Source organism: Gossypium raimondii, chromosome 13 (assembly GCF_025698545.1).
Source record: "Gossypium raimondii isolate GPD5lz chromosome 13, ASM2569854v1, whole genome shotgun sequence".
Taxonomy (NCBI): domain Eukaryota; kingdom Viridiplantae; phylum Streptophyta; class Magnoliopsida; order Malvales; family Malvaceae; genus Gossypium; species Gossypium raimondii.
Window position 1 is genome coordinate 23727069 of NC_068577.1, and position 144179 is coordinate 23871247.

At 32.3% G+C, this 144179-nt stretch overlaps 9 protein-coding genes across 15 annotated transcripts; 3 read left to right on the plus strand and 6 right to left on the minus strand.

Annotated features, from left to right (window-relative positions):
• Positions 1–8014: 8014 nt before the first annotated feature.
• On the minus strand, positions 8015–8940 carry LOC105766843 (auxin-induced protein 6B-like). The gene has a single exon (XM_012586400.2). The coding sequence runs from the start codon at positions 8781–8783 to the stop codon at positions 8325–8327; it is 459 nt and encodes a 152-aa protein (XP_012441854.1). The 5' UTR covers positions 8784–8940; the 3' UTR covers positions 8015–8324.
• A 1323-nt stretch (positions 8941–10263) lies between these two features.
• LOC105766852 (uncharacterized) lies at positions 10264–13006 on the minus strand. Of its 2 annotated transcripts, none has more exons than XM_012586428.2 (5): positions 12605–13006; positions 12223–12315; positions 11981–12138; positions 11662–11743; positions 10264–10802 (listed from the first exon to the last, which is right to left on the minus strand). In XM_012586428.2, exons 2-5 carry the CDS (start codon positions 12269–12271, stop codon positions 10798–10800), a joined length of 294 nt encoding a protein of 97 aa, XP_012441882.1. In that variant the 5' UTR covers positions 12272–12315; positions 12605–13006; the 3' UTR covers positions 10264–10797. The 2 variants fall into 2 exon arrangements, with proteins under 2 accessions (XP_012441882.1, XP_012441890.1); XM_012586436.2 differs by having other exon boundaries at positions 11662–11740; positions 12605–13003.
• Positions 13007–28613: 15607 nt separating this feature from the next.
• LOC105766819 (probable ribosome-binding factor A, chloroplastic) lies at positions 28614–30581 on the plus strand. Of its 2 annotated transcripts, XR_001125379.2 has the most exons (4): positions 28614–29028; positions 29381–29554; positions 29647–29861; positions 30331–30581. XR_001125379.2 is itself a non-coding variant. In XM_012586384.2 (3 exons), the coding sequence occupies exons 1-3, from the start codon at positions 28714–28716 to the stop codon at positions 29794–29796; spliced, it is 639 nt and encodes a 212-aa protein (XP_012441838.1). In that variant the 5' UTR covers positions 28614–28713; the 3' UTR covers positions 29797–30064. The 2 variants fall into 2 exon arrangements, 1 of the variants encoding a protein (XP_012441838.1); XM_012586384.2 differs by lacking the exon at positions 30331–30581 and having other exon boundaries at positions 29647–30064.
• Positions 30582–31266: 685 nt separating this feature from the next.
• On the minus strand, positions 31267–32685 carry LOC105766829 (uncharacterized). The gene is made up of 3 exons (XM_012586393.2): positions 32521–32685; positions 32309–32374; positions 31267–31606 (listed from the first exon to the last, which is right to left on the minus strand). Exons 1-3 carry the CDS (start codon positions 32566–32568, stop codon positions 31559–31561), a joined length of 162 nt encoding a protein of 53 aa, XP_012441847.1. The 5' UTR covers positions 32569–32685; the 3' UTR covers positions 31267–31558.
• Positions 32686–51621: 18936 nt separating this feature from the next.
• Positions 51622–53684, plus strand: LOC105766810 (amidophosphoribosyltransferase, chloroplastic). The gene has a single exon (XM_012586377.2). The coding sequence runs from the start codon at positions 51720–51722 to the stop codon at positions 53487–53489; it is 1770 nt and encodes a 589-aa protein (XP_012441831.1). The 5' UTR covers positions 51622–51719; the 3' UTR covers positions 53490–53684.
• Positions 53685–54163: 479 nt separating this feature from the next.
• On the minus strand, positions 54164–58634 carry LOC105766797 (tRNA-dihydrouridine(47) synthase [NAD(P)(+)]-like). Its single transcript, XM_012586365.2, has 10 exons — positions 58190–58634; positions 57925–58041; positions 57590–57826; positions 57230–57473; positions 56788–57143; positions 56152–56424; positions 55657–55938; positions 55410–55530; positions 54673–54842; positions 54164–54589 (listed from the first exon to the last, which is right to left on the minus strand). Exons 1-10 carry the CDS (start codon positions 58469–58471, stop codon positions 54491–54493), a joined length of 2181 nt encoding a protein of 726 aa, XP_012441819.1. The 5' UTR covers positions 58472–58634; the 3' UTR covers positions 54164–54490.
• Positions 58635–71705: 13071 nt separating this feature from the next.
• On the minus strand, positions 71706–75451 carry LOC105766783 (bZIP transcription factor 29). The gene is made up of 5 exons (XM_012586356.2): positions 75146–75451; positions 73612–75016; positions 73405–73537; positions 73233–73317; positions 71706–72284 (listed from the first exon to the last, which is right to left on the minus strand). Exons 2-5 carry the CDS (start codon positions 74874–74876, stop codon positions 72064–72066), a joined length of 1704 nt encoding a protein of 567 aa, XP_012441810.1. The 5' UTR covers positions 74877–75016; positions 75146–75451; the 3' UTR covers positions 71706–72063.
• A 29227-nt stretch (positions 75452–104678) lies between these two features.
• Positions 104679–105731, plus strand: LOC105765063 (uncharacterized). Its single transcript, XM_012583972.1, has one exon. The coding sequence runs from the start codon at positions 104679–104681 to the stop codon at positions 105729–105731; it is 1053 nt and encodes a 350-aa protein (XP_012439426.1).
• A 14412-nt stretch (positions 105732–120143) lies between these two features.
• On the minus strand, positions 120144–123465 carry LOC105766747 (protein BASIC PENTACYSTEINE4). Of its 5 annotated transcripts, none has more exons than XM_012586331.2 (3): positions 123323–123465; positions 121545–121613; positions 120144–121441 (listed from the first exon to the last, which is right to left on the minus strand). In XM_012586331.2, the coding sequence occupies exons 2-3, from the start codon at positions 121611–121613 to the stop codon at positions 120578–120580; spliced, it is 933 nt and encodes a 310-aa protein (XP_012441785.1). In that variant the 5' UTR covers positions 123323–123465; the 3' UTR covers positions 120144–120577. The 5 variants fall into 5 exon arrangements, with proteins under 5 accessions (XP_012441785.1, XP_012441804.1, XP_012441790.1 ...); XM_012586350.2 differs by having other exon boundaries at positions 121545–121595; positions 123323–123426; XM_012586336.2 differs by having other exon boundaries at positions 121545–121711; positions 123323–123423.
• Positions 123466–144179: the final 20714 nt, after the last annotated feature.

Consider the following 144179-nt stretch of genomic DNA (forward strand, 5'->3'; position numbering starts at 1 on the left):
CTTGATGAGACCATTTATATGGCTCAACCCATTGGCTATGTTGTCAAAGGAAATGAGCAGAAAGTTTGCAAACTGTTAAGATTCATTTATGGACTTAAATAGGTGTCTCACTCATGGAATAAAAGATTTGATCAAATAATTAATACTTTTGGATTTAAGAGAAACGGTGATTAACCTTATGTTTATAAGCATATAAAGGGAAAAAAAAGGTGGTCTTCCTCGTTTTGTATGTCAATGATATTCTACTTATCGAAAATAATGTAGGAGAATTGTTATCGGTTAAACTATGGTTAGCTCAACAGTTTAGCATGAAAGACTTGGGTGAAGCTAGTTATATTCTTGGAATTCGAATCTTTAGGGATCGAAAGAATAAAACGATAGCTCTATCTCAAGTTTCATACATCAATAAGTTACTAGAATATTTTTCAATGACCGATGCGAAGCCAGGCGTTTAGCCGGCTGCATCAGATTTTCATCTTTCTTTAGATGACTGTCCTAAGACAGTGGAAAAAAGAGATCATATGAGTAAAACTTCATATGCTTTGGCAGTTGGAAGCCTTATGTATGTGACACTTTGCACACGTCCAGATATCTATTTCGTAGTAAGAATGGTTAGTCGACATCAGGCGAATCCAGGTCTCAAGCATTGGCAAGTTGTAAAACATATATTAAAGTATCTTAAAAGAACCATATATTATATGTTTGTGTATTCTGGGGAGAACCTTACTCCTGTTGGATACACAGACTCAAACTTTCAAACCTGTAAATATTCGAGGAAATCAACATCGAGAAATGTATTCTTTCTTGTAATGACACCAAATTCTCGAGTCAATGTTCGAGTGTTGACCTGGTTTGGCGATGGATAAATTTATTTTGGGATTGGGTTTTGTTGGAATTAATTTGGGTGAATTTTAGACCTTTTTATAAGAAATTAAGGATGTTCGGAAGCTTGTGTGAAGTATGGGGAAGATGAATGGCAAATATGGTGATTTTACCATTTTTGAATAAAAATCTTCTCCCAATTAATGGGAAAAGATGGTTTGGTAAATTGAGGTATGGGATAAAGTGGTTTTGTCCCTTTTTTTCCTATATTATAATCACCCTATTATTTTTTTCTTTTTACATTTCTTCATTTTTTTTCTTCTTTTCTCCATCTATTTTTCCTTAACAAGGCATGTAGAGGGAGAGAGATTTGAGTGGGTTCCCACCATTTTTTTTCATCCTCCAAATCTAAAAGAAGTTAAAGAGGGTGGTGAATCTTCTAAAGCTAAGGGTAAAGGCAAAGTGGTGGAGACCTAGGCAAGAAACTTTGTTAGTGTTATTCAATCAAGGTGATACCCTCTAACTCTCCTATACTTCTTGATAAGTCATAAATATGATGCTTGTGTGATAATGCATGCATGTTATATGTTTTTTGGAGGAAATCTTGTTTGGATGATTTAAAATGAAGCTAAAAACTTAGTTGTGAAATCTACTAGAAACAAATTATTACATGAATAGTAGGTTTAAAAATTCACCAAAAATTCTATAAAAATAATTAAGTAGTTATCTATACATCGTTGTAATCGCGAGTTAGTCTAGTTTCGTTTAGAACAAAAAAAGATCGATTTTGATTTGTATTTTAAAAGATATGATTTTTTGAGTGTTGAAAGGTCATAAAAATCTGGCAGCAGAATTCTTATAAAATAGATTTAGCAGTGACTTTGAAAAATCACCAAAAATTTCACAAGATAAAATAAGAAGTGGGCCTTAAATCTCTATAATCGTACAGAAGTCTAGTTTCGTTTAAAACAAACGGTGCTTAATTTAGAGTTCTATATTAATAGTTATTAATTTTTTTAATGAGAAAAGGTTAGAATGTTAAGGTAGCAGACTAACACATCTCATTAGTTAATATTTTAGCTGGAATGATAAGCAACTTGAAACGAGTATGAGACTTGAATGTCATGGTTTTATTTTTGTGATTATATGTTTGATGCTTTGTTTGCACTCAGCTTCGGGCTCTAACCTAACTAGCAGTCATGAGTGGTGCTCAGGATAACCCTACGGACACCCGGGGTTATTTAACTAGCGGCCATGAGTGGCGCGGGACTATCCGGATACCCGATTATTTGAGCAGTATGTGCAATCTAACAAGTTTGACAAGTTTGATATGCAAGCGATTTGGTTATGTAGATTTAATGACTCACGATTTAATTATTCGATACTCATGTCATGTTTCTATGTTTACATTTGATTTGCGTGCTTATATTTATGAATGGCTTGAAGTATGGTAGATTTGTTGTGTACCACTGAGCATGTAAAGCTCAGCCTTCGAATTGTTTTAATGTTCAGATTTGTAGACTTTTGTTCGTGTCCGAGGAACATCATCGACGAGAGACTCCTAGCATCACGTATTCAGAGTACAGTACCTTATCTATTAGTGGACATTGTATTCCTAAGGCCTTACTTGTATTTTTTTTAGGTCTGTAACTCATTTATCATTTTTTTTATTTTGACATTTTGATATACGATGATATTGGAGCTCCACATATTTTGTATAATATTACTATTTTCAGTCTAACTATGTATGAAATTTTCTCTTATATAAAATGTATTTCAATGTTTTAAAATTATTTAAAAATTTTGTTGGGTTACTCCGATGACCTGATGTAGCACCTTAGTATTCTAGTACTCCGTATTCGAGATTAGGGTGTTACAGTTCTAGGTCGTGGAGTCATAGTATGGAGAAGTGTAAAACACACTTACACTGTTAACTCTACTATGGAGGCTAAGTATGTGGCTACTTTTGAGGCAACGAAAGAAGTAATATGGCTTCGAAAGTTCTTAATGGATCTTAAAGTCATTCCTGGTATGTAAAAATCTATAATACTGTATTGTGATAACAGTGTTGCAATAGCTAATACGAAGGAAATGATAAGTCACAAGAGAACGAAACACATTGATCGGAAGTATCACTTGATATGAAAGGTAGTAGCTGAAGAAATTGTAGATATGATGAAAGTAGCTTCTAAAGATAACCTTGTGGATCAGTTTACTAAGACTTTTGTAACTAGGAGTTTTAACAAACACGTTGAGAATATGAGAATGCGAAACATGACACATTTACTTCATTATAACAAGCAGGAGATTGTTGGAAAATGTGTCCATATTGTAGTAAACATGTAACTATTTTCTATTTATTTGAACGATGAATAAAAATATAAAGTTAATTTCACATTTCACTATTATGCCTTTTGTATTTCTATCTTTTATAAGCGAAATTATGACCAGCAAATATTAGTTCATTGATTGTCTAAGCTCAAACTAAAGATAAGTGGCACAGTAAGAACGTTTACATTGTGAGAAAGACAACTTACTTCAACAGATACTCTGAATAAGTTTGTAATCCCGTAAAAGAATCGAAGTGAGCATTTGATTCAAATACTGAGAATGATTATTATGTTGTCTACAATTCCAATTGGAGAGATAGCTAATCTTGGCTATCAAAGCAATTGACTCTATGATTAAAGAAATAGATGTATTCATTTAGAATGATACATTAGACTGGACCCAAGATTAATTAATTCTGAGTTCGTTTGTGAATTAATTCACTTGTGACATTCATGGCGTGATTTACCTAAATCCTAAGTTAGTCACTGACCAGGCATATGCAACTCATGTGCTTTGATATAAGTGGAGGCTTATGCTCTAAAGATGATCGAGCCCATAACCAGTATGTTGGGTACATGACTTGTGTATAGCATGGTTTTACTAGCAATATTGGAATTCATAGCTCAATTAAAGATTTAATGATATCCTCTCATTGGCATTATGTGGATTGGTAAAAATGTAACGTGGCCATGGGTTGCTCATTCTCGAACTAACAATTTATCACAATCATTTGTTGATAATGATCATATTAATCATTAAGAAGACACAATGGTGACAATGAGATAAAATAGGATTGTATTGAGTGAACAGATTTAACTCAAAGGAATCAAGGATATCATATGAGGGTAACACACACATGACGAGGTCATTGGACAAAACAGTTGAATGAATTGTTTTCATAAAGAGTATACAATAAGGAGTTTTCAATATGGTACTTCTTGTGGACTAACTCCATGATTAAGTAATTACGAAATTTCGTAACGATGCTTCTAGACATAATTGCAATTACTAGAGCCTAATTATATATATCTGATTGGTCTCTCTGCTAGCTCAACAAAAGCTCAATCGGACTGCATTTGAATCAAAAGAGAATTTTACAACATTGGAAATAATTTAATTGAGTTGATCGATGTGAAATAAAATTAGGTGGTCGTGAGAATTGTTCAACTAGAGAATTTGATTAAATAATTTTCTTGAAAAATTAATTTGGACAATCTAAGTGGTTTTTGGGAAAATTAATTTTGATAAAGTAAAATTAAATTAATCAAATTAATTAAAATTAATATGATATTTTTAGAAATTAATTTTCAAGTAAGACAATTGGTCTAATGGGTTATTAAACTTGAAATTTGGACCTGATATCCTAAATTGGGCCCCGGGAGCCCAAAACTGAGACTAAGACCCAAAAACTAGTTGACCCGGGCCTGGCATGTGAAATTGGGTCGACGGTCCAACCGATGGCTAGACTAGACTGGTCAAGTCGTCACTGATCCGGACCGAACTAACAGTAGCCGAATTGGCTCGGGGTGTCATAAAGGTGTCGCACCTGCATCACCAAACATGGCGGCACCGGCGACGGCGACTGCGACATTCTGATGGTCGACGATGGTTGGTCTTCGGTGGTTAAGTAGTGAAAGAGTTACACTTCTACTAGGACTCTACTAGAGAATTTGATTTCAGATTAACTATTCCAAAAATAATATTATTTTAATAGTTTAATATTAAATTTAATTTAATAATTATCTTAATAGTATTTTATTAATTTAATATTAAATTAATTATCTTAATATTAAATATTATTTAATGTTTATCTTACAAATAAACATTTTATTATTTTAATAAAATTTAATATTAAATTTAATCTAATATTTATCTTGATAAATATTATACTAATTTAATATTGAAGTGATTAAGTTTAATCATAGTTGAACTCTCTAAACTCTCCCTATATAAAGAGAGTCTTGGGTCATTATTTGAAACATACTTGAATTCAAGAGAAAGTTGTAGAGAGAAAATTCCTTTAAGAGATTATTTCAGAAAATTTCTAGAGATATTTTCCTAATTTACAACTTAACCCAAAAGTTTAGAGAAATTATGAAATTACCCATTGGTAATTTTTGTGAAAAAATTTCTAATTCAAAGCTAGCAACACTCGGCAGATGTGAGCTTGAGGATAGCGAAGAAGGCTACTCGGTCGAAATGCTCATCCTAGATGAATCGAAAAGGTACAATTTTGATTAAGTGTTTATTACTTTAGATATCACAACTAAGATCTTGTTTTGGAAAAAAATTTAAAAACTCTGTTTTCCCTAAATTTATTTTTCGCTATATTTTTCAAACTCATTTTTTCCAATAGTGACCACACACCGACGTGCATGCACCAGGACTATGAATCAACACTATTATACTTAAATATCCAGCGGCTTTATTGCAAGTGTGACATGTCAGTTATAATATTTGTAGTGTTATAATGGAACACCTAAGTATTCCAAGGATCGATCCCAAGAAAGTCGGGGACAAAGTGATCCCTAATCGACAAGTATGCAAATAGGAAGTCTAGTTAACTATTCACTAAATACTATATTACAGCAATTCATAATCAAAGGTAATTACACTAATTTAACTAAGAAATACTAAGAAGGACCAAATTGTAAAGTATACAAAATTCACGATTAAGAATTCAAGACACACAAGTGTTGGTTGGCTTTCATGTTGTCAATTATTCTTTGGATTAGGGATCTAAAATGCTTAAACTACTAATTGGCTCAATTTTACCTCTCGGTCACCATTTTACCAAATTAAACAATTTAGTCCGGTTTATCTCTCGACCTTACCAAACTACCTCGGTACAACCAAATTGGTGTTTAATAGGATCTCATCTTGATCTCACCTATCTAAATATTCACCTAGAGGTGTCAATTTTAAGTTTCGAAGTCTATTTTATTTAGTCCAATTTTTACAATTTAGTCTCTGTACCAAAAACTAATCAAACAACATTTCCATCAACCAACCATCATATATTTAGTTACCTAACATGATTTCTATACAAACAACAGCCCAATAAACATTCAAAGCATGCATTATATTAAGTACAAAAAGTAGGGATAAGAAAGCTTAGTAGTTTCTTGATGAATGGTTGAAGGAGAAGATGTAGGCAACAATGGAGGTGAAAAACTATTAGAAAATATCATATTTTTAAGCTTTTAAATGAAAATGAAGCTGAGTTATATTAAAACCCTTGGATGAAATTGAAAATACAAGCTAAATTTTGAGTACTAAAATATAAATAACACCTAGCTAGAGTAACAATTAACTAACCAACAGTTATCAGCCAACAACTAAATACAACCTAAAATTTTTGGATACAATTGCCCCAAGACATTAAATTTTGATTGGGGTTGGTATTGGACTAAAACTACCCCTGCAGTCAATTTTCTCCTCGTCCAATAGCGGTATCGCGATACCCAAGCTTCGATGTCGTGATATCAAAAACAATATCAAAATTAGGGGTCCCGGTGTCGCGATACCCATCCTAAGTGTCACGTTATCACTGCATTTGACCTCAATTTTCTTCACTTTAGCACCTTTGGGGGTATCACGACTTCCATGATCTCAGTTCGCAGTATCCACTCTGAATGATGATTGCCTTGATTTCGGGCCATTATCGACTTCTTACGCCAACTCAATCACGTCGTTAGGTTCCCAATGGCACCATTTGGCCAATTTTGGCCTCAAGAGGGTATAAAACTAATAAAAATCATTTATTAATAACAAAAGTTAAAATTTGACAAAAGTAAAGAAAGTACACCTAAATTGCTTGAGAAGCTCCTCCAATGTAATGAAGAACTTAATTTGATGTATTAAATTACGACAGATCAAGGGGGGACAATTGTTATACATTTACACATCATCACCCCTTATGCCAGTGTCATCAAGGGATTTGTCATGTCAGGTCCAATCTCATGTAATGATTCTAACGTTGCAAGTTTATCAACCCCAAAAGCAATTACATCCGTTCCAAGGTCAAATCAAACCCATTTTGATCTAACCCAACATAAGTCATAATGAAAGGGAGCCCACCTCAAGCTTGGATCTATCTATAAAAGCCAGTCTGATGAAGGGTATCATGTACCAAGATTAACGACTGTGAGCACAATTTGGATATAAATCACACCCATTACAACGACTCCTTACAGCCTTTACATGTAAATCGTGATACCTTTCATTCCATGTTGTAACAAAAAGGCAGGGTGATTTGATGAATAACCTAACCACCCAAATAGCATAATTGTAATTGGCTGAATCACATTGCTATTTCCATGATTATTAGAAAAAGTAATAATATCAAATTTCATTTTCCTTATCCTCACTTTTTTCTTTTTCCACACTTTTTCATCGGCTAATTAATACATTAATCTTATCTTCCCTTTATAAAGTTCCACTATAGGATTAGGAAGTTATGTCTGTCTGACCATTTCAATTTTACTTTCACTATAATGGAAAACAACATCTAGCATCTCTTATCATTACTAAATTTCAATTGTCAATATACATCATCATTATCCAACTTCATTTTCAAACACCGAGGATCTTAACCATTTAATTTTAAAATTTCACCAGCCAAGTTTGATAAATTTTGTATATTCTTATTTGGTAATTATAAAATAATTGAATTTATTTTAATTGAATTAATAGAGTTAAGCATTGTGGTTCCGTTTAACAGTATTAAAATTGCAATGCTAAAAGGTTGCTATTATAATGTGTACCTTGCAGCTTTATATAAGTGAAACTATAAAAAAAAATTGGCAATGCTCATATAAATTACAATTTATACTATACTCTCTCTCAAAGACAAAACAAATTATATATAATATCTCTAAAATTCCATAAAATAATAACTCAAAGTCTTTGGATTTACAATAGAGAAATAATAAATAAATTATGCTTAAGCTTCGTCACTCTTTTCCACTCGGGATGACTCGGTTAAAACAATCCCTCTTTGCCATCTCCTTCATAATCATTGTAAGGAAAAGAACTTCAAATTTACCCACTAATCACTCAAATAAATCATAATGAAACCTAATCAACTCAGTAAAACTGTTAGCGCTTCCAACTCGAGTTGAGTCAACCAAGGAGGATCAGTCGTTTTTATTATATGCTTGCATTAGCTTTTAGTACACTGATTTATCGGCGACCCCATGAAGCAACGGTCGAGATTCGCCGAAACCCCCGAGTTTATTCTTCATGCCCACGTGGCAGCATCTCCGAAGAACCTCGAATGTCGAGAACCGGCCGGAGCCGGATCGGGATACGGCTCGGAGAATCTCCTCGAACAACGACTCGTCGCATGGGATGGTTAACGGTCCAACGTTGTTGAAACCGTACTCCTCTTCAGTTTGTACCAGGAGTTTTCTGAACATGGGGTGGTTAAGGTACGTCGCGCGTACGATAAATCTCCTGAGACTGGTGCCCACGCAGACCGCCACGTGTCCAGAAGGAACATCAGACGGCGCATGTCCGTTATTGTTGTTGTTGGCCGTTATCCGGGCATTCCTTCGCCACTGCTTCAGCATTTGTCGGATCCGAACTATCTGACGAATTTTCTGGCATTTTCCCATTCCGTGATACATTCGTTTCCCAAGAAAGTGACAGAAAATGAGCAAGGAACGTTAAAAGGAAAAGTGAATACTTTCCGAGAATGTGAGAGAAAGAGAAAAGGTGAAGTAGAAGAAGGAAGTTTCCGGTGGCGTGAGAAAAAATAAAATTTACTTGTGAGTTGAAAGTTTAGGGCGGAGGGAGGTATTATAAGGTCAAGGATAAAAGATATTGCCCTTGGACTTTGAGATAATTACGAGATTGTGTCTGCTGTTTCCATGGGTGTCATGGCCATGTGATCTACAGAAAGGTAATGGGACTTTAGCTAGCTTTAATCCATTTTTTAATTCATTAAAACATAATTTCTTTACAGCACGTTTGGTTCGCTGTATTGGAATAGAGGCGTAATGGAATAAATGTGTAATAGAATAAAGGCGTAATAGCAAATCAATTGTTTGGTTGAATGTAATGGAATAGAGGCGTAATAGTATTCTTGTGTTTGGTTGAATGGAATAGAGATGTAATAGCATAATAGAAAAAACTAAAATGACTAGAATACCCTTAGCATAAATTTGTTTGGATAAATAATTATTGTTATTGTTATTTAAATTTTAATAAGATTATTAATATCAATAATAAATAATTTAATCATATTTAAACATAATTATTATTAAATATATTATAATTAAAATATATAATTTAATAAAATTCTTATTATTCAATATTCTTATATGAATTTACTCAAATCATAATATATGATACTATAAAATATAATTTAACATAATTATTATTAAATATATTATAATTAAAATATATAATTTAATAAAATTCTTAATAATCAATATTCTTATATGAATTTACTTAAATCATAATATATGATACTATAAAATATAATTTAACATAATTATTATTAAATATATTATAATTAAAATATATAATTTAATAAAATTCTTAATAATTAATATTCTTATATGAATTTACTCAAATCATAATATATGATACTATAAAAGATAATTTAACATAATTATTACTAAATATATTTTAATTAAAATATATAATTTAATAAAATTCTTAATAATCAATATTCTTATATGAATTTACTAAAATCATAATATATGATACTATAAAATATAATTTGAAATAATTAATATTAAATATATTTTAATTAAAATATATGATTTAATAAAATTGAAAATAATTATAACTAATAAATTTTCTTATATGAATTTGTATAATTTAAAATAATTATTATTAAATATAATTTAATAATATATAATTTCATAAAATTCTTGATAATAAATTTTCTTATATGAATTTATATAATTTAAAATAATTAATATTAAATATAATTTAATAATGATATATAATTTCATAAAATTCTTGATAATAAATTTTCTTATATGAATTTATACAATTTAAAATAATTAATATTAAATATAATTTAATAATGATATATAATTTCATAAAATTCTTAATAATAAAATGTTCTTATATGAATTTACTAAAATCAAAATATAACTTGAGAATTATATTCTGCATAAACATAATTAACTTATATTAAGAAAAGGTTAGATAAAAATGAAATTCTACATCCTAATCCATATGTTATATAGTTTTACAACATCAAAAACTTCCATCATCTTCAACATGTACTTCAAAATCTCATCCTGTGCCCTCGACATCTTCTTTCTCCTCGCCTGTTCTTGTGACAGGCGCTGTTTAGCAATATCAATCCCCTCATTGCACTCATTCTGCTCTTTAAGCCGTTTGAGACGCATTTTGTCCCTCTACATCCTCCTCTCAAGTTCATCCACATCAATTTCTTCATCACTATAATCATCCTCCACCGTCGCCTCTGGTTCAATTTGTGAGGCTACCACATCTTTTTCCCCGAGTGGAGCACTGAAGAAATCCATATCCCCACAAATTCCCATCTCGTCAAACATCATCATTGTTCCAAGATAGGAACTCAAATATGTCTGAAACTTGAGAGAACCTCTAATCTGCTAGTACTGATATAAGTTCAACCCACCCAAAAATAGGCCTTAGTTAACCTATTAAAAATTGAATAAATATACTGGTTAACAAATACCCAAAGTTCCTTGATAAACTTGCAGCATCTAACCAATAAAATTATATACACAGTCAAAATATAAATTTAACACCACACACAAACAGACACATATGTATATACATGTATACATATATGTAAACTCTAGCTAAAGAAACATAGATGAAGTAATCAAAAAATTAAACAGATCAAAGTAGCCTATCAGCTGATCATCTGCATATATGAGTTTTTTAATTATCATGACATAAGAAAGATAAACGGGAAAATAAAGATAAACTACGATTCATAAATCTTCTAGCTGCGATGACTTCTCCTTTGCCGCATTTCAATACATGATGTTAGCTACGCTTTCTTTAAAATTATATGGAGTTCAAGCCAGTTGGATATATGATATATCCCACCATAGGTAAGGGAGTTCCTTAGGGCCAGGGATTTATCCCTGTCACTTGAAGGCTTAGGTGTTCATCACTAGGACAATAGTACACCGAAACTACGAAAAAAGGTAACAAAAGAATTGCTAAGAGCTCATAGTGATACATTTATCACACGAATAAGATTTTTGCTAAAGAGGGGCAGTAGAGAAACTAGAAACCACAAAAGGTACATTGTCAATGCTTCTAGCCAACAAGCAGCATCTGGATTCTAATGTACTGAAATCAAACATTGGTCATCCCTACTAAAGATGGTGCATGAAAGTGCAAGCATCGACACGGTGAGACTTAAGTTTCCAAAACTAGTATGAGATGATACATGATCTATCGGTCATTCTGGAAAATCACGAAAAGGAATACATCTAATGAATATTGACAAACTACTGAAAGAGAGTATGTGTTTGTTCTTACAATGAACAGGAGCTTGGGTGATAGTTGGTGCCTCACGAGTAACAGTTTGAGTTTGTCCTGATGCACTGCAAGTTGCATTCTGCTGGAAAAAAGGAAACCAGAATCAGAAACTCTGAATTCCAATATCATTAAAAATCGAGTATAAGCACGCGCAAAGCACACACAGAGCCATAACATACGTGATCGCATGTAATGATTTGTTTCACTAAATCTAATATCAGGATTTAATACCGTTTACATTAACAAAAAGATGAGCAACAATTCTCAATTTCTTCTGTAAAAATAAAAGTAAGCGATTAGTTATGGCGACAAAACGTACCAAAGCAGTTGCGGTGCATGCAATGGATGAAGATTGTTTTCTACTTCTTCCTACACTAGGTTGTGATTGCAAGCCAAGTTCCCATGGCCTAATCCGAGTCGGAATTCTAACCAAGCCACAACGGCTACTGCATTCAATTCGTGACTCTAATCGATGTCCTGCCGAAAACCAATAGCAAATTTTATCATCATTAATCTAAGAAAAATTGAATGAATAATAAAATAAAGTTCCAAGAAAAATACCAGTAGATAATGAAGGCCGCAAGGGGGTAGTAACACTAGCAGCCAGCATTTTGCAAATAGCTACAACAAAGGCTATTCAAATAAGAACAAACCCTGAAAAATATACGAAAGATTGCATTATTAGATAAAATTTCAACGTTTAAAATAATGAAACCCCATCAAAAGAAACTGAAAAACAAATGAACATGTAGGGATTAATAATTAACAACCCTATAGAGGCTAAAAGAACACAAAATAAATTGAAATAAAAATGACCCAATTATTTTTTATGATTCTCAAGAGCAAAAACAACCTCAATAGGCATAATTAAATCCAAATTAAAATAACATCCATTGAATTCAATACAACAGAAATTAAAGGAGAAACAAAAAGAACTTGGAACCTTGAAGAAGGTGCTGGGTAGGAGAAAACTGGAGAAAGCAAAGGAAGATGCCGACTTTAAGAAAGGGACGAGAAGAACTGGGAAATGGAAACCCCACGTCTAGGAAGAAGGAGAAGAACAGGGCTCAAATAAATGCCGTAAAATCCTGTCGACTTTGAAGGCTGTTATTTTTGTTGAGATGTGGGCGTGTGGAGAACTATGAGAAACAGAGGGAGCAAATCGTCAGAAACTGTGAGAAACAGAGGGAGCAAATCAGCAGAAAAGAAAAAGAAAAGAAACAGAGGGAGCAAATCGGCAGAGGCTAGAAGGGACAGAAGAGAAACAAAGGGGAAGCGGATGGGAAGGTAAAACAGGGAGGGTAAACTTAAGCCGCGCCTAATCTAGGCAAAAGGAACGGATTACAAATCGGTGGATTTCACCGATTAAGTCAGTAATGTATTACAATGGTATTAGTAATACCATGAACCAAACATAGGAATAAGGGGGGATTAGGTGGGGCCACCGATTAGGGGTGTATTGGCTATGCCAATACACCCAACCAAACATGCTCTTAATGTTTAGTTAGTTTCTTGATGGTGGTGCATTATCTATTTATATTATTATTTAAATTTATGATTAAAAATTTAACTGAGAAATGATTATTAATCTTCATAGTGTTTGTGTGGACTTCAATTGAATTGAAAAGAAAATCCTAAATTAAATTGAAGGTAAATTTATATTTTGGTCATTTAAGTTGTTAGGCTATTAAAATTGTTGTTATATGATTTTCTTTTATTACATTGTTTATATCAATCGAAAGCTTTCATTCCCCTTTTTTTTTATAGTTCAATTTTTTTTCATGAAACAATTTTTAATGTGGCTAATTTGTGAAACAAAATTCAAACAGCTTTTTTCTTTGATTTTTAACATTGACTGTCAGATTGACTTGGAGCTAATGTGTGTTATTGTACTTGTCGAGCGTATTGATCCATCGTATCGATCGTCAAACTATCGCTTGGAGCTTACTAGTTAGACTTCTAAAAAGAAAAAAACTTAACAATTCTGCGACTTGAATAAAATCTTCCAAATAGCTCAATGACTTAAACGAAAACTTTTAAAAAATTTAGTGATTATTTTTAGCTTTTTGAAGTTAAGTGGCGAAAATGTAAACTCAATTATAGTTTAATGACCTTGATAGTTTATCCAAAAAAATATGAGCTAAGAAGAAAAATATATTAGTAGGAGTATATAAAAAAGAATGTAAAAAAGAGACATTCCTAATTTTTCTCATGATCCTGAGTTTTTATTGTACATATTTTTCTTATATTAATTTTAATAAAATTGCATGAGGAGTAGAGAAAATATACAAGGAATAAATAAAGTGAAAAAATATTCTAATCACTTTTATATAAATAAAACAAACTTTTAATTTTAACTTAGCCTTAAATAAGTTATTAATATAAAAAACAAGTTTAAAGGGCAGATGAAACAAAATAAATAAATACTTGATATTTAATACAAAAAACCAGAGAACTTTTAAAAAGTGAACTAATATCAGATTTTTTTAAAAATATTGTAACCCTTTTGACATTTGGCTGATAGTTATAATGATATGATTGGATTAGATTCTGTGCGTCTTTAAAATACAAAAACCTTCTATCATGTCAAAATCCTACTACTGTACCATGCAACTACATTATTTTCCACTAACAATATATATAGAGTTAATTAATTACACCATAACTGGTTGCCTGTGCTAGCTACAAGATGATATTTATATGAATTATGAGCAAACAACAATGTTCATCATCTACGCCCCCCTCCCTCCCAAAAAAAAAACTATGATGAAAAGAAAACATAACATGCTGTGGCCGTTTCATGTTTTGTCTCCCTCGCTAGCTTTTGTTTTAAGGCAGTAATCCTGATTAAAATAAGCAATAATCCAAGATTTGGGGAATATATGCTGGGGCCTGCTTTAATTTCAAACTGATTCTATGGGTTAATTTTTGGATCTGTGTCTATGGACAAATAAAATTAGCAGGAGAAGCGTGGAATGATGTTTGGTTGTAGGGTGGAGCAAAGGCAACTTGCAGTTTTACTATATTAAACTAAAACCGGTTGAATCTTTTCGGGTTAGCGTCCACTTTGTCTTTGCTGCACATCTCATTTTTCATCTAACTCGGAGGTTAAGACCATCAACATGTAGCTGAGATTTTTTATTATTATCTTCTTTTAAGTTCTAAACAGCTTTATTAGTAAATCAGATCTCAATTTTATAAAATTTTGAAGAATGATTTCAATCATAATAAAGGAATCCCACTATCCATTAAAAAAGTAAAAAGAGCGAAAATTTTGGGAGGGATTAAGTTAGCACCAAGACTTTTGAATAGAGAGAAGATAAAAGACTTGGTCAAACAGCTCAACTCAATCATTCTGAGTAACCATTGATATAAATATACAGATCATATGGAGTAGTGCAAATATATGGGATAATCTTTTTTCATGACAATGCTTCAGTACATGTTTGCTAACCTTATTAGCATCTCTAAATATATGGGATAATCCAGCTTGCCATCCATTATTACACAGCTCCTTCATCCAGCTGATTAACATGCCGATTGCCAACATGTGGAGCAAAGTTGACACCACCCATCTTGTAGCCAATAAATGTTGTCGTAAAGAAAGAGGCCTATACGCTATCGTCAGGACACCCAGTACCCAATTTATACTTACTCAAAACTTGAACCCAAAAAGCATTCCTATTAAAGCCTAATTTTAGCTACATTTTGTTCCTCAAGTTTGCGAGCTGTCAACAAGTTTCCCAACCAACTAGCTGAATCTTTCGATGCTCATTTGTACAACCTATAACAAAATTCCTTATTATCTTTGCAATTTCTCAACAGATGTCCACCGGAATTCAAGGCAACTACATGAAATAATTGGGAATAACTAAGATGATCGACCTCGCCAAGGTAACTCCACTATCCTACCCATTAAACCATTTATCAACTTCATCCATCATTAACCGATATGTCTGCTTGGTTACCCTTTAGTGAATTAAGGGCATCCCAATATATTTCTCTACATCCTCCACTACTTTGAACCCCAACTTGGACCTAATTTGCATTTTCCTACACTCGGTCATGTTTGGGGAACAATAAATTTGGTCTAAATTTAACGGCGTTTTTCCGACAAACGCCGCAAAAGAATATGATCTTTAGCAGCGCTTTCCCTATAAACGCCGCTAAAAAGCATGACTTTTAGCGGCGCTTTTCTCAAAAATGACGAATTAAATATATTAAATGATTCTTAAATGATACTTTTCCCAAAATAATGATAAATTAAATATTAGCAAATCTAAATGATACTTCAAATCCAACGAAAGAAATATGTATATGATCTAAATTAATAAATGAAATAACAAAATTTATTATTTTCAAAAGTTATAATGTTAAAATATTCTTACAATAAGAAAACAAACATCTAAAATGACGGATTCTGCAACTGCTGAAACATCTTCATCATATTCTGAAGCTGTAGCTGGAGTGCGTCATATTTTCTGCTTTGCTCTGCTTCCCTCGTTGCTGCCTCTGCTTCCCTCGTCGTTGCCTCCGCTTTAAGTTGTAGCTGGAGTTCTTCATATTCTCTTCGAACCTCTGCTTCTCTCGATTCTACCTTCGCTTTAAGTTGAGCAATTTGCTCAACTGTGCTCGCTTGCATCTAAGTCATCTGGTCTCTTAACCTCTGAACTTCAGCTTGAGCCTGACTCCCAGAAGGCATGTATTGCTGCAAGTTGGATCCAAAATATTGGGTTGGGTTAACAAAAGATCCTTGAAACTGAACCCGATCATATCTTTCAAGACCCAAAAATTTAGTAATAATTTGGTTATCAATGTCGTCAAGATTAATAAAACTATCACTCGAAGCGATCGCTTCATACTCCGCCCTTTTATCATTTAGTTTCTCCTAATAAATCAATCAAAAAGTTAGAAACGAAATATATAATTAAAACAAATGCAACATAACTTTAACATTATTTGCATTACAAACGATGAATTAAACCATTATAATTAAACATGATAAATATTTAAAATAATTCAAATTTTATTAAGTAAATATACCATAATTTCTACAGCTTCAGTAGTCATAGGAGATCCATCTTTCTTTTATGTGTAATGTCAAAAAGCTGAAGGCATCCAACTTTTTGACCAAACGATAGTTCCTACAATATAGTAGTAAAAATATTATTTAGTAGAAAGTAATTAATTACACAATTAATAAATTCAAAATACCTCGTCCTTAGCTACACAAGAAAAACTTTTCGACCCAGTTGTGTGCGTGAATTTTTTTTTTGCCTACTTGTAGTTCCAACTAGCTCACGATCCTACATTATGAAATTATTATTACGTATATAGTAAATACTATAAATCGAAATAATTATAAGAGTTTGAAAGTATGTAATACCTCTCCTTTCTTTGAATTCCAAAATCTAACTACATCTTCCCATTGGTACCTCAGCATTCTCGGCGAGACATTTCGCAATTTCTCTTTGAGGCTTATATTTTTCTTAAAATATTCCTTCTTTAAAGCATTTTTATGGTCTCTCCATTTTTTTCCTAATGTCTTCTTCACATAATTATCTGAGACCTCTAAAGCAAATCTCTCCTGCAAATAACACAAGTTTAGAAAGTAAATATAAATGAAACTTAAACCAATGTATTATAAATTACATTCACATTATTACCTTAATATTATTGAGAGCTTGATTTTTGTTACTATCAGGCATATGATGTCATGACTCGTAGTTGATAGGAAATATATTGACATTTTGTGCTATAATGCCCAAGTATCCTGCTAAAAGTCGAGCTTCTGATCCAATAGGCTGACCAAGACTGTTTCTAGCTATTTTGACACGCTCGACAGAATTTAACTCGAATAAATCTTTTAATAGTGTATGTCCTTGAGTTTTGTGCGTCCCACCAATTTCAACTGAAAAAATGATATATTATAATATAAGAATTTGAAACAAAAATCAATAATAAAAGTCAACACGCATGTAAATTAAAGTTAACATTACTTTGAATTTCTACAGTTTCGTCAGTTGTATTCGGAACATTCGAAGATCCAATAGCAGTCTGTTGTTCACTATTTGTTTCTTCCGAATTTGGAGGATTTTGAACAATACTTAGATCTCGTAATCTTCTTCTAGGCATTTTATCTGCAATACACATTAAATAGTTGAAATTTTAGTAACTAATTACGACAATAATAGTACATATAAAAGAGTTGAAATATTTAACAAGATCAAGATTTAAATTATAATATTACATATAATTAAAAAATCATAAAATCTTACTACATCATAATCCGTAAATATTTTCATCCACATCCTGGTGAACCCATTAAAATTGTGTACTAGTACTAGGAATAGTTTCATTTAAGTTTGTTCTGGAAAAGACAAAGTTTCTGATCTTTCATCGATGTCATCTCTACTTCCATTACCCATGTCAAACAAGTCTCTAGGGGTGTTACGGAGTACAACGTACCAACCCTCATCAGTTGGATCTTTCGAGTAAAAACTTGTTTGACTTTAGAAGAAAATACATACGGCTCGTCTATCAATTGTTGTCCAGTGTGAATTAATCGAGAGAAGTTCACCATTTTAAAATCAAATTGATCTTTTTTAATTCCGCGAGCAGTATTAACATCAGCCCAATCACATCGAAATAAGACAACCTTCCGTTTGCCATAGTAATCCAACTCAATAATGTCAGTAAGAAGTCCGTAATACTCCACATTTCTCTCAACAGGATTACTGTCCCAAGCACTAGCATAACTTGTAATTGAAGAATTAAAAACTATTCCACAATTTTGAGTCCTCCTCAATCTTTTGCGAGATTTTGTATGAAACCTAAATCCATTGATGAGGAAGGCACTATATCTTTTTACTACTCTATTCGGACTAGACCTGTCCATGGGCCGGGCCGGGCCCGAAAAAAAATTTTCGGCCCGCCTCCTAGGCCCGGGCGCAGCCCGGCCCGAAATATGGGCCTAAAATTTTGCCCAGCCTACCGAGAAAAATATCATAAGCTTAGAGCCTACTCTTTACCATTTTAAAATAAACATTAAAAAATTATTTTAAAATAAAAAAATAAAAAAAATATTTTAAAAGTATTTTAAAATTAAAAAATAAAAATAAAAAATATACCGGGCCAAAAAAGTGGTGCCCGAGGCCCAGCCTGTTTTTTAAACGAGCCTCGTTTTTTTGCCCAAGCCCATATTTCGGACCTATACTTTTACCCGAACCCTCCCATATTTTGGACGGGCCGTCGGGCCGGGCCGGGCCGCCCGGCCCATGGACAGTTCTAATTCGGACCTTAGGAAAGCCATTTAACTTCGTCTTTGACATCATTTCCACTCCAAACCTATTGAATCAAAAGTAAATAGATTAATTATAAATATTATACGAAAACATTATTATTTGTCAATGAAAACTTCAATTGCTTACCGTTTTCCCTAACCATTCATGAAAAGATTATGTGAATAACTTATGTCTCGATGTTGTAATCTTCGGGAGCGTGAACGAGATCTTAAGACTTGTTTGTACTCGCTATGTTAAAAAGTGGATTACTTGGTTAGAAGATAAACACATTAAAAAGATGAATATTTATTAAATTCTAAAACTTACTTGCGTAATGGTTCAATTGAATCATGGTGAAAAAGAACATATTGATGTGCTTGTACCTAAGATCTATCATCTAAGTGTGCAATTTCAGCTTTACCGATTGGTTCTCTATAACTTCGAAATAGATAAGTTTCGGCTAAGTTATGATTAGTGAGCTCAACATTTCTACTTGGTCTATTCAATCTTGTTTCAACATATTCTAAATATCTAGAGTAGAAGGTCATACACTCCTCTGCCAAGTAACCTTCAGTAATTGATCCTTCTGGATAATACTTATTACGACAATAAGACTTCAATTTGCATGGGAACCTAAACGTGATATACAACATTATCAAAAGTTGTAATTAAAGGTATATTCATGAATGAATGAAAACTTTGCAAATAAATTAGCACCTCTCTATAGGATACATCCACCGATAGAAAACTGGTCCACCAAGTTTTGTTTCATGAGGGAGATGGATTAGCAAGTGCACCATAATAGTGAAGAACGAAGGTTGAAAGGTCTTCTCCAAGTTGCATAAAGTCAATGCGGATTGGTCTTGTATTTTCTCAAGCTCTTCAACAATCAAAACTTTGCCACAAATAGCTTTCATTATATTGGATAGTTCAATTATACAAGACGTCACTTTTTTTTACATACAATACCGTAAAGCAACTGGCAGTAAATCTTGCATCAAGATGTGATAATCATGTGATTTTAGTGAATATAGTCTTCGATCTTTAAGACTCACACATCGAGATATATTTGATGTATATGCATCTAGGACCTTTATATCCTTCAACACCGTGCAGAACACTTCTTTTTCTTTCTTCGACATTGAAAAAATAAAAGGCGACAGCCGAGATTTTCCATTCGGAAGTAATTGGGGATGAAGATCACGCCAAATTCCCATGTCAACTAGATCAAGTGGACTCTGAAGATTGTCTTTCCATTTTCTATCGACATTCAGAATTGTCTCGATGATGTTCTCGCAAACATTCTTTTCAATATGCATGACATCAAAATTGTGTCACAAAATGTGATGCTCCCAATAAGGCAACTCAAAAAAAATACTTCTTTTTTTCCACAAGTCCGCCTCATTAGGATCATCCTCCTCATCAGATTCATCATCAATCTGCCGATCAACATCGCCAACATACACCTCCCTCGGTCTTCTCTTTGTTTGCGTGTTGGGTGGTTGATTCATCTTCCTATAACTGAAATTGATATCTTTTAACATGAACAAGATTTCAAAGCTAATGGTCTACTCAGGAGCTTCTCTGAACTCTTCAATACCATCAAATAGAGTTCTCTAAAATCTAATCTATGATTTTCATCTAACCACCGATGATGCCCTATATAGGAGAACTTCTTCCCATTATATAACCACTTCAAACATGTTTGCACCGCACAACAAGTACAAGCATAACGTCCTTTTATACTCCAACCAGATAAATTGGCATAAGCCAGGAAATCATTAATAGTCCACAACAAAGCTGTACGTAAATAAAAGTTCTCATTTCTCAAGACATCATATGTTTCAACACCCGCCCATAATTGTTTCAACTCTTCAATAAGTGGCTACATATAAATGTCAATATCATTTTCGAGACCTTTCTCTCTAGGGATAATCATAGATAAGATAAAAGAAGATTGCTTCATGCAAATCCATTGAGGCAAATTGTAAGGAACAAGCACTATAGGCCAAGTACTGTACGAAGTACTCATGATTTTAAAATGATTAAATCCATCAGATACTAGCCCAAGCCTCACATTCTGAGGACCAATTGCAAAGCTTGGAAATTTACTGTCAAATGATTTCCAAACTAAAGAATCCGCAGGATGCCTTAATAATCCATTATCGATTCTTTGATCATGATGTCACTTCATAGACTCGGTTGTCATTGAAGACATGAAAATGAAAAGCCTTTGAAGCCTTGGTATTAGTGGAAAATATCGTAAAATCTTTATTGGCTTCTTTCTTAAATGTGCCTCACCTTCATCCTCATTCACATCCTCTGTATTCTTATTCATCTAACGAGATTTACCGCAAACATGATAAGACTTTTGGTTTAATCCTTCAATGGCATCAAGATGATCATTTGTACATACTAAAGTGAAGTGACATCTTCATTGTAATACCCAATTTGCCCGGCTAAATAAAAAAACAAAAAAATTATTAAAAATCCATAAGTCCATTTACACTGCCCAATTACAACAAAAACTAAACCCAATTACAATGGCCCAAATACCCCAGCCCAATTACATTGAAACCCAAAACGGAAAACAATTTTCAGAAACCCCTAGGGTTTCCAAAATATCTCAGTCGCCGCTCCAGCACCTCTTTGGCTCTCCTCGCAACACGCATGCCTCCACGACACGCTCCTCCAGGCCGTACTTGCAGCAAACAACAAACAACAAGCAACCAAAAGGACAAAACAAAAAACAACAAAGGAGCAACAGATTTACAGCGAATTAAAATTTGTAACAAGAGAGAAAAAGAGAAGGAAAAATAGGAAAATAGGGATCTATGTATTTTCTTTTGGGGCTATATAAAGCCAAATACGAAATTTGTAAGGGGTTACGGATAGAATCAATAAAAAAAATCAAAATTGAAAGGAGGTGATTCGTTTTCTTTCTTCTCTTTTTTTCTGAAGATTTCATTTTTCTGTTTTTGGCTTCTTGGCTTCTAGTTATTTTTTTCGAATTTCGAGCAAAAAAAAAGAAACAGGGAGTAGTCTTACCTTCATAAGCCGTGTATCGGACCCCTGTTCGCTTCGTAACGATCGGAGTTCAGATTGGGGGAGCCGGTAGTAGCGAAATAGTGCGAACGATGTTTTGGAGAGGAAGATGTTAGGTTTTTTTTAACTTTGTTTAAAACTATAGCTGCTGCTGATTTTAGGGTTTTAAAGTTGATATTTATTGTGTAAAAAATGACGCCGTTTAAGGCACCTTGATGGCCTTAAAACGACACCAGATATTAGCCATTGTCCAGCCACCGCCATGACCAGACCCGCTCCATGGGGGATCCACATTTTTTTTGTTAGTTGGGTTATTTGCAACCCTGGTCCCTCCACCTTGCAATAGTATTTCAATTTGAATTTTTTTTATATATTTTATTTCCTCTTAAATTTAACTTTTCATTTTATTTTTGTCTCATTTCAGTCCGCGTCACTGCGCTGCGTTTTGGGGGATGGAATAATTTTCGATCTGGCCCCCTCGTAATTCGCGAATTGCAGTTTGACCCTTCGTTTTTTAAACTACATTTGTGGCATGTTAATTCTGTTTTGACTGCAATTTGTCCCTTTTGCAATTTCTAATTACTCAATTATTTTCATTATTATTGTTATTATTATTATTAATGTTATTATAACTATTAGTATTATTATTTATATTAGTTTATATGTTTATTTACCTATGTACATATGTTATTATTTATATTATTACTTTAAGTTTTGGATTATCATCTTATATTAATAATTAGTTTCATTACGTATTTTTGTAGTATAATTTTATATTATAAATAAAATTGTATTACCACTTTGGATTTATTATACATTTGCTTCAAATTTTATTGCATATTTTTATTTAATCTTCGTTATGTATTGTTATTATAAATATACGTATATATATATTATTTAAGGTACTTTGTTTTATTTTTACATAATACTTACTTTAAAATTTATTTGGACACTATTATTTTATGTAGTATTTATCTTTAACCGTATTTTTAATTTATTTCAAATTTTCATTTATATATTATTTATTTTAAATTTATTTTAATATATAATTTCATTTCTTTCGTATTTTTTAGTTATTTCAAACTTGTATATTAGGTTGGTGTTTGTATTAATTAAACTTGTTCCTTAGTAGTATTATTATTATTATTAGCTTTTAAATGTTAATGTTGATTTACATGTGATGTGAAGTTAATGTCTCTATGCGTATGGTATTTGTTTATTGGTATTCATTTATTATTAGTGTTTATTAACATATATTGCGGTTCATGAATTATCGCCTCGCGTCGTGCATTGTTATTCCATTGTGCTTTATTCGTTCAAAAAGTCGTGTTTAATATGGTTTAAGTATCAAAACCAATTTATTCAAAAACTTTCAAGATAACGCAAAGTTCAGTATTTGGAATCTTCGAAAGAATTGAGCCCTAACGTATTGTGCTCCAATTTTCCTCGTTGAATCTAAATAATCGAAGATTTTCTTTAATCAAAACATATAAATAAAAACTCATTCTCGGGAACTCGATACGTTGTGTCCTAATGTATTGGACGTGACATGTCGTTTTCTCGAAATGAAGATTTTAAAAAAAATGATAAGGGCTATATTCAATGCTAGGAATTTTGAGAAATTGTGCCCTAACGTATTGGGTTTCAATTTTTCATCTGACTTAAAGCAATTGAATATCTCTTTTTAACTTCACCGCAAGAGTTTTGAAAATCGAAAGACAAGCTTATTCTCGAGGACTAAAAACGTCGTGTCCTAATGTATTGGGCATGACATTTTATTACTCTGAGACGAGAAGGTATTTGGCATTCACCTCGATTTATCCAAGCATCTTTTATAAAATTAACATTAATAAAAAAGGGAGGATAGTATTAAAATTCTCGACACTAAGACATTAAACAATCAATTCGATACCAATTTTGGGCGTTACGAGGGTGCTAACCCTTCCTTGTACGTAACTGACTCCCGAACCTATTTTCTCAAAATTCGTAGGCCAAAAAATCGTTTTCAAGGTAATCCGATCACACCTCTTTAAGAGATCGGTGGCGACTCTCATTTTTGTTTTTAAGTCGACGACTAAATCTTTTGTTTTTCAAAAAATTGTTTCGACATTCATGTTGATTAAACTATTTATGAATTTAATCCTTTTTGCTTCAAGTTCTGAATTTACAATCAAACAAACACATTGTCTTACTCAAAAAAATTTGAAGAAATTTAAGATTGGCATACATAAGGCTATGGTTGAAATGATGACAAAATGCGGTACATTCACTAATTTTCTCTGTGAGTTTTTTTTCATTTTGTGAGATCAAATAGATTTTATTTGTTGCAGGAAAATAATATGATACAAAAACACCCATAAAGCAGACATGTTATCTTCAATTAGTCCACTTTTATTCTTACCCTACTGTTAAAATTTGCTAATCCATCAATCAATAGTTGGAGAAGAGAAATAAGCAAAGTCATTTTCAAAACATATACAGATTGTTGAATAAGTGTTGTCAGATTGTTACTGACCCGAAGATGGGCACTAATCAAACAAAATATAGTTTTACTCATTTAACAATAAAAAAAATAACAATCAAACAAAATGAAAAAAAAATAAACTTACAAGGCAGGCGAAGCAGTAGAGTGCTACCAACGGAGATGCAGCAAAGGGTTGCCGACAGCGATGCAAAGGACTGTTGATTTGGGGAAAAAATAAAGGGAATTGGGAAAATTGTTAGGGATTTCAAGGTAAGGGAGAAATGATTTGGGGAAAATAAAATGGGGAAAAAATAGGGATTTCGGGGGGGTCTGATCTGGGGGAAATGAAGTGGGGAAAAAGGGGAAGGGTTCTGGGGAAATTACTTAGGGATTTTCGGGAGGGGAACCGATTTTGGGAAAAAGACTAAGGCATTTCGGGGCTAACAAAACGACACCGTTTTGCAAAAAATAATACATATTCGTGACGTTTGTACCAAAAACGCCACTATTGTTCAACTTTTTGCGGCGTTTGGAACAAAAACGCCACTATTGCCACTATTGCCACTATTGCTTACCTTTTGTGGTGTTTTTCTCATAAACACCACTAATACTTGACTTTTTTACAATTTTTATATTAAATTATTGTATCTTTCATATCAATTTTAAATAAATAATTTTTGAAAATTTAAGTAATATTTAAAAGAATTAGATAAAATTATAATTTTGATGTAAGAAAACGAAAACAAAAATTTCAAAATATGAAAAAGGAAAAGCTTTAAAAAATTTCTTTTTGTAATTATATATTCTTTCAATATTTTAGGAAATTTAAATAACTTTTCAATTTACTAATTAATTTTGTTTCTCTAGAGATGCATGTGTTAGCAATTTTTAAATTTTAATATATATAAAATTTATCTATTATCTCTTAAATAATTTAAACTATAATGATAATTTTAATATATTAAAATTAATATTATCTCTTTAAAATTATATAAGAAATTATTTAATATATAAATTAAAAACAATCAGTCATATACCCAAAAAACTTCAAAATTATTTTAAATAATAGTATTTTAATTTTTTTTATTTTTAACATATATTTTTCTATGTTTTTACTTTCAAATTTTTCTATGTACCATTTTTTTGAAGATTTTAAATATTAAATAAAAAATAAATTGTATTTTAATTAATATAAAGAAACTAGTTAAATAATAAATAGAAGAGGATGAAAGAGTGCATGCATGGTTGAGAATGCAGGGAGCAAAATGGTGTCGTTTTGTTTAAAATAAAATAATTTTTTTCGGCATTTTTGTCAAAAATAGCGCTAATGTTTGACTTTTTGCAGCATTTTTCTCATAAACGCCGCTACTGCCAGACCTTTTGCAGCGTTTTCCAATTAGCGCAGCTAATGTATAACTTTTGTGGCGTTTTTGGTCCAAAAGTCGCTAAAAGCTTAATTTCCTGTAATGATCGAAGGAGGGTACTTTAATGGCATAACTCATGATTATGAAGTTTGATGATTTAGGGGTAGGGTTGGATCTTGATGTTAAGATTTGGGCTTAATTAAAAATTTTAAAATATTTGGAGGATTTAATGAGAATGTTCAAAAATTTTGTAAGTCTAATTAAAATTTTCAAATTTTAAAAGCTTAATGAGTGAACAAAATATTAAAAGGATGTAGTTAAAATTTTTAAAAAGTTTAATGAGAAATTCCAAATTTTAGGAGGTTAACTAAAAGTTTTAAAGTTTTAAGGGTCTAAAGAAAATTTTTAATTTATTTAGGGGGCCTTAGCCCACATTACATATGATCTAGACGACTAATATTGCAACAAAGTTAAAAATTTGAGGATGAGGGTGCATAACTGTTTTTAGTGTAATTCATTTTAATTTTGGATTATTTCAAATTAATTATAACACTATTTAAGATAAGTGAGATGATAATGAAATAGCTAGTAAGCTTGTTGAGGATGAAACCAAAGGGAGTAATTTCAATATTAACATTGTCGATTAAAGAGCTCTCGAATTACTTAAGACGAAAATCAACAAATTTAAATGTCACTTTTCTAAGAAAGAATGACACTATCACGCAAAGCTTTGTTCAAAAAAATTTATATTTTTGTATATTTCAAATCAAATTTAATTGAAATTCCTAAAAACATTTGATGGTTACTACTTTTATTTGCAATATGATTCCGAATTGTAGGCAATGGTAGAGAGGAAGATGGGATGAATCTGAGTCTTTGTTTTCTCATTACAACATGAAAATATGTATTCTTAGTTAGAGTTAAACTGTAAATAACTTTCATATATTCCTTCTTTTCTTTTTTTCTCCACTTATTTCCTTGAATATATTATTTGTAGATTACAAACATGTCACCTGCCCAATCCCAATCCCATTTTCATTATTACATTTAATATTTATCAAAGCAATTTTATTTAAATACTAAAAGTTTCAAATTTCAAAATAAAATAAAATATTTCAATTTTTAGAAATTATTTTTGAAAAGCTTTTTTTTTTAAAACAAACAGACCATGGTAGATGTTCATTTAGTTACTTGATCAACATAATGAATTTAAAGTTGAGTAGTTGGAAGAAGTGAAAGTGGACTTATTCCCCATGCATTTTAACCAAGTATGAATCTTGGGAGGGCTTTGCCTGAATACCATCCCCACCCAAATAGGACTATACTCATATCATAAGACGAATGAGGACACATGTGGTCTATCAAAACAAAAATTTAATTTTTATAAATTAATCCTCCCTCTACCTTTCATCGTTAAGGGTTGTGCAATAAAAAGGAAAAGATTCCAATTTCGTATAAAATAATTTTCTACATTTTTTAATTATATTATTCTAGAAGTATTAAAATAATTCTAGAATAATATAATTTGAGATTTATTCTAAAAATATTAAAATTATTGTTTATATAACAACCATCTTCTTGTTGTCATTAACTAAAGTAGTATGTTAACCGTGTGCAATATAAAGAAATACTCTTTTATTTTATTTGTTAATATTTGATCACGTCAATTAAGTCTTAACTTAGTTCGCATCAGTATTATTGTCAATGTAGGAGGACATGAAATTAAATGTCCTATTTAAAGGTTGGAAGGGTTATAAATATCTCTACGCATTGTATAAAAAAAAGTGTAAACATTCCTTAACCAACAACGACAGAATTAATTGTTTTCGTTAATGCATGATAAGTGTCAATTTATTATTAGTTTATGTTTAAAAAATAAATGATAAAAATTTATATAATATTCAAAATTATTTTAATATTTCTCGCAATTTCAGTATAATTTTCAAAGAATTAAAACTAAAACTAAAAAACTTTAAATATTATTTAAAATTCAAAAATTAATAAATTTTCCAAAGTTTAGAAAAAAAACAAAAATTCAACATAATATTCAAAATAGAAAAAAATAATTGTACAATCCCCAAAAATATTCTAAATCTAAAAATAAAATAATTGTAAAAAGTGCAAAAGAAAAATCAACAAAAAATTTATTTTTACACTGTTTCGTAAAATGGTATTTTATTTATTTATCTTCCATGTCCATCAATATTCCAAGGTGGCTAGATGGTATCACTTTTAAATGTTAATCATTTTAATTTAAAAATCACCAATTTATTTCTTTTATTGCTTTTTTATTTCTTTCAAAATTTTTGAATCTTTTAAATTTTTATTATTTATGATTTGTTAGAATTTTTAATACTATATCATTTTTATTTTTAAATTCTATTGAGTTTTATAAATACTTTTTATACATTTTGAAATTTCGTTTCTGAATTTTTAATATTTTGTTAATATTTATTTTTTAAAAAATTTAAAATATTTTAAGTATTTTTATTTTTAAAGAATATTTTTTGAAATTTTAGAAATATTTATTGAACCTTTTTGGATTTTTAGATTTTTTAAAATATGATATAATTTTCAATATTCAATTCAACCCTCATATTAGAATTTCTATAATGTATTAACACCATGATTAATTATTCTCATTTATCCACTTTTGATAAATTGCTTTTCTTAGAAGGACTAATTTGTTTATTTTAAAATTGATAGGAGCTAAAAGGTGTTTACACCTAAAAAAAAACTCGTGATGTTCTATCTTCTTGGGTTATGAAATAAAAACTTAAATTGGCCCTAAAACCCTTCATATCTATATGAAAGGATATTTCCTTATTTTCCTTCCCTTCTCTTCCCAAATCTCTCAAGAACCAGAAGAGAGACCCCCAAATATTCGGCTGCAGCAATGCCCCACCTACTCCTCCACTATCACGCTCCAATCACAACCGTCCATCTCAGATCATGTTCTTTCCCCTCCCCTAAACCAACGGCCCATATTCACCTACGCTCCAACCCAACAACAGGCGCGACCGTAAAGTGCATGGCCAATCCTAGGAGAGTTAAAATGGTATCGAAACAGATAAGGAGAGAGCTTTCGGACATGCTCTTAACTGACAAAGTGTTGCAATACGCTATATTGCCTGAAGCCGCCTTAGGAGCCGACCGCTACCTCTCTTCCCTTACTACCATAAGTGATGTTGAAGTTTCAGCTGATTTACAGGTACCCTTTGGCATACATGTGAATTAGAAATGTTAATTTGTAGGGTTCTGAATTTGAAAAAGGGGGAAATGTCAAGAATGTAATAATATAGGATTGGCTTTAGCGGCTGATGTTTCTTTGAAAATTTTCTAAATGCGTGTAGGCCTTGATTGAAAGGAAATGTAATCACAACTTATTAGGGTTGTTAGAGCATCATTGTCCTTTTTGGGGACAAAAGCAGGGAGCCTAGGATATAGAGTTCATGAGTGCAAGGATGTACCACTTGAACTAGCCAATCCCAACACATCAAATTAGTATAAAACATTGCCACCTAATAATTCATGTGTTTCTTTTTATTGGTCCATGGTAGTAGGTTGTTAAAGTGTATGTATCTGTTTTTGGTGATGAGAGAGGGAAGGAGATTGCGCTTGCCGGATTGAAGTCAAAAGCTAAATATGTTAGAAGTGAGCTGGGGAAGCGTATGAAGTTGCGGCTTACGCCAGAGATACGTTTTATCGAAGATGAATCTCTGGAGAGGGGAAGCAGGGTAAGTGCTTGCAACCTTTTGTTTGTTGCTGTAAAAATGTGGGTTCAGCACATTTCTCTCCTCAGCTGATCGGATTTGATAACCTGTTTCAGGTAATTGCCATATTAGATAAAATAAAGGCGGAGAAAAAGACTTTGGCAGATGAAGATTATGAAGAAGAAGCTGAATCATCTGTTTCGGCTCAAGATGACACGGACTGGGAGAGTGATGACCCCGATGAAGATATTATTTACGTAAAGTAGTCTCCTTGCTTTCTCTCAGCATTTCTTCAGGGCTGAATGAAGTAGTTGTAGTAATATTTTTACAGGTTTGTTTCTCCTTGTGAATTTAGTTATGCTTTGTTCAATGGTGTTGGAGGTTGATCTCTTTCCTTGAACCCAGGCTCTCTTACTTGATTCTTAGTTTACTAGTCTAAGGGTATATAGCATAAAACCTTATGACTGGAAGGTGAATGTACAATTCAAGTCATTTTCGGTAAAATATGGTTGGTTCATGATAGGATTTTGAAAACCTCATCCTTGTTATGCTGAAAGTTGGAAACTTAAAGTGCTTAGACTTGAGAATGGTGTCCCTGAGACATGGACATTGGCAGTGATTAACGGTGGGGTACATGATAAGATGATTACAGTCATCTCAGAATATCCACATATTTTGAGATTGCACAAAATACTTTACATTCAACAGCATCTCTAAGGCATGTTTTCCATTTTGCATAACTGCTTAGCTATTGGTTTATGAATGATTACTTGTTTGAAGCATTTATTAATGTATTGCAGTGTAGAATTTCCAAACAAGTCTTCTTTCCAAACAAGTCTTCTCATTCGGTGTCTCCATGCTACCTGAATCTCTATCCAAAATTTGGCCTTGTTGGTTTCACTTTTTCTTTCTTGTGCAATATACATCATATAATGATCAATTTATAAACGCTGAATGGTAGTCTAGATTGAGAATTCTGGATGCTAATTGCTGAGAGTACTTGAAACTGACAATTTTCATGAAGTTGCTATGTAAATATGTTTCTGCTCAACGATTATTTCTTTCCATGCCTTTTTGATGGGCTAGGATTTATAGTAAAGACGAAACACTTCCTGCCTTAACATGAGATGTTGATACCAGGAATTGCAAGCCAACCAATGTTGGAAGCCTATATGAATTTTGAAACTAGACAATCTTTTAAAAGGTTTAAGAATGATGAGAAATACTGATTTACGCCAATGTTCTAACAAGAACTAGAAACTAGATTAAAAGAGTTGCAACAACTCACAACAAACCAAACTAGATTAAAAGGTAAAAGAGTTCTAACCTCGGACTTTTCATCCTTGACACATTCTTGTCTAACACCTGAATACAGAGATTTATTTAAGTATCCATGTTTGACACTCGTGCATGACACATGAACCGGAGATATGACCGCTAAATACATGACAAAGCTTAGAATAGTCTAACCCCGCCATATGATATACAGGTTGATATACACCATTCATACCCAGTCAGAGTAACACAACTTGTATCACATCCATAAAGGAATTGGGTACCTCACCTAGCAAGAGATGCTTTATATACAAATCCAGACTAGAAAAGAATTGAACAAAATCTGGATCATTCAAGATAATTAATGAAATTATAATGCAGGAATGCTTTGATTGCTATGCCACTTTTGTTGGTAATAAACGCAGGATCATGTAGGAACTACTGGTGCAGGAAGACAATGCTTGGGAGCCAAAAAGTGAGAATTATTACATTGAACAGGGAAGCATATAATCATCCAACATCTTCCCCATTAACTAAAGACACTAAACATCAGCAGTGCCATTGCCAACCGAAAAACTAATACTTGAAATGCCAAGTTCGTAATACTAAAAAAATTTGGGGACAAGAATGTCATTGTCCATAGAAGCTTTAAGCCGAAATGAAAATCTGGTACAATACCATTGATATGCTTTATTCCTACACCAAACTCAATTCACTCATGCAAACCAACTATGAACAAAAACCACCCCTGCTTCAGTGGTGAGCCTTTGCTTCAGCTTTCCTTTGAGACCTTGCCTTGGCCTGAGAGTAAAAAGCAAAGCAATAAGTAAAAGCATGCCTCTGAAACAAAGGCAGAATATTACTCTCAAACTATCTCAGAAATAAAAACAGGAAACCACCATTCATGTAACACATTTTGGATCAGTAAGATCAAACCAATTCCCTATCAAATATCAAAATGTTGCCTAAAGTGAAATGTCCAAACTCGATAAAGCATCTTATGTATCCAAGGGAAGGAATTAGAATGTAGACCAAATTCTCAAAAACAAATGTTTTAGAAGCAATAGATGTTAGGATTTTAACACACCATTATGTACATTCCTAATATCGCAATTTCAAAATACTCTATCCGTGATGTTTCAAAACAAGATTAAGAGCAGGAAACGGATTCACAAATTGTTCCCAAAACAACAATTTCCATCAAACAATTGTTCCCAGCAGAGTTTATCTACTAAAAATTGTTCCTGATATCTCGAGTAAAGCAATACATGAGATTGCCATTATAATAATAGCCTTAAAACATCAAACAAACAAAAATGACAAGAATGCCTCTTATAAGCAGCTACAATGACCAACACCCTTTTTCCCATACGAGAAAAAAAGAACAGGTCAAAATTAACAATTCCATCAAAAGTAAAAATTTAAAATCAAACCAAGAGAAAACAAAATTGAATTTAAAAAAAAAGGAAATAAATCTAAACTAAAAGCAGTAAATTAAAAGACCTTGAGATACTTGAGCTTAATGCTACCATAAACGAGTCCAAAAGAGAAAGCAGATGCACGAGCCACCTATTACATAGATAATAACGAATCAATTAAAAAATATATGATCTTTCTGGAAAAGAAGAAAACTGGGATCTGTTATCTACAAATGCAATTAATATTTTTGCTGCATTCGATCTAAGCAAATAAACAAAGAAAAGAAAAGAAAATACGAGAGCGAGAGTGCTGGTGCCGGAGTATGGTCCAGGAGGAGACGCCATCGATTTGCTTTGTTTGGGGAATTGGGCGACGGAGTTTCAGATCAGATGAAACAATCTGCGGTTGCCCTAGATACTTTATTGGACTCTTGAGAGTTGGGTTTTAATTTAAGCGAGCGTGGGAATTTAACTGCAACGACAACGTTTCAGGTCGTTCTTCTCGGCCGAACTTTTTTTTTTTTTTTTATTGGCTTAATGCTCAATTTGGCCCCAAACTATACATATTTTCTCATTTTGGTACCTAAATATTTTTCATTTCAATTTAGTACTTAAATTATCATTTCATTACCCGGTTCAGTCCATTTTTTGGAACAAAATTAAATCATGCCAATTAGAATGCGCAACGTGGTATTCAGGATTATTTTAAAAACATTAAATTTAAATTAAAAGTAGAAAAACATTGACCAAGTGTTGACCGACCATTCCTTTAAATTTTAAATATTTTTCAAAAATATCAATTTTTAAAAAGAATAGCAATTTTTAAATTTTTTAAATATCTATATGTTTTGATTTTTTTTTAATTTTTTCAATTTTTAATGTTTAACTTGTCGAAACCGCTTTTTGAAAACAAAAATTTAGTTGTCGACTTTTAAAAATAAAACTGGAGTCGCCACCGATCCTTTTATTAAGGTGTGATCGGCCCACCTTAAAAAAATTATTTTGGCCTACGAATTTTGAGAAAACGAGTCCGAGTCGATTCATTTGAGGAAGCGTTAGCACCCTCGTAACGCCCAAAATCGGTACCAAATTGATTATTTAATGTCTTGGTGTCGAAATTTTAAAAAGATTTTAAAAGAGAAATTTTAACTCGCAAACGAGTCAAAAAAAATATTCTTATTTCAAAGAAATAAAACACCAGACCCAGTAAGTTAGGGCCCAATATTTTTAAATCTTCAAAATTCCGAATATTGCCTTTTCTTTTTGAAATCCTTATTTCGAGATAATAAAATGTCATGACCAGTAAGTTAGGACCCAACATTTTTGAATTCCCGAGAATAAGCTTTTATTTGAAATTTGTACGAATTTATTGTAAAATAAATACTCGGTTTTCTAAATTCATCGAAAAATAATCACAATCCAGTAAGTTAGGATACGATCTTTCTCGAGAATCATGAATTCCAAATATTTAAAAACTTCTGAAATATGATGATTTAAATGCTTCGATAAAACCAAAATATATTTCCCAAAAGGGCATGTTAAAAGTTAATGCATAATATGAAATCAAAATTTAAATTTAAATCACACATGTACATGTATTTACAAAAATATATATATAAATATAAGCACATACAAGTAAACTTAAAAATACATATATGCATAGGTTTAACACACATATAAGGACACGTATAAAACACATCAATCCAAAACCCAATAAAATGTATGTACGTATTTGGATATCATGAAAATAGAAAGTTTGGATGTGTACATATTTATAAAACAAAATGTATAAGTATATAGGTGAAATATAAAGTAGGTGAAAGTTGAAAATAAAAAGAAAATACTAGAAAATATATGTATATACAAAATAAAAAGAGAATATATATAATATAATGTATATGAAAGCTAGAACAATAAACCCTATAAAATTTAACACGTATGAATGCTAGCATGTAAAAAGCTAAAAATATTTAATATGCATGTGGAAAATGTAGGGTAATAAAAGGAAAAAACATATGCACAAAATATAAATAGGTCGACATGTACTATAAAAACTGCATATATATGTTGTAAAAGAGACAATGCGTGCATACTATATGTAAAAAAATGCATATATATATATTATATAAAAAACCATGCGTATGAATGAATATAGAAATAATAATAGTAATAATGATGATAATAAATAATATAACAACAATAATAAATAATGGGAGAAAATAAATTTTTTAAAAACAGCAAATCGCAAAAAAAAGGACTAAATAGTTAAAAAATTAAAATAACTAGAAATCAATGAAATTTAGGCAAAATAATGAGTCAAATCACGACACGCGAGTTACATGGAGGGCCAAATCGAAAATAATCCGCCTCTCCAAAACGGTGTGCAGTGATATGGGCTGAATTGAACAACGGCAGAAACATGCGGGCCAAATTAAAAATAAACAAAATTTTATTTGAAAACGATTTAGAAAATTGAAGGACCAAACGCGCAAATAGACCATTTAAGGTCAGGACGCGCGGACCCTGCCTGTGGGCCGGGTCAACGCACGGATCCTGCCCCTAAAACGGTGCCGTTTTGTTCCTTCTATTTAAACCAATTTTTCTCTTGTTTTTTTTACCTGCAGCAAACAAAAACTAAAAGAAAGGTTGAAAGAAAAAAAAATAAAAATAGAATAGACCCAAACTCTTGCTAGGGTTTATCTTAAAAAGTCCCTTTTGTGCCGCCACTCAGCCACGCACCACGGCTCCGATTGCGACGGAGGTAGCACCGACTTGACGACTCCGGTGTGAGAGGTAAGTCCTTTCTTTTTTTATTTTTGCTTATAAAATAAAATAAAAAGATCAAAAGAACAGAAAATATAGGAAAGAAAAAAAAACTGATTCACCTTCAAAAAAAATGTTTTGTATTCTCTGTATTTTCTTTCTTTTCGTATCTTTTACACTCTTTTTTTCAGTATCCCCCTATTACATATTCGATAACGGCTTTAAATAGCCGAAAATGAGGAAAAAACGAACCCAAATCCAAAGAAATCTATCCTGTTTTTTCGTTGGCATATTGTTGTTCTGTTCCCTTTTCTTTGTTGTTCGGTTTTACGTTTGTTGTTTGCAGTAATGTCAAGGCGTTTGAGCGACGCACGATGGGGAGGGTCGTGGTGCGTGATTCGCGGCGGCGTGCAAGGGTGAGCGGCGGCAGCGTTGAAGCAAATAGGCTCCTAGGGTTTCTGTTATTTTGTTTTTGTGTGGGCTAGGTTTAGTGGGTTGGGTCTAGTATTTGGGCTGCTTGTTGGGCTTTGTAAAAAAATTGGACTTTATTTATTTATTTGGTTTATGCATGCGGGCCCGGGCTAATTGGGCCTGCTACATAACTTTCTCAATTTCTATATTTTCGTTGAACCTTTTCTATTTTTGAAATTTTGATTTATTGTTTTCAATTTTTAGAAATTCCAATTTTTGAAAAGAAATTAAAAGTTATTACAAAATTTCTAAAGTATATAAATTTTATTTTTATTTAAATTTTTTAAAATATTTTTATAAAATTTTCAATTTTTATATATTATTTTGACTTTTAAATTTTGCATTTATATATTTTAGAATTTTATAGATTTTTATTTTTTATTTTAAAAATTTTGAATTATTTATATATATATATTTTTTACTTTTTAATCAATATAATGCAAATAATATTAAAAAACAAAAAGAAGTCAGACATTGCACATTCTAATAGCGTCACATGGTAGTCTTGATTTTTTTTAAACCCCATGGGCTAATTTGGGTAATGGGTGATAGTTGAAGTACCAAACTGAGATGAAAAATAATTTAAGTACCAAAGTGGAAAAACTAGTACAATTTGGGGGTCAAATTAAGCATTAAGTCTTTTTATTTAACAAAATTATTCTTTTAAAAGGTTTTATTTAAAAAATTTATTTTTACTATTATTATTGAGAATTTATTATTAAACCATAAATAGAGAACTACTTATTTTTTTAATTTTTTTTATTATGTGAAAATTTAAGATTCAATATATCTTAATTTGACATAATTTAACTTATTTACTTTTAAAAATGTTATTGGTATATCCAAACTAATAATATTGTTAATGGTGTGAATTTTTAAAATAATCTAATGCATTCAATTGACACATAAATTATTATTAATTGTGTTATACTCCCTCACCAATCGAAGACACGTGGCAGCACGAAAGGCCACCTCAATAACATACTCTACCAGATTAGACGGGAGGTAGCTATTCAAGGAAGCTAACCACTTGCTCCCTAGAATGTAGCCACCACTCATTCCTCCAAGCACTCGGCCTTCTATTAAAAACGTGATCCTTCTAGTCATCAAACCCCACATGGACTCAACTACTCTGTACTTCAAATTAGAAGAAATGATAAGAATATGTCCCATCACAGACATTCTTATCCCATCGAGGAAATTCGCCCCAAGCGTCCATAATAATGGTTTGATGATGGGTTCGCCATATTAATGCTACCTAACACAAGACATTGCCTATAAATAGCCCACAAAATGATGAAGAAATGATCGACTCTTCAACATATTAGCCTACAGCCCTACACTTTGCCACTTCACTCCCAGCTTTCTCCTTCAACACTCTCATTCTCTCTACTCTTCGGCCCTCCGCCCAGATAGAGTGAACTAACCTCCATCAACATCACCACTTCCTCTTCCGTGATTCCTCCTTGTTGATTCCATACATCAACAAATTAAATGTGATTGATTGAATTTCACGATGATAATGATTACGTTATCAAATAACAATAAAAGAAATTCACATTCTCACTGTATTGATGCCATTTTAATGATAGCAATTACATAACTAAAAAAACTTATGTCTTTTAAAAAACATTAATATTTTTTATTTTAAAAATAATGTGTTGATTGTTTATTTAGTCACCTATATTTTATCTACTAGATATTTAATTAAATTACATAGTATTTATTATAATTTATTTGTATTGGTTTTAACTAAATTACATTGTATTTATTGTTAGTATGTTTAATGTTAGAAACAAAATAGCCCAACAAATATAAATTTTAGAGTAATTAGATAAATTGCATGAAATATTTATTTTCCTTGTAAATTTTATTAGTAATCATATCGAAAACTTTTTGTTTAACATGTTACATAAGGTGATTTGGTTTTGTTTCTTTTTAGAGAAATTTGTTTCCTAAAGTATTATTGATAATTTTATAATAATTAGTATTTTTTTCAAATTTAAAATTTTATAGTTGTGTAATTACAATTTACAATACCCACATGACATACGTAATTATAATGTAATTACACTCCATCAACAAAATGCATCTAAATAATTAGAACTTCTTGTAACTACTAGAGGTGTAATTACTACCTTAATACTTACACTTTCATTCAATTAGTTTATGATGTTCAACAGATTTAATGCATTAACACATGGAGAAGCTTAATTATAACATAAATATTAAAATAGCTTGTCATAACATAAAGAATATTTAGTAAAATTCAAACTTAAAATTAAAAGAATGAGTCAAACTCTAGTAAAATAAACATCTTCAAAATAAGTAAAATAATTTCCTTTTAGTGGCTAAAATTACCAAATGAAAAAAAAGTATATTGTTAATTTATGTATTAAAATGTGTTAAAAATAATACTCCTATAAAATGAAGCATTATAATGTTGTCAATATAGACCTACTAATAATATCATAAAAGCAAAAAAAAAATTATACCCAATTAAGAAGGATTAAGTGCAAATTTCAACATAATAGAGTATTAGATTCAACTACATTAAATAAATGTAGAAAGATCTCTTAGGTCCTTCTCGATTTCAAAATCAATCAATTTGGTCCCTCTAAAAATGAGTAATTTAATCTCTAATAGTTTGCAAGAATGAGTGAATAAGGACAATTACTTACACCGTTAATGTCCAATTTAATAAGCACTCTATGTCAACCTCCTCGTCCGATCCGCCAATACTTTCTGTGACTTGTTCCATTTCTAGATTGACATCAGTTGCTTCCACATTGTAAAGTATTGGCTCAGCAATGAAGTCCATATCTTCTCTAATCGGTACCAAGTTTCCATCGCCCTTCCCTAATTGTAGCTTCTTCCACTTAAACATTTTTCGAGCAAGCTTTCATTTAAATTTTGCAACCTTTGATAGCATCAAGAAAGATGAGCCACTTGGTTGTCTTTCGACATGATCGCACATAACTTCTTAGAATGACCATACTTTCCACAACAAAAAAACACATTAAGTAGAGATTCATATTCAATGATTTGAGTTCTATCATTGATTTCACTTTTGAAACCAACAGTTGTTCAAATTCCTCTCTCATCTCACTATCAGTATTATAATCAATTTTGATAATTTTCCCAATTGCATTACCTATAGCCTTAAGAAGATTCCTTTTGTACATTTCTTCAGAAAGACCTAGTAATCGGATCCATTCTAAGGAAATCATTAAGATATAGAGAAATATAATGTCCTAGGTTGTATTGTAAAATATTAACCATAGGCCACCCATGGAGATTCAGATAGAACCTTCATACAGTACTCTTTTAAGGGAAACTTGACCATAAAATAGTCATTTTTCAAATTCATAAGATGGATAACCACAAATTGATTTAAAGAGAAATTTATTTTAATATTTTTCATGAATATTTATATGATAGGAAAATCATATGAAAATATCGATAGAAAAATTTTACCGATTTAGTGGTTAGTTAGAAAAGAAATTATTGAAGAAATTATTGAAGAAATTAGGTAAAAACGAGGTATCGAGACCTCAATCTTGTAAAACCGAGTCAAAAATATTTTTATAAATATTTATGAAATGTTAGTAATATGTTATTAAAATTTCATTAGAAAATTTTAATGTTTGGGTAGTCAATTAAGTGAAAAGGACTAAATTGAAAAGGTGTAAAAGTTACTAGAAGGATTAAATAGCTCAATTTTTAAATAAGGAGGGACATAAATTGTAAATAAGCCCAAAAGGAGATATTTTGGGTGGCATAAGCTGAGAAAAATCAGGAGAATTAGTGAAATGATGGTAAAATGGGAAAATAACAAATTTTACTAACATAAAAATGTGACCAAATTGGAATATCTAGAATTCTCTTTATTTTTCTGCATTCTCATCAGCCAAAAATGTCCTAAGGGTTTATTCAAGCTGGTTTTTCATAATTTTTTCACCAAGTGAGTTAATCCTTGCATTTTTCTTGTAATTTTTGTGTTTCTAAGACTTTTACAACTAGGTCCTATTACTAAATTCATTAGTTTTTGATTTTATGAATGAAATTGAAAGTTGCTACGAATATGTGCTGGAATTTTATGATGAAATAGCATGAAATTGAAGCTTTAATTTGTTTATGAGATGATTTTATTAGGTAATTTCAATAGAAATTGATTTGTAGGACTTAATTGTGAAAAAGTTTCGAATTAAAGTCTAGTGCTAAAATTCTTATTTCCAAAGGTCATAAAATAGTTTAAAGTGATATAATAAAGTGTTAATTGAGAAAAATCAGCTCAATTGAGAGGTTAATTGAGCAGAGATGAAATTATCATTTATTGAAAGCCTAGGGGAAAAATGGTAATTAACATCATGCACTAAAACAGTTTTGGACAGCAGTAGTAGGTTAACTTTGAAAAATCACAAAAAATTTTAGAAACTTAATTATATGATGAATAAAATATTAAATTAAATCTTATTGAGTCAAGTTTCTTATAAAAGAAACGGTGTAAGCAATGAAATTGTAAATCATGAGATATAATAGATTTTGTGAGATAAGGTCAGAATGAATTCGGGTTCCCCTGTTCTGACTTTAGAAAATCATTAAAAATTGTAAAAAATTTATTATGAGTTATAATTTATATTATTAGAATCCTTAATGAGTCTATTTTCAGAATAAACAAAAGGAAACATCATCTGAATTCTGTACAATAAGATAATTAATTTTTATTGAAGAGGGGTCGGAACTATCAAACAGTGAAATAGGGGAAACTTTAAAGAATAAATTGTACTTATTGGCTAAACCAAAAATTCTGAAAATTTTATGGTAAGAATATATGTGGGTCTAGTTTTGGGAAAAATTAGAGGATCTTAATTTGGAGTTCGGTAGCTCAAGATATAAATAATTTAGTGACTATGACTCAGTGAGATAGCTTTGAATGCACTATAAATAATAATGGAATTATTGAGAATGTTACATATGAACATGAAATGTATTAGATTAATGATTAAATTTATTTATTTAGATCCAGAAAATTCAAATACGAAGCTAAATTGAGGAAAAGAAAAAGTTCGGGATTAGTAGATTTCTGTTTACGAACAAGTATCGAGGTAAGTTCGTGTAACTTGAATTATATTCTTAAATGCCTAAAATGTTTGTTATTGATGTGAATAAGATTTGAATGTTCATTGTATGAAAATTGATGAAACACTGATATATTTGATAAAAAGAGGAAGAAATCTCGGTTGAATGGAAGGAAAATTCAATGGATCTCTGAAAAAGAATTGACGGTAAAAAGGATCTAGCTCGGACGGGTGGTCATGTCCTGATATAGCCCTCCCGAAGAATATGTAGAAAATGGATTTAGCCCGGACGGGTAATCTGAATTAGGGTCTGAATTTACCCTGGACTGGTAATTCAGATCCAAGCTCATTAGAGCAATTGTCGTTGCAGGGGATTTAGCCTGGACTGGTAATCCCGACAATACTCTATGAGTTTATATTACAGGGGATTAGCCTGGACTGGTAATTCCACTGTAAGGATGAGGTTCGGGGGAGTGTGCTCTCTGAAATGGAAATGTGTGCACATGAATATGAATTGACGGACCCGGATTTGTACACTTAGGTGTACCCCTGAAAATCCATCGAAATTCCGAGAAGTTCACCGGGAAAAATATGAAAAAATAACAAGGAAATGAAAATCATGAAATTGATGAGCTCATCAATCATGGTATAAATTATTGATATATGGAAATTGTTGGACTAATTTGAATGTTGAGTTTGTGCATGATATGAGAATAATGTATGGAATGGGTGTATGAATGTTTATTGCATTGTATTGAAAATATTAGGTAAGTATAATTCTTGTTACATGAACTTACTAAGCACAAAGTGCTTACCCTGTTTCTTTTTCCCCTGTTTTGTAGTGTTAAGAGCTCGGAGGTCGGATTCGGTCAGAGACGTATCACACTATCAACCTCAAGATCTCGATATATAAAGAAACTTTATTTTGGAAATCAAAGGCATGTATAAGCTAGTAAAGTAAATGTTAATGTGAAATGAATGTATGGTTAGCCATTGGTATGGCTAACAAATTTTGGTTTTGATATGTGATGAGGTTATATTATGAATACGTTAAATCTATCTTAAAAATATGTTGAAATTGATTGGTTGTGTTGGATTGGTCTCGGTTTAAAATTGTAGGGAAGATTAGATACTTGTAAAAGGGGTTATATTGAATTTAAAAAAAAACTTTGGGATTTTGCAAAAAATTTATTCGGTAAAATTTGGTAATGCATCATACCCTATTTCGGCGACGAAAATGGTAGGGGGTATTACATGTTCAAGTTTCCAAAGGGTGTGATTTTTATTCAAAAGAGTATTGAAACCAATTCTCCTTCTCAATAGTTTCAAAATAATAGTTTTGAACATGGTTTTTTCAACCAATTATTACACTCACTCTAAGAATGTAATGGTAACAAACTCTATGATCTTATCTTTTTCCATTAGATTGAGGTCCTCATCCTTCATATCCACTTGTTGATTTAAGTGCCTTTAAAATATAATTCTCTTTCCTATGAGTTGAGAATAATATTTTTGGGCATTTTTTTAACTAGTTATTGCACTCTCTCTGAAAAACATAATGGTAAGATGCTATCAACATCATTTTTGATCCTATCGCCTTCCATTAGATTAAGATTTGCATCCCTAAATCTATTTGTTGACTTTGAATACCTTTAAAAGAATGCATTATTTTAATATTTCTCTTTCCCAAGAGTTGGGACATGCTTTTTTCTACCAATGATTACACTTTTCAAAAATGTAATGGTAGGAATGTCATCAATAACATCTATTATCACATCTCCTTCCATCAAATCAAGATCTTTATCCTTAAAATCCACTTGTTGACTTTTAAAAGAATGCATTAGCTTATCGCAAGCAAAAGGACATATTGTGAATTAACCACCATATCCCCCATATCAAGAGGAACATCTTCTCGTAATCAAATCTTCTTGGTTTCTTTTCTACTTGTTGCCAATTGACTTGGCTTCCCTATCTCACCCATAATCAAACCATTTATTGTGCTTTTTCTATTGATTCATGGAACAATTCCATCTTACACCAAAATTCATTTATTTAGAGTTAACCTTTCCACTTAATTATCATTACTTTACTAAGAAAGCAATGGCTTTTGAACCAGATTCACTTCAATAGAGGGTGGACTTTTATTACTTGTTTCATTGGCTTGGTAACTAGGAATAAAAAGAGGTTGTGCTTTAGATTGTGAATAGTCACTTAGATATATAACAAATTTTGCAATTGTGAATATATACTATGAGTTATGGGTTTACATTGTGAATATATACAATTTTTCATTATTTTTTATGTTTTATTTTATTTTATTTTCTAGTTATGGGTTTAGATTTCAGGATAGGGATGGCAATTTCTTTTTTTTTTTTGGCAATTTCTTTTTTTTTCTTAAATGAAAATTAAGAGTAAAAATTAATGATGCAGGAAAGAGGTTGGATACATTTGAAAAAATTTCTAAAGCTATTGAGTTTCATAAGAAAATTATTAGTACACCTGATACTAAAGTTATTGGTTGTCATCCTAATATCTTGAATGAATTATTAAATGTTACTTTTTCAACTACGGCTCAAACTGAACTTATAAAGGAAGTCGATGAAGAGGAAATCAAAGCTGCCATATTTGAACAAAATATAAATAAAGCTCTTGATCTAATGGGTATTCGACTCTGTTTTTTAGAAAGCTTGGTCTATAGTTGGTGCTGATTTGATTTTATTTGAGGCATGTTGTATTTCTTCAATTATTCATCATTGCTTCCTGCCTTTGATACAACTACCATTATGTTAGTTCCCAAAGTGTCAAATCCTTCTCATATGAAGGAATTTAGGCTAATCTCTTGTTGTTCAATTGTTTATAAGTGTATAACAAAGGTGTTGGTTGAAAGACTTACAATTTTTTTGTCAATAGTGAAATCTAGCAGCCAAAGTGCATTTGTCATGGTTAGAAGCATTACAGACAACATCTTAATGGCACAGGAACTTGTAAAGGGTCATGGAAGTGCTACCCTCTTTACTAGATATGCATTAAAAGTGGATTTGCAGAAGGCTTTTGACACTCTCAGTTGGGATTTTATACTTAGGGTGTTGGAAGCATTTAATATTCCAAAGAAGGAATTGGAGTGGATTAAGGTGTGTATTACCACACCAAGGTTCTCAATTTCTTTGAATGGAGGCTTAGTAGGTTATTTCAATGGTGCTAAGGGAATAAGGCAGGGGGTCCTTTGTCTTCCTTCCAATGAATGTTCTATCTAATCTTTTAAACAAAGTAGTAGAAGTTAGGCTTTTTAGTTATCATCCTAAATGTTACGGAGCTAAGCTCACACACATTTGTTTTGTGGATGATCTCTTGACTTAAAAAAAAAAGAATGTTGATTTTGTGGCAGGGTTTGGCAAGTGATACAATAGTTTTATAACTATTTTGGTTTTCAAGTTAATCCTTTCAAGAGTGAAATTTACTCTACTAGGATTTCTAGGAATTATTTGGATGATATCCAAAGTATTATTGGTTTCAATGAGGGGAAATTACTAGTTAGATATGTGGGTGTTCCCTTAGTTACAAGAAGGCTTACTGTTACTAATTGTGCTCCTTTATTGGACAAAATCACTGCTAACATCAATTGTTGGACTGCAAGGTAACTGTCCTGTGTAGGGTTTATACAACTTATTAAGGTAGTAATTTTCAATATGCAAAACTACTGGTGTAGGCAATTTATTTTTCCTAAATTTGCTTTTAAAAGGATTAATCAAATCTATTCTAGGTCTTTTTAGAAAGGTAAAGATGAGCCAACAGAAGGGGTCCAGGTCAGCTGGAATTTCATTAGTCATCCCAAATTTAAAGGTAGATTAGGCATGAAAGATCTAATTACATGGAACCAATCCAATTTAATACAACTTATTAGAGTTATTCTTGTAATAGGTGAATCTTTATGTATTGCTTGACTATATGCTTATGTTAGAAAAGAGGTACCTTTTGGGATTTCACTATTACAAAGGGTGAAAGTTGGTTATGGAGGAAATTATTGAAGCTAAGGACCATTGTTGCTAATGTTGTAAATCTTAACCCAGGTTCTAAACAGCCAGTTTCCAAGTTTTGGGATGGTTGAGGAATAGGAGAGATAAGGTCAAATGAGAGAAGTTGGTGTGGAACTCTTTTCACATTACTCTATTGTGGCTTGGATGGCTATTTTAGATAGGCTTTCCCCCAAAGAGAGATTAAGAAAAATGGGACTGCATGTGGAAGTAGGTTGCAATCGTTATAGCAAGGGTCATAATTGTAGGAAATCTTTTTTGTTTAGTGTGATTACTCTAAGAAAGTGTGAGAAGAAATTCTAAAGCTATACAAAATAAGAAGAATTGCTAGATATCTAGATGGAGAGTTTCAAGAGGCACTTAGCAAATCTTTGCTTACTCTTATTTTGAATGCATATGTACGTATGATATGGTGTTGGAAAATCGAGTTTGGAAAACGCAACTGAAAATAAATTTAGGGAAAAACCAGAATTTTAAAAGTTTTCCAAAACTAGAATTTGGTTGTGATATCTAAAGTAATAAACACTTAATCAAAATTATACCTTTTCAATTTATCTAGGATGAACGCCTCGACCGAGTAGTCTTCTCTGCTATCCTTAAGCTCACGTCTTCCGAGTGTAAGCTCGCTTCACAAAAATTACCAATAGGGTAATTTTATAATTTTTCTAAACTTTTGGGTCAAGTTGTAAATAAGAAAAATATCTCTAAAATTTTTTAAAATAATTTCTTCAGAGATTTTTCTCTCTACAACTTTCTCTTGAATTCAAGTGTGTCAAAAATAATGACCCAAGACACTTTTTATATAGGGAGGGTTTAGAGAGTTCAACTGTGATTAAACTTAATCATTTTAATATTAAATTAATATAATATTTATCAAGATAAATATTAAATTAAATTAAATATTAAGATAATCACTTTAATATTAAATTAATAAAATACTTTTAAGATAAGTATTAAATATATTAAATTAATATTATTTTTGGAATAGTTAATCTGAAATCAAATTCTCTAGTATAGTCCCAATAAGAGTGCAATACTTTCACTGCTCAACCACTGAAGACCCACCGCTGCTGACCATTTTCTAGCTATCGAAATGCCGCTGTCCCAGTCGCCGACACCTCGAGCTGGTTCTGTAACACCCCAACCCCATATCCATCACCAGAATTGGGTTACGGGCATTACCAGAGATTTCAATTCAAAACGATCAAAAATATTAAACATTTAATATCACAACATCAATCATAACAAAGTCAATCAATACCATACATATTTTCCCTTAAATGAGCCTTCGATGCCCTAAAAACACATTAGAAACAAGTCGGGACTAAACTGGAAACATATAGAATTTTTGGGAAAAAGATGAAAATTTTCAAACTGTAGGGGTCACATGATTGTCTGGCCAGACCATGTGGACATTTGAAGTAGGGACACACGGCCGTGTCCCAGCCCGTGTAACTCTCTGACTTGGGTCACACGGCCAAGCCACACACCCGTGTGCCATGCCATGTACCATTCGAAATGGCCTCACACGCCGTGTGTTAGGCCATGTAACAACTTGACTTGCAACCCTTTGAAAGCTACAGGGGACACACGGCTATGTCACATGGTCGTGTGTCACACACGCCCGTGTCACTGCCCATGTGGACGAAAAATAGGTAATTTCCAAGCCATTTTTCTCACCCATTCATGTATGTACCTACAATCAATTTTCCATATATAAACAAGCCTTCAAATTGCATTAAAAACATACATAATCAAGCTATCCAATTAAGGTACATAAGCATACAACCAATATGCCTAAAAGGCACCACAATCACTATAATTAAACATGTATAATCATATGCATAGTTTGGCCAAAAGGTCAACTAACTTACAACTAAGTTTATGTCAAAACTTACCACCATGTTTGTCAATCAAATTCACACCAAAAGTACCTAATATGCTATTTAACAACTAGCACCATTAGTCATATATGTCATTTATAACCAATTTACCAAATCACCACATTCAAACATATCAAAAGAAAATTTATAACAAACATGTTTAACTACCATTTTAACTTCCATCATATAGTTACCATAAACACCAAAACAACAACCATTACAAGGCCAAATATATACATGCCAACTTAACACCATTTCATCACTCAAAATACCAAATTTACAAGTCAAAACATAATGACTTCAACATTAACCAAAACAACTATACATGCCATTATAACCAAGACTTAAAAACGTCATAATCTATCGATATAGCCGATGGATAGTGTGATAGGTCTCCGACGACTTTCCAACCCAAACGAGCTTCCAATTAACTACAAAACATAAAGAAATAACACAAGGTAAGCACGTTATGCTTAGTAAGTTCGTAGTATATAATCTATGCTTATCAATACGTTGCATATCTTAAATTTCATATGTATCAATTCAACATAAGAATAAATTTAATTCAAGTGAATTTATACTTCTCATTGCCGTGGATATCACATACTTACTACCTTCCATAATAATAAGGTAAATTGCACCAATAAATCTTACCAAAGCTCACACGAATAAAATCACGATGGTTGTCCCAACCCTTTTCATAGCTTGATAGCCGAAGCTATCCCTTTTCGCAGCTCGATAGCCAAAGCTATTCCTTTTCATTATTTGATAGTCGTCACCATCCCTTTTCATTATTAATGGTCGTCACCATCCCTTTTCATTAATTGATAGCTGAAGCTATCCCTTTTCGTTATTCGATGGTCGTCACCATCCCTTTTCATTTTTGATGATCATCACCATCCCTTTTCATAATTTGATAGTCGAGGTTATCCCTTTTCATTATTTTGATAACCGAGGCTATCCCTTTTCATTAGCTGATAATCAACGAAATGCCATTAAATTTTTCCACTGAAACACAATTTGACATTATATAAAATAATAGCATTTAAAAAATAATTAAAAATTCTATTTAAACGTACGAACTTACCTCGACGATAAGCGTAGAAATAGAGTCAATTAATCCGAAGCTTTTTCTTTACCTCGATCTAGAGCCGTACGTGGTCTATCTTGATCTAAATGAATAAATTCGACCAATTTAATAATTATTCTATTCAATTCAGTCCAAATTCAAATTTTATCAAAATTACATTTTCCCCTATAATTTTGATTTCATTACAATTTAGTCCCTAGCTCATAAAAATAAAAATTCATGCAATTCACCCTCAAACCACCATATCCGAATTTCATGTAGGTCCCTAGAAAGCCCTACATTTAATTTATTTCACAATTTCACCATGTATATTTTTTCTATTTTTCAATTTAATCCCTAAATGGCAATTTCATCGAAAATTACTTAATAAAAGTTATTTATCTAACAAAAACTAACCATTTTCTTTCATCAAACATAAAAAAAATGAATTCATTCATGGAAAAATCCTAACCTTTTGACAGTTTTTCAAATTAATCCCTGGGCTAGCTAGATTAAGCTACAACGACTCCAAAAATCACTTACATGCACAAGGAGACTTGACCGAATGCTATGAACCCTAAAATGGTGTTTTTCCTCCCTTTAATTTTGGCAAGAAGATGAAATGTAGAAGAAAATTTGACTTTGTTTTACTTAATTTGTTTTTATTTATTGAATTACATATATAACCTTTATTATAAACCTTAAAATTCATCTAATTAATGTTCATCCTTGTCCACTCAAATTAAAAATAGTATATCTACCATCTAAGTGGTCAAAAATTTATGTTTCATAGCTATTTAGTGCTTTTTGCATATAGAACCCTAATGTTGCACTTTTTGCAATTTAGTCCTTTTTATCGAATTAGGCATGCAAATGATAAAATTTCTTAACAAAATTTTTATACGGTGATACTAACATGATGTAAACATTAAAATAATAATAAAATAAATATTTTATCGTCAGATCTGTGGTCCCGAAACTACTATTCTGATTTCACTGAAAACGGGCTATTACAGGTTCGGTTTTTATCGGTTTGATCTGGGCCAGTAACGGTCCGACCAGCTCGGTCCAACTATTAGTTGGACCATCGGCCCAGTTTCATATACTAAGCTCGATTCGACCAATTTTTGGGTCTTGGTCTTGGTTTTGGGCTCTTGTGCCCAATTTACGATCTCAGGTCCAATTTTCAAGTTTAATTATCCATTGAGCCAATTGTTTGACTTGAAAATTAATTTTCAAAAATATCGTGGTAATTTTAATTAATTTAATTTTACTTGATCAAAATTAATTTTCTCAAAAATCACTTAGATTTTTCAAATTAATTTTTCAAAAAAAATTATTTAATCAAATTAGCTACTTGAACAATTTTTACAATCGCCCAATTTAATTTCACATCGAATAAATCAACTCAATTAAATTATTTCCAAAATCGTAGAATCTCCTTATGATTCAAATACAGTCTGATCAAGCTTTTGTTGAGCCAGCGGAGGGACCAATTACACATATACAATTAAGCTTTAGTAATTGCAATTATGTCCAGAAGCATCGTTCCAATAATTCACAATTACTTAATCATGGAGTCAGTCCACAAGAAGTACCATAATTGAAAACTCCTTATTGCATACTCTTTACAAAAACAATTCATTCAACTGTTTTGTCCAATGACCTCGTCATGTGTGTGTTACCCTCATATGATATCCTTGATTCCTTTGAGTTAAATCCGTTCACTCAATACAATCCTATTTTATCTCATTGTCATCATTGTGTTTTCTTAATGATTAATATGATCACTGTCAACAAATGATTATGATAAATTTCTCGTTCGAGAACAAGTAACCCGTGACCACGTTCTATATTTATCAATCCACACAAGGCCAATGAGAGGATACCGTTAACTCTTTAATTGAGCTATGAATTCCACTATTACTAGTAAAGACATGCCATACACAAGTTATGTGCCCAACATACCGGCTATCGGCTCGATCATCTTTAGAGTATAAACCTCCACTTATATCAAAGCACATAAGTTACATACGCATGGTCAATGATTCACTCCGGATTTAGGTAAATCACACCATGAATGTCACAAGTGAATTAATTCACAAACAGATTCAGAATTAATTCATCTTGGGTGTAGTCCAATGTATCATTCTGCCAATAAATACATCTATATCTCTACCCGTGGAGCCAACTACTCCGATAGCCAAGACTAGTTATCTCCTCAATTGGAATTGTAGACGACACAATAATCCTTCTCAATATTTGAATCAAATGCTTACTTTGATTCTTTTATGGGATTACAGACTCATTTAGATTGTTTACTGAAGTAAGTTGTTTTTCTCGCAATGTAAACGTTCTTACAGTGCCACTTATTATTAGTTTGAACTTAGACCATCAATGAGCTAATATTTGTTTGTCACAATTCTACTATGCATGCAAAATATAAAAGGTAAAAACACAAAATATATAATAGTAAAATGTAAAATTAACTTTATTTATCATCGTTCAAATAAATAAATAATAGTTACATGTTTACAATAATATGAACACATTTCCCAATATATAAAACGAAAGAAACATGAAACACTTGAGGCAACAAGCTAGTGAAACGATTAATGTAAATAATATTAGATATATAGTGAGAATGAGGATTATAGGGAAAAATATAAATAGAGGGGTAGTGTAAACATGAGACTTTGTATAGATTGAGTGATGTAACTAGTGATCTGTTGTTTAGCCGCTACTGCTTTTATTTATAGCAACTCATTGCTCTTTTCTTTTGGATAATATAAAGAATATTTATCGAAATAAATATTTTCATATAGTACTAAAATTTGGATAGGTCGGTTAATTTTTTAGATTAATTTATCTTTTTTTCTTATTGTCACATGGGATAAATTGAATAAAAATTTAATGACGTAAATAATTATTCTTATTTGTTTATTTTCAAAATTAATAAGGATTAGATTTCTCTCTTTTTTATAGGGTCTAACTTGCTCGATTTTGAAATGGAAAGACTTATTACCACGAAGGATAAATTTAACAATAACTTAAGTAATTGTTCTTATTTACTTACTTTCAAATTTTACATGAACTGCAATACTCTCTATTTTTCAAAGGAGATTAACTTACGATTTTGAAATTGAGAGGTAATTAAGAGATATTTTACCCAAAATAGAAGTAAAATTTGAATTTGAAAGTCATAGTTTTGTTTTTAATCACTTATCTGTATATAACTATTACGAGTATAATTTTTTATTTTATCGATCTTTAAATAAGAGTAAAATTATGTTTTAGTATGTTTGAACTCACATTCTCTTGATTGTTGCAATAACAATAATAACAACTAAGCTAAGGCTCAATAAACTCATTTACATAAATGTACAATCAAATAATATAATTAATATATTATTATTTTTAAAATGGATAAATCTTAAAATTATACATAAACTTTGTTTCAATGTACAATTTGATACATGAATTATGATTGTGTAATTATACGCATGAAATTTTGATTGAGATTCAAATGTATAAATGAAACTTTAATTTTAATTCAATCATACACATTTAAAGAAATAAATACATCAATTTATTTTTATATTAGATAAATATAATTATTTTTATATGCAATATATAAACATAAAATGATACTATATCACTAATTATGTTAATAAATTGTGAGAATTGAATTGAATCAAAATTTTATGTATAAAATTACACAAAATCAAAATTAATGGATTGAACCCAATGTGATAGCCTGATGGTCAGGGTGATCACCACTCCAAGTATAGACTGGGTTCGAGTCGTGCTAGTCGTGTTTGTTATTCAGGTTTTACCCTATTCTTGTATTCCACCAAAAAAAAGAAATTAATGAATAAAATTTAATATTAAACCAAAATTCATATTCAATTTTAAAATTTATCCGAGAGTTTTTTTATATTGAATTTATTATTAAGATATTTTCCCTTAATGATAGTTGAGAATAGACTAATTAATTGAAGCAAACCGGTCAAAAACAAAATTTTTTAGAACTCGAGCAAATTGTGGGGACAAAGCCACCTCACTAGTCAAAACTCAAAACCCTAAGTCCTATACGGCTATTGACACTGCTTTTCCTAAGCCATCTTTGCTTTAACATAACTCTCTACCTATTTTCTTTCCCAGGGAAAACACTCCTAAAACAGCAGGGAAACCATCCATGGCAGCCTCTCCTTTGTCTTCTTCTTCAGCTCTCTCAAAACCCATCTCCAAACACCATTCTTTTTCTCTGAACACCCCTCAAAAAGTCACCTTTCCTCTCCTCCCAAAAACCCTTCAAAAACCCTCTTCTTTCCCTTGCAATCATGTTCTTCATCCCCAGAAATCTGAGTTTACCACCTCCTCTAAAAACCCCATCTCTGACTTCTTTTCAGCAAACAAAAATGAAGACGGTTTGGTGCCTCCTTTTAGTGATGATGACGACGATAAGCCCCGTGAGGAGTGTGGTGTGGTGGGTATCTTTGGTGACCCTGAAGCCTCACGTCTCTGCTATTTGGCCCTCCATGCGCTTCAGCATCGTGGACAAGAAGGTGCAGGTATTGTTGCAGTGAATAACAATGTTCTTCAGTCGGTTACTGGGGTTGGTTTAGTATCTGAAGTGTTTAACGAGTCTAAACTTGATCAATTACCTGGTGAAATGGCTATTGGACATGTTAGATATTCAACTGCTGGTTCTTCTATGTTAAAAAATGTGCAGCCTTTTGTTGCTGGGTACAGGTTTGGGTCCATTGGGGTTGCACACAATGGAAACTTGGTAAACTACCGAGCTTTGAGAGCTATGCTTGAAGACAATGGTTCAATTTTCAATACTAGTTCTGATACTGAGGTTGTACTTCATTTGATTGCTATTTCAAAAGCTAGGCCTTTCTTTTTGAGGATTGTTGAAGCTTGTGAGAAGCTTGAAGGAGCTTATTCAATGGTGTTTGTGACCGAGGATAAGCTTGTTGCAGTGCGTGACCCCCATGGATTTAGGCCTTTGGTAATGGGAAGGAGGAGCAATGGTGCTGTGGTTTTTGCCTCTGAAACATGTGCTCTTGATTTGATCGAGGCAACATATGAGCGAGAGGTGTATCCTGGTGAAGTATTGGTGGTGGATAAAAAAGATGGGGTTCAATCAGTTTGCTTGATGCCCCACCCTGAACCAAAACAATGCATTTTTGAGCATATATATTTTGCTTTGCCTAATTCTGTTGTTTTTGGAAGGTCTGTTTATGAATCAAGGCATGCTTTTGGGGAAGTACTTGCTACCGAAGCTCCCGTTGACTGTGATGTCGTGATTGCAGTTCCGGATTCTGGCGTGGTGGCTGCTCTTGGTTATGCAGCCAAAGCAGGGGTGCCATTCCAGCAAGGCCTGATCAGGTCTCACTATGTAGGAAGAACTTTTATCGAGCCTTCGCAGAAGATTAGAGACTTTGGAGTGAAGCTAAAGCTTTCACCTGTTCGTGGTGTATTGGAAGGTAAGAGGGTTGTGGTGGTGGATGACTCAATTGTGAGAGGAACCACATCTTCAAAAATTGTTAGGTTGATTAAGGAAGCAGGGGCTAAGGAGGTTCACATGAGAATCGCAAGCCCACCGATCATCGGTTCTTGTTATTACGGAGTGGACACACCAAGCTCTGAGGAGTTGATATCGAATAGAATGAGTGTGGAGGAGATAAGGGAGTTCATTGGATGTGATTCACTGGCATTTCTGCCATTCGAAAGCTTGAAGAAGATGTTGGGCAGTGAGTCTCCAAATTTCTGTTATGCTTGCTTTTCAGGAAAATACCCAGTGATGCCAAGGGAGGTTAAAGTGAAACGGGTTGGGGATTTCTTGGATGATGGGCTGAATGGACCTATGGATTCCATTGATGGAGGGTGGATTCAAGGCCCACGAGATTTGAACGTTGAGAAAGAAATTGATCCCCTGTATCAAAAGAGCAACATTTAGCTGTTTCAAGCAATGACTTTAGAGGGGAGAAAGATCTATCTTTGGGTGGATCTCAATACACACTTTTTGCTTTCATCTAAATTCTAAAGCTTATACAATTTTGACCCACTGTTTTGGCTCTACAAACTAATCTCTAATAGACGCTGGGTTGATGTGTTTGCTTTGTTTATGCATTTTATGAAGTCGAGTTTCCTACTTTCATTCTATCACTGATATTTAATAAAAAAGAAATTCTGGAAATGGAAGCAAGCTGATGCAGTGCATTAGTAATGAAGATCCCTTCCCTAACATGGCATTACAGCAAGGGTTCTGCTTTATTAATGATTCAGATTTTGCGTGCAGGGTTTTTGCTTTAATTACGTAGTACTTAGACCATCTCATTCTAATCATCAAAAAGACAATTAATTCTATGGTTGAGCAGTTCCACCACAAGCTAAACCACCCCTAAAACCTAGAGTTGGTTACTAGGCCCTCGCCCCAGGCTCATCCGCTACTGTCAAAAATAGCTCCAAGGAATGGAATACAACCAGAATGGTGTACGATGATAAATATACTTACAGGATCAAGTTCATATTCAAGTCACAAACAGCTATATCATGTTTACGTTATCTATTCTCATCAATACTGCACTCTTCTGAATAGTTTTCCGTGATAAAACTTGTTACTCTTAAAACTACACTCAATCACAAGTGGCACAAAGCATCCATTCAAATGAAAATGTAATCTGTAGTATCTTGTACAATTACATTATTTAATAGTTATAGTCGTTAAATGGTACTAAATTTGGAGCAAGATGAGCATACTCCCTTGAATAATAGAAGCTAGATAGCAGCACGAGCTAGTATCAGATACCGCTAACTTCACTACAAAATTGAAAGATAGTGATATCACCTCAATACGGTTTCTGCAATTAAATAAACCTAAGGAATTAAAAACATAATCTGCAAACCAAAAGACTCGCATTCATAAAAATGCAGTAATATTAAATAAATGGCACAAAATTAGCCATTTTCTGCACGATCATAAGCATTGGATTTGTGCTTTGGTGCGAATGTGAAACCATCTGGAACCTTGCCAAGCAGCATTTCAGATATACGGATCTGCACGAGTGAAGACGAAACTAATAAGAGGATCACTACTAACGTTATTACGGTTAGACATATAGTAAGAAGCAACTGCATACCCAGTCAGCTGCAGAATCAGAGGCCATTAGCGTCTCAAGATCATCTCGTCCATAGTATGAGGGAGGTCGCCAATTCAGACGTTGGGGGATGACATCTAAAAGACCAACAGGAATATACCTACATGCGTAGCTAAGCCATTCCAACAAGAAATGCCTAGTTGTTTCCACACCTGGAAATTCAGTCAAATACCAGAGAACTTTAAACCATAATAGTTGTAAAATACCAAGGTATATGTTCACAGCAGCAGAAATAAAAAATTATTAATGTCTGAAAACAATTTACACGACATTTTGGCATCTCCAACCTTATTACAAAGAGAACCACAAAATTATACACCAGTACAAGTATGCTCGATAAATTTTGAATTTGTACTATTGTAGAAGCCACTGCTGCTTTTATTTTGGGTGATAAAATCAATGCTCATCCAGAAAAACAGAATATCATAAATTTTCTCGGGATGGGTTCACAACTTCAATCAGGAAGCTAAAATTCCAATGGGGTAGTGTGATGCTAATTAACAATATGGTTTAAGCTTAAAACCAACACAGTTTTGGGCCAAAGAAGAAAGAAAAATGTTTCTATTTTATCAACTCAGTCACAGCAGATAGAACAACGTTTCTCAAACCACAGCACCAGCATAATGTTATTGGTCACTAAGCTAACGTACGAGAATTCAAACTAAATCACACGCATTCCATTCTGAAAAAGGAATGCCTGTTGAAGAATTACTGCGTACCCTTTTTGTCAGATCCCCAATGTTCGAGGCCAAAACGTACATACTCCTTCAGAATATTCAACCGCTCCTGAGAACTGATATCCCAGTGCCTCTGTTCCTTGATTTCAGTAAATAACCAAGGCTGCAAAGAAACTTAGTTGTTATGATAGACTGAAATTCTGTAAAGCACAATTCAGCAGTATGATAAATAATGGAATGTTTGCAGAATGTCAAAGATAAAAAAACATGTTAAAATCTAAATACATACCTTAATCAATGCCCCTCGAGCAATCATACACGTAGAAAGCTCAGGGCAGTCAGTTTTACGATTGTTCCAATCTAAATATGAGAAAATATCTCCATTACCCAAAACTTGCAATGTACAAGGGGCCTTCTGAGCACACTGGTATATATAATCCCAATCAGCAAGTTTACTGTAGCGTTGCTGACGTGATCGACCATGTATTGTCAATGCAGTAGCACCCCAACTGCCAATATCTGCAATTAGCGAATCAATGCGGTTTTTACCTCCAAAATAACCTGTTCTCACCTGGCACAACAAAAGGTACAATTACATATCTTCAAACTGCTTGATGATTGTAACAAGTGCATGTAAAGAAGAGAGAAAAAGGAGCAATATTGACAAGCAAAAGTTGGAAAAAAAAAAAAAAAAAAAAAGAGATCCAGATGTGTGAGCAACTGAGCACACATGTAAATGACAGGCATGCTCAAATGAACTAATAATCTAAATGCCAGCAAGTACCTTAACAGTTATAGGTTTATCTACAGTGCCAGAAGCTGCTTGAATGATTCCTTTCATTCGTAATGGTTTTGTGAGAAGAAAAGATCCAGCACCCTTATCAACAACAATATCAATTGGACACCCCATATTAATGTCAATGAAGTCCACTGTACACTCCTTTTCTATAAGTTCAACAGTACGTGCTATAGTGTCAGGATATGCCCCACATATCTGGACTCCAAACAAATCCTCGGATGAATGTCGCCTCAGCAGAGCCCATTCTGAAGCTTGACCCTGTTGCCACAGGATAAGCGCCACAGAGAAACATATGAAGCACAGAAAGCACTTTTATAGTAATAACAAATGTAAAAAACAAGAAAAGGCCACCAGAAGAGCTAGCCAAAAAGAAGTTCAACTACTAAATGTTAGCTTCCAATCAAGATGTATATTCTAATAGCAAACCAGTTAATGCAAGACATCACTAGTTTCTTATTTGGGATACCTTGCTGAGGAAGAAAATTATGCCTATTTGTTCCCTTGGGTGTACTTTAACTGGCTAACCACAGCCTATTATTTCAATTTCTGACACTTATTGGAAGGAAAAAGTAGCAGTTTGCCCCTGATCCAAAAATCACTAGGCAGTTGTGATATACATACCTGCAAAAGGTTGGTGCACATTGCCATTTCACCGCACGTCACATCTGCTCCCAGTGTTTTGCAAACCCTACGAAAAGGAAGATTCCCAACTGTGGTTAGAGGAGCAAGATACAACTTCTCTCTAAAATCAATAAGCATCTTTTCACGAGGGTGTATCTTGAGGCTCTTATCAGGTTCTGCATGTACATCATCAGCTGGTTCAGTTTCAGCAGATTTTTTTTCATTATACTTCTCAAGAACAGTCGCATCTTTCAAATTAGATATCTTGGGGCTCCTATCAGGTTCTGCAAGTACATTATCTGCCGGTTCAGTTTCAGCAGAATTTTTTTCATTATCCTTCTCCAAAACAGTTGCACCTGTCAATTTACACAACTGAGTTACAGACTAGACTAATCAGTTCAAAAATTAGCAAAGAATAAAAAATCCACAAGAAGTCTATCACCTTCCCCTTCATCAGAGCTCTTTTCATCAACCACTAACTTTGCCTTCTTCAAGGGTCTCAACTCATCAGTTTCACATGCCTCCTCAGCATTAACTGCTGCTGGAAATGTTGAAGGACACTCAGAACAGTCAACTGAATCATCAACCACCTTTTTGCAATCGGTCTTATCGGCAGCATGAGAACCATCTAATCCAACTTCATCTTCCTCCTTATCTACCAGCTTCTTTACTTTCCAGTTGGGCCCCTGAATTATCGCATTGATAACAAGTTACTAACAATAAGCCATAATGATGATACAACAAGATGGAATGAACATAAATGCAAGAAATAAGGACCAATAAAAGAATTATTTCATTGTACCGCTAGTCCAAGAGATTTAACTACAACATCCGCTTTAGTAAAGCGCATTTTGTTTTTCCACAAAAGCTTCTGAACATCTTTGTTTAGTCCATTGACTTCAGAGCTTTTCTTCAATAAATTAGAAGTAGCAGCGGGAGCATTATCCTTATGCGTGCCTGCAAATCTACAGGCTAAACCATAAGGGCAGGGTGCATCAGCTTTTATAAATGGGCAGTCACCCTCTAGATCAGCTGGTTTCTACATACAAAAATAAAAATAAAAATAAAAAACTATTAAAAAACCCAATTAGCAAAATTTGATCAAATTATAAAGTCAGGAAATGGGTATTCAAATACCTGAGCCATAAAGGCTTCAATGTCATGGCTGAAACGACATTTATCTTTATAAGAACATGCATTGACATCTCCCGTCTTTGCTATCTCAGGACATAGATTCAAAGGAGATTTTTGCTCCTGAAGGAGAAAAACAAATCTTCAACGATCACTTTTCAATTTACATTCTACAACAGCAACAACAACAACAAAAAAGATTTTTTTTCCCTGCCTGCAAATAGCAATTGCTTTTGTAAAGGGAAACAGATTAGGTTAAGAAAATTGGGACCTGACGACGCTCTCGTTTGAGTTGCCGCTTCGATTTCTTTTCCTGGACAAGGTTTGCCTGAGGTTGCTTGACGTTGGCGTCAGAGGCGGGGTTGTTTTGGGTGGTTCTAGAGGATGGTGGAGGTCGAAGAAACTCTCGCTTTACTGGTGCAATGGCTCGAGCTACTAACTCTTCCAGTGAACGTTGAGTAGTTCCATCCGGGTCCGAAGGCGGCTGTGAAGCCGGGACCCCTTCCGTCGAAGAGTCTGTAACCGCACAGATATCTTTCGGACAGTCATCCATCGATGGCGAGTTCACTGGGTGAGGGCACTCAGTTCCCTGTCAATCTCCTGCAGTGATTAAAGTTCTGTTTCCAGTAACGAGGAGTGGCTCTGATTAGGGTTTATGTTCAGTGGGATTGTTGTTGTAAGTGTACACAACGTGGGTAACCACAAATTCACAGGGCAAAAGTGCCGCGCCTTTACTAAGCGGACAGTGAGAAATGAAACGATGTCGTTGTTATCCTGAGAAGCAAACGATGCCGTTTTCATGAGGAGAGTGAGGACGAATACGACGTGGACAGTAAAGCAAACGGCGTTGTTTCATCTAGAAGGGAAAAAATAATATTATTGGAAAGATTTAAACCCATACCATGAACTTTTGAGTCTAACCTCTTAAACCACTCTACCATCCAATCCCCATGTTTGGTTCAATAAAATAGAATAAATAAAAAATGTAATAACTATGTGCAGAAATAGAATGTAAAAATAATAGATATTACGTTGTTTGGTTGATTTAATAGAATAAACAAGTAATAGTATTAAGTAGGCTAGATATGTATTAAATGACATTATTACCCTTAAATTAAATAATAATATTTTATTATTCTATTTTTATTAAATTAATTTCATTAATATAATTCATAAAAATAATATATGTAGAAAATTTAAATATTATAATTTAGTAATATCTATTATAAATATACTTAATAGTATAATATATTATTCATTTCTTAATAAATTTATAAAATTATGTCCAACCTTTTACATTCAATAATAATAACGTTTACCAATAATTTATTAAATTCAAAAATAAATCTAAAAATCATATTTAAAATTTAGAAATATTATTAAAATCCTACTTATTAAAGTATGAAATTTTATTTTAGTATTACTTTTATCACTTTCTTTTTTTCTGGAGTTCTACCGGTTCTCTCTTTTTCTTTAGTGAACCAACTTTGAACTTTTCAGAATTTTTCATTCTTAACTTATCGTTGTGGCAACCGATCTCATTGTATCTAAATTCAAAATATGGAGTCAAAGACATATAGAGAAAATAAGTGGAAATACGGTAGCAAAAGATACTAGATGAGGATTAACAAAAATCCCATTATTTACTAAGGACAAAATAAAGAGGATTAAAATAAATACCCTCAAGTTAGATATATACATCTAGGAATAATAATGATAACTATTAGAGCTTTATTTAGAAAAGGTCATGATATACCTATAATAGCAATTCTATTAGATAAAAATTTGAAAATTCAATAAAAACACTTATTGGAGGAATTCAATCAAACTTACATCTTGGTGTAATAGGGTTTAAAGTTAAACCAAATTACTTTATATCCATTATAGACCCTCTAATAGAAGAGTGTTTATGTTTAAGAATTGAGAAAAAATTAAAATTAATGATTTAGCAAAAGATCTAGCAATAAGTTAGACTTCTATTAATGAATATACAAATCTGCGAGTAGAAATAAAAGAGATTAATAATAAAATTATTGAGCTCTTTGAACCTAATAAATTTACTACAGAAATACAACCACAATTATTACATCTAAGAGATCTATCAATACCAAAAGACTGGATGATAGAGAAAATAAGTAGTGCAAGTACTTCTAAACCTGTAAGTACTATAGAATACATGTCGTCTGGTGATAAATTATATTTTAAAAATACTGCTATAATAAAAACAAATGAGAATTTAATTTTACCCTCGAATACTCAAATAGAGGATAATGTAAGTTCAAGTTCTACACCAATAGGAATGAAAACAGTTCATATACCTATTTTTCCTACAGAACCAAGTATCTAGGCCTATTTTGCCATAATTTTAATGGTTCTTCACTAAAATTATCTTGTTTAGTATATCATTTTCTAATAATTCACTAATTTGTATATCAAATTCATCTATATCTTGTTTAGTATAGATCATAGGTTTAACTCTAATAATCTTATTAGGATTTTCCAATTTGATTTCACAATATCTAGGATTATTTTATCATAATTTTAATGGTTCTTCACTAAAATTATCTTTTAAATTTTTAACAACCAATGATTTGTTTCTAGTTGTTTAATCATTATTTTCTTTGTGGTGTAAAATTTTTATCACACACAAATTTATGATTTTCTATTATTGGTATCTCTATAGAAGATTTTCTCTGAGATAATATAATAAAATTTTTATCAATAGAAAATGGTAAGTCTTGATATATAAAATTATTTCCTAATAATATATCTCCATGCAATGCAGAAAACATAATATTTTTGGTATCACAATCTATGACTATTGTTGTAAACAACAATAATACATGGCCAAAAGAAAAATTTTAAATTATTTTGTTGGAACATTTCAAGGACTATAATGTGGACTATTAGTATTTTCTATTAATCCTCCTCTAGTATCTTTTGCTACTGTATTTTCTCTTATTTTCTCTGTATGTCTTTGACTCCATATTTTGAATTTAGATATTTTATATATTTCTTCTTTAGAAATATGATTTTTATTTATTTTTCTATCATTTCATCAAAAATGTCTTTTCTTCTCCAATTAAATTTTCTAATTTTATATCTTCTTTGTTCATTACTAGGAATTTATTCTAATTGATTATTAGAACTACTTCCTATATTAAACATAAATATATAATCCTCCTTTGTATCGAAATCATTTCGATATTAATTCATATAATATTTCTTCATAACATATTTCTAAATCTTGTTATTCAAGTGTTTTATCATTTTCTTTGCACTTTTTTCCTTTATTAGGACAATTTAGTGCTATGTGACCTTCTTCATCACATATAAAACATTTACAAATTTGTTATTTTAGGTTTTTAGAAGTTTTCTTCTAACAAATCTTTTCTTTTTATTATAATCAGTATTTTTTTATTTCTGGTTTCCATCTAACTAATTTATATATTCTATTTTTCTTCTTATGTTTTTTTTATAAATGTCATGACGTATTGATTTACATCCAAATTTTCATTGGTTTTCTAGGATTTTGTACAATATTTAGTACTTAAATTATGCTTGACTTGTTTAGAAGCTTGATTTTGCAAACAATGTAGAGTTATTCTCTCTTTGCAAAATTTATCGTATTTCCTATCGAATCGATATTTTCGGTGGTACTCCGACTATTTTATTATGTTTTTCTAGATAAGAGATATGTTTTTTATACATATCTCATCCCATAGTGGTGGCAATTTATGAAAATATTAGTTTTTCAAAATTCTATACTTTCATTTTTAGTTTTCGATACTCATGAAGAATTTTTTAGAAAATTCTTCTAAATATCTAATATCACATAATTTAATTTTTGATGAATATAACTAATATATCATCTTGATCTTTTTGTCAAAATAACCATAAATTTCTATTTTAGAATAAAAGTTAAGCATTTTAGAAGATCTTTAGGAGTTCCTATCGGTTGATTAACTACTCTTTTGTTCCTTTCCTTTCTCGATTCTTCCCATCGTCGAGAAATTGTAAAACATATATTTGAAATGTTCTAACAAAATAATTTAAAATTTTTCTTTTGACCATGTATTATTGTTGTTTACAACAATAGTCATAGATTATGCCCAATCATCTATGGTTTTTCATAGTCGATATAGGAATATTAGTTAAGTCTAAATATATTCCTCATTGAGCAACATTTCTTTTATTTAAATCATCTATTCTATGTGGGCCGGTTGAGTAGATGATTCTCTTAGATATTCAGGTTTTATAACATTTGTAGCTATATCTTCGGTTTTATTATCAAAAATTCTAGTTGTATTTTCAACTTTTCTAAGTCTTTATTAAAAGATCTCAAATAATCATCTTTTGAAGATCGACTCAATTTTCTATTTCCATATAGATTTGTTCTATCGGTATCCATAGATTACGGTATTTCTATATTTTCATCTTCATCTATTGAAGTATTTTCTTCATCGTAATTATAACTTGTAACTTTTAAGTCTTCTATGTTTATATAATTATCGAATTACTAGAACTACTATTGTCTATAGTGTTATAATTTAACATATAATATAGTTAAATAAAGTAAATAAATCTTTATGTTTTCATAAAGTTATTTTATTAATTTTAAATATTCTACTCTTTCATTTTTATCTGAACTCTTAGTAAATTTATATTTCCAATGTTCTATAAGTTGTTTATAGGATTGGAAATCATATTCTTGTTGATGAGTATATTTTCTTTCTTTCTTTTTTTTTTATGTTTTCATGTTTTTTATTAGTAGAAGATGATTTTTACGAAGAAGTGTCTTCTTCCTCAAACAAAGTTAAGATTATATTTCTATTTCCATAATATAAAGGACATAAATCTACCTCTTGTTCTATATTTTGTTAATAAGAACTTGTTCTAATTTATTATTAACATTAGATAATATTTTTTAGATTCATTGTTCAAATCTAAATCAGTAACTTCTCCTAAATTAATTACTTGTTGTTCTATATTACTTACTTTATTATATAATTTATTAAAATATATAGAAGTAATATCTATTAAACTATTAAAACTTTTACTCAGAGCTAAAATATTATTTTCATTTTTAGAGTCAATATGCATAGTATGATTGCAAATTTTATCTTGATATAGACAATCTGTTTCTGTAACAGCCCGATTTTGACCCTAATCGGAATAGTGGTTTTGGGACCACAAATTCAAGTCAAAAAAATATTTTAATATTATTTTCTGTGTTAATTATGTGTGAATTTACGTGTGTAAAATTTTCGTGATTTAATTTTATTGTTTGTGTGCTTAATTTGAGAAAATGGCTTAATCGCGTAAAGTGAAAATTTGAGGGTTAAATATGAAAGTGCTTAATTGTTGTTGTCTTTATAAAATGAAGGTTTTATGTGGCAATTAGGCCATTTAATTGATAGTGGGCGGCAATGGTCAAATTTATCCTTAGATTATATGTTTTATATATTTAATATTAAAGGTTAAATTAGTAAAACAATAAAAGGTTGATATATGTTAAAATAAAACAAAAATTAAACCATTGTTATCATCTTTTTACACCGAAAATTAAAGAAAGAAAAAGAGAAGAAAGCTTAGTAGGTTTCGGCACTTGTTCATCTTGATTAAGGTTAGTTTTTGTTTCGGTTTTTGATAATTTTTACGTTTTTGATATCGTTGCTTTGTGTTCTTCAAAATCTATGCTAGAATTTTTTATTTTGATGAATGTTTTGAGTTATGCCATTGATGAATAATTATGTTTTATGATGTTTGATGATGGATTATGAAATATATGTGTTAGATTAACATGTTTTGTCATTGAATTTTTTGTGAATTTGAGTAATTAGGGCTAAATTGTGAAAATAAATTTTTGAGGGACTAAAATGAAAAATAAATGAAATGTGTGGGCTTGTATGAAGACTATGAATATTCGGCCCTAGCATGATGTGTGCAAATTTTGTGTATTTTGTGTTTTATGCAATAGGGACTAAATTGCAAAAAGTGTAAAATATTAGGGGCAAAATGACAATTTGCCCATTTATGTGTTTTTGGATAAAATTGAATGATTTGATGAATAAAAGGGTTAAATTTGAATATGTTTAGATTGAGAACCGAAGAAAACGGAATTAGATCGGGGAAAGTCGAAAGTAGTCGATTAGTCAATTTTGTCCGTCGATATCCGAGGTAAGTCTATAAGCATATAAATGTTGTTAAATTTGACTGTATATATAGGTTACATGATAAATGAAATTTTATGAATTTTAATTGGTGTTGGCCAAATGTGATTTGAGCATAAGAAATGTATTTTGAGTTTGATTTGATCAGGTTTCAATATCCGAAAGCCCCGTACGAACCCTAGGAATAGATAGGATAATTATGTCATGACATAGGATTTCCGATATGTGTTTTCATGTAAGACTACGTATGGGACATTGCCATCGATTTATGTTTTCGTGTAAGACCACGTCTAGGACGTTGGCATCGATTTATGTTTTCGTGTAAGACCTTGTCTGGGACAGTAGTGTCGATCTGTGATTACATGTAAGACAACGTCTGGGACATTGGAATTGTACGAGCTTTCCGACCATCCGCGTATCCTTTTTAATTCAAAACGGTTCATCGGGCAGTGTTAAACGAAGATCGGATATGAAATTTAATTATATGTTCAGGTATGTGTTAGTTAAATGTAAGTATGAAAATAAGGTAAGTTGTTTCCTTGTAATTATATAAAGTATGTGAATATAATTTTTGAATTAACATATTTGACATATATAGATATATATGATTCGGCCTTGTTGGTGTTAATTATGTATTATGTTGTTTAAGGTGAAATTTTTGTATGCACTTATAAAAGGATACAGTTGATTATATAAATTGTATATGTGATCAAAGTATGACTTTGTAGTGTATGATATTTTTATATAGTAAATTATATGACTTCAATTTTACTAGTTAAATGTTATTTGCCCTGATTAAAATACATGCTTATGCTTATGACTTACTACGCTTTAAATAGCTTATTGTGCGTTCGTATTTGTTTACCTCTGTTTTATAGATTTTGAAGTTGTTACGAGCTCGGGGATCGTCAGTAAAACCTATCACACTATCGACTAACTATGGTATTTTATAAGCTGAAATTTCTTTTGAAACTATGGCATGTAAAGGTTAGCTTTGGAGTTAGCTTAATTTTGAAAGTGTATGTATTAAAGTCAAGCAAAAATGGCTTAAGTCTCGTGTTTGTGTTCGATTTTGGTTGAATTATGGCTTAAGTATATTTTGATCATGGTTTAATCTTAAATGGATAGTAATTATATGGTAAAACACACACACACACACACATATATATATATATATATGGTGGTGTTTCATTCATGTGTCTTGGCATTAAAGTAGATGATGTAAATATGTTTGATGTATGTATTAAGATAAATAATGTTAAGTTAAATGATTTGGTTATTTGTTATATATATATAAACGATATGTATGATATGTTTGGATTTAGTAATTAAGTAAATATAGGTTATGTTTTATAAATTGAAATATGCTTGTAAAGGTTGGTAACTACTTATATTCGACTTATTAATGGAGTATATGAATGTTTGTGTGTTTGAGTGAGTAATGAATTAAGATTTGTGGCTTTGTTATGAAATTGGAAATGGCATGTTACAAATGCATAAGTGGGTTTAGAAATGATAGTTTATGAGTATATGTATATTAGGTTAAGGGGTTGATATATGTATATATACAAAACCGAATAGGTATTCTTTAATTTTGTAAGGTAATGAAATATGGACACTTGGAAATGGTTTAATTATGTACATATATGCGCAAGTTGTAAATGAAAAATATGCATGTTTTGGTTCTATGAAAGTTTTAAAGAAAAATTGTGAAATGCTAATTATGTTTTTAGTTATTAAGCCTTATATTAAGTTTCATTAAATATATTAAAAGTGGGTATACTATTAAGCATAAAGTGTTCGTAGTAATTATATTTATTATTCGATTATCTTAGTAGATTATGTATATTATTGAAACTATCATTTGTGGTTAAATATGGTGTATTATTTGGTGACTTAATTAATGGTTTATAATAAGTTCAAGTTGTTTGGTCATAGTATAACATTAATTAATGTCGCATATATGTATAAGAACAAAATAAAAACTAGGCCTTATAATATGGTTGTTACATTTTTAATATGTGCATGTTCAAAATTTACAAAGATGTTATGATTAACAGATAGTCTATGAGATATTTGTGTTGACATTTATTCGATGTATGAAATGTAAGGTTATATGTATTTGAACATGTATTCAGGAAACAAATGCCAATAATGTTAAAGACATATAGTTCAAACATGGTATGCATTGAGCATTTGTAACATGGTTTTGTTGCACATTAGTTAATTCGAATATTAGAGTAATAATGGACATTGACATGCTTAAAATTGTAAAGCATGATTTGCGTATGATTTTTAAGTCGTGAAGCTTGTTTGAGTTTTAGTTGGTTAAATGAACTATATGTATTATAATTATTTGAATGCGTTATGATTTATAAATTGTGTATTAATAAGATTGAAGTACAAAACAAGAAAGGTAGTAAATGTTTGTTTTAATATGTGCTATGTCCAGTAATACCTTATAACCCTAATCCGACGATGGATATGGGTTAGGGTGTTACAGTTTCTTCCATGAAATTTATCATTGGTACCTAAAACCTTCTATTATCTTTTACGTCTTTTCTCTCAAAGGTCTAAAGTCTCACTCAGACATAAACATGCAATAGAAAGACAGAATGACATATATATGGGTTTTAAGATAAATAATCATGAAATAAACTGAATTGTAAATAAAAGATAAAGGCTTACAATGAATACTACGATATTATTTTCCAAAAATCGTTACTCCGACGCTCTGATACTAATTACAAGGAGTGAAAAATGTGGAAGACTACAATTACAGGGAGTGGAGAATGCGGAAGACTATTAGAATTTTACAAAAGTAAAGGAAAACTTTTTATCATCTAAAAAGAAAAGAAAGCTAAGATTACAATGATGCCTTCTCTAGGCTCATTCATCCTCTATTTATAATAAAATTATAAAACTTTATTTATTTTTTTTTGAATCTCGCACAGTTTGTTGATAAGGATCCTGTCCTGGTTTTTTCCATGTTTCATAGATGAATTAATGGTTTCTTCCACATCATTAACTTGCTTTAATGGTTGCTTCCATCATTGCTTGCATCATGGTTGCTTCTATCATTAATTTTTTATTAATTGATAGTTCCACTTTGCAATCTGGATGCCTTGTTTTTCAAGTCACTTTGTCTTTTACAGCTGCCTATTTTGGCTTTATCCTTCTTGAATATTATCTAGATTCATTTCTTCAATGTCATCTAGATGTAGTGAATTTAATGAAAGTCTTGGTGATGAATTCCAAGTCTCCCATGTGCCTCTGATTTCTTCTATAATGTGAGATGGAAAATCTTCGATCTTCATTTCGACTATCTTTTTTAATAACCGCAAAGATTCTTCATCTCTATCATTCTGGATGTTTCCAGTGTCGTATGTCAATATTCTTCTTCCATCAGTCCATAGTTTATAAATTTATTGATGAAGTAAATATTGGGCTTTTGTCAAGTCTATCCCTGTTTGAGTTTGATAATATCTGGGATTGTTGTAACACTTGTCAATATTTTTCTTCGAGTGTTCTCTGTCTTCTTTTACTACCGATAGTCGGGGGCTTCCAATCATCCTTTGAATAATCCATAAGGCTATATCAATAAGGCTACTAATTTCGATATGAAAATAATAGTAAAAATCATCATTGTTAATAGACTTAACGGACGTAGGAAAGCCTTTTAAAAGATAAAAAGAAAAATTTTAAACTATTAGTAAAACCCCATTCAATATTGGTTATATCAAATGGTTCATGATCCAATCTAAATTTTATAGTAGGAAATTTTTCCTCTATATCATTAGTAAAAATATAAGTTTGTAAAAATATTCGAAAGAGTTTTTGAAATTGAGCTTGTTGTTTGCAAATAGCTCCATTTATTTTGTAAAAAATTCTCTTGGTAATATTTGTCTAGCTTTATTATATAAGCATAGTCTAAATACCTTATTCATAATGGGACTATTTTTTCCTTTAATAATAAAATATTAAAATATATCAAGAAAATTGTTTATCTCCTTAATATCTTTATATTCTAATCCAAACTCATCTCAATCTCTATATAAAATAGATTTTAATAATAAATTATCGACTTCATTATCTTTAGTTGTTTTTCAACTAAAATTGTGAAAATTTTGTAAAAATATAGTTTTCCATATCTCATTAATAAAATTATATAAATCTAATGATAAACCTGGATTGTAAAAATCTTTTATTTCTTGAATTTGTTGTTGCTTCAACAAATTTTCTGCTCCCTTTATCATTTCAGCATAACTGGCTTGGAATGCTGAATTAGGATATTGGGACCAAGGTAATTGGCTTACAGTATTTGATGATAAAACTGGTTGTCTTACCATTGAGTATGGCACATAATATCCTTGGTTATAATAAAATGGTGCTTGAATAGTTATATTCACAAATCCTTGATTGGAATTTGCTGTTTACCCTTTGTTGGGTCTTTTATGGACAGTTGCCCATTCACCAGCTTTTTCTAGATGTTTTTTACCTCTATCCATCAAGCTTGCTAAGATAATCAGCAATAATATTATTAGTACCTTTTATATATAAAACTTCGAAATTAAAAATATATAATTCATTATACCATCTAATTCTTCTAGGTACAGTTTCCAAACTTTTACTAGTAAGGAATTGTTTAACTGCCTGGTTATCAGTTTTTATTATAAATTTTTCAGGTGCTAAGTATATAAGAAAATTTTTATTCCCTTTTTATTGCTAATAATTCTTTTCATATATAACATAATTAATTTCATTTGGTTTAAATTTACGAACTATATCCACATATTAATTCTTCATTATTTATTGTTTTATCCTTTAATATACATCCCCAATAGTTTTGTGAGACTTACATTTCCAAAATTAATTTATCACATTGTTTAGGTAAATATACTTTTGGAATATGATTTATTTGATTTTAAGTTTTGTATAATTTCCGAGTTTTTTAGACCGGATAAAAGGTTTATCCTTTTTAATTTTTCATATAACTTACCTATTTTTCAAATAAGTTAGGAAAGAAGTTTCTTTCATAATTAATAATTCCTAAAAATTGTTGAAGTTGCTTTTTATCTTCAATATTTTCAGGAAATTCTTTTATTTTAATATAATATGATCTTGTAATTTAAGACCATCTACAAACAATTTTAATCCTAAAATTCTATTTCTGTTTTTTCTAGCTCTATTTTCTTAGGGCTTAATATGATTCCATGTTTTATAAATTCTTGAGAAAAATATTTAAATGTTTTCTATGTTTTTCTAATGTGTCTAAAAATATCAAAATATAATCTATATAGACTACACAAATTTTTTATATTTATTAAATATAGAATCCATCCATTTTAGAAGATTTGAGGTGCATTACATAATCCAAATGGCATTACTTTCCATTGATAATGTCTATTAGGAGCACTAAAAGCTGTTAAAGGTTTAGATTCTTCGGTTAGCATGATTTGCCAAAATCCGATTTACAATCAAATTTACTAAAATATTTTGCTTGTTTAGCTTGATTAATTAAAACATCATTTCTTGGAATAAAATATCCGTCAAAATAATATTTTAATTTAATTTTTTATAATTAATAATCATTCTATCTTTTCCTCTTTTTTTTTCAGCATGGTTTCTTACCATAAAAGCAAGACTAGAATGTGGATTATTAGTTTTTCTATTAATCATTTTTCTAATAATTCACTAATTTGTATATCAAATTCATCTATATCTTGTTTAGTATAGATCATAGGTTTAACTCTAATAATCTTATTATGATTTTCCAATTTGATTTCACAATATCTAGGATTATTTTATCATAATTTTAATGGTTCTTCACTAAAATTATCTTTTAAATTTTTAACAACCAATGATTTGTTTCTAGTTGTTTAATATGTTCTTTTCTTTGTGGTGTAAAATTTTATCACACACAAATTTATGATTTTCTATTAATGGTATCTCTATAGAAGATTTTTCTCTGATAATATAATAAAATTTTTATCAATAGAAAATGGTAAGTCTTGATATATAAAATTATTTCCTAATAATATATCTCCATGCATTGCAGGAAAACATAATATTTTTGGTATCACAAATCTTACATTGTTTATGTATATAGGTATATTTCTAGCCTTATATTGAATTATGGTTTCATTACCATCTATTCCTATTGCCTTTATAGGATGTTTCGTAGGTTCTCATTTTTCTACAGGAATGACATTCTTTCTGCAACTACTGGTTGTAGCTCCTGTATCTAATAAAACATGTAAAGAATATGTTTTATATTCTCTAAATTGAAATGTAATTTCAATATATGTATAATATTTACTGGATTGGAAATTTGAAAATGTAATTACATCATTTTACCAACTTTCATTTGTTGAATGATTGTTGAAACTTGTATTTCTTCCATTCTAGTGTTTCTAGAATTTCTACTTGGTTCTGTAGGAAAAATAGATGAAATTTTTCAGGTATATGAACAAGTTCTTAATAAAAGAAATTCTATTGTATATTTTAAAATTTTGATAGTCTTGTAACTTATAAATTTTTTGATTATTAGAAAATTTGAAAAATAGGTATATGAACTGTTTTCATTCCTATTGGTGTAGAACTTGAACTTATGTACGTAATTGGTATCGATATTATTTTTGTTTTGTGAGGCGTCTGTTTCCAAAATATAATTTATCACCAGATGACATGTATTCTATAGTATTATAGGTTTAGAAGTACTTGAACTACTTATTTTCTCTATAATCCAGTCTTTTGGTATTGATAGATCTCTTAGATGTAATAATTGTAGTTGTATTTACGTAGTAAATTTATTAGGTTCAAAGAGCTCAATAATTTTATTATTAATCTATTTTATTTCTACTTCTGCAGATTTGTATATTCATTAATAGAAGTCCAACTTATTGCTAGATCTTACGCTAAATCATTAATTTCAAATTTTTGTGCAAATTCTTAAACATAAACACTCTTCTATTAGAGGGTGCGTAATGGATATAAAGTAATTTGATTTAACTTTAAATCCTATTACACGAGTTTGATTGAATTCCTCCAATAAGTACTTTTATTGGATTTTCAAATCTTTTATCTAATAGAACTTCTATTATAGGTATATCATGACCTTTTCTAAATAAAACTCTAACAGTTATCATTATTATTCCTAGATGTATATTTCTTTTAATCCTCTTTATTTTATCCTTAGTAAATAATGAGATTTCAGGATTTACGAAATTTCATCACAGATTTCTTATAACTTCTTTTTTATTTTCTACTGGATTGTTCAAAAAAAAAACAATAAACCTAGATTACAAGAATAAACAAGAAACTATGTTCTCAATATGACAAAGAAACCTCTTCTGTGATAGTTTTTGCTGATCTGATATTTTAAGAAAGAAAGGTTTCAGATTAATTGCTTCCAAGCCCCAATCTTATCACAATGCCTGCTTAGTGAATGATTAAACACAGACATGAGATGAAAACACTAGCTTTCCTTCTCTCTCAGTTCACAAGTTTGGTTTTGCTACATTTTGGTGCAATAAAACTGAACTTGTGCAAATACCCAAAGTACATTGAAAATCAATTGATAGAACAAACTGGACAAAAAAAAAACACAGCCGCTAAAATGAAATGCCCAAACTCTTTACTGAAATGAGAAGAGAATAAAAAAAAAAATATAACAGAAGAGTTAAAGATAAACTCTTGTAATGTTAATGCAACAAATCTTGTATGTCAACTTAATGCTTACATTCCAATATGATTTATCTACCATAAATAAATAAATTAAAAAGATTTGATTATAACCGATATTATGATTTTTCAAGCTGATGTATGTTTTTACTTCGTCCCATCATCTAAAGATGGAGAATATCTGACGCAGGTTGAAATCCTCCGAAGTCGGGACGTTGAAAACTAATGAATACCCGAGGTGAAGAGAGACGGGGATATCATGGGTTTCCAAAGCTTCCCAGAGACCAAGCTACTGATTCAACTCAGTTTTTGCAGTTGTGTTCCCATTCTGTTGTTGGGGCTGTGGAGGTGACTGCTGCTGCATCTGATGAGATATGTTAAGCTGGAACATCTGCTGATTAACAGAAAGCGGCTCGGAAACCATGCCTTTTGAAGGGTCGGAATCACCACCTAGCTGTTGAGTAGCAAGTTTTAATCGTTGGACCTCCGCAGTTAATGCTTCATTTAGAGCTTTCCAAATGCAACACAAAAATGAAGGATAAGACACTCGAGCATAAAATTTCAGGCAATGCAGTTATAGAATGGAGAACTTGGTACAACAAATCATCAGAGTCATCGAAAGGATGAATTAGAACAACATATATGCAAAGAACCAACTCCGCTTAGGAGAAAAGTTATCACAAAGTTCAGTAGGTTTAATGCCATGACCTATATGAGACTTCATGAGTAGCAGGCAGAGGCATATGGCTAATCAATGCAATATGATTTTTGGTGCAATTTAAGCTTCCACCATTGATCTATAATGTAGCTTCAAGACGAAACCAATGATTATCGCACAACTTTCCTAATAGTAGTCTTTTATATTTTATTCCTAGCGTGAAATATAAAAAATACTGCAGCACCTTACTTACCATCTTTGAAACATCATTTCTTCGAAGATGCTAAATATAAGGATGATGGAAAGGGCAAGGAAAATGCACTTGCACCATGAAAAAATGAAATGAAATGGCGCACCATAATCAATTAAAAGTAAAATCCATATGTTTCCTATACAAGATAATAATATTTATTGCAACCTTAAAAGCTTGGCATGGTTTACGAATTTTTTGTTCTCCTAGTTCTGTAAACGTATAAGCAGCATATTTGCAGTATTACCCAAAAAAAATGGCACATAAGATGGGAAGAACAATTAGACACTACCATACAAGGGACATTTTTCCTGAATCGGTTTTAACGCAAGGACAAAATTTTGTAGCATGTGCAGCTGTGAGCATGAAAATGCAAACACGCTAACTAAGAACACAAAACACTCGTTAAAAGCATGTTAAACAAACAGCTAATAATTGCTCAACACATCCAATCAGTCAACCATAATTGCATGCTTTACAATTCAAAAGTCTTAATACTTTGTCCAAAAAAGAAAGGTACAGTTTTAAGGAAATGGAAATCGAATCATACCATCACGGAGTTGTGCTTGTTGCTCCATGGCTTGAAGACGAAACTTCAACTCATTGTTCTGATTTGTAAGCCCAACAGAATCTCTCTACATAAATTTAAAGTTGATGATGAGAAATAAGAAAACTAAAACTAGAAAATATTGCTATAACATGCCACACTCTAAATCCTCAACCTGTAAAAGTGTTAGCTGAGCAGACAATGTGGTAGCTTCAGTCTGCAGAGTCTGAACCTTGTGTTCCAACTCTGAAATGTACCGCATCTTCCGTTCTTTGGAACGAGCAGCAGACTGACGATTGGCCAAAATCCTTCAAAAGCCAAACAAAATATGTTTAAGTGAAATGCTTTTGTTATCAAGCAATAGACTTGAACAATAGGATACCTCTTTGCGCGCTTTGGATCAGTCATTGCAATCTCAGCAAGCTTCTCATTTGCCATAATTTTCTTCAATTCAGCCTCGGTGAACTCACCATTTCCAAACTCCAAACTAAAGGCAGCCGAATTCCCGTCGATTGAATTCCTAGGTGAGAGTTGTCCGAGCCGATTCCCCGGTGAAGGTGGTAACTTTGGAGATTCATCACCAAAGTTCAACTTCCCTATAAAACTATCCATTGAAACACTTCTATAATGTCTACCGCTCGGAGCAATGCCTGCTCCTGCGGCCCTTTTGTTCCCTTCCCTCTTCTCGGTCGAATTCATTCCGCCACGCGAACTGTTCCCGCTTTCATTCACACTGCTTTCAGCTTCGTTATCACTGCTATCAACACCATTCGTCTTCGTTCCACTTGCTCTGCTATCCAAATCTTCATGATTCTCATTACCATTATTGTTCTTACCGTCGCAAGGATTCAACGCATCCATGTTATCCAAATTCATATAAGCCGAAAACAAATCATCGACAACTTCCCCTTCTGATTTCCTCTCACCCATTCCTTCACCGTTGCCATCACTGGTTTCCTTTTTCACCAACTGAGCTGGCTTACTAGAACCCCTTAAAGGAATAAGAGGCGGCGAAAATTGCATTATCGTATTAAACCCAAACGGAATATCACTACTGGAGCGCCTATGCGATTTTCGCGGCGGCAAGCTTTCCCCAAGCCGTGGAGAATTCGCCTTTGAAAAAGGCGACGGTGGCAACAAAGAATGTGAAGCAGCTGCATCCCTTTCATCCATCGACACATCGGTGGAAACTTGGTCTGAGACTGCCATGGATGAAGAATCACGAAACGGGGAAGGGCTTAAAGGGGGCAATGAATCGAGTGAAAAGAAGGATGAAGGCTGAGACAAAGACCGCGAATGAGTTGGTCCCGAGTTAAAACTCTGAGAACCCATTTGCTGGTTTGAAGGGCGGGACATGGGGATCTGCGAATAAGGTGAAATGGGTGGGATCTGGTTGGGGTGTGAAGGAGGGATACCAACTCTTTTGTTAGTAGCACCATCACCAGTACCAGCAGCAGCACCGCCGTTAAAGTTTTGGCCAAAATGAGAGAAATGTCTAGCAGCTCCTCTGATTTGATTAGGATTCAACTGAGGTATCTCAAGATGATTCATCGATAAAGGTTGCTTAGGGATTGAAGATGATGATGTTCCAAATGAAGATTGAATCCTTTGCATCACATCAGTGTTACCTTCTTCACCATCACCCATAATTTCTTCTTTTCTTTCTTACAAACAATGATGACACAAAAACTCAAAAAGATGAAAACTTTGGACAAGTAAAAGCTTAACCCAGTTCACTCCAAAACAGAAAAACAACAACAATATGAGCAAATCAAACTCACCAGAACCTGCAAAAAAAGAAAATGTGAGATAGAGAGAATTTGACAGTAGAAACAAAAAAAAAAAGGGGGGGGGTAAAGATACAGTGGAATCCGCAGAATTTAGAACAATGAATATAAAAGTAATGTCTTAAGTACCTTGTAATTATAGGTCAAAGCAAGGGGAAAGAAATGAGCAAAAAAACAAAGAAGCAAAAACAATGGCCGTCCGGCGTAATTTAGCAAAAAAACAAATGGGGCAGCGGAGGTGCAAGTTAGCAAGGTGGCAACACCACCAAAATCTCCGCCGAATTTAGCGGCAGGCGCTTTCTCTCTCTTAATTTCACAGTGGAAAAAAAGGATTTAAAATATTAGAAAATTTGGGTTTGGGTTTCTCGGTCTAGAAACCTTGATAAAGGGAAAAAAAAAGGAAATCTTTTCTTGTGAATTTTAATTTAATTTGTGGGGGTTTCGATGAAGGGGACACGGATTTCATGACATGCACGTAATCGACGCGTGAAATTAAAGAAGAAAAAGGAATTTCATTTGAATTTGCATTTGGGGGGGTTTGCATTTCAATTTCATTCCGACCTCTATATCCGCAGCTTATTTAGCAATCATATTTTATTTTTCCACTTTTACTATGTGTTTCAATGGAATATATTCCAATCGAATGTGATTCATTAAATTATTAATTTAACATTTTCACATTTTGATGAAATATGTTGCATCAATATATTTTGTAAATGCAGGTACTATTCAGATTTTTTAAAAAATTCAGCGTCTTTTCAATTATTTACTACATTGTTGTTAAAGGTCTGATAAGTGCCCTACAATTATTAAGTAAAATGTTAAAAAAAACACACATAAATATCTTTTAAAATTACCTATACATTATCATATCCTAAAAGTAAATAGTATTAATCTTTATTCATAATTGTATATAAATTGAAATCATCTTAATGCTAATGAAAAATATATTTTAAAATTATTATAAAATATTTACTTACTTTTAAACAATAAATTAAAACCATAGAGATAGAGAACAGAAGTCAGAAGAACATGCAACAATTATGTTTTCATTATGAATAAGTTGAATAAAAAAATGTTAATTTTGTCGCACCAACTCTTTTGTACTTTCTATTAAATCCATTACTCTTAATAATAATTTTTTTATATTTTTAAAAATATTTAAAGTTAACAAAATATTATATTTTTCAATATTATTACACATACATATTTAATTATATATATCTAATCATATAATAAATTATTTAATATTTCAATTTTATTTTAATATTATTTAAAATTATTATTAAATAATATTTTAATAATAAATATTTTGTAGTATAAAGCTTAAAATATGATATAAGTCTATATACTCTTTACAAATTTGGAATTTAGTCCTCTACCTTGTTAAATCTTTTTGGCAACTTTGTTGATGTCATATTTTAAATAATAAATACTCGGTATTCATGTAACTAAAAATGACAACATGAATTTAACAAAATATTTTTAATAATGCTAACAATTGAACTTGAATTTTGATATCTAAAAGTAGGACTAACCCAAAAATAAAAGTACATGGACTAAATTTCAAATTCTGAAGAGTACAAGGACTTATGACATATTTTAACCTAGTATAAGAATATGAATATTTTAATTATATAAATATGAGTATTTGCTTAAATAATGCTTAGTTCCATTTATCCCTTACAACTCTAATGTATCAATATGTACTCTCATATGTGTAATATATGTAATTTAAATTAAGTTTTAATTAAACATTATTTATGATTAAGTTTATATATGACATTGATTATTACAAAATATTTTCTTATTATAAAATAAATTTCAACTGTTAAAAGGAAATTGCACTATAATATTTTATAAAAAGGTATATGTTGTGTTTGTTTTACAAAAAAATATAAAATATAAAATTATAAATATAAAATAAACTCAATTAAACAATGAAAAGATAAGAAAATTTCAAATGTATATTTGTTTTATTGGAAACAACTTTTATAAAATATTATTAGGAAATCTGCCAAATAACATAAAATATTTTACATAGATTCATCTAAACACCAAAAAGTAGTGGCTTTTCCGGAAAAATAAGTTATTTTACAAAAATTATTTTTTGAAAGCTATTTTCATAAAACAAATGCAGAACCTATATAAAGTTCAAATATAAAATATTCATCAATTATATAAATTACTCATTAAAATTCACAAATAAAAAAACATTGTTCAATAAATTCAAAATTAAAAAAAAAAAAAATCAAAAGGGTGAGGGATTTTTTTATAAAAGAAACTGAATGATCAATAAGAAATTTTTTTCTTTGATAATTGGTTGTGTGGGCTTTTTTTATTATATTTGAAATGTTAAAATATGTTTAAAAAATTAAAAATGTTAAATTTTATTTTTCAATGTAATATTTTTTTCATTAGTTAATAGATTCTAATTAAGTCTTTAGCATAATAGTAAATAGTTAAAAGTTTTATATTTTTTAATACTATTCATGGACGTGCACCATGTTTTAGTTGGTGCAATTAAAATTGACCGAAACGAGTCGGTGCGGACCGAAATTTTTATCTATGTGGAAAAGAGTGTTGCCTATTCTGCTTTAGCATTGCCAGTGTGAAACCGACCACCCTAATACCAAACTTGGAATAATATTGTAATCAATTATTTTTCATCTTAACAAACACTCTCTTATATCAACATCTGTTGGATGAAGTGAAAATTTTTTATATTCTAAAGTTAGGTGTTCAAATTCTATCACTGGCGAAAGCAGTAATAAGAAAGGTTCTGACGACATGACTCCATTCCAAATTTAATCAAACCTCAATATAACTATCAAATATGAAAAAAAGAAACTTTGACAAAACAATTAGGATAAAATGCAAGAATAGTCACCCAATTATATCTTTCATTTTATTTTGGCCACTCAACTATTAAATTTTTGTTTTTGTCACTAAAATTTTTAAAATTAAATATTTGAGTCACTCTCTTATTAATTGTCATTAAATGAGTGACAAAAAGCCGATGTGAGATTTTTTTATTTATTTATCTAGTAACAAATTTAGTCCTCCAATATTTATATAATAATTATCTTTATCATATTGGTGGAGAGATAGGGGTTGATTTCACAAGCCAAGCAACCTCTGATAAAGACGATTGATAGGGTAAACATACAAGAATGGCAAGACAAAGAACATACTGATCTCCACAAGCATAAGGTGTTGAGTAAGGAAGAAGGTAGGAAGCTCAAGTATGAGCCCATTTGTTACGCATACTGTTGTTTCATTGTCTCAATACTTTACTTATTATTTTGTACCTCAACATCTCTTCCACCTTCCACCTTCCACCCATTCTTGTATTGGAATTATTAAATTTGATTATATAAAAAACACATTATTAAATAGAAATTATGAATCAATAGTTTCTGGGATTCTATAAGTCATTTTTTTTAAGAGTAGGGTAAAGCCCTAACAACAAGCGACTTGAGTTCAAATCCCATTTGGGACAGTGAATATCCTAACTATTGGGCCAACATATAGAGTTGATATGTAAATTTTTTTTAGTTCAAGCCCAACAAATTTGTGTTATGTTTAGATTTTTATTGTCTAAAATATTAATATAATACAATTGTAATTATGTTTAATGTTTATACCTTGTTTAAAGAAATCACATGACCAACTCTATTAAAATCCAATATAAATGATGGGTCGCCCTATTTACTATTTAACCAAATCAAAACTATTTTTTCATTCAAGCTAAGTTTTTTTACACTAAACTACATCTTTAGATAAAATCTAATAATAATAATAATAATAATTTAGTTTTTAATGTTTATATTTTTTTGTTAATTTAACTTTAACTTTTGGTTAAATTTGACCATTAATCTTTAAAAAGAATTAAATCACTTTCTTTTAACGGAAATGTTAATTAAAACTTTAATTTTTAATGATTTTGGCTTGGCAAACATGCTTGATAAGTCACATGTATTTCATGCTAACATGACACGATTTTATCCTATATGCCATGCCATGCCAATAAATAATTTAAAATTTATAAAACATTCAAAATAATAAATATTAAAATTCAATAAAATAGCATGAAGTGTATGTGAATTGTCATGCATGCTCTAGTTTTAGAAATTTAACATTTAGTCAATTTTTCCATTAAAAACAACAATTCAACTTTTTTAAAAAAATTGATAATCAAATTCGACTATTTTTAAAAGGTTGAGAGTCAAATTAATTAAAAAAAACTAAATTGATAAAAGAATATAAAGCTCAAGAAACTAAATTTTATTATGACATTAAATAATACCCTAATCTCATTAGGATGTATTGTTTGATAAACTCCAGGATCATGAATCTAATTTTTCATACAAGTTTAATAATAAATTTAGTTTCTATTTTATCTTTTTTAGCTTTAATTTTTTCATGGGCTATTAACTTTAAAATTTTAGTTAATTTTTTAATAGAAAAGTTGATCGAACTGTTAAAATTTTATCTATACTAACATGATAGTTTACGTAACAATTTGTGTAATATATTTATTGTTGAGTGCGGACATTGATAATTATTTTCTAATTTTTTACTATTTTTATGTATTTTAAAAGTTGCATGAAGAATGTGTGTACTATCAACGTTGAAAATTTAATCTTTCCAAAAATTATTTAATTAAAATTTAAAAGTTAAAATAATCTAAAAAAATTAAAGCGAAAGTGAAAAAAAAAAACATTAAAGATTGCCAAATTATAATGATTTGGACATTATTTTTTGTGGAGAGGAGATAGTCCTTTAAATGGAATTTATTGATTTGGTAGTAGAGGTGCTCATGGGCCGGGTGGCTCGTCCCGGCCCGACGGCCCGCTCGAAATATGGGAGGGTTTGGGTAAGAATATAGGCCCGAAATATGGGCTTGGGCAAAAAAATGAGGCCCGTTTAGAAAACGGGCCGACCTCGAGCACCACTTTTTGGCCGGGCTGGCTCACCTACTGATATAATAAATATATTTATTTTAAATTTTTTAATTTTAAAATATTTTTAAAATACTTTTTTTATTATTTTTTAATTTTAAAATATTTTTAAAATATTTTTAAAATATTTTTAATTTTAAAATAATTTTAAAATATTTTAAAATTTTTTTTAATTTTAAAATATTTTAAAATATTTTAAAATACTTTTAAAATTTTAAAATAAATTTTGGTATTTATTAAAAAATGAGCAGAACCGGACTTATGATTTTTTTCGGTAGGGGCCAGGTAAAATTCGAGCCCATATTTCGGGCCGGGCCAAAAAAATTTTATGGGCCCGGCCCGGCCCGACCCATGAGCACCTCTATTTGGTAGTATTGTAAGAAAATATTAGCGTGCAAGTGTGACAAATAAACACTCATAAAACATTTCTTCTTTTACTCAGTCACCTAACTCGTCAATTACAACATAACTTTTGTTAGATAGGATAGAGTAATTTAATGATATTTTCTTGCAATTACAAAAAAAATTTATAATTTTATAGAGAGTGTGTTATGCCATATTTGGTAATACAAATAAGGGTAAACTACACCCATGGTCAGTTTTGTTTACCTTAGGTTACATTTCAGTCACTTATGTTTGAAATGTTACGTTTTAGTCACTTACGTTATTGTGTTGTAACATTTTTGTCACTGAGCCATTAATTGTCGTTAATGGTGTAATGGTAAGCTGACGTGGCACGTTAAATTATCATTTCAAACAAATTTTAGGTTAAATTATACAAATGGTCCCCATAATTTTTCGTTTTGAGCAATTTAATTCTTTTATGTTCTTTTAACTTTCATTATTTATTTTCTTTATTTTCCATTCTCTTCTGCTTCTCCCTCTGTTTTCCTACCTTCTTTATTTATTTTAACATACCAGGAAGTCGAATTGGTAGTGAAGAAAGAAGCTTGGTATGGGTTTATGGGTTTTGGTTATAGGGTTTTGGTTATAGGCAAATGATGATAGTCGATTTCCTACTTCTTTTTTCACTGCCAATTCGACTTCCTAATATGTTAAAAGAAATGGGAAAGATATGAAAACAGAGGGAGAAACAAAATAGAATGGAAAAAAAAGAGGAAAGTTTAAAGAACATAAAATAAAAAAAATAAATTACTTAAAATGAAAAAAATATGGGGATCAATTGTATAATTTAACTTAAAATTTTGTTTGAAATGATGATTTAACGTGCCACGTCACTACTGTTACACCATTAACGATTTATTAATGGCTTAGTGACTAAAATGTTACAACATGATAACGTAAATGACTAAAACGTAACATTTCAAATATAAGTGACTAAAACGTAACCTAAGGTAAACAAAAGTGACCATGGGTGTAGTTTACCCTACAAATAATTATATGATTTATAATTTTAAGAAATATTAATTACTATAAAAAATGTTTAGTATGATAAAAATTGGGTAAACTACCAAAATAATCACTTTTGTTTGCCTCAAGTTACATTTTAGTCACTTATGTTTGAAATGTTATGTTTTAGTCACTTACATTATCGCGTTGTAACATTTTAGTCACTAAGCCGTTAATTGCCATTAACAGTGTAATGGTAAGCTGATGTGGCACGTTAAATCCTCATTTCAAACGAAAATTTAGGTTAAATTCTACAATTAATTCTTATTTTTTTTATTTTGAGCAATTTACTTTTTTTTCTTTTATGTTCTTTTAACTTTCATTTTTTTCCATTCTCTTCTGCCTCTTCCTCTGTTTTCCTCCCTTCTTCATTTCTTTTAGTGTAGTTTTTCTATGTTTTCCATTTGTCAAAATTAGTCCACAAGCTCGCCTCACTCAAAAAAAAATTAAATTGTTCAAAAAAATAAAAGTATAGGGACTAGTTTTAATAAATGGAAAACATAGAAAAACTACGTTAAAATGAATGGAGAAGGGAGGAAAAAGGAGAAATAGAAGATAATGAAAAATAAAGAAAAAAAATTAAAGTTAAAAAACATAAAAGAAAAAATTAAATTGCTCAACATGAACAAATAAGGGGACCGTTTGTATAAATTAACCTAAAGTTTTTGTTTGAAATAATTATTTAACGTGTCACGCCAGCTTACCATTAAACCATTAACGGCAGTAACGACTCAGTGACTAAAATGATACAACGCGATAACGTAAGTGACTAAAATGTAACATTTCAAACATAAGTGACTAAAATGTAACCTGAGTCAAACAAAAGTGACTATTTTGATAGTTTACCCATAAAAATAATTTCTCATTAAGTAACAAAAATTTACCCATAAAAATAATTTCTCATTAAGTAACAAAAATTAAAACCAAATAATCATATATATTATGTTAGTCTAAAAAAATAGGTAATAATATGATTATTAATAAAAATAACAAGAAAATACACATCATATGCAATTTTATGAATGTTCTAGTGTCACGGGGCTAGACCTTTCGTCTCGCAAACCGTGCGGCCTTAGGCGATCCGTTTGCTCCAAACTCGCCTAAGTCAGCCTTTACGCCCAAAAGTGAGGATTCCTTAGAATTCCTCCAAGGCACCAATTTGTATAGCGAAAGCGATTGTGCCAAAAGAAGCTACAAAAGAACAACAGAAAGAGCGCTCGCAAAGTGTTTGAGTAAATACTCTCAATTCTTATTCACAAAGAATAATGAAACAATTCAGGAGTGAGTACAAATGAAGGGGAGGCTCTCTATTTATAGTTAAGCTCCCCCAAAACTGACGGTCAAGATACAATTACATCGACGGACGAGATTAACCATATCCCTTTATTTTAGGGATTTACAAGATATGCCATATCAAATCTAATCTAATCTAATCTTTACAAGATATGATTCCCTCTATCTTCTAAGATTAGTTACCATATTAGCCTAAGTTGCCATCTCTTCGCTATTGGGCCAACCAGGCTTCAATCTGATAGGCTTCTCCAATATCTCTTTGAATCGGGTCAGTTCTCGTGGGCCAAATGATCCCCATCTAAGCAATAGACCCCTATTGGATGTATTTGGTGCGATGGTCACGGGCTTTGAACTGCGGCCCGTGACATTCTTCCCCACCCATTCTCACAACGTCCTCGTTGCGACTTCCGAATGGCACTGACTTGATTCGCTTCGGTCTTGTCTCGATGCCTTAGCCTTTTCATTCCTTCGGGACTTTTGCCTCGGCTTACGTTGCTTCTTAACTCGAGCCGTCCTACTCGTTTGTACATCTCGATGACAAGAAGCTATGTCGCTCTCTTGTCCACATTCTAACTTCACTCGAACAGAATCCTTTTGATTCATCACACTTGGCTTCGCTTTACCCACAGTCTCTCGGCCTCTTTGCTCGAGAACTTCGAAAGGGCCCCTACGTTCTCGCCAAGTTAACAAGTTAGAATGTAAAACACTATCACAGTGTTCGGAATGTACCTTTGCATTTACTCTGGTCAACTGTCCCTCATGCATCACTTCTTTTCCTTTGAAGTCTGATGCATCACCCACCTCTCCCATAGGTGCAAGCCTTATCGATGACTCGGCCAACTCTGACGCTTCACTCAACTTGAGCCTCATTGGTCCTAGCTTCACTGTTTTTATCACAACTTTCTCCACTAAGTTCGATGACAAAATCACATCTTCTTTGGGTGGAAGCCCCTCCGACGACTCACCAAGCTTAGAAGTTGCCTTTCTTTTGACTCGGGCTTGCTTTGGACAGTTCCGCAACTCATGCGGACCATGGCACAAGAAGCACTTAACTCGCTTCTTTTTGCTCCTCTTTGCCCTCTTGGCTTCGGCTTTTCTATTGCTCGAACCAAGCTTCTTAGGCTCCTTGTCTGCTCTATCGTTCCCCTCGATGACAGACTTTCTCGGACACTTCCGCAACCTATGCGGACCCTGACACAAGAAGCACTCCACTGGCTTCTTCTCGCTTTCGGCCTCCTTGGCTTCGACACCCCTTGCGTTCGAACCAAGTACCAAGGCCTTACCTACCGGCTTCTCCTTAAGCGCAAATTTTTTTAGACATTTCTTCAACATGTGTGGACCGTCGCAGAGAAAGCATTTCAGCTTGTCCCTTTTTTTCTTGGGTTTCTTTTTCCCAACTCGTGGTTTCCCATTACCACCATTTTGCCGTTGCCATTGCCATTAACTCTATCTTCCTTGTGATCCATTTCACATACGCCCCTTCCATCGAACTTGGAAGACCCAAAGCTTGTCTTTCCCTAGACTAAGCTTAATCACAGACTCAACTACCGTCATGGCTTCCGACAGCTTTTGGACACCTCTTTGTTCCACCTCCTGTCTGACCCACAGCTTCAATCCCTTTTGAAAAGCAAGCAATGCTTCTTCATCGGTCACATCTGAAACTTGGAGCATGAGTTCCTTGAACTCTCGAACATACTCCCCCACTGTGCCCTGTTGCATTATCCCTTGCAACTTTGCCCGAGCTTCTTCCTCGGCAAACTCTGGGTAAAACTGTCTCTTCAATTCGCATTAGAACTCTTGCCCTGTTCCAATCTTACCTAGCCTTTTATCTGTGGTCCTGCCTCGCCACCATAAAAGCGTAATGTCAGTAAGAAACATTAAAGCAGTATTTACCTTAACCACATCGTCCCTGATGCCTTTGGCACGGAAGTAATTTTCCATCATCCACAAGAAATTGTCCACATCACATGCAGACCTTGTCCCCACAAACTCTTTCGGCTTCGGGACATCCTCGTTATTGAGTGCTGCATTTGCCACTCCTTTCCCCACGGCTGCTTGACACAAGGCCAGCTCTCCCTCGAGCTCCTTTATTCTTGTGCTCAAAGCCCTCGTCGTGGCCATTGTTTCCTCCTTCAAAGCCATCATCATGGCCTCGAGAGCATCGTTCCTCTCCGTCAGCTTCTTCCTTTGAGAATCTAGCAGCTCTCGCACGTTATTCCTTTGGGAAGTGAGACACTCGGTAACAAAGTCCCTGGATTGCTCCCTCAAGTCATCAATGCTTTCCCCAAGCGCATTGCCCGACTCTTTAGCGTCTTCCATGGACTCCTTAAGTTTCCCCACGCGTTCCTCAACAGCCGACAACATCTCCCTCAAAGACTTCTTTGCCCACCTTGGTTCAAACTCTTCTCTTGACATCCTAACGGTGTCTTCGAACCAACTCGAATATCACTTGGTTCAAAACCTACTCTGATACCACTTGTCACGGGACTAGACCTTTCATCTCGCAAACCGTGCGGCCTTAGGCGATCCATTTGCTCCAAACTCACCTAAGTTAGCCTTTACACCCAAAAGTGAGGATTTCTTAGAATTCCTCCAAGGCACCAATTTGTATAGCGAAAGCGATTATGCCAAAAGAAGCTACAAAAGAACAACAGAAAGAGCGCTCGCAAAGTGTTTGAGTAAATGCTCTCAATTCTTATTCACAAAGAATAATGAAATAATTCAGGAGTGAGTACAAATGAGGGGGAGGCTCTCTATTTATAGTTGAGCTCCCCAAAATCGACAGTCAAGATACAATTACATCAACGGACGAGATTAACCATATCCCTTTATTTTAAGGATTTAGAAGATATGCCATATCAAATCTAATCTAATCTTTACAAGATATGATTCCCTCTATCTTCTATGATTAGTTACCATATTAGCCTAAGTTGCCATCTCTTCACTATCGGGCCAACCAGGCTTTAATCTGACAGGCTTCTCCAATATCTCTTTGAATCGGGCTAGTTCTCGTGGGCCAAATGATCCCTATCTAAGCAATAGACCCTCATTGGATGTATTTGGTGCGATGGTCACGGGCTTTGAACTGCGGCCCGTGACACTAGTGCATATTTGTTGGGTTATTCCCTCTTTAATATTTAATATATGCTCCTTATTATTATCTATTGGTTCTTGACCAAATTCATCATCATCTGAATTTGAATCTGCATCATTAATTTAAGATTATCAATATCTTTTTCTTCTATGTACTTTTCCAAGTATGGATCATCTCAATTCTACCTATGATTCAAGTTATAGAATATGCAACATGATAGTACGATTTGACCTTGTTTTTTTATGCTACACTAAGATGATGATGTTAATATGGATAATACCTTTTTAGCACAGCAAATGTATTCTTAATGTAACAGCCCGATTTTAGTTAAATCGGAACAGTGGTTTTGGAACTATAGATCTGAGGTCAAAAAATTATTTTAATATTATTTTTGGTATTTAAAACATGTGAATATATATGTGTAAAAGTTTAGTAAAGAAATTTTACTATTTGAATGCTTAATTCGGTAAAAAGGACTAAATCACTTAAAGTGTAAAAGTTGTGTTCTATAAGATAAATGTGTCTAATAGATATAGAACATTAAAGTAAAGGTTCTTAAGTAGTAAATAGGCCATTTATGAGTTAGTGGATGATAGTGGAGTGGCATTTGGTGTAATTACTAATTTTTTTAATGGTAAAATAGTAAATAAGTAAATTAAAGATAAAATAAATAAAACAAAAGCCAAAATTTTGTTCATCTTTCTTCCTTGGCCGAATGTTGAAGAAGAAAAACTCCATTGAAGAACACTTAGGGTTCGACACATACATAGCTTGATTAAGGTAGGGTTTGAGCTCGGTTTTTGATAATTTTTACGTTTTTGAGATTGTTGCTTCGTATTCTAGCCAGTCCATGTCCTAATTTTTGAATTGGTTGATGAATTTGTGAGTTTCCATTGATGATAGCTTGATGTTTTTGAATTTTGATGATGGAAAATGAATAGTTGTTGATAGATTAATATGTTTTGTAAAGTGATTTTTGACAAAAATGTCAAATAGGGATTAAATTGTGAAATTTGCAAATTGAGGGGTTGAAATGTAAAATAAATGGAATTAATGAGCTGCTAGGGACCTAGGGAAGAGTCATCCAAGCATGGGTTTAATGAAATTATGTGTATTTTGTGTCGTTTTGGACTAAAATGAATAAATAGTTGATTAAATAAGCTAATTTTGATAATATATAGATCAAGATAAGCCGAGATTGGGATTAGATCGAGGAAAAGGAAAAGCAAACGGATAGTCGATAATTTCCATCCGAGCAACTTGAGGTAAGTTCGTATAATTAGAATCGAACTTTCATTTAATTGCAATTGTATGAAATGAATAGGTATATATACATGTGAACTGAATGGTTGAAATAAACGATATTGAATTGCTTAATTTGAAATGTATTGAGTAATATCGAGCCCCGTTTGAACTATAGGAAATCGTAGGATACGAGTGACATGTCACTAGGGTTACCGTTTTGGTCAAGCTCTTGCATTTTTTGTGGACTCACCACATCTCGTATGAGCTTACCGTTTCAGCTCGATAGAGCTTATCGTTCTTCAGCTCGGAATGAGCTTACCGATCATAGCTCGAAAGGGCGAAAATGATAATGAATTGATGGATTACCGATTAATGCACATAGTGTGTATCATCTGAGTATCCTTCGATGTTTCATTAGGTTGAACGGGCATTATACTGTTACCGATTATATGATTGAGAATGAAATGGAATATGGTATATGTGAATTGTACAAATGAAACATGAGATGTGCTATGAGGATGTATGGAACTGGAAACAAGATTTTATGAAATGTATGAATGAAATGCTATGTGAGTTGAATGCCAAATTGAATCATTCATGGATGAAATGTTAGTTATATGCATATTTAAGACTCTAACCTATTGAGGTGTATGTGTGATAGGCATTTGAATATTCGAGTTGGACATATTGATTTAATTACTTAAATTATGCAATGTGGTAAGTTTAATTCTATTATACGAGCTTACTAAGCTTTAATTCTTACTCAATTTATTTCTTCGTGTTTTATAGAGGTTCGTTAGCTAGCTTGATTCAGACGACGTCGGAGATAAGCATCACACTATCCAGTCGATTTCTCGGTACTTTTAAACTCATGGAAGTTGTGTAAATATGGCATGTATAGGCTAGTTTATGGGAATATGTTTTTGGTTACTTTAGTTTATTGCATAGTTATGTGTTTTGATGTTCTTAAGCCATGAGATTTGGCTTAGTTGTTATAACGGTCAGATGTGTATAAGATGATATTTTTTTGGCAAGTTTGTTTATGAAGGATTTGATGCATATGATAATATTGGTATGTGATGAGTTGGTGATTGGAAAATGTGTAAATGTTATTTGATATTAGGATAGGCACGAAGTTGAATCATATTAGTTTGATATGTGTTTAAATACACAAATGGTATTGATTTGAGTTTGTAAATGATTGGTTTGAAATGACATATATATGCATTGAAATGGTTGTTTATAGTTCCTCATATTGTATGTGAATTTGGTACTATATGAATGGTTTAGGTACATGTGTTTTGGGGTGTGAAAAGTGGCTTAAACCAAGCCTATTTCATGCCACATGGCTTGAGTACACGGGCATGTGATCCTTATTCGAAAATTTTCTAAGTTTTCTCAAAACTTTTATATGTTATCGATTCAGTCCCAAATGTATGAATTAAGATTTGTATGCTCAATTTAAGCATGTTATGAATATGAGTGATTGAAAATTTCTGAAATGAAATGGTATTTGTTAAATTTTTGATGAATTATCGATCTGAATTAAGTTGAAAGTCCGGTAATGCCACTTAACGTCTTCCGGTGACGGTTATGGGTTAGGGGTGTTACACTTAATCACATTTCGAAAAAATTAAAAAGAATCAAATAACCCTAAACCGCAATAGTCTAAAATTAAAGAGTTCACGAGCTACCTATTGTGCTTGTGTCTGGCACCATTTTCTCAAATGGTATCATATCCCATGATATGGTACAAGAAAGCCTTTTTAGTTTATATAATTAGGATCGACTGTATAATATTTGAGTTAACAGTCCAAATATTCTATAACTTTAATTGTGAAAACTTATATAAACTTAATTTGAGAAAAGACTTATGTTAGGTTATATCTTTTTTATAATACGTAAAATAAATAAATAATAATATAAATTTTATAATATATAACTTTTATAAAAAAAGTCTATAAATTGTTCAACGACTGTCATAACACTTCCTATAAATAGTTAAATGTTTTCATAACTTTAGAAAGTTTTTTTGTTATAAATAAATTATCATTTTTATGAATGAGTATATTATTTTATAATATATAACATGAACAAAAATAAATTATGTGCATACTTCTTAGCTAAGTTTTATAAATAAATATATTACAATACTTTTATAAAATGTAAAATATTTTTATAATAAACTTTTAACCATAAATTTAGAATTTTTTTAGTATCTAAACAATATAATTTATTGGTATAACTTTATAAAATACATAAATTATTTTTATAATATATATTTTTAGGATTTATAATATATATATATTTGCTATAACCATCCCAAAAATTTATGCATGTTCATGATTATAATATAATTTTTTAAACTTGTATAAAAGTAAATTTAAAAAATTAGATTTGAGTGTAGTTACATGTGTTATTACTTCAATTCTCATCCTTCCTTAAGAATTGGAAAGTGTAATTGAAGTGCTCAATTATACTCAAATATTCTTTTGTTTGGTCCCTTTAGGGATAATAAAATTATATTTTGACCTTATAATATAAAAGAAATTATGTTTAGTCCCTTAAATTAATACTCGATGAAGTTACACTTTAACCTCTCAAAAATTTACAATTCAATTCTAACCCTAAAAGAATTCTTAATTTCCTCTTGCACTTAAACTAAAAGAAAATATAAAATTTAATTCTAGGATTAAAAGTAAGACTTAACTTTGTGGAATCATATTTCAAGCATTTAATAAAGAAATAAATTGAATCTCCAATTGAAATCAAATGAAATAGTGGCAGCCTACATTCCTGCTTAATTAAGTTTAGGGATTTAACTTCAACAACAAGTCTCACTGCTACCAAAATAATTCTATTTAACAAGTAACTATGCATGCACGTTTTGCTTGTATTCTTACTATGCAATTAAATCAATCTTGCATTAGAGGAAACAAAATGTTTTTCATTTTTCATCATTATCGTCTATAGATAAGCTCAAATATGATATCTCAAACTAATTAATTTTATTAATTTTAATTTTGAATCTCCTAATTGAAGAGTTTATAAATAACGTTGAAAAATTATAATTTTTTGAAAACTTTGAGGCATATTCTCGATTGGTAAAGGTGGAGAGTTGAATTATAAAATTATGGTTTTATATTCTACTCCATGAGACCTTTACAATGGTATATCATATGCTCAAAATAAGCTATTTGTGAATATTTTTTGAGGAAAAGCAAAGCTTAGATCCCACATTAGTTAAATACCAAGTGTGAGATGTATATATATATGAGAACCCAGTTAAAGAGTAATTGAATGATTAAGTTTAAAACCTTGCCTCGCGCGTAGGGGGTGCAAATCCAAACCCATCGGGGTTGGAGCACACTTGCACGACATGGGCGATGCAAAATGTTTGAACCGGTCAAGCCCAAAATGGGCATGCGGATATTTTAGCCCAACACGAAATTTATTTTTCTCAGCAAATATACAAAATTTGAATTAAAAGGACATATATCCTGATTTTATTTGATTCCAATCAATTTAATTTGATTTTAATCAAATTGATTTAATTGCTTCTTAATGCGATTTTGTATCTTTAATCATGGATATTTCCAAAATTCCTCCAATCCGAATTCTTCAAAATTTTTTGACACACACTCTCTAACATCGAGTTTATTTCCCTCTCCAAAATTCTTCTTTTTTCCTCTCCATATTTTCCAACATTCCGGTGATGGAAGAAGGAAAGGTTTGTTCGTTGAACACTGCAGAGGTGCTACTGCTTTAATAATCGTGTTGTTGTATCCTGTGAGACAGTTGACCAACGTTTCTCCAAGTACCGTAGGAGCGGCTGAATCTATTTTAAGGAAACTATGTAAAACATGCCTCAACATTTAGTAAAAATCAATTCTTCTTTTCAATTTATGGTTTTCGTTATCTTATTTATTTGTTTCTCGTATATGATATTTTAAATATAAATTATTCAATTTATTTTATTTTATATATAAATATTTGTTTATTTATATTTATATATTTTATCGCTAACGTGTTTTGTCCAATAATCTTAATACAAATTTTATTATTTTGCAATTCTCTAATCCGAGACGAACGAGACACCAAAGCGAAAAGAAAAAAATTATTTTTATTTGAAAATAAAAATAAAAATTGAATAAAATTTGTTTTGGGATTTATTCCCGCCGTTCAATAGATTTTATTCCATTTTTTATTTTGTTTCCAAACGAGTATTAAAATTAAATAAAATTTGTTTCGGGATTTATTCCCGCCGTTCAACATATTTTATTTTGTTTCCAAATGAGCATTAAAATTAAATAAAATCTGTTTCGGGATTTATTCCCACCATTCAACAGATTTTATTCTATTTTTGATTTTGTTGCCAAACGAGAAATTAAAATTAAATAAAACCTGTTTTGGGATTTATTCCGGCTGTTTAACAGATTTTATTCGATTTTAATTTTGTTTCCAAATTAGAATTAAATTGAATAATCTTTTTCAGGATTTATTCCTACCATTTAACAATCTGTATTCGATCTTGATTTTGTTTCCAAACGAAGACTTAATCAAATAAATCTGTTTCGAGATATATTCCCGCCGTTTAACAGTCTTTATTCGATCTTGATTTTGTTTCCAAACGAAGACTTAATCAAATAATTTTGTTTCGGGATTTATTCCCACCGTTTAACAGATTTTATTTTGATTTTGTTTCCAAACAAGATTTAATTAAATAATTTTGTTTCAGGATTTAATCCTGCCGTTTAACAAATCCAAGGGAAATTTTTCTATTTATGGTGACCTTAATTTGTGGCTTTAAATTGTGAAAGTTTAAATTGTCGCTTCAAAATTGTGACATGAAAGAAAGAAAAAATCAACAGTGAATTAAAAAAAGCCAATATGAGAATGCATATCTAGAATTAGTTCTTTGAAAGACTTGGTATTTAAGCGTGCCAAGTGCACCACCTCTCTTTTAGGGTTACCTACTTGGTAGATTATTTTATTGTATTTTTTTATTAGACCGTATAAACTTTTGTTTTGGGTTTTTATTAGATTTCTGTCGTCTAACAAAAGTTGATAATTTTTCTAATTATGGTTTTGTTTCTTAACAAAGAAAATGGAAACTCCCACCAATTCAATCAATTCGCAATTTGAAGTTTTGGTTCAAACGCAATCTTCGATTTAAAACTCAGTGTTGCCGGTGGCAACTGCTATAAGCCACAACGAGAAACCTGCACAATTTTTGGGATAAAATTTCAAGACTTGGCAATAGAAAATTTTGTTTTATTTGACCATGTTGAGCTTGACCAAATTTTTGAAGATGACCCTCTTACTGTTAAAGAGGGTGAGGTAGATAAAGTTACCTCTTTCATTATTATTGAAGCTTAGAAAGATTCTGATTTCTTGTGCCGAAACTACATCCTAAATGGATTGTCGAATGCATTGTACGAAGTGTATAGTGTCAAGAAAACAGTTAAGGAATTATGGACATCATTGGACCATAAATACAAAACCGAAGATGCTGGAGCTAAAAAGTTTTTAGTTGTTAAATTCTTGAATTTTGTAATGATTGATTCTAAACTAGTTGTGAATCAAGTGCGGGAACTTCAACTGATCGTTCACGAAATTCTTGCTGAAGGGATGGTGATAAGTGAATCCTTCCAAGTGGCAGCCATTATTAAGAAGCTGCCTCCTACTTGGAATGACTTCAAGAATTACCAAAAGCACAAAAGAAAGAAAATGTCAGTGGAAGATTTAATTGTCAGACTTTGGATTGAAGAAGACAATAGAGGTACGAAAAAAGGCTCAATAAAGTAGCAAATGTCAATGATGCTAAGGCAAACATCATAGAAGTTAAGAAGGACTTCAATAAAGGATAACAACCTCAGAATGGGTCTAAACTGGGACCAAAATGAGGTGTTTCTAAAAAGCAAAAACTTCAAGGAAAATGCTTCAATTGAAACAAGATGAGGCACAAGTCATCTGACTATAGGATTTCAAAGAAAGTTAGAGCTAACGAGGCCAATGCCGTGGAAGAAATTTCCAAGGAAGTGTCCGATATGGACTTATGTGCCTAACATATGCAAGAACTATGAATAAAAATGTTTCTTCTAAAGGGGAATGTTTGTGAGAAGGGGATATGTAACGCAATTTCTATAAAAGCAAAAACTATGAACAAGAATATTTCTTCTTCTTCTGTTTATATGCTTGAGTCATTTAATTTATGGCATGGTAGACTCGGACATTTTAATTATGTTACTTTACTTAAATTAATTAATTTAGAACTCATTCCTTCATTTCACATTAATTTTAAACATAAATGTGAAACTTATGTTGAGGCAAAATTAACAAAGTCTTCATTTCAAACTGTTGAAAGAAGTCCAAAACCACTTTATCTAATACATAGCGAGGTTTGTGACTTAAAGATTGTTCAAACGAGAGGAGGGAATAAATATTTTATTACCTTCATTGATGGTAGCACAAAATATTGCTACGTATATTTGCTTAAGAGCAAAGATGAAACTATAGAAAAATTTATTCTCTATAAGTAGGAAGTTGAAAACCAATTTAATAAAAAAGATTAAGATGGTGAGAAGTGATCGTGGTGGTAAATATGTTGAACCATTTGGTGAATACTCTGCAAAACATGGTATTATTCATGAAGTGACACCACCATACTTTCCTCAATCAAATGGAGTAGTCGAACGGAAAAATTAGGCTCTAAAGGAAAAGATAACGTATTGCTAGGAAGTTCTGAAGTATCACAGAAATATGGGGGAAGCTTTTCTATCAACTAATTACCTTTTAAATAAGGTGCCCCGCCCAAGAAAAGGGACAAGACACCATATAAGTTATGGAAAATTAGACAACCAACCACAACCACTTGAAGTATGAGGGTGTCTTGCTAATGTAATGTATAATGAAAAGTCGAGACATATGCATCGTCGACACAATACCGCTAGACAACTGGTCTCAAATGGAGTTATCTCTATTGATTTTGTAAGATCAAAAGATAACATTGTGGATCTTCTAACTAAAAGCTTAAATTGAGATCATGTTGATAAAACATCAAAAGGAATGAAAGTAAAGCCCATGAAAACAAAAAGGCGTTATGTGAAGGAAAACCTTACCTAGTTGACTGGAGATCCCAAGATCTAGGTTCAAAAAGACAACCTAATTGCATAGACCTGGTGAGGTCACTGTGGGGGTTCTTATCCCAAGTCTGTTCCTATGATGTAAACAGTGGCTAAGAAGGAGATAAGTTAAGCAATGCTTTTAATGACCATTATGTGTTTCGATGAGCCGAGCAACATAAGTCACCTATGTGAGAGTGAAGTAGGGCCACTTCTTGTAGAACCAGGAGATGTTTACGACTATATGAACTTACCCATGAGAACTAAACCCCTGTCAGTGAGGTAGTTGTGTGAGGTATATCATTGTTTACACAAACGGTAGAACAGTTCAAGGACATCACGTCTACTAGTCAGCTAGTAAAGTAAAAATATTTTCATAAGGGAAGGTTCAAGGGTGGATGCCTACCTATCCTATACAACTATCGATAGCAGATTCTATCACCACATCAAGTCAATGTTTTTCTGTTAAAACTATTGTAATCACCGAATTTTGTCCGGCGTGATTTCATGTTTTTTTTAAAAATTTACATTTTGACCCCTCAACTTTTTAAAATTTCATTTTGACCTCTAAACTTTTTAAAATTACATTGTGACCCTTAAACTTTTTTGAAATTACATTTTAACCCCTAAACTTTTTAAAATTATATTTTGACCCTAAAATTTTTTTAAATTTACATTTCAGCCCAGAAGTTTTACATTTTTTACAATTTGGTCCTTCTATCAGAAAATCCCCAATAATTCGGTGGATTTTGTGCACTTGCCTCACGATTTTCGGCCGCCGGCCTAGGGCATGGCCTTCCCCACCTGCTACCTGCAAAAAAGAAGCAAAACCAACTATAAAAAGGGGTTTAAACTCCAAAAATCGGAGGCCCCAAGACCCACGAAAAAAATCTTCAAGAAAAAAATAAAAAAAGAGAGCTTTTCCCAAAAAAAGAGAAGAAAAGAGGAGAAAAGAGAAAGATGAGGAAAAAAGAAAGAGTACCTTGGCAGTGAAAAAAAGACGCAATGACAATGGTGGCGAGAAGAAAGAAAGTGCGTGGCCAGAAGAAGAAGAAGGAAGAAGAAGAAGAAGAAAAAGAAAGAAAAAAAGAAAAAAAAGAAAAAGAAAAAATAAATTATATTAAAATAGTCGGGTCAACCCGACCCGATTTGACCCATGCCCGACCCAACAACCCTACAACAGCCCAACAAGAAGCGGTGTCGGCCCAAAAAAAACAAAGCGTAAAAAACAAAGGTAAAAAAGAAAAAAAAAGCAATGCCATTTTAGCAGCCCAAGTGGAGGCCTAAGCGGAAGAAGGCTAGGCCTCTAGGCCCAGCCAAGATGTGAGCCACCCACACCAAAGAAGCGAGGCCCAAGCCAGCAGCCCAACAGGCCAGCCTAGTAGAAAAAGAAAAAAGAGAGGGAAAAAAAGAAAAAAAAGAAAAAAAAGGAAAAAAGAAGGAAAAATGGTTTAATTTGCGTAATCCGTTCGACCAAGCTTGTATTTTTGAACATTTTCGGTAATTTCGTTTATTTCATTTTTAATTTAATGCATGTATTTTTATGTTATTCCGTTTTAACATTATTGGTACTTTTATGCATTTTTATATTTTTTTATTTATATTTTCAATTTAATTTAATTTAATTTTAAATAATTTTAATAAATAAGGCAACGAATCGATTTAACATTAAATCGTTGATTTCATCGCTATGTTGGGTGAATATCACAGGTTTGCGTTAGATACGATTCGCCATTTTAAAAATAAAAAATAAAAATATTCAAAAATTCTTGTGTTTTTAAAAAATTTCGTGTTTTAATAGGATCACGTTTAAATATTAAATTGAATCGGTTTGACACTAATTCATTGATTTCATCGCTATGTTGAGTGAATATCATCAATTCGTGTTAAATACGATACGTCTTTTTTTTGTTTTTAAAAAAAATCCGTGTTTTCAAAAAAAAAAAAAGATTGTGTTTCAAAATTCTTGCATTTTCAAAACAAGAAATTCTCATGTTTCAATCGAATCACGATTAAATATTAAATTTAACTTGTATTTTTGAAAAATTAAGACAACATGCGCTTAACGAGATACCAATTTTGGGAGTCGCGAGGGTGCTATTACCTTCCTCGCGCGTAACCGACTCCCGAACTCAAATTTTCTCTGGATTTTTACGTAGACCTAAAATTACCTCTTTTTTAGAAAAGTTTAAAAATAAATTTTTCTTCTAAAAAGAGAATTTTGTAGGCGTCCGATCACACCTAAAGAAAAGATCGGTGGCAACTCCCTTTTTAAATAAATTAAAACTCTGCTTCCAAATTTTCAATAATCAATTCAATTAGCGCCCGCGGTTTTTAGATTTTTAGGTTGCTACAGCTGGCGACTCCGCTGGGGACTTTTTGAGAGTCGAGTCTGATGTTAAACGCATGTTGTCAAAATTTTTAAAAATTATTTGTTCAAATTAATTTTTAATCGTGATGTCTGAATTTTATTTTTGAAAAGTCATGCATCTACATTCGGTTTTAAATTAATATTTTTCTAACTTGTTTTATTTTTTTGTTTTTTTCAGCTCTAAGTTTTACGATTTTTTAATTTGTTTTTTAGTAAAAATAAAAAAAAAAGGTTTGTGAGTTTCTCCCCACACACCGTGCACTTGCATCCTTGCATAACATGAGCTCTCCACCCGGGATCCATCCGTTTAAGTGGAAGTAAACATTACGCCTTCGTGAGTTAACTCGTCCCTCCGCACAGGCTAGTGAAATACTTCCGGGTTACATTTGACTTGTGCTTTCGTGAGTTAACTTGTCCCTCCGCATAGGCATAAGTAAATGTAATCCCTCGAATTAAGCTCGCGAGCCCATGACGGGTGATAACCGAGGCTCCGTACTTACCTTAGTAGGTGACAGTATGGACAATTCGAGTACCTTTCTAGAACCAAAACCACATATAGTGAACCGTACAAGCCACCCGATTAGAGCCATGCCGAACCTCTGTCCGTTGGATAGTTACCAAATAAGTACATGGGAGAAACGCCTCTTACCTTGTATTTCTTTTTCATTTACATCTTTTGCAAGGGAATCGGGCTTGTCTAATAAAATTGGATCTGGTAGATTATCATGTGGGGTAAGTTTATTTTATAAAGCATGATGGGGTAAAAAAACAAAAAAAAACCGTAGGTCAGTTTCTCCAAAAATGCATGATTAATTAGCTTAATTTATTAGATTTATCATTTTTTCTTTTTCTCTCTGTTTATATTTGTCGTGATTGCTAACTAAGTTTATTTGTCTTTATTTAATTTTTCATCATGCATTATAGGCATCCCATTAGGAAGGTGTTGATTAGAGATTAGTTGCCAAAAACGGGTTTCTGATGGAGGAGTCAATTACACAAGTAATCGAGAAAAATACCGTAGTTCGAGACTGGTCTTTGAGAACCCAAAAAGTAAAAAGGGACAGTTTAAAGGAAGGATACATCTCTGATCTTCCAAAACATGTGACTTCGAATGCTCGTCAGAACAATCTCGAAGACTTAACGAGGATTTGGAAACAGTGGGACTCAGATACCAGAGTTTTCTTCACTGAAAAGTATGGGGATATAGCTCACTTGATAGCAATCAATGTGAACAAGCAGTTGATTCAAGCCATGGTTCGATTCTGGGACCTAGCCTATCAGTGTTTCACTTTCAATCAGGAAGATATGACTTTGACCATAGAAGAGTATGCCGCCTTGCTTCGCATTGACAATGTGCAACTCAACAAGATATATGTGAAGGAGCCTAAACCAATGACCTTCAAGAAAAATTTAATGAAGCTAACGGGGATGACTGATACATGGGCTGAAGTTTAGTCAATGAAATTCGCAAGGCGGCTGTGCAAATTGTGCAATTATCAGACGAAGTCGAAGCTCTCAGTTGCTAATTCTCTCTAAGCCAAAGATCAAGCATGTCGGAGTTCCTAGAACGAGTGAAGAAACAAGGTGATGTGGCCAGGGAATTTGTGTAACTGTTAAGTCCAAGATGGAAAAACATTTTGTAATGGGCTCTTTTTATTAATGAGACGCCAAAATATGGGGCTATCTTGAAATCAACACCAAATTCTTGTAATTTATTCATTACTAACATTTATTTGTCATCCATTCATGCATTGCATGTACATATCACCCTAACCATTCACTAATGCTAGAATCGCATAATCCACAGTTGTGACACTACAAGTCTGGAATCACGTCATTCTTATAGAACGCATCTAAAAGCTAGAGCTATGGATGCTGAACTCAATGAGAGTGAAACAATTGAGGATGTTTCAATGATACACCCCTGTCCTCCAAGATATGTTTTGAACAATTGGACTGCTGTGGACCTCATTGTAGTTTCTAAGTCCTATCTAGAGTAATGCCCAATGTTAATTCTCTATTATTTTGTGTGTCCTTAAATGATGGGGTTCCTTTTGTAAGAGCTTATGTTTGCTCTTTTTTCATTTCAATAAACATCAATAAAGATGCATTTTGTCATAGTCTTTTTATTTCCATTAGCTTCGTAATTATCCCTTCTTTTCATATCATCTCCCTACATGATTTCATGTAACAGCCCGATTTCGACTCTAATCGGACATAGTGGTTTCGGGACCACAAGTCCGAGTCAAAAAAAATATATTTTAATATTATTTTTTGTGTTTATTATGTGTGAATTTAATTGTGTGAAATTTTCGTGTTTTAATTTTGTCGTTTGAGTGTCTGATTAAATAAAAGGATTAAATCGCGTAAAATAAAAATTTAATGGTTAAATATGAAAGTGTCTATTTGTTGTTGTCTTTATAATTTGGAGGATTTAAGAAGCAATTAGTCCACCATTAGGTGAGTGGACGGCAATGGTCAAGAATGACCTTATAATATGTGTTATATATTATATTTTAACAAAGGTTAATTAAGTAAATTAATTATTATGGTTAATATATGTTAAATATAACAAATTTAAAACCATGTTCTTCATCTTTTTTTTTACCAAAAATAAGAGAGAAATATAAGGGTTTAAAGCTTTGGAATACTCGACACTTACAAAGCTTGATTAAGGTATGAATTTTGTTCGGTTTTTGATAATTTTTATGTTTTTGAGATCATTGCTTCGAGTACTATCTGACCCATGCTAGAATTTTTTTATTTTGATGAATATTTTGAGTTATGCTATTAATGAATAATTGTGTTTTGTGATGTTTGATGATGAATTATGAAATATATGTTTTGGATATATATGTTTTGTATTGAAATTTTTGATGATTTTGAGTAATTTGGGCTAAATTGCAAAAATAATAAATTGAGGGACTAAAATGTGAAATAAATGAAATGTGAGGACTTGTATGAATAATAGGTACATTCGGCCCTTGTATGTTGTGAACAAATTTTGTGTATTTTGTATTTTATCCAATAGGGATTAAATTGTAAAAAGTGTAAATGTTAGGGGCAAAATGGTAATTTTCCCATTTATGTATTTTTTTGGACTAAATTGAATGTGTTAATAATTAAACTAGCTCATTTTGAATATATTTAGATCGAGAACCAAAGAAATCGGAGTTAGATCGGGGAAAAGCCAAAGTAACTGAATAATCACCCGACTTCGATTTTTCATCGTCCCAGGTAAGTCTAATAGTGAATAAATGTTATTAAATCAGAATATATTTATATATATCAATTATATATTCAATAAGTTGAAATTTATGGTATATAATCTGTAATGAACTTTATTGATTTTGGTATATTGAATTTATTTTATAAATTAGGTATCGTTAACCAAAGTATACCTTGAGTTCATAAGTTGAATTAGTATTATAATATATATATACAAGTGGTTCAAGGTATGTTTCAATTATCGTGAACTGAATCTAATGTTATGAATTAAAGATATTTATATATTGTTCGAAAATATGTGTATATAAATATATAGGGTTTTGAATTTGATTGAAGTATGGAAGTTATGAATATATGTATATGAAGTCTCAATATATATATGTATATAATTGTATAAATTTTGGAATTGATTTAAGGTATGTATGTTATATTGTATATGTGAGTTCGGTTATATATATATGTATAGGTTTTCGAGTTAAATTAAAGATGTGAAATACATACACAAAAATGTCTGAGGTTGAAGTAGTTGTACGTGTATGTATAAATTCTTGAAATGCATTTAAGGTATGAAATAGTGTGGTTTGAATGGGTATAAACATATATACAATTGTTTGTATTAAGCTAAAAGTATGGATTGTAAGTACAGATGTAACTAGGCTATGGTTTGCCAATTTCTTGAAAGTGTGGTTAATGCTACATGAATTATACATATATGTTTTAAGCATGTGTAATGCCAGTAAGATTTATATGAGAAATTATTCTCGTATTCGTGATATTCAGGTTTTGTACCTAGCAGGCTTAATGCTGGTGAAATATTCAGACTTAATGTCTAGTAGGCTTAATACCGGTGAATTATTCAGACTTAATGTCTAGCAGGCTTAATGACGGTGTTCTGAAATTAGATAATTGCATTGATAAATTGAAATATTATAAAAATGTGGTTGTGAATATTCGATTCAATATTTTGTTGTGTATATGCATTCGGCTAAGAGTATTTGATAAGTTTATTTATGCATTTGGACATATGAGTTGAAGTGAACATAAATTAGGTTAAATATATTTGTGGGAAACATATATGCATTCGGTTATATGTTCTTGATGAACATAAATATTTGATTATAAATAAAATGATAATAGAAAAGTAACTATTAAAATAGCGAGTGTATGAGGTGTGGTGTTTAAAATAAATTGGTTTGGAAAATTTTGTAATTCTTTAATTTAATTGTTAAAAACTTACTAAGCTATCAATGGCTTACTGTTTATGTTTGTTTCTGTTTATTTTCCTTGTCTTATAGATTTTTTGAAGTTGTTACGAGGTCGGGGATCGTCAGAAAAGCTTATCACACTATCGATGGATAATGGTATTTTTAAGTTGAAGTTCCTTTTAAGTCTATGGCATGTATAGTCTAAGACTGATACGAGCCAGCTTAGCAAAGACACACAAGCCAGTGAGGATGCCGATTTGATAGTTCCCTTGGGCCCAATTACTCGTTCACAAGCAAAGAAACTCAAGGAAGCCCTTTCAGGCCTAGTGAATCAAGCATGGAACGAATGCTTGAGTGTTACCCAAAATTCAGGCCCAATTCATCTTTTGGTCCAAGAACCTTGGGGGAGTTTAATATGATACCATTTTTAATCATTATTTATTTATTTATGTTTTCCCACAGCTCAATTTGGTGTTATTCAATTCTCTTAGTCCATATTTTAATTCTGGATGTTCTTAGTTAAGTTAGTTGTTGGTTATATTAACTACTTTCTTACATGATAATTATGTCTTAAAACTAGTCATTGAATATGTCTATTTTACTACAGCATTATTGGTATGTTTAATGTGTCCTAATAAGTCGTTTAATGTGTCCTAATAGGTGTATTAAAGAAGCTGATTAAATACTTCCAGAATATTCAAGAGACAAGCCATGAATGAGATGTATGTAAACAACCTTTGAAGCTGACAAGGGGGCATGAACGTGTCCATTCGTGAAGGTTTAAATACCAAGGATATATGCACGTTTTTGGGGCACTGGAGAGAATAAAACTTGCATTCATGGAGCCTTGAAGATTCATGCACACCAAGGGGGCTTAATGTGACCGTTCGTAAAGATGCATGTTTGTCCAAGTGTATGTACGTCCAAGGGGGGAGTTTAGTGATAAATTTGGCGCAAAGAATCTGCCAATGCAATGAACCATGAGTTTTCTTCAAGACTAAGGGTTCATGTACTCATCAAAGGACATTTTCGGCCATGCATGAATCCATCACATTCAGGCACCTAACTTAATGTTGTGTGTGAACAGATTTATGTCTAGTGTGACCAATTAGATACCAAAACCGAATGGTCATTTTGTGTGCCTATATAAGGCTTTGTAATAGGACATTTTGAGGTTAATGAACTTTTTATCTAAGTGAGATTATTAAAGAGTTTTCACTCTTCTTTCTTTTACAAATTCGAGTTGACTTATCAACACAGTTTGTGGCGTCAATCCGATTGTCCAACTATCCTTTGATATTGTTGGTTCCTAACTCCTCGTTAGTTAGTGGGTCGCAATCCCGAATCGAACTATCCTTAGCCAATTTCGAACCTATCTTTTTCCCAACTTAATCCAGGTTTCTCTTTCCCCTTAGCAACGATCATTTACTTATCAAACACCCTTTCCAACCAACGGGCCTTGTTCGTATCAAAGACTAAATGAAATTGTTATTTTGTTAGTATAACTGTATTAAAGTCTTGCAAATGTGGCTAATTTAGTCGTTTTAATTGGTTTTTGTTTGAATGTTAAATTAGTCATATTTTGGTTGCGGTTTAGGATTATATAAGACTTGTTATATTTATGCTTGGTTATGTGGTTTGTTTAAGTTAGATTCATATGATTATATATACATATATAGTACTTCTAAATGTTTTAAATCTTTGGAATTGAGTTGATCGGGGTTATACAATTGAAAAATTGATCTCATAGGATTAGAAGTTAAATTTATATAATAGTGTATATATTTAAAATGTACTATGAAATACGTTGTTACACGGTAATAAAATGAAAGACTTTTGTAAATTGATTTAAGTATAATATTTCGAATATATTTATGTTTTTGGTAATTATAAATAAATTTGATAATAAAATAAAATTTAAATTAGATTTGTATCTATAATATTTGAGATTAAAATAACATTTGACTTTGCATTTTCGATTGATGCATTTTATGAAATAAAATGTATATATTTATTTCCATAAATCACTTTGTGAATTATGTCTTTGTTTTAATTGTATTCAATGGTGTTATGTTTGATAATACCTCGTAACCCTAATCTGGTGGCGGATACGGGTTAGGGGTGTTACATTTCATATCATTCCATAACATTCTATATGTTGATTCCAGTACTTTGATGCTCCCCTATAGCTGTCTTTTCTATCTGCCTTTCAAGTGCTCAGATATCCATGGTATGAACAATCCCATTACAAGTCCTGAAATCGATTTCGAGAAAGCTGTTTGTGTAGGAGAATTCGAAGCCGAAGAAAGTACTGAAGATTGTGTCCCGTCTCCTGACTTATTTTGAATGGTAGAACAAGAAGAGAAACAGATTCTACCCCATCAAGAATCTGTTGAGACAGTGAACTTGGGAAATGAAGAAAAGAAACAAGAAGTGAAGATTGGGACTTCCATTTCAGAAAACACCAAACAGAATTTGATCGTCTTGCTCCGTGAGTACAAAGATGTATTTGTCTGGTCTTATCAAGACATACCAGGGTTGGATGAGGATGTGGTGGTCCACAGGCTCCCATTGAAACCAGAATGCAAACCCGTTCAGCAAAAGTTAAGAAGGATGAGACCTAAAATGCTGTTAAGGATAAAAGAAGAAGTCAAGAAACAAATTGATGCTGGCTTCCTACAAGTCTCTAAATATCCAGAATGGGTAGCTAATAGAGTCTCGGTACTGAAGAAAGACGGCAAGGTACGAATGTGCGTTGATTATCGTGATCTTAATCGAGCAAGCCCTAAAGATAATTTTCCTTTGCCACACATTGATACGTTGGTAGATAACACGACAAAACATTCATTGTTTTCTTTTATGGATGGTTTCTTGGGTTACAATGGCTCTCGAAGATATGGAGAAAACCAATGTGGGGAACGTTCTGTTACAAAGTGATGCCATTCGGATTGAAAAATGCTGGGGCAACATATCAGAGAGCCATGGTGATGTTGTTCCATGACATGATGCACAAAGAAATAGAAGTCTATGTCGATGATATGATTGCCAAATCCCGGGGAGAAGAAGAGCATGTTGGGAACCTCAGGAAGCTGTTCGAAAGATTAAGAAAGTTCCAGTTGAAGCTTAACCTAGCCAAATGTACGTTTGGGGCTATCTCGGGAAAACTACTAGGTTTTATTGTTAGCGAGAGGGGTATTGAGGTTGATCCAGATAAGATAAAATCCATACAAGAATTACCACCTCCACATACACAAAAAGAAGTCAGAAGATTTTTAGGAAGGTTGAATTACATTGCTCGATTCATTGCTCAACTTACCAACCAGTGTGATCCAATTTTTCGACTCCTTCGAAAGCATAATTCGGGAGAATGGAATGAGGAGTGCCAAATGGCCTTTGACAAGATAAAACAGTATCTATCTAATCCTTCGGTGCTGGTACCGCCGATCCTTGGAAAACCCTTAATATTGTATCTGACCGTGTTCGAAAACTCAATGGGTTGCGTACTGGGGCAGCATGATGAGTCAGAGAAAAGAGAAAAAGCAATTTACTACCTGAGCAAAAAGTTCACAGAATATGAGGCAAAGTACCCGTCAATTGAAAAATTCTGTTGTGCATTGGTCTGGGTAGTTCGAAGGCTCAGACAATACATGTTGTATCATACAACATAGTTAATTTCAAAACTAGATCCATTAAAGTACTTGATGGACTCACCCGCACTCTCAGGGAGAATGGCACGATGGCAGATCCTATTGTCTGAATATGACATTGTGTATGTGAGCCGAAAGTCGATAAAGGGAAGCGCGATAGCTGACTTCTTGGCAAGTCGAGCAATGGAGGAATATGAGCCGCTGAGATTTGATTTTCCAGATGAAGACTTGATGTGTATTTCCGAAGGTGAATCATCAAAAGATCAATCGTGGAAGATGAGTTTTGATGGGGCATCGAACGCATTGGGGCACGGGATAAGAGCAGTCTTAGTGTCACCGGAAGGAAACTATTACCCGTTCACTGCCAGATTGAATTTCTTCTGTACTAATAACATAGCAGATTATGAAGCTTGCATCATGGGACTTCGTGCAGCTATTGAACGAAAAATAGAAATCTTAGAGGTGTATGGGGACTCAGCGTTAGCGATTTATCAAATTCGCGGAGATTGGGAAGTGAGAGATTCAAAATTAGTCAATTATCGCGATCTCGTGACGGAATTGGTCAAAGAATTCAAAGAAGTGACTTTTCATTACTTCCTACGAGAAGAAAACCGGTTGGCTGACGCCCTGGCCACATTGGCTTCAATGTTCAAAGCAAACAGAGAAACTGAAATAATGCCTATCCAAATGAGCATATATGAGACCCCTGCACACTGTTTTAGCATTGAGGAGGAGTCAGATGGACGACCATGGTTCCATGATATCTTGGAGTATATCAAGAATCAAAGGTACCCCGAGCAAGCAAACGAGAATGACAAAAGAACAATCAGGAGAATGTTGATTAGATTTGTTCTTGACGGGGATATTCTATACAAAAGAGGAAAAGATCAAGTGCTCCTGAGATGCGTGGACGCTATTGAAGCTAGAAAGATACTCGAAGAGGTTCATGAAGGAATTTGTGGAACACATGCCAGTGGTTTCACTATGACCAGACAGATTATGAGACCTGGTTATTTTTGGTTGACGATGGAAAGGGATTGCATTGGCTACGCACGGAAGTGCCACAAATGTCAAATTTACGGCAATAAAATTCATGCAGCTCCTTCGCCCCTTCATGTCATGACTTCTCCATGACCTTTTTCTATGTGGGGCATGGATGTTATAGGGCCAATTTCCCCGAAGGCGTCTAATGAACATCGTTTCATCTTTGTGGTTATAGACTACTTCACAAAATGGGTAGAAGCCACTTCGTTTGCTAATGTGACGAAGACTGCAGTCTGCAGGTTCCTAAAAAAGGAGATCATATGTCGATATGGTATGCCTGAAAGAATCATTTCAAATAATGCTTTAAATCTGAACAACAAGATGATGAAAGAAGTATGTGAGCAATTTCAAATAAAGCATTATAACTCTTCACCCTATTGCCCGAAGATGAACGGAGCAGTAGAAGCGGCTAACAAAAATATTAAGAGGATTATCGGGAAAATGACTGAGACATATAAAGACTGGCAGGAGAAGTTACCATTCGCTTTGTATGCGTACCGTACCTCTATGCGGACATCTACGGGAGCAACTCCTTTCTCTATGGTCTACGGAATGGAAGCTGTTTTTCCTATCAAAGTTAAAATCCCATCCTTATGCTTTTTGATGGAATCAAAATTAGAAGAATCAGAGTGGGTTCGAGCTCGATATGATCAGCTAAATCTTATTGAAGGGAAACGCTTGAAGGCAATTTGTCATGGACAAATGTACCAAAAGAGAATGATCACGACCCATGATAAAAAGGTGCAGCTAAGAGAATTTCGCGAAGGGGAGCTCCTTTTAAAAAAGATCCTCCCGACACAAAAGAACTTTCGAGGAAAATGGTCACCAAATTGGGAAAGGTCATACATTGTAAAAAAGGCATTCTCAGGAGGGGCTCTAATTCTTACTGAGATGGACGGGAAAGAATTACCTAATCCAGTAAACTCAGATGCTGTGAAGAAGTATTATGCCTAAAAACACAAAAAAAAAACAAAAAAACAAAAACAAAAATAAAAAAAAAAGAAAAAAATTAAGATGAAAACTCGAAAAAGGCGTCTTAATAAACAAAAAGGATTAGGATGAAAACCCGAAAGGGCGTCCTAATGAAATGGGCTCGAACTTAAGGAGCAAGACGACTTGAATGAGGAGTCGAATGGCGAGATTACAATATTTGAAGCATTCTTAGAAGCTCGAAATCTTCTACACAGGAAGCCATGCTCGAAAAGATCCTTGACGAAGAAATGTGAAGAAGTTCATACGTTGGATATTTAAAGTATTTGTGGCCATTGAATTCGCTTTCCTTTCTTTATGATGCTTTCTTTATTTGAATTACTCTTTGTAAATTTTCTTTGTTTGTTGTTTTTGAAAAGAATATGAATGTGAGATATTTCTTTCATGCCTACTGTGCCATTTCTTTGAAAATCATTTAGGACAAACACGTGCATATCATAATAACATCATACATGACATATACAGGTATACCAGTAGAGCAAGAAATACTGGGAGAACGCTACACAGAATCAATGAAGAAGAAGGTTTTTAGTTTCACTTGATGTTTTTTGAAACCTGTTTCTTTCAAGAAATATTTTTCAATTTCCGTTTTTTTCAAAAATCAACTCATAATGCGAGAGGTGAGTTGAGCCTCGGGTCACGCTGAGGTAGTTTCAATTTCTGTTTTTTTTAAATCAACTTATATTGCGAGAGGTGAGTTGAGCCTCGGACACATGCCGAGGTATTTCTTTTAAATTTCTGTTTTTCAAAAATCAACTCATATTGCTAGAGGTGAGTTGAGCCTCGGGTCACACGTCGAGGTTTTTTTTTAATTTCTGTTTTTCAAAAAAATCAACTCATAATACGAGAGGTGAGTTAAGCCTCGGGTCATGCTGAGGTATTTTAAATTTCTATTTTTTTAAATCAACTCATATTGCGAGAGGTGAGTTGAGCCTCGGGTCACACGCCGAGATATTTTTTAATTTTTGTTTTTCAAAAAAATCAACTCATAATGCGAGAGGTGAGTTGAGCCTCGGGTCACGCTGAGGTATTTTAAATTTCTGTTTTTTTAAATCAACTCATATTGCGAGAGGTGAGTTGAGCCTCGGGTCACACGCCGATGTATCTTTTTTAATTTCTATTTTTCAAAAAAAAATCAACTCATAATACGAGAAGTGAGTTGAGCCTCGGGTCACGCTGAGTATTTTCAATTTCTGTTTTTTTTAAATTTAACTCATATTGCGAGAGGTGAGTTGAGCCTTGGACACATGCCGATGTATTTCTTTTAAATTTCTGTTTTTCAAAAATCAACTCATATTGCGAGAGGTGAGTTGAGCCTCGGGTCACATGCTGGGGTATTTTTTAATTTCTGTTTTTCAAAAAAATCAACTCATAATGCGAGAGGTGAGTTGAGCCTCGGGTCACGCTGAGGTAGTTTCAATTTCTGTTTTTTTTTAAATCAACTCATATTGCGAGAGGTGAGTTGAGCCTCGGACACATGCCGAAGTATTTCTTTTAAATTTCTATTTTTCAAAAATCAACTCATATTGCGAGAGGTGAGTTAAGCCTCGGGTCACACGCTGAAGTATTTTTCTAATTTCTGTTTTTCAAAAAAATCAACTCATAATGCGAGAGGTGAGTTGAGCCCCGGGTCACGCTGAGGTATTTTCAATTTCTGTTTTTTTAAAATCAACTCATATTGCAAGAGGTGAGTTGAGCCTCAGACACATGCCGAGGTATTTCTTTTAAATTTCTGTTTTTCAAAAATCAACTCATATTGCTAGAGGTGAGTTGAGCCACGGGCACACGCCGAGATATTTTTTTTTAATTTTTGTTTTTCAAAAAAAATCAACTCATAATGTGAGAGGTGAGTAGAGCCTCGGGTCATGCTGAGGTATTTTAAATTTCTGTTTTTTTAGAATGAACTCATATTGCAAGAGGAGAGTGGAGCCTCGGACACATGCCGAGGTATTTCTTTTAAATTTCTGTTCTTCAAAAAAAAATATCAACTCAAAATGCGAGAGGTGAGTTGAGCCTTGGGTCACGCTGAGGTATTTTTAATTTCTGTTTTTTTTAAATCAACTAATATTGCGAGAGGTGAGTTGAGCCTCGGACACATGCCGAGGTATTTCTTTTAAATTTCTGTTTTTCAAAAATCAACTCATATTGTGAGAGGTGAGTTGAGCCTCGGGTCACACGCCGAGGTATCTTTTTTAATTTCTATTTTTCAAAAAAAAATCAACTCATAATGCGAGAAGTGAGTTGAGCCTCGGGTCATGCTGAGGTATTTTCAATTTCTATTTTTTTTTAAAAATAACTCATATTGCGAGCGGTGAGTTGAGCCTTGGACACATGCCGAGGTATTTCTTTTAAATTTCTGTTTTTCAAAAATCAACTCATATTGCGAGAGGTGAGTTGAGCCTCGGGTCACACGCCGAGGTATTTTAAATTTCTGTTTTTTTAGAATGAACTCATATTGCAAGAGGAGAGTGGAGCCTCGGACACATGTCGAGGTATTTCTTTTAAATTCCTGTTCTTCAAAAAATATCAACTCAAAATGCGAGAGGTGAGTTGAGCCTTGGGTCACGCTGAGGTATTTTCAATTTCTGTTTTTTTAAATCAACTAATATTGCGAGAGGTGAGTTGAGCCTCGGACACATGCCAATGTATTTCTTTTAAATTTCTGTTTTTCAAAAATCAACTCATATTGTGAGAGGTGAGTTGAGCCTCGGGTCACACGCCGAGGTATCTTTTTTAATTTCTATTTTTCAAAAAAAAAAATCAACTCATAATGCGAGAAGTGCGTTGAGCCTCGGGTCATGCTGAGGTATTTTCAATTTCTGTTTTTTTTTTAAAATAACTCATATTGCGAGAGGTGAGTTGAGCCTTGGACACATGCCGAGGTATTTCTTTTAAATTTCTGTTTTTCAAAAATCAACTCATATTGCGAGAGGTGAGTTGAGCCTCGGGTCACACGCCGAGGTATTTTTTAATTTCTGTTTTTCAAAAAAATCAACTCATAATGCGAGAGGTGAGTTGAGCCTCGGGTCACGCTGAGGTATTTTGAATTTCTGTTTTTTTTTAAATCAACTCATATTGCGAGAGGTGAGTTGAGCCTCGGACACATGCCGAGGTATTTCTTTTAAATTTCTGTTTTTCAAAAATCAACTCTTATTGCGAAAGGTGCGTTGAGCCTCGAGTCACACGCTGAAGTATTTTTTTAATTTCTGTTTTTCAAAAAAATCAACTCATAATGTGAGAGGTGAGTTGAGCCTCGGGTCACGCTAAGGTATTTTAAATTTCTATTTTTTTAAAATCAATTCATATTGCGAGAGGTGAGTTGAGCCTCGGACACATGCCGAAGTATTTCTTTTAAATTTCTGTTTTTCAAAAAAAAATCAACTCATAATGCGAGAGGTGAGTTGAGCCTCGGGTCACGCTGAGGTATTTTCAATTTCTTTTTTTTTAAAAATCAACTCATATTTCGAGAGGTGAGTTGAGCCTCGGACACATGCCGAGGTATTTCTTTTAAATTTCTGTTTTTCAAAAATGAACTCAGATTGCGAGAGGTGAGTTGAGCCTCGGGTCACACGCTAAGGTATCTTTTTTAATTTCTATTTTTCAAAAAAAAAATCAACTCATAATGCGAGAAGTGAGTTGAGCCTCGAGTCACGCTGAGGTATTTTCAATTTATGTTTTGTTTTTTTTTTTAATTTAACTCATATTGCGAGAGGTGAGTTAAGCCTTGGACACATGCGGAGGTATTTCTTTTAAATTTCTGTTTTTCAAAATTCAACTCATATTACGAAATGTGAGTTGAGCTTCGGGTCACACGCCGGGGTATTTTTTAATTTCTGTTTTTCAAAAAAATCAACTCATAATGCGAGAGGTGAGTTGAGCCTCGGGTCACGCTGAGGTAGTTTCAATTTCTATTTTTTTTAAATCAACTCATATTGCGAGAGGTGACTTGAGCCTCGGACACATGCCGAGGTATTTCTTTTAAATTTTTGTTTTTCAAAAATCAACTTATATTGCGAGAGGTGAGTTGAGCCTCGGGTCACACGCTGAGGTATCTTTCTTAATTTCTATTTTTCAAAAAAAAAATCAACTTATAATGCGAGAAGTGAGTTGAGCGTCGGGTCACGCTGAGGTATTTTCAATTTCTGTTTTTTTTTAAATCAACGCATATTGCGAGAGGTGAGTTGAGCCTTAGACACATGCCGAGGTATTTCTTTTAAATTTCTGTTTTACAAAATTCAACTCATATTGCGAGAGGTGAGTTGAGCCTCGGGTCACACGCCGGAGTATTTTTTTAATTTTTGTTTTTCAAAAAAATCAACTCATAATGCGAGAGGTGAGTTGAGCCTCGGGTCACACGCCGGAGTATTTTTTTAATTTTTGTTTTTCAAAAAAATCAACTCATAATGCGAGAGGTGAGTTGAGCCTCGGGTCACGCTGAGGTAGTTTCAATTTATGTTTTTTTAAATCAACTCATATTGTGAGAGGTGAGTTGAGCCTCTGATACGCCCCGACCTCGTTGATTATTCGGAGTCGTATAATTGCCCGATCGTTAAAACAAAGAAGAATCGTTGGAGTTTGAATTGAAGTTGGATATAGGCTAAAAAGGGCTTCTGGGTGTCAAGGGATAGGTTTATAAAAGAAGGCTAATTATTTGTATGAGGTTTGGCTATGAAAGAAAAGGAAACTCAGTGTTTGGATTTAAAATGGTAACTTGAGAACAAGAGTGAACCAATACTTCGTTTGAAGATTGACCCAAAACTTATAGGTTCTAAAGTTGATAGGAGATGGATTGGAACAACCTCGACCCACTATCTATAATAGATAGGAACCTTGGTATATTTTAGAATGAACGCCACACGATATCGTGATGAGTTCGATTGAACAAAAACGGGTTGACGCCACTAACTAAATTAGATAAGTCAACGAAGTTTTTGGACGAAATTTAAGAGAAGAGTTCTCTCAATAATTTGACAGCAATTCGATAATGTTCCAAAAGTTCCTTTACAAGGGCTTTCAACCTGAATTTATAGGCTTTTACATTGGCAGCCGAATAGGTATTCTTAATGGCTAAAAATAATAACAAAAATTCCAGCAATTTAAAAGGAAAGTTCCTTGAAGTTTCATATGCATGGAGAACATCAATGGCTACTTCTAGTTGGCTTAATTAAGCTGAAAAATTGAATGGCCATGTTGGAGTTTGAGACGCCATCAATATGGACAACAACCAACTTAATTGTGCTTTGCATGTTCAGCCGAACATTCATGATAGTTGATAAGTTGCTTTGAACACTCCACAAGTCAATGCTTTAAATAAGCTGAGTTGAACAGCCATGAAGGTGTGAACATTCGGTTTTGAAGAGTCCCTAATGTATGAACACTCAAAACCGAATAGCCTCAACATGTGAAAGGAATTTAACTAGCTGAAGAGTCAGCTTGGGAAAAGAAATCAGCAGCCCAATTGCCAAATAGTCATCTTGAAAAGTTAGCAAACTTTAGCTGAATGGTCACTTTGGAGTCATCAAAAGTCAGCTCAACTTCTTTAAGTCTTCATGCACCTAGGACGTCCCAAATTAATGTACCTGCAGCAAATTCATTCAACAAATTAAATATAATTTAGACACATTAATATGGCAGCAATTAACACTATAAATCTATGCATTAAATTCGGCAGCCCCTAGGACAAATTAAAAGCATGTTCAAGAATTGGACAACTTAATCATTAATTTGGCTGGACTAAGGACACCATTAATTCATGTAATAAACTTAGACATATTAACTACATGCATTAAAATAAAACACATCAATATTTAATATGTCCAGATTAACCTTAAATTTTTTAGCTCGAGCACGGGTTATAGGACCCGTTAGAAGCACCAAGGGCTCGTTGGCATCCTTAGTTGACTCCTTAGCCACGGCCGTATCAGCCTCGGACACATGCCGAGGTATTTCTTTTAAATTTCTGTTTTTCAAAAATCAACTCATATTATGAGAGGTGAGTTGAGCCTCGGGTCACACGCTGAGGTATTTTCAATTTCTGTTTTTTTAAATCAACTAATATTGCGAGAGGTGAGTTGAGCCTCGGGTCACGTTGAGGTATTTTCAATTTCTGTTTTTTTAAAATCATCTCATATTGCGAGAGGTGAGTTGAGCCTCGGACACATGCCGAGGTATTTCTTTTAAATTTCCGTTTTTCAAAAATCAAATCATATTGCTAGAGGTGAGTTGAGCCTCGGGTCACACGCCGAGGCATTTTTTTAATTTCTGTTTTTCAAAAAAATCAACTCATAATGCGAGAGGTGAGTTGAGCCTCGGGTCACGTTGAGGTATTTTAAATTTCTATTTTTTTAAATGAACTCATATTGCGAGATGTGAGTTGAGCCTCGGACACATGCCGAGATATTTCTTTTAAATTTTTGTTTTTCAAAAAAAATCAACTCATAATGCGAGAGGTGAGTTGAGCCTCAGGTCACACTAAGGTATTTTCAAATTCTATTTTTTAAAATCAACTCATATTGCGAGAGGTGAGTTGAGCCTCGGACACATGCTGAGGTATTTTCTTTTAAATTTCTGTTTTTCAAAAATCAACTCATATTGCGAGAGGTGAGTTGAGCCTCGGGTCACACGCCGAGGTATCTTTTTTAATTTCTATTTTTCAAAAAAAAATCAACTCATAATGCGAGAAGTGAGTTGAGCCTCGGGCCACGCTGAGGTATTTTTAATTTCTGTTTTTTTTAAAATCAACTTATATTGCGAGAGGTGAGTTGAGCCTTGGACACATGCCGATGTATTTCTTTTAAATTTCTGTTTTTCAAAAATCAACTCATATTGCGAGAGGTGAGTTGAGCCTCGGGTCACATGCCGAGGTATTTTTTAATTTCTGTTTTTCAAAAAAATGAACTCATATTGCGAGAGGTGAGTTAAGCCTCGGGTCACGCTGAGGTATTTTTTTTTTAAATTTCTATTTTTCATATAAAGAAAAATCAACTCATATTGCGAGAGGTGAGTTGAGCCTCGGACACATGCCGAGGTATTTCTTTTAAATTTCAGTTTTTTCTAAAATCAACTCATATTGCGAGAGGTGAGTTGAGCCTCAGGTCACATACCGAGGTATCTTTTAAATTTCTGTTTTTCAAAAATCAACTCATAATGCTAGAGGTGAGTTGAGCCTCGGGCCACACGTCGAGGTATTTTCAATTTCTGTTTTTCAAAGAAAAAGAAAATTTTTGGATAGTCGAACAAAATTCAGTGCTTTTAAAGTCTTTGCTCTATCCCAATTTCACAGCGATGAGCAAAGAGGGGTTGCTGTAATCATTGAATTTTGTCCGGCGTGATTTCGTGTTTTTTATAAAAAATTTACATTTTGACCCCTCAACTTTTTAAAATTTCATTTTGACCCCTAAAATTTTTAAAATTGCATTTTGACTCCTAAAATTTCTTGAAATTATATTTTGACCCTAAAATTTTTCAAAATTACATTTCGGCCCAGAATTTTTACATTTTTTACAATTTGGTCATTCTGTCAGAAAATCCCCAATAATCCGGCAGATTTCGTGCACCTGCCCCACAATTTCCGGCCGTCGGCCTAGGGCATGGCCTTCCCCACCTGCTACCTGCAAAAAAGAAGCAAAACCAACTATAAAAAGGGGTTTAAAATCCAAAAATTGAAGGCTCCGAGACCCACGAAAAAAATCTTCAAGAAAAAAATAAAAAAAGAGAGCTTTTTCGAAAAAAGAGAAGAAAAGAGGAGGAAAGAGAAAGAGGAAGAGAAAAGAGGGAGTACCAGTGGCGGAGGAAGCAGCGACGTAGTGGTAGCGACGAGAAGAAAGCGACGGCGCGGCTAGAAGAAGAAGAAGGAGGAAGAAGAAGAAGAAAAAGAAAGAAAAAAAGAAAAAAAGAAATAGAAAAATAAATTATATTAAAATAGTCGGGTCATCCCGACCCGACCCAACCCGACCTAACACCCAGAAGAGAAGCCCAAAGATGAGAGTGTGCCAAAAAAAAAACAAAGAAAAAAAAAAAAATAGCGAGCCATTTTAGCATTTCAAGTGTAGGCCCAAGACAAGATGGCAGCCACCCACACCAAAGAAAGCCAAGCCAAGCCAATGTTCCAACAAAGCTAGCCCAGGAGAAAAAGAAAAAAGAGAGGAAAAAAAGAAAAAAAGAAAAAAAAAGGAAAAAAGAAGGAAAAATGGTTCAATTTGCGTAATCCGTTTGACCAAGCTTGTATTTTTGAACATTTTCGGTAATTTCGTGTATTTCATTTTTAATTTAATGCATGTATTTTTATGTTATTCCGTTTTAACATTATTGGTACTTTTATGTATTTTTATATTTTTATTTATATTTTCAATTTAATTTAATTTAATTTTATTTTAAATAATTTTAATAAATAAGGCAACGAATCGATTTAACATTAAATCGTTGACTTCATTGCTATGTTGGGTGAATATCACCGGTTTGCGTTAGATACGATTCGCCCTTTTAAAAATAAAAAATAAAAATATTCAAAAATTCTTGTGTTTTTAAAAAATTTTCGTGTTTTAATAGGATCACGTTTAAATATTAAATTGAATCGGTTTGACACTAATTCGTTGATTTCATCGCTATGTTGAGTGAATATCATCAATTCGTGTTAAATACGATATGTCTTTTTTTGTTTTTAAAAAAAATCCGTGTTTTCAAAAAAAAAAATATTGTGTTTCAAAATTCTTGCGTTTTCAAAACAAGAAATTCTCATGTTTCAATCGGATCACGATTAAATATTAAATTGAACTTGTATTTTTGAAAATTAAGACAACATGCGCTTAACGAGATACCAATTTTGTATCTTTATTCATGGATATTTCCAAAATTTCTTCCTATTGAATGCCTATAAAAGCCTAAAGAATTCCTAAAAATTTTTTTGACACACACACACTCACACCGACTTTATTTCCCTCTCCAAAATTCTTCTTTTTCCCTTTTCATATTTTCCAACATTTTGGTGATAGAAGAAGGCAAGGTTTGTTTGTTGATCACTGCAGAGGTACTACTGCTTTGATCATCGTGTTTTTGTATCTCGGGAGACAGTCGACTAACGTTTCTCCAATTACCGTAGGAGCATCCGAATCTATCTTAAGAAAACTGTGTAAATCAGGCCTCAACATCTAGTAAAACTCGATTCTTCTTTTCGATTTCTAGTTTTTGTTATCTTATTTATTGGTTTTTGGTATCTGATGTTTTAAGTATAAATTATTCAATTTATTTTATTTTATATATAAATATTTATTTATTTATATTTATATATTTATTCGTTAATGTGTTTTATCCAACAAATACAAATAATACATATTTAAATAATTATTAGTTATAATACACAAGTGGACTTGAGATAAATCCAAGGGGCATATTGAGGTCTCGATTCCTTTAGATAAAATTGTGAATTTTGTTTTTAATTATTGTTGAAAATTAATAATTTAGATTAGTCTTTTAGTACAAATTTCAAGCCGAATAAAGGGATGAAATTAACATATAATTTACACAAGTGAAACTCAATTATGAAAGGGATACATTTGGAATGATTAAATAAAATATTAAGATATGATGGTATGTAGCCACAATGACAAATTTAAACTAAATGTCACCATTTAATCTTTAAATTATTTAGAAGTCATCAAATAAAAACAATTGAATATGGTGTTAATTATTTAAAAGTCATCTTGAATTTATTTTTTTAAAACTCTTATATAATATTCTAAAAAGTATTATTAATAAAACTCCTAATTGAGTTGGTGTTATCTCAATCGCGTCACCAATTTGGTTAGGAAGTTGCCAGGAAGTCCTTCCGTAACTAACATAAGTAATATTATTTGAGGTATTTTAGTATTTTCACTTAAAACCCAATCAAAATACATACTTATGATTGTATTTAAACCCATGCCAATTACATTAGTAAAACCTTTAATTTACCACACAGCTAAAATTTTATTTTAATATATTATACATTTTAATTTTATTATACACATTTTATTACCTCTATCAATTGTATATCTATACTTACTATTAATAAAACCCCATGTCAAGAGTTAATCGGGTACCAACACGCTTAAGAAATGATTAATATATCTTTTAATTAAATTACTACTACTATTATTTTGATGGCCTTTTTTCTTCTTTTCATACTTTTATATAGTTTTTAAATAAAAAACTAAAATTAACATGTCTAAGAATTTATAAACAAATTCTTTACAACTGCATCAATAATAATTCTTTAATAAACTTTTTAAAAATTTAGCTTTTAATATAAAATGTTTTCTCTCACGAAATTGTTATCTATACTATTAATAAGACTCCTTACTGGGTTGGTGTCAGGGGATAACCGGGTACCAACTCAGTTAGGAAAAGACTAATATACCCTTTAATTAAACGACTACTTATGTTTCACTATTTTTTGTATGTTATTTTTAAACACACATTTGCATTCTAAATACGAGATTTTCCACACACATATATGTGTGATAGAGTTTCTAGTGTCAGTAATGTATTTAATTAAATTGGTATCACAAGTTAACTCGACACCGACCCAAGACTAATGACAACACCATTATAAACAATTTAATCTAATATTTTTCATTTTAATAACGTACAAATTTCATGTGTTATTATTAATTAGTTTCAAACTATTAATTTTATTATTTATTGTACATTATTTTTAAACACACATTTGTGTTCTAAATTTGTGGTTTCTACACATATACGTGTGTTATAGGCTTTCTAATATACATAAATTAATAAATATCTACAAAATTTTAAAAATACAAAAGATTTTAAAATGTTTCTTTATTGACATGTTTGGAAGCTATGATTTGGATTAAAAACTGGATTTGGATTTGGATTTGAAAATTCAAATTCTTTATTTGGATAACAAATAAAAGTTTGATTTGAATTTTGATAAAAGTTAAATTTTGGATTTCAAAATCCAAGATTAATTAAAAAACATGAGAAATTTTTCTCTTTTTCACACCTCCTTCAAAACTCAAACAATAAATAAATAATTTTACTTATAATATATCATCAATAAAACTCAAAGTTTTTAGAATTGGACTTGTAGACGAACTAGTCAGGTCATTGGTTTTTAGTTCAACAATCGATTCAATTGAATAAATTATTAAAATAAAAAATATTTAAAAATAAATAGAATTGGTTCGACTGGTTCAACTGATTCACAAGTAAACCAATTTGCCCCCTTATTCCAGATTGATACCCCGATCAATTTTCGAACTAATCGGTTTGATTGACCGGTGGATCCGGTTCTGAAAATAGTGACAAAGCTTCATGCATTTAATTTAACTAACTTCTAATGTCACATTTGTTGCATTGTGATTTACGAGTTTAATATTTAATTAAAATTTTAAATATTGTATTTTTAATTTTTGTTACACATGATTTTATATGTTTAAATTTTTAAAATTTGTTAAAAGATATAATTTTATTTCATGAAATTAATGCGAAGTAGCATTATTCAAAATAATAAATATAATTGAAATATATTAGTTATTTTAATAACTCAAATAATTCCCAATCATAATTATAATTGTGGAGTGCGCCCCGCATTTTAGATGAAATAGGATTGACATCGGGACGAGGAAGAGCCAACATCTCGACGAGGCAATATGCCACATCACGATGCAGTGACGTGTTCTCTACTAAACCGAGTTTCTTCTCCTAGTTAAACTCCGCCATTTTTTCCCAATCTAATTCTGATTATTCTAGGGATGTTTTAGTCATATTTTCACATGAATTTCAGCCTATAAATAAGGTTTTTAGCAACCCTAGAGAGATTGATTCAACAACACAATTAAGAGAGAGTTTTGTTGGAATTTTAGGAGAATTTTGTATTTCGAGTTTGGGTTTGTTTATTGTTTCTCCATCTTGTATTCTACTTTTAGGAGAAGTTTTTCTTTGCCAATAGTTTTTTATCCTCTCAAGAGGATTATTTTGTAAGTAAATATTTATGTCCAAATTTTTCTCGTTTTCGTTCTTGTTTGTTGCTTAATTCGGGTTTACCCATCAAAATACTTGTACAATATTAAAAATTGATGTATATATTAGATATAAAAATGTATTATTTATAAAATTTTATGTATGAATATAAGTTTACTTATTATATAAATAATTAAAAGTTAATTTTAAAATTAAATTAATAGTTTTTCTTTTGAATACTTTAAACATATATCAAATATAGTCAAATTAATCAAGTCAACAGCAGAATAGATTTGAAAACATGTTTAAGGAAAAATTGAATAGATCAAAATATTATCTAGAGATTTAATTGAATAACTCAAAAATGTGAACAGGGACAAAATTGAATGACTCAAAAATGGGAAAATTAAAAATATAAAAAAACTCTGTCTATCCATCTAATCATCAAATTGCACTAAATTAACTTTAATTCCTAGTTAAACCCAGGACCCAATTAACTTGGTGATAAACTCTTCTCATTAACTATTATCTAAACAATTCCTAATCAGATTAAACAAAGTTAACTTCAATTTTTAGTTTATTATTAAAAACACTAAACCAAGAAAAAGCATATGCATTGCTCTAAACTTCAACTTTATAATTTATGGGACAAATTTAATTATGAAACAAACTAATTAATACTCAATACTCAACAATCAATAATCATTCAACAAATTTTCCTATAAAACAGCTTGGACTATATTTTACAATACGATAATATTTCACATTCATATTTTTATTAATATATTGTCATAATATTAACCTTAAACTATTACTTCCAATCGGTCCATCCGGTTCTATTAAATAAATCATTAAAAAAATATAAGAATTAAAAGTTTGAAAAAAAATTGTTTCAACCAATTCAACTATCCCGTATCGATTCTCAAATTAACAAGTCTAATGCCTTTCTCCAAGCCAATACTCTGGTCAATTCCTAGTTTAACCGGTCGATCCAGTCCGGCTCAAACAACAATATTTAAAGTCCTCTAAATAATTAAATTTTTATAAAATATTTATAAGGCTTAGAATTAGTTTAAATCCAAATTTAAATTTAAATTTAAATTATCCAAACAATAAATTTAAAAGAATTCAAAATCTTAAATTTTAAATATTTTAATTCCTAAACAAACAACTTATCACAAATTTCAAAGCAAAAAGTTTGAAATTCAAATTCTAGTTGGAAATATTTTGAATTTAATAAACCTTAAAACTTGCTATAAAGTTGACATTATTAAATGAAATGATCAACACTACCCGACAAATGTGTAGACACGTGGCTTGAGTCCTAACACTGATAACATCCAAGACATTGACCGGATTAGGAAACCGTGTGGTAAGGTAAGATTGTCGACCATGAACAACTATCATTCATTGATGACAAATCCTTACTTGCTTACACAAAATGTTCTTGTTTTGCTTTTCCAGGACGTAAGGATTTGTTTCTTTATTAGCCTTAACTACGCACTCTTCATGGTTAATATTGCTCCTGACCAAATAAGTAATATTTGCTACTTTTTCAAACAACATTTGGAAATTGATTAAAAGATATATAATTTATTGTTCTTCATTCCCACCACCAACAAGTCTAAACAATATTTGAGAGATTCGGCCTTCGACTTCAATGGTGGGGGTCAGCTTTGATATCTTAGTACGCACATGCAAACCCCTAATGGTGCCATATTTGTGGATACACATTTATCAACTCTCTTGTTTTCTACCACTTGGCTGCTAATAAACAAATTCATACTTCCATTAACCACTTTCTTCCGCCCCATCTACATTGTCACATTTGTAGACTCCAACATTTTACGGAATTACAGTAAATCTATATCAATGGAGCAAAGGAACCCTCCTTTCATTAAAATGCTCCATTCGATTTCTTGCAACTCAATCCTACTTCCACCGGAACTTTGCGGTAGACTGCACCATGGTACACGATCCACAAGTTACTTGATGGTGATGTAGCGATTTGTCCCATGTCTAGCCCAGTAGGTCTTCAGATCCAGTGGTTTTGAAACATCGTAGCCTTCAGCAGCCAGACGACTGAGTAACTTTGTGAACACACTACCACTCATCTTACGCCCACCCACTCGGGCGTGCCGCTTGTTTGGCATCTGTGGCAATGGGTATGATGATATGCTGGTAGTGCAACAAGATGACTGCCATCCACCATTTCCCCACTTGTAGCAATGTCGGGGAACTCCTGTGCAGGAGCAAACTGGCACAGAAATTTTGGTTTCGTCAAAGTTTATCAAGCTCAATCCAATATGCTCACTATTCCACTCAGATTTACACTTCCTTACCTCCGTATCAACTTGTCTATTTAAATCCTCAGCCACTTTCTTAATCTTTCGTGGTGACTTTGACGAAACAGCTCTATTCACCTTTGTCCGCTTTACAGGACATGACTTGCCTTCTGCAGAAGGGATGGTAGATACTGGGAGGGCATTAGTAACGTGCATTTCATGATTGAGAGTTTCATCCGTATCACTTGAATGATATGAAGGGTGCATGCATGTTCTTCCTCTCTGAATGCCACTACCAAATGGGAAGTTCTTGGCACTTTCCCGGCACTGCAGCACAGCTAAAGCATTATCTCTCTCAATTAAGGCACTATCCCGCTCAGCAAGTGCCTTATCCCGCTGCTGGAGGGCCTCATCTCGCGCAGCAAGGGCTTCCTTCCTTTCAGAAATAGCAATGTTCCGTTCTTGAATAGCAGCATCCCGCTCAGCAAGTATAGACATGATTTTTTTATTCATTACCAAGGCATTGCTTTGTTCCTTCACATGGTGCTGTGGCATCATGTTCCACTGCATGTATCATTGCATCCCACTTGGATAAATCAAGTATTGAACAATAAAATAAACACTAAAGCCACATTGTTGAGTGGGGAATTGTTAGTTTTCTTCTTACCGGAGGGTGTGCTCCTTTGTAGCGATCTAGCTTATATCTCCCATTTTCTAGCTGTCCAGCACCATCCATCTAACACCAAGTCAAAATTAATTGGGCTAAAAAATGTTGACAACCACTCCTTGAACTTTCATGTGAACACAAAACAAGTTCCAGGCGTGTGGCACATACTATTTGTTTATAGTAGGAAAAACCAAAGTTAAATTTCAAGTGATTTGCAAAGCAACTAGCAATGAGAAAACAAAAGCATGAATCGAGTGTGAAAGATAAACTAAAAATAAAGTCTAAACAAAATGATCGACAATGCAACATTCAAAGAAGGCAACTTGGAGAAGGATAAATAAACAGCTACTACAACTAAGCAAAGAAAAATAACTAAAAATCACACAGAAACTATAAACTATTAACTGATATAGAGAAGAAATACATGTAAAAAATCATATGGTCTGACCAAAAAAGAGAAAGAAATAGAAAATTTTCAGCCCTTTGGTAATGTCATCAAGATCAAGAGAAATATGGTATTGCTAAGACCAAGAGTACAAACTTATTAGTGAGCTTAGAATAGATTTTCTGATAAATAAATTTCAGCAATATATCAAAGGCAATACCAAGCAATTTTAGACAGCACTAAGAATATTCTCACTTAGCACCGCTTCTCCATATACTTTAAAATCAAGGCAAAAGCCAGAGTGATAACATATTCTCACTAGAAGCTGGAATTGAAAACTGCATCAGTACTGAACAATAAAGAGCAATTCCAAGCTCTCCACATAATTGGTAATCAGTGTAAGAAGTCAACATATTTGGAAAAGAATGTTTAAAACTAGAAATCGAAAGTGTAACAAAAAAATCCTTTCTAGAATTGAAATTTATAAAGTCAAGGATTAAACACTGAAGCCCAAGAGACTCAAAAATGTTGAGTTATAAATAATTTTGGAACTGTTAAAAAGGCATTTGCCTTTATCGACGAAATAACTAAAATGCATTCAGGATAGTTAACAAACGAACTTCTACGAATGCAATCAAGCAATGTTGTAATAATTTACTAAAAACTTATTTAGCAAGTTCATAAATTAGGAAAGCATCAAAAGTAGGCACCAAAATAAAGCCCAAAAAGCTTGATAAGCAGCTCTGAAGTATAAGCGAGTGCAAACCCTGATACCATCTTATGCAAAAGTGAACTCAAAAGTACATTTTGTTTTTCAATTGCTAACCATCGTTTTTAAGTTCCATAGCTATCTCTTGTGGCATACACCCAAAGTCCGAGATGAATTAAAACACAGACATAAAAACTATAAAAAGAAAGAAAGAAAAAGAAATCAAATCTTAAATATTTGTTGCATATCATTTCCATGCCCATCCAAAGAACAATGCAGATCCCTAAATTCCTTAAATTATGTTTAAAAAAACTATTGAGACCAACATAAATACATGTAAGCGAAGCGCTAATTAAGCACATTCTTTAACCCGAGTTTATTAACGAGCAGAAAATCGAAAGACAACTCGAAACATTTAGTTAACAAAAGATAAATATGAGTAATTAATAAGAAGTAAAAAATAAACAAAACCAAAAAGTGACAATGTGAATGAGAAAAATGATACAACTCAAGTGAGTTCTAACTTTCAGTAAAGTTAGGGTTTTCTTTTACCACGATCGAAAATCCCTTTTATAGAATACTTTTTTTTTTCAAAAAATTGAGCTTAATAACCTCAAAAAACAAATGCTCGATTCATATGGGAAGATCATGAAAAAGAAAGAACCAAAAGACATAAAAACTTACACTTTTATAAAATTACTTTTAAAGAGAAATGGAGTGATGGTTGAAATTTCCTTCTCAAAAAGGAAACCAGAGCGGAGTTCGATCGCCAGAGACAGAAGTTAAATGGTTGGGAAAAGGTTTGTAACTTGAAATTCTGATAAAAGATTTTCTTCATGTTCAAACGGCGGCGTTTTAGCTTTCTTCGGTCTAAAGAGCAAACCTTGCCGTTTTCTCTCTTTCTCTACTCACTCTTTTGTATAATTGAATCAAGGCTTTATTAGTAAATTAGTCCCTTAATTATACTTCAATCCTCATTTATTCTTAAGTTTTTTTGGTAAAAAATGATAACTAAATTAACGAGGTATGTTCTTATTGGATGTCATATATTTTTTTGGTAAAATAAGACGAGATTGATAGTTTGAGTATCTTTTTTAACAATAAAAACTTTAAGGGAATAGTCTCAGAATTGGTTATTGTTAGCTCGATTGATCAAACCGAAATTGCCAAGAGGGAGGGTGAATTGGCCTTTAAAATTTTTGGTGGAAGCAAAGAAAGAATATGAAACAATGAACCCCAATTACCTACTCCACTACCTTAGCTTTCCACAACTAAGGATTTTCCCGAATTCACTAATTTGCACAACCTTTGAGGACAATGTTTAACCTTAGAACTCTTTTAAGATTTCTACCTAAATCTTAAGATACAAACCCTCTCAAAGAATTGCAAAGAAGCAAATAAAGAAATAATTCTATTAAGATAAGAATGTTTGTCAATTAAGCACAAACATTAAAGAATACACTTGAGCAAAGAAAAAATAATGAAAGCTCACAAGTGTATGCAAGAGAATTATAGAATTATTGAGTACAAAGGTTGTTTGATTGATTATTTTTGCTTGAGTATGCTTTCTTGTTATTGTAGGATATTTGGAAGCTGGTATTTATACCCTCTAATTAATTTTCGATCATTGAGGTTGTTGTGGTAGTTAATAGAGCAGTTGGGGATGTGAAAACCAGAGCATTTAATACACCTGCAACAACGAGTATCAATATCAGATAAAAATGTATCAATATTTTTTTGCAATAAATGCTAAATTCAGTGATCGTTGAAGTTTAAATATTGATACCATAATAATTTTATCGATACCTTATAAAAAGGTATTGGTAGCGGATCGATACTTAGTTGATTTTGTGAAAAACAGAATGTCAATTTGGTATTGTTTATTTGAAGGGTATCGATATTTCAAAAATATAGATACTTGGCCAAAAAGGTATCGATGCTTTTTGGCCTAGAGCAATTCTAACTTGTTTGAAAAATAATTTGATTTGTTAAAAGATTTTAACTTGTGAAAATAATTTTAACTTGATTTTAAAGTTGCTTCAAAAATTTTCTAAGAGGTCAAAGTAGATATTCAAAATTTTTATATCTTAGACTTCAATTTGAAAAATCATTTTATCAATTTTGTTCAAATTTAACTTTTATTCAAAAACACTTCAATTTGTTATATTAAAATATTTTAGCAAATAAAGCTTAGTTTAACAGCTTATAATGAAGGGCCAATTTACTAATAAAGCCTATTATCAATGTCTAATTACTATTTTTGAATTAAGTAAAAGTAATCTTTAAATAATATTTATAGACGTTAATAGAAACACTTCAAATAATTAAGGAGCAAAGTGTAAATATTTATGAATGTGCAAAATGTTTTTTCAAGAGTGTAAAAGGAAAAAAAATGAAAGTAATTGTCTAGTCTAATTATGAGTTTAATTTATCTATCACGTTAATCCTTTTATTTTTATATAATATTTATTATTAGCAAGTTAAAATTGATTATAGTCTCACCCCATCTAACATAACATATGCCTGACGAACTTGGTAATATTGTCGAGGTGGTGTTGTTCAGGTACATGTGTAAGCATATATTATTGATGCGGAACCCCCGGATCTAGACACAAGAGAAACACAAATTAGAAATAAAAACGAGAATAAATAAAATTAGTTAAATAATAATAAAAAAGGATAGATTTGCCCTATGGAACCCTTGGTTAACTTGTACCCAAAAACGGCAATGATTGAGCGGCTCTCTACGAAACCCCTAGAAGAAGAACCTCTAGAAACACCGATGAAAGGGAAAGAAATTTGAATAATTGTAACTCCGAAATACCCTCGAAAGTAACAAAATTTGCCTCACACAAATTTGGAAGAAAACAAATACTCCTTTTTATATCTCTCCAATGTGTAGAAAACAAGCCTATTTATAGGCAAATTACAAGAGTAATTGAATCCTAATAAAAACTCTTTAAAGAGTAATTGAATCCTAATAAAACTCTTTAAAATTATCTAAGAAAATAAATAAATAATAACCTAACCAATAAAATTACTTAACTCATAAATGATGTGTCCCAACCAATGAGAATTAAGTAAATAATAATAAGATACATAAAAGATTAATCCACCAATTTATGGGCTTTCACTATTCCAAGATTGGTCCAGTGAATTTCATTCCCGTATTTGTCAATGTCACGAACATGATGAATTAAATTTGTAGCAACAAAGTCTTGGACAAAAGCATTCATCTTTGATTTTAATTGTCGTGCCTTGCTTCGAGTGATTGGACCACTAGGAAAAACAACCCCTTGAGTGTCACCTCCTTGGCTCGTATCATTCCCCCCTCTTCAAAAAGATTCGTCCTCGAATCTGAACCTACATCAAATTCAAAAGGAGAAAGATCAGAAATATTGAAAGTAGCACTAAATTATACTCACCAGGAAGATCAATGCGATAAGCATTGTCATTTATTTTCTCGAGTACTTGGAATGGTCCATCTCCTCGTGCATCAAGTTTATTCTTTCTCTTAGAAGGAAATCGGTCTTTCCTCATATGCACCCATACCCAATCTCGAGGTTCAAACAAGACTTGCTTTCGCCCTTTATTAGCTCGATGTGCATTGGACTCATTCTTTTTCTCAATGGCTTTACGAGCCTTCTCATGGATCTCTTTCACTAAATCAGCTTTCCTTTCACCATCTAAATTAGCAATGCCATTCAAAGGTAAATGAAGCAAATCTAAAATAGTAAGTGGATTAAAGCCATATACAATCTCAAAAGGAGTAAAACCTGTGGAAGAATGAACAGAACGATTATAAGCAAACTCAACATAGGGTATCCATTCTTCCCAAGATTTAACATTCTTACCTATTATGGCTCTAAGCAAAGATCCCAAAACTCGATTTACCACCTCGGTTTGACCATCAGTTTGAGAGTGGCATGTAGTAGAGTAAAGTAGTTTAGTACCTAACTTACCCCATAACACCTTCCAAAAGTGACTAAGAAATTTTGCATCTCTATCGGAAATGATAGTCCTTGGGATTCCATGTAATCTCACAACTTCACGGAAAAATAGATCGGCAACATGGGTTGCATCATCATCTTATGGCATGGAATGAAATGAGCCATTTTAGAAAATCGATCCACAACCACAAAGATGCTATCTCGTCCACGCTTTGTCCTTGGTAAACCTATTACAAAATCCATTGAAATGTCAGTCCAAGGTGAACTAGGAACAGGAAGAGGAGTATATAGACCATGAGGCATCACAGGGGATTTAGCTTGTTTACAAGTAATGCAAGTAGAGCAAATTTTCTCAACAATTTTTCGCATGTTAGGCCAATAAAAATGCTCATGTAAAACATCATAAGTCTTAGTGACTCCAAAATGACCCATAAGACCACCACTATGAGCCTCTCGAACCAACAATTCTCGCATTGAACATTTTGGTAAGCATAGTTTATTATTTCGAAAAAGATAGCCATCATGCTTATAAAATTTGTGAAATGCACCATGTTCACATGCGCCATAAATGCTTGTAAAATCAGAACCAGTGGCATATAAATCTTTGAGATACTCAAAACCTAATAACTTAGTATGCAAAGTACTAAGTAAAGTGTACCTCCTTGATAGATCATCAGCCACAATATTATCTTTACCTTTCTTATACCTTATAACATAAGGAAAAGATTCAATGAATTCAACCCACCTCGCATGTCGCTTGTTCAACTTACCTTGTCCCTTTAAGTGCTTAAGTGATTCATGGTCTGTGTGAATCACAAACTCCTTTGGTAAAAGGTAATGTTGCCAAACTTCTAATGCCCTTACCAAGGCATACAACTCTTTATCATAGGTCGAATAGTTCAAATGTGCTCCACCAAGTTTCTCACTAAAGTAGGCTAGTGGTTTATTATCTTGCATGAGGACGACACCTATACCTACACCAGAAGCATCACATTCAATCTCAAAGGTCTTTTCAAAATTAGGTTAAACAAGAATAGGAGCAGTACACAATTTATCTTTAAGTTCATTAAATGCTAATTCTTGCTTATATGTCCAATGAAAAGATACATCCTTTTTAATAAGTGCAGTCAAAGGCGAAGCAATTGTGGAAAAGTTACGAACAAACCTGCGGTAGAAACCGGTTAACCCAAGGAAAGACTTTACCTCAGAAACAGTTTTAGGGATAGGCCATTCTTTAATTGCCTTTACCTTCTCCTCATCCACATGGATTCCTGTAGAACTTATCACAAAACCCCAAAAAACAAGCTTATCCATACCAAAGGTGCATTTTTCAAGATTAGCAAAGAGTCGTTCATGCCTTAACACATCCAGTACTAATTTAACATGCCCAACATGATCATTCAAAGTTTTGCTATAAATCAGTATGTCATCAAAATACACAACGACAAATTTTCCTAAAAAGGTCTAAGTATGTGGTTCATTAATCTCATGAATGTGCTAGGAGCATTAGTTAAGCCAAATGGCATGACTAACCACTCATACAAAGCCATACTTAGTCTTAAAAGCGCTTTCCATTCATCACCTTGTTTCATTCTTATTTGATGGTAACCACTTTTTAAGTCAATTTTAGAGAAAATGCATGCACCATTAAGCTCATCCAACATATCATCTAATCGAGGAATTGGATATCGATACTTTACCGTAATCTTGTTGACAGCACGACAATCAACACACATTCTCCAAGAACCATTTTTTTTTGGGACGAGAAGTACAGGAACCGCACAAGGACTTAGACTCTCACGAATCAACCCTTTCTCTAAGAGATCTTCAACTTGCCTTTGTAACTCCTTAGTTTCTTCAGGATTGCTTAGATAGACTGGTCTATTCGGAATACTCGACCCAGGCACAAAGTCAATTTGATGTTCAATCCCTCGTAAAGGAGGTAATCCCTTAGGCATTTAAGAAGGAAATACATCCTCAAAATCCTACAAAAGATCAACAAAACAACTAGGCAAATGTGTATTAGGGTTAGTCAAAACAAAGTTTTCCCTAAACCTAATAATTACAAATGTTTGTTTGTACAAAGAGCAAATTTGATATCTCGAAACCTAGCGAATAAACTCACTCTCTCATCTCGTGACTTGTGTGTGCAATCACTCACCAATGTTGGGCCTTTAAGTTGGCTTTTAACACTAAGGGTCTCTTTACTCTCAGCCTTTTTCAATGATTTGACCTCACTTCCCTTACCCATCTCACTAGCAAGTTTGAGTTGATCATTGTAGACTTCTTGAGGAGGAAGTGGAGCCAAAGTAAACTTCTTTCCAAGGAACACAAAGGTATATTGGTTAAGGAAACCATCATGATTTACTTGTCGATCAAACTGCCATGGCTGTCCAAGTAATATGTGCCCAGCTTGCATTGGAACAACATCACACAAAACTTTATCAGAGTATCTACCAATGAAAAATGAAACTAAGCATTGTTTATATACTTTTACCTCCCCACTATCATTCAGACATTGCAAGCGGTATGGCCTTGGATGCTTCACACAAGGTAGGCCAAGTTTCTCAACAAGGGAAGAACTTACCACATTGGTGCAACTTCCACTATCGATGATCAATGAACTAGGTTGTCCACCAATCAAACATCTCGTGTGGAAAATGTTATCTCTTTGTTCACGTCCTTCCTCTTTAAACTGGACATTTAAAGCCCTTCGAGCAATAAGTGCTTTCTCACCATACTCCAAGTATTCTTCATACTCATCATGAGTATGCACATCATCAGCATCTTCCAAAGGAGGCATCTCATCTTTTTTATCAGACTCAAAATCAACCTCGCCATCTTCTCGAATCACCAATGACTTTTTATTAGGGCATTCTCGAGCATAGTGGCCCCTTCCTTAGCATTTGAAGCAGGTAATATCTTTTGGCTGCTTAATGGCACTAGGAGAAGTAGAAGAAGAAGATGGAGCTCGATTAGTAGAAGTAGAACCTTTAAATGAATTAGGCATACCTCTATCTTTGGAGTAAGTTCTAGGCTCATTTAGCTTGAACCGTGCATCTCTCCCATTCCACAATCTATCATCTTGTTTTTGCCAATTTCCTCTCCAAGTAGGATTAGAAACTGAACTAGTACCCCTCGGTGTCCCTTTCTTTCGTAATTGCTTTTCAATGGTGAGTGCGGTTTGAAGCATCTCTTCAACATCCATGTAGTGTTCTAACTCAACTCGATTTGCAATCTCAGGCTTTAGGCCGGTAAGGAATCTAGCCATAGTCACCTCAGCCTCTTCAACAAGATTAGCTCTAATCTGAATAGTCTCCATCTCTTTATAGTAGTCATCTACAGATCTATCTCCTTGAACAAGATGTTGGAGTCTTTGATGGAGTTCTCGATAATAGTACGGTGGAACAAACCGTTTTCGCAAGATGCGCTTCATTTCAACCCAAGTAGTAACAGGTTGCTCTCTATAAAGAATCCTACTTTTACATAATTGATTCCACCATGTTAGTGCATAATTAATGAACTCAGAGACAGCGTATGTTACCTTTTTCTCATCAGAGTAATTGTAACAAGCAAAGACTACTTCCATCTTTTCCTCCCAATCAAGGTAAGCATCAGGATCATTCTTCCCTGAAAAAGAAGGAAATTTTGGTTTGGGGGTGTCATTGTTTCGCTCCAATCTTTCTCTAGGTACATACTCGAACTCAAAGTCATCATCAAAAACATGGTCCTCCCTTCGTTTAAAAGTTCGATCTCATGAATTTGATCGGCTTATAAAGGCTTCGTTCAACTTCTTGTAATTATCGGCAATGTATCTCTCTTGAGTTGTAAGTTTTGTATCAAGATACTCCCTTTGCTCTTGTAACATCTGGGTCATGGGATGTTCGAATTGAGTTTGCAACTGTTTCATCTCTTTTTGTAACAACTCGACCAAAGGATCGTTCTCTCTTTTTTGCTCATCCTCTTCATTTTTACTAGTTTGGGATCTAGTGATCGGCATGGTATCTGTGAAAAAATCACACAAACAGGAACAAGAAAGAAAAAAAAAATAATAACCTCACTCGTTAGCTCTCAAAAGAATAACTCTCTGAATGATTCAAAACATGTAAATATGTTTGGAGAGGGTTACTAATCAAGATCAAATAACGGAGGTGCAAACTTCAAAGAAACAATGAAGATCCTAATTGCTTTAAGAGGCGAATAAACTTGACGAGGCAATTTGTAATGGAGGCTACACGGATGAAGGAATTGTGCGTGCCTTTAATATCTGCTAACACAAGAAGAAACAAAGTGTTAGAAAGCATAAGAGAAACAAAAAACGTAGACCTGCAACGATCCCTAACTCTAGAGTCAAAGAAAAAGTTTAATAAGAAGAAAACTTAAGAAAACTCTACCCAATTTAAAAAAAACAAAAATCAGAAACGTTCGGTGTCTTAAGATTTTCAAAAAAAAAATTGAAGCTTTAATTATACTTGAGTCAAGAAAAGATGAAGGAAAAGAAATTCAATTTTGGGAAAAATAAAAATTAATAACAATAATAGGAAAAGAAGAAACCTACGTATGAAAGGTAGACAACTTTTTTTTTGCGGTTTTTTTTGCGGTTTTTTTGTGCTTTTTGCTTCTTTTTTTTATTTTTCTTTTTGTTGTTTTTTTAAAGAATAAGAGGAGAATAAACACAAACTTCAAAAAAAAAGAATCGATTTAAACCGATGAAAAGTGTTTTGGTATTTTGACTCGTTTGGATTTGATTTTAGCTTCAAAAATAACAAGAATGGCTCAAATCGATACCAACCGATGCGAACCCCGGATCTAGACACAAGAGAAACACAAATTAGAAATAAAAACGAGAATAAATAAAATTAGTTAAATAATAATAAAAAAAGGATAGATTTGCCCTATGGAACCCTTGGTTAACTTGTACCCAAAAACGCCAATGATTGAGCGGCTCCCTACAAAACCCCTAGAAGAAGAACCTCTAGAAACACCGATGAATGGGAAAGAAATTTGAATAATTGTAACTCCGAAATACCCTCGAAAGTAACAAACTCCAAACTAATAGCAAGAGAAGAATCACTCTACTCTAAAAAATTTGCCTCACACAAATTTGGAAGAAAAAAATACTCCTTTTTATATCTCTCCAATGTGTAGAAAACAAGCCTATTTATAGGCAAATTACAAGAGTAATTGAATCCTAATAAAAACTCTTTAAAGAGTAATTGAATCCTAATAAAACTCTTTAAAATTATCTAAGAAAATAAATAAATAATAACCTAACCAATAAAATTACTTAACTCATAAATGATGTGTCCCAACCAATGAGAATTAAGTAAATAATAATAAGATACATAAAAGATTAATCCACCAATTTATGGGCTTTCACTATTCCAAGATTGGTCCAGTGAATTGCATTCCCGTATTTGTCAATGTCACGAACATGATGAATTAAATTTGTAGCAACAAAGTCTTGGACAAAAGCATTCATCTTTGATTTTAATTGTCGTGCCTTGCTTCGAGTGATTGGACCACTAGGAAAAACAACCCCTTGAGTGTCACCTCCTTGGCTCGTATCAATTATAATTCCATGTATACTTAAAAGTGTTTTCACCTTGAAGCTCTCATGCTTCTCCTGTCTTCTCTTTATTGTTAGAGGTCATGGGATCAATTTTTAAAAAATTAAAATGTTTATTAACCCTTGATAAATTAATGTTTAATTCAGTTAATTGTCATTAGGGTAGTAATTGTATTCTCATTGTCCTAAACGTGTTTAGTTGATAAAGTGTGATTACATCATACTTCACTATGTAATTACATAGTTACATAATTTATATTTTAAAAATATTAATTACTATAAAATTATTAGTACAACAAAAATTTAAACGAGTAACAAAATTATAACCAAATTATCATATGTAACATGTTAGTCCAAAAATAATCGAAAATATGATTACTAATAAAATAACAAAATAAATCCATATGCATTTTTATCTAATTGTTCTAGTATTTCATATGTGTTGAGTTATTCCTTCTTTAGCGTTCAACATATACTTCTTATCATCACCCATTGGCCTTTAATCAAGTTCTTCATCATCGGGATTTATATTATTAAGATTATTAAGATCTCCTTCTTCCATGTATTCTTCAAGGTGTGGATCATCCCAATTCCACTTATGAATGAAGCTAAGAAATATGCAATATGCTATTACAATCCAACCTTTTTTTTATGTTATACTGAGGTGATGTTAATATGAGAATTTTTTTTCAAAATAACAAATGTCTTGTAACACCCCTTACCCGACCCAATCGCCGGATCCGAGTTACAAGGTGCTACACTCTATTTTCAAATTTAATTAACACATTTTTATTACAATCTGCATTTTAAAATAGTGTAAGATAAATAATACTCATAACACCATTACTAATTAGCTTAATAAATCTCAAAAAATCTATTTCAATTGATAAAACTTTTAAATTAAGATACAACGATTTCACAAAGTAACTTTATCATATTGAATAATTACTTAATATTGAAAATCGTAACTATATTTAGTAACTTTATAGTTACGATTAAGACCCCGAGGCTCCATTTCAAGGTAGCCTCACTGTATGCGTATTATGACTGAAATGCAAACTGCCAAGCTCAATGGATTTTGGCTTGGTCCCTTCTCGAATCCTCGCGTCTTTCCCTAATACCTACGTTACATAATGGCACACACATAAGTTCAATGAACTTAGTGAGTCATCCACACCTTGCATTGGCAGAATGCTAACAAGATGACGTTTTAATTTAGTATTAAAGTCTGACTGTCTGCACTAGGAAAGGTTCGCCAATCCCATTGGCTTAGTATGTACATCACACGTATTGACTTGCTTGTACTTGACACATTATCTTCAATGATACCTTCGCTTACTTACTCGCACATCCTAGAGAACAAACCATCTTACCTGGTTGTAGATAATCTAATTCCGATAATTTGAAAACAGAAGATTTCATATTCGAAGATAATATGCCTTGCACACCATAAGCCTCCACTGATGAGATTTCATAAATTAAATACTAGAACACCGATTTAATAGTGATTACTCTTTTTGGCAAAATATCCTCGTGGATTCTATCTCCACTAGCTGCCTTTGCAGACTCTTATGCAACAATTATCTTGAAAGGAAACCCTTATGGCTTCTTACTTGAGAACTCATGTAAGAAAACGCATGGATAATTCCCATAGCACACTTTGCTCCAATAATTACAGGTAACAAATAAGATTTATCTCGGCAAATAGTCCCTGTTGTAGACTGCTATTAACGGTTAGCCCTAACAAACTCAGATTCGTATTATAATCTTCATGGCTCATGTTTCAGACCTAAGTATGTAGATTATTGCTTTATGAAACACATCAGCAGATTCATAAGGAAAACCCCATTGCAGATTAATAAGAGATCAACTTATCTCAACTAGACAAATCTGGCAGACCATCAAATCCTGCCATTTTCCCATAATAACGGATGACTCATTCTTCATGGTCTACTTCTAGAAATAGATAAAATGTAAATGGATTCTTAAAAGCAAATCCCTTATTGTAATATCATACACATAAGATAGTCCTGACGAACTTCCACATATAAGATAGTCTTGGCAGACTTCTACACATACGATAATCTTGACGGACTTCGACATTTATGGTAATGCCATTGCCATGGACTTTCATTCATTCATACATCCCATAAAAGGGATCTCATATGTCCCACAAGGGGCACTCAAATGTCCCATAAAGGGCTCTCATATACTGGTGTATGCCGTTCTCTGTATCATGTAATTCTCCTTTCTTGACTCAGTGATGCGAGTCTCAAGGCACAATTTTAGACCCATGAATGTGATGGACTCAAATTTCCTCAAGGCCCAATAACGAGGTCGAAGGTCAAACAAATTCGAGCAAGATTGAACAAGACCATCCAAGGCTTCGTTACCAAGGCCTTAGATGTGCACACGATCAAAAAAGAAAATCAAAATTCACTTTCTTGTTTTCAAGAAAATCAAGAAACTGAATCTTAGTCCAATTTTGCTGTTTCAAACAATTTCAAGAATCAAGAAAATCAAGATTTCAAATCTTGGAAATCTTGGTCCAAGAAATTGAATCTTGCAGCCAAGGCACATTGAATTTCATGTACGAGCTTGAACGAGCCAATTTCAAGAGCACACAGATCATAAGACCAAGTTTTTGAAAAAATGGCCCATTAAGATTTCTACAAGCCGATCCTGAAGTTTGGAAGTAATTTAATTGAATATCAGACCAAATTATCAAAGTGACCTAAATTGTAAAATATTTAAACTATAGGTCCACTTTTATTTTAATAGGCGGATCATCATGTAAGAATTCAGCCTAAAGAGCCCATTTAATTCCTTTGACTCAATTCCTATTAAAAGTCCACACTTAGAATTATTTTATTTTTTTTACTTGATGAGTTGTCATGTTAATTATTCCATTAGGGTTAGGAAAACTTATTTTGGGGGCCTACAAGTAGCATGAACGTTCACCCTTATACATGCACAATTGATTTATGTTTTCTTGAGTTAATAATAATTCTCTTTGAGTTTGTCTTCAAGAATTGCTCTTGAATTTCTTTTGGAAGTTGTTTTAACAATCTTTCAGGTTGTGGGAATCATCTTCAAGCTTTTCCTTGCCAAGATCTTTTTCTTGGAGGGGGAATTAGAGCCATTGAAAGAAGTTGTGGGTTCTTAATGTTTCCAAGCCTTCTTAGGATGTCATCTTCTTTTTTCTATCCTTAATTTATTGTTTATTGCTTATTTAAGTTAGTTCTTACTATTTTGGCTTGATGATTTTATTGATTTTTGTTCTAGGTTAAAGTCGTTTCAAGAAAAACATTCTTCTATCTTGTTCCATCAAGAAACACATCAAAAATCTGGTTGGGATGTTTTCTTGAGGTCCAAGGCTGGTTTCTTTCCATCCAAGAAACCTTAATTCATTCTCTTTTGGACTCTTTACCATCCGGTTCATCTTTCTTTTGTTTTAATTTTGTTTGACTCTCCTTTGTGACAACTAATCTGTTTTCATTGTTTCTCGTTTCAGTTACGTTCGTCTAGAGATCTAGGATAAATTTGTGACTTTGACAAAATTTACGATCCTCTTCCGTATTCATCTGTATCATTCTTTATCATTAATGATACACGCACGGATGGGGTGAAATTTATAAAATTCCATCCAACAAAGCTTCCAATTTTCAAGTTTGGGAAATTAGTAGACTTGCGATGACTTTTTGGATGGGATCCAAGAATTTTTCGGTTGATATGTCTTCATAGAATTCAAAGATCTATCTCTTAGCTTCGAAAAACACTTTGAATCACTTGATTTTGAGTTTGGGAGCTTAAGTTATGAAAGTTTTAATAAAGACAGCGCGAGCAGAGTTTCAGGACGTGATTATGACGGGAATTACGGGTTTTAGGCTTTTAATTCGAGTTTAAATCATATTGGGTTTGAGTTTTGGGCTTAATTTTATTATATATGAGCGCAATATTATATTTTTCATCTCTAATTATTTTATTATTTTATTATTTCAAAATTTTAATAATTATTAAGTAGTTTAAGTTATTTAGGAGTTTTATGTCAATAAGAAAATTTAGTTTAAAACTACTACTTGTGTATATTAATTAGAGTTTTAGTACACTTAAAGAGTTTTATTTAGATTTATTTAGCTAGCCTATATATAGGCCTTTGCATTGTACACAAATCATACAATTTATTGTTATTCAACTTCTCTTTTCAGTTTATAAATTCTGTTCGAGTTTTCTTTTTAAGAATTTCTCTTGAGTTTCTTTTAGAAGAGTTTTAACAATCTTTTCAGATTGTGGAGATCATCTTCAAACTTTTTCTTGCCAAGTTTTCTTTCTTGGAGGGAAAATTAGAGCCGCTTAAAGGGGGTTGTGGATTCTTCGTGTTTCCAAGGCTTCTTAAGAATTCTACATATCACGTTCTATCTTTCCGTCTATCTTCTTTAATTTCTTCCTTATTGTTATAATAGTAGATTGATTATTCTATTTTAATTATCTTAGTTATTTATTTTAATTGTTTTATCAAGCTTGGATTTGATTGCGTTTTAGGTTGGTCAAAAATCCAAGTTTCTTTTCGAACGTCTAAAGCCCTAAGTTAAATTTACAGCTTTTGACAAAATTTACGATCCGCTTCCGCATTCATCTACACCATTCTTTATCATTTGGTATCAGATTTGGACGTTTTTAGGTGTTTTTTTTGTTCTTATAAATTGATTTCCAGCAAACAACCTCAAAACAAATTTTTTTACCTAACCAGTTTTTGGAAAATTTTTTTAGGGGATAAACGTTTTTTAAACGATTTGAAATTTTACATACTATTTCTTGGCACTGTTTTAGAGTATAAAAAAATATTTCCCACGAAGGAAGTGATTGAAAAATTACAGGAAAAAAATACAAAAAAATAAAAAATAAAAAATATATTCTGTGGGTTGAATTTTGTGTCAAAAATTTCTAGATCTAATATACATTATTTAAGGAGGTTTTAGGTAAAATTCATGGTTTTTGGAAATCAGGAACACCTTGAATGAAGTTTGTCAAGTTGCTTTCCAATTTTTCAGGTTTTTCAGGTTTCAACAATTTTCATTTACTCTTAGCCTTAGGTTTTCATTTTTTTACTTTTTATTATTCCTTTGCACATTCTAACCCTTTATTGTTTCTTGTGTTAGTAGGTTAAAGCACGTTGCACATTCCTTCCTCTGTGCACAGAATTCTTTGATGTCTACCTGATTTTGGACTCATAATGCTATTGGGTTTGCTTTGTTAGTTTGATTCTAATACATTTTGATTGATTGATATAGACATTTTTTAAAAGACTCACAAGATTAATTCTTATCTCATTGAGAATTTGATTTTTATTTCTGAGTGCATAACAGTGAGGTTTGCTTAATTTTTCTTTTTTTTAGTGATGTGTTCTTTTCAGGCTTTCATAATGATTCGCAATACTATGATTGAAAAGTTGCGAAGGGATCAAGAGGTTCAAAATGCTCGAAATCAGCAACGTGACATGTAACATCCCGATTTTGGGCCTAGTCGGAACAGTGGTTTCGAGACCACAAATTCGATGAGGAAAAAAAATATTTTTCTTATATTTTTATGGTCTACAATTTCATGGAATGATTTTGTGAAAATTTCATTCAAAAATTTCAACATTTGGGCACTCAATTTAGTTAAAAGGACTGAATTGTAAAAAGTGAAAAAGTTGAGTTCTACATGTTAGAGGTGTCCAATTGTTATGAAAATTTAAATTGGAGGTCCTTATATGGTAATTAGAACATTGGTTAAGTTGTTAGACAAAAATAGACATGAGATAAATGAAATAGGAAATTTTTAAGTTAGGGATAATTTGGTAATTTAGTAAGAAAAAAATTAAAAAGGGAAAAAGATGACAAAATGTGTTCATCTTATCCATGGTGAACGAAAATAGCAAGGGGGAAGCCATAGTTAGGGTTTTCAAGCTTCCAAGCTCCATAGTAAGTGATTCCAAGCCTCGTTTTTAATGTTCTTTACATTTTTGGAGTCCCGGTAACTTGATTTAGCTTATTCTAGCAATAATTTAACCTAGGGTTTATATTTGGAAAAATAACCATAGGTGAAATGTGTTTATTTTGATGTTTTGTGGTAGAATATGAAGCTTGAAATTATGTTAAACAACTTTTGCTAAGCGATTTTAAGTGAAAACGAGTAAAACGACACAATCGATAAAAATACCTAATGTTCATAAGTACATGTTAGAGTGGGAATTTGATATTTCCATAGAAGGGAAAAATGTCCAGTATGTCATGAAATATAATAATATGGGATGAAGTTTAATTTCCGAGCTTTGGGGAAAAAGTGTAATTATGCAAAAGTTTAGGGGCAAAATTGTAATTTTTCAAAAGTTTGAGTCAAGTATTGTTTTGATGAATTTGAGTATTAAATAAGTTAAATTTTATATTATAGATCAAGAAGAATGAAATTCAGAGTTAGACCGGGGAAAGAAAAAGATAGAAGACTAAGTTGCTAGATTCGGTCAAATTTTGTACCGAGGTAAGTTTACTTTAAATAAATGCAATATTTTGATAATAATTATTAATGCTGTTATTTTTCAGCAATTATGTATTTATTTCATGAAAATATCTAATGTTAACTCAAGTATGAGATGACAGAGAATCAGTGTTAAAAGGCCTCGTTGAAACATGAGGAATGTATTGGATACAAATGTCATGACATTTGGATAAAGAGGTCCCATGTAAGACCATGTCTGGGACATGGAATTGGCATCAAGATAATAGGTCCCATGTAAGACCATGTCTGGTACATGGCATTGACTCTGAGATGAGAGGTCCCTTGTAAGACCATGTCTGGGACATGGCATGGGCACCGATATGAGAACTCCAATGTAAGACCATATCTGGGATATGGCATTGGCAGTACAGGAAACATACCATGTAAGGCTATGTCTGGGACATAGCTTTGGCATGTTATATTCAGACAAGAGACCCGAGTATCTTTAGTATTCCAAGTGATTCAACGGGCTAGAAAATGAATTAAGTTACATGAAAGTTCAAGCAAAAGCATGATATCTAGATTCAGGTGAGTTATAAATGATTGAAAATATCTCAGTTATCAGTTGAGAAAAAGAATTTCAGTAAGTGAAGAGTAATTTATAATCGTGAGTTATTTAAGCAAGCAAGTAAGTAAACAAGTAAGTGAGTAAGTAAAGAAGAAAGTGAATATCCTAGTGCCTGATGAAAATTTATGAGTATGATGGTTTATGATAAATGTTGTTATTTATTTTCTTGTAAACTTACTAAGCTTTATGCTTACTTCTTTTATTTCTTTTTCTTTCATATAGTATTATCAAGCATAGTTGGGATCTTGAAGACGTCGGCAAGTGTTCACACTATCAACCACCACAACTCGGTATTTTAAGACGATAAATGTTTCGACCTATGGCATGTCTAGGGACTTAGTCAGTTCGATTTTATATTCTTAAATTATGACCAAAAGATGATATGTAAATATTTTATGATGAATAATTATTAAAATGGCTAAGTATGAAGGTTTTTGTTGTTATAAAAGTCTAGGTGATAAATTATGCATAGAAATCATGAAAAAGTAAAATTGGCGGTGTAGTAGTGACGTGAATTTGAAAAATCACCAAGAATAGTATAAAATGAATTAGAGGGTGGATGAGATATATAATTAAATATTATTTAGTCTATTTTCATAGAAAAATAACAATGTAGACAAAGGAATTATGTATTCGAGATATTTGCATTTTAGTTAGACAAGGTCAAAGTGGTTTTCGAAATTCCTATTCTGAATTTGGAAAATCATTAAAATTGTACAAAAATATTTAGGAGTTTTAATTTATATGTATAGATTCATTATTGAACCTATTTTCTGTAGGAACAAGTGAGAACACCATATGAAGTCTGTACAATAAGATAATTAAATTTTAGTGATAAGAGGTCAGGACAGTCAATTAGTGAAATAGGGGAGATTTTAACTAATAAAATGTACTAATTAGCTAATCCAAAAATTCTGAAAAATTTATGGTAAAAATATATATGAGTATAGTTTCAGGGAAAATTTATAGAACTAAATTTTGAGTTTCGTAGATCAAGTTATAATTAATTTGGTGACTGCTGCGCAGGTGGACAGTTTTATTGTGAATGGTGAAATAAATTATTTTTATTTGTTTAAGTAATTGAAAAATTTTTAATGTTCTCGGTTGGGACCCGAACCATTTTCATTGCATTTTTTAGGGTCTTGAGAGTTATTTTAGGGACATATTGATTGAATGTGAGTGAATTAATTTTAAAAGAAACTTTTTTTATGCTCTGAACTAGTAGGTTAAGTCAGGTAACGCCTCGTGCTCGACTCCGACAACTGTCCCGGGTAGGGGGTGTTACATGACACTACTCTGGACACGATAAGCAAAAATTTAGAATGTCTAAGTACTAAAATTGAGTATTAGAAATGTAATTGGGGAGATAAGGTTGATCAACCTCGTCTTCGTGCAAATAATGCTCGACGTGTCTCTTGTGCAAATGATGAGACTTTTGTCAATAATGACCTTGGGAAACATTTTTTAGCTAAACCAAAGTTCAACATTCCACCATTCTGAGGGAAGTATGATCCCGAAGCATATTATGAGTGGGAATAAAAAATTAAACTTATGTTTCATTACAATAAATGACGGGAAGATGAAAAAGTCCTATTGGTGACATGTGAATTTTTGGATTATGCGTTGAGTTGGTGGATTGAACTAGGAATTAATCGTCAAAGAAACTACTAAAGAGTAATTGCAACATGGGATGAGTTGAAGCAAGTGATGCGAAAGCGTTACATTCCTTCTCATTACTATAGAGAGGTCTCAACGAGACTTCAACGCCTTGAGGTAACCGATTTGTTGATGAGTACTTTAAGGAGATGAATATGCTTATGCAAAGAGCAAATATACGAGAGGATGAATAAACTACCATGGTGGAATTTGTAGATGGCTTGAATGTTTCGATAACCAATGCTCTTAAACTTCAAACCTATATTGATCTTGAGGAGATGACACACAAGACAATTGAGATTGAACAACAATTTCAGCAACATCAATCTAGTCCATTTGGCGCATCACACTATTATTGAGGTATAAGTTCTAATTCTACTTTCAAGAATTCGAGACCTCCTTATGCTACTAATAAGTTGCTGCCAAAACATGCTGAGACTAAACCTTTTGAGTGGAAAGTTGGGCTCCTATAAAAGATTCTTCTACATCTTCTAAGCAGCCCACTTCTACTAAAATTTCACCAAAACAACAAAGAGCTCGTGATATTGAATGTTTTACATGCAAAAGGCGTGGGCACTATAGTCGTGATTGTGCCAACACGAGATTTTCGTTGATAAAAAATGATCATAAGGGTTTCCAATGTCCAATTAAATATCCAACTGGAGAAGAAAGTAAGTATGACTTTGTACCTTTTGTTGATTCTTACTCTAGTGGAAAAAATATTTGTGATGATGAACTTTGTGAACCGGAAAAAGATGATAATGAGAATTTCTTCCTCGAATCTATGGAGTTAGATGAGATAGAAACGTCATGTTCTCCTATTGAGATAGATTGTACTGAATTGAATATTCATAATACTTATGAAGGGGATATGGGAAGTGAGAAAAAAATCATGTGAAAAGACAGAGAGAAAAGAGACATTGAGTGATAAAAGTCTACTTAATAGTCCAAATTTGGTGAGTGAAAATTCATATGAGGTAAAATTGGAGAGCTCTCAAGTGGAAAAAAAATGAAAAGCAAGAAAATACCCATACAAAATTGAGGAATGGTTATGTTTTAACTAACTCTAACTTAAATTTGTTTAATGGTGTTTATTTATTACAGGATTTCAAGGATCCATTGATGGACTCTCAATTATATTACTCTACAATCGATAAACGATTTTATTTGTGAGAAAGAGGTAAGTTGAACATTCCACAAGTGCTACAAGGTAACAAAGGTAAGGAAAGAAATTAATTTAAGAAGGCATACCTTGAATATTTTTGATTAGTATGCTATTGATTTTGTTTGCAAAATATTTCCTTACATGTTTTCTCGTTGGTCAAATTTCATTAAACCTTGGTCTAAAAGTTCAACTGATTTTTTGGGTTTATATACCTTTGTAAATGTTAAAATAGTAATTATGTTGCATTAAATAAGTTTTAAAGCATTTTATAGATTTCCTCTTGTAACAAAATTTTCTATTTAGACCTTCAATGATAAATTTTACATAAAAATATGAAACTTCTTGGTTTTATAATTATGTGAAATTCTTGATTCATCGTTGGAAATTATTATGCATGACTATGCATATTCAAAGAAAATTCAAGTTATTATTTATTTGAACACTCCTGCCTAATATTTCTTTGTTTAGTGTTGATGGTTTGTTTTTGAAGGAGAGATACTTGATTCATGCTGATTTAGGAGATCAAAATTATATATTTGATCCTAGAGATGTTTTGTTGCACAAGAAAGCTTAGGTAAGTATTTCATTCATTTTATTGTTATTCATTCTAATCCTTTTTTTTCTATGCAACTAAAGATGCGAGGATGAACCTTCTGGAGGAAGGGGGGAATGATGTGAGTCTCAAGGCATAATTTTAGACCCATGAATGTGATGAGCTCACAATATCTCAAGGCCCAACAATAATGTTAAACGCTGAGCAAATCAAATTAGGATTCGATCAAAGATAAGATTCGAGGATGAATCTTTTCGAGGAAAGGGGGAATGATACATTCACCGATGGGGTGAAATTTATTAAATTTCATTCATCGAAGCTGCCAATTTTCAAATTTGGGAAATCAGCAGAGTTGTAACGACTTTGTGGATGGGATCTAGACATTTTTGGGTTGAGATGTCTGCATGGCATTCGAAGATCTATCTCTTAGCTTCGGAACACACTATGAATCACTCAATTTCGAGTTTGGGAGCTCAAGTTATGATTGGTTTAATAAAAACTGAAAAGTAGAATTTCTGGACGTGATAATGACGAGAATTATGAGTTCCAGGCTTTTAATTCGAGTTTAAATCATATTGGGTTTAGGTTTTGGGCTTAATTTTCATTATATATAAGCCCAATATTATATTTATCATCTCTAATTATTTTATGATTTATTATTCCGAATTTTTAATAATTATTAAGTAGTTTAAGTTATTTAGGAGTTTTATGTCAATAAGAAAGTTTAGTTTGAAACAACTTCTTGTTTATATTAATTAGAGTTCTAGTATACTTAGAGAGTTTTATTTAGATTTATTTAGCTAGCCTATATATAAGCCTTTGCATTGTACACAAATCATACAATTCATTATTATTCAACTTCTCTTTTCAATTTATAAATTACATCAAGTTTTCTTTTTAAGAATTTCTCTTGAATTTCTTCTAGAAGAGTTTTAATAATCTTTTCAGATTAGGGGGATCATCTTCAAACTTTTTCTTGCAAAGTTTTCTTATTTGGAGGAAAATTATAGTCGCTTAAAGGGGGTAGTGGATTCTTTGTGTTTCCAAGGCTTCTTAGAACTTCTACTTGTCATGTTCTATCTTTCCATCTATCTTATTTAATTTCTTTCTTATTGTTCTAGTCGTATATTTATTATTTTATTTTAATTATTTTGGTTATTTATTTTAATTGTTTTATCTAACTTGGATTTGATTGCGTTTCATGTTGTGTTAAAAATTTTAACACCCTAAACTCGGCCCAGACGTTATGGCTAGATTTAACGATTTCACATGATAGGGTGTTTGAAAATCGTGTTGTCACGTTAAAACCATTTCCATTGAATTCCTTATCTTAATATCTTAGTAGTTCCAAAATTGTGTTGCTCATTTAATCGATAGTTTCAAAATGTTAATCGTTTGCGGAAGCTTTTCAAACAGATTAAATAATCGTGCGTTTAGGAAAAACATTTGTTTCTTTTGAAAACTGAGGTTTCCTACTACTAGCAGTTGCAATTCATAAGGTAAAGATAATTAAAACCCAAAACCAAAGCCTGAAAGTCCAATT

Bases quoted from the DNA above. Each gene is read 5' to 3' on its own strand.
- LOC105766747 (XM_012586331.2), bottom strand. From the start codon at position 121,613: ATGGATGGTGCTGGACAGCTAGAAAATGGGAGATATAAGCTAGATCGC. The intron at 121,442-121,544 runs GTAAGAAGAAAA...TGATACATGCAG, and splicing joins ACAAAGGAGCACACCCTCCG to TGGAACATGATGCCACAGCA.
- LOC105766819 (XM_012586384.2), top strand. From the start codon at position 28,714: ATGCCCCACCTACTCCTCCACTATCACGCTCCAATCACAACCGTCCAT. The intron at 29,029-29,380 runs GTACCCTTTGGC...CCATGGTAGTAG, and splicing joins AAGTTTCAGCTGATTTACAG to GTTGTTAAAGTGTATGTATC. The intron at 29,555-29,646 runs GTAAGTGCTTGC...AACCTGTTTCAG, and splicing joins CTCTGGAGAGGGGAAGCAGG to GTAATTGCCATATTAGATAA.
- LOC105766852 (XM_012586428.2), bottom strand. From the start codon at position 12,271: ATGCTGGCTGCTAGTGTTACTACCCCCTTGCGGCCTTCATTATCTACT. The intron at 12,139-12,222 runs GTATTTTTCTTG...GGTTTTCGGCAG, and splicing joins GCGGCCTTCATTATCTACTG to GACATCGATTAGAGTCACGA. The intron at 11,744-11,980 runs GTACGTTTTGTC...CCTTTTTTCCAG, and splicing joins CATGCACCGCAACTGCTTTG to CAGAATGCAACTTGCAGTGC.
- LOC105766810 (XM_012586377.2), top strand. From the start codon at position 51,720: ATGGCAGCCTCTCCTTTGTCTTCTTCTTCAGCTCTCTCAAAACCCATC.
- LOC105766783 (XM_012586356.2), bottom strand. From the start codon at position 74,876: ATGGGTGATGGTGAAGAAGGTAACACTGATGTGATGCAAAGGATTCAA. The intron at 73,538-73,611 runs GTATCCTATTGT...TGGCTTTTGAAG, and splicing joins GATCCAAAGCGCGCAAAGAG to GATTTTGGCCAATCGTCAGT. The intron at 72,285-73,232 runs GTATGATTCGAT...GCATTTGGAAAG, and splicing joins ACAAGCACAACTCCGTGATG to CTCTAAATGAAGCATTAACT.
- LOC105765063 (XM_012583972.1), top strand. From the start codon at position 104,679: ATGGCACGATGGCAGATCCTATTGTCTGAATATGACATTGTGTATGTG.
- LOC105766829 (XM_012586393.2), bottom strand. From the start codon at position 32,568: ATGGCGTCTCCTCCTGGACCATACTCCGGCACCAGCACTCTCGCTCTC. The intron at 32,375-32,520 runs GTATTTTCTTTT...TCTATGTAATAG, and splicing joins GCACCAGCACTCTCGCTCTC to GTGGCTCGTGCATCTGCTTT. The intron at 31,607-32,308 runs GTCTTTTAATTT...TTTTACTCTCAG, and splicing joins TTAAGCTCAAGTATCTCAAG to GCCAAGGCAAGGTCTCAAAG.
- LOC105766843 (XM_012586400.2), bottom strand. From the start codon at position 8,783: ATGTATCACGGAATGGGAAAATGCCAGAAAATTCGTCAGATAGTTCGG.
- LOC105766797 (XM_012586365.2), bottom strand. From the start codon at position 58,471: ATGGATGACTGTCCGAAAGATATCTGTGCGGTTACAGACTCTTCGACG. The intron at 57,144-57,229 runs GTGATAGACTTC...GTAAATTGACAG, and splicing joins GAGCTCTGATGAAGGGGAAG to GTGCAACTGTTTTGGAGAAG. The intron at 55,939-56,151 runs GTACTTGCTGGC...TTGTTGTGCCAG, and splicing joins ATAAACCTATAACTGTTAAG to GTGAGAACAGGTTATTTTGG.